The sequence below is a fragment of the Glycine max genome, chromosome 4, assembly GCF_000004515.6.
Source record: "Glycine max cultivar Williams 82 chromosome 4, Glycine_max_v4.0, whole genome shotgun sequence".
In the NCBI taxonomy this organism is placed as follows: Eukaryota; Viridiplantae; Streptophyta; class Magnoliopsida; order Fabales; family Fabaceae; genus Glycine; species Glycine max.
In genome coordinates this window covers 49,346,063-49,479,962 of record NC_016091.4, presented here as the reverse complement: position 1 = coordinate 49,479,962, position 133,900 = coordinate 49,346,063, and the positions used below count along the sequence as shown (strand labels likewise).

The 133,900-nt window shown below is 32.0% G+C and overlaps 12 protein-coding genes across 42 annotated transcripts; 6 read left to right on the top strand and 6 right to left on the bottom strand.

The window, feature by feature from the left end:
• Positions 1-6,880: 6,880 nt before the first annotated feature.
• Positions 6,881-8,846, top strand: LOC100775278 (uncharacterized). The gene is made up of 3 exons (XM_003523337.5): positions 6,881-7,303; positions 7,987-8,238; positions 8,362-8,846. Exons 1-3 carry the CDS (start codon positions 6,947-6,949, stop codon positions 8,641-8,643), a joined length of 891 nt encoding a protein of 296 aa, XP_003523385.1. The 5' UTR covers positions 6,881-6,946; the 3' UTR covers positions 8,644-8,846.
• A 2,279-nt stretch (positions 8,847-11,125) lies between these two features.
• LOC100819659 (polypyrimidine tract-binding protein homolog 2) lies at positions 11,126-16,472 on the top strand. Of its 6 annotated transcripts, none has more exons than XM_003523335.5 (11): positions 11,126-11,282; positions 11,773-12,015; positions 12,125-12,334; positions 13,309-13,371; positions 13,459-13,532; positions 13,893-13,988; positions 14,205-14,262; positions 14,501-14,605; positions 14,715-14,796; positions 15,173-15,285; positions 15,872-16,472. In XM_003523335.5, the coding sequence occupies exons 2-11, from the start codon at positions 11,830-11,832 to the stop codon at positions 16,184-16,186; spliced, it is 1,302 nt and encodes a 433-aa protein (XP_003523383.1). In that variant the 5' UTR covers positions 11,126-11,282; positions 11,773-11,829; the 3' UTR covers positions 16,187-16,472. The 6 variants fall into 6 exon arrangements, with proteins under 6 accessions (XP_003523383.1, XP_040870991.1, XP_006578929.1 ...); XM_041015057.1 differs by adding an exon at positions 12,467-12,524 and having other exon boundaries at positions 11,140-11,282; positions 11,773-12,334; XM_006578866.4 differs by lacking the exon at positions 11,126-11,282 and having other exon boundaries at positions 11,875-12,015; positions 12,129-12,334.
• A 4,921-nt stretch (positions 16,473-21,393) lies between these two features.
• On the bottom strand, positions 21,394-31,034 carry LOC100819120 (probable trehalose-phosphate phosphatase C). 2 transcript variants are annotated; one of them, XM_014774962.3, is made up of 12 exons: positions 30,693-31,034; positions 26,184-27,581; positions 25,165-25,251; positions 24,801-25,010; positions 24,246-24,386; positions 24,042-24,113; positions 23,826-23,951; positions 23,478-23,531; positions 22,524-22,625; positions 22,303-22,380; positions 22,052-22,192; positions 21,394-21,757 (listed from the first exon to the last, which is right to left on the bottom strand). In XM_014774962.3, exons 3-12 carry the CDS (start codon positions 25,198-25,200, stop codon positions 21,614-21,616), a joined length of 1,104 nt encoding a protein of 367 aa, XP_014630448.1. In that variant the 5' UTR covers positions 25,201-25,251; positions 26,184-27,581; positions 30,693-31,034; the 3' UTR covers positions 21,394-21,613. The 2 variants fall into 2 exon arrangements, with proteins under 2 accessions (XP_014630448.1, XP_003523382.1); XM_003523334.5 differs by lacking the exon at positions 26,184-27,581 and having other exon boundaries at positions 30,693-30,919.
• Positions 31,035-39,824: 8,790 nt separating this feature from the next.
• On the bottom strand, positions 39,825-45,238 carry LOC100818585 (uncharacterized). Its single transcript, XM_003523333.5, has 3 exons — positions 45,065-45,238; positions 44,781-44,948; positions 39,825-42,499 (listed from the first exon to the last, which is right to left on the bottom strand). Exon 3 carries the CDS (start codon positions 42,372-42,374, stop codon positions 40,296-40,298), a length of 2,079 nt encoding a protein of 692 aa, XP_003523381.2. The 5' UTR covers positions 42,375-42,499; positions 44,781-44,948; positions 45,065-45,238; the 3' UTR covers positions 39,825-40,295.
• Positions 45,239-49,706: 4,468 nt separating this feature from the next.
• On the bottom strand, positions 49,707-54,677 carry LOC100818046 (dehydrogenase/reductase SDR family member on chromosome X). 8 transcript variants are annotated; one of them, XM_003523332.5, is made up of 9 exons: positions 54,431-54,677; positions 54,270-54,336; positions 53,918-53,946; positions 53,613-53,821; positions 52,913-53,031; positions 52,673-52,768; positions 52,521-52,596; positions 51,398-51,551; positions 49,707-50,084 (listed from the first exon to the last, which is right to left on the bottom strand). In XM_003523332.5, exons 1-9 carry the CDS (start codon positions 54,659-54,661, stop codon positions 49,932-49,934), a joined length of 1,134 nt encoding a protein of 377 aa, XP_003523380.1. In that variant the 5' UTR covers positions 54,662-54,677; the 3' UTR covers positions 49,707-49,931. The 8 variants fall into 8 exon arrangements, 7 of the variants coding, with proteins under 7 accessions (XP_003523380.1, XP_014630445.1, XP_040870990.1 ...); XM_014774959.2 differs by having other exon boundaries at positions 53,918-54,078; positions 54,431-54,505; XM_041015056.1 differs by having other exon boundaries at positions 53,918-54,109; positions 54,431-54,476.
• Positions 54,678-58,821: 4,144 nt separating this feature from the next.
• On the top strand, positions 58,822-66,517 carry LOC100817516 (cyclic nucleotide-gated ion channel 1). Of its 2 annotated transcripts, none has more exons than XM_006578860.4 (8): positions 58,822-59,002; positions 59,611-59,749; positions 60,051-60,618; positions 61,006-61,218; positions 62,920-63,209; positions 63,796-63,907; positions 64,704-64,940; positions 65,624-66,517. In XM_006578860.4, exons 2-8 carry the CDS (start codon positions 59,721-59,723, stop codon positions 66,320-66,322), a joined length of 2,148 nt encoding a protein of 715 aa, XP_006578923.1. In that variant the 5' UTR covers positions 58,822-59,002; positions 59,611-59,720; the 3' UTR covers positions 66,323-66,517. The 2 variants fall into 2 exon arrangements, with proteins under 2 accessions (XP_006578923.1, XP_014630444.1); XM_014774958.3 differs by lacking the exon at positions 58,822-59,002 and adding an exon at positions 59,023-59,169.
• Positions 66,518-67,954: 1,437 nt separating this feature from the next.
• LOC100816988 (spermine synthase) lies at positions 67,955-73,228 on the bottom strand. 5 transcript variants are annotated; one of them, XR_005890974.1, is made up of 12 exons: positions 72,991-73,228; positions 71,780-72,000; positions 71,613-71,657; positions 71,081-71,157; positions 70,883-71,005; positions 70,406-70,510; positions 70,226-70,298; positions 70,057-70,128; positions 69,428-69,623; positions 69,177-69,296; positions 68,975-69,061; positions 68,747-68,876 (listed from the first exon to the last, which is right to left on the bottom strand). XR_005890974.1 is itself a non-coding variant. In NM_001255319.2 (11 exons), exons 2-11 carry the CDS (start codon positions 71,967-71,969, stop codon positions 68,282-68,284), a joined length of 1,089 nt encoding a protein of 362 aa, NP_001242248.2. In that variant the 5' UTR covers positions 71,970-72,000; positions 72,991-73,118; the 3' UTR covers positions 67,955-68,281. The 5 variants fall into 5 exon arrangements, 2 of the variants coding, with proteins under 2 accessions (NP_001242248.2, XP_014629847.1); NM_001255319.2 differs by lacking the exons at positions 68,975-69,061; positions 69,177-69,296 and adding an exon at positions 67,955-68,359 and having other exon boundaries at positions 72,991-73,118; XM_014774361.3 differs by lacking the exons at positions 68,975-69,061; positions 69,177-69,296; positions 72,991-73,228 and adding exons at positions 68,003-68,359; positions 72,091-72,220.
• A 3,479-nt stretch (positions 73,229-76,707) lies between these two features.
• LOC100810904 (mRNA cap guanine-N7 methyltransferase 2) lies at positions 76,708-82,656 on the top strand. Of its 3 annotated transcripts, none has more exons than XM_006578856.4 (11): positions 76,708-76,902; positions 76,977-77,052; positions 77,130-77,224; positions 77,746-77,817; positions 78,134-78,243; positions 79,150-79,272; positions 79,379-79,471; positions 79,869-79,937; positions 80,062-80,150; positions 80,265-80,362; positions 82,212-82,656. In XM_006578856.4, exons 1-11 carry the CDS (start codon positions 76,822-76,824, stop codon positions 82,344-82,346), a joined length of 1,041 nt encoding a protein of 346 aa, XP_006578919.1. In that variant the 5' UTR covers positions 76,708-76,821; the 3' UTR covers positions 82,347-82,656. The 3 variants fall into 3 exon arrangements, with proteins under 3 accessions (XP_006578919.1, XP_006578921.1, XP_006578922.1); XM_006578858.4 differs by having other exon boundaries at positions 80,448-82,656; XM_006578859.4 differs by lacking the exon at positions 82,212-82,656 and having other exon boundaries at positions 80,073-80,150; positions 80,265-80,422.
• A 3,793-nt stretch (positions 82,657-86,449) lies between these two features.
• LOC100816462 (protein PSK SIMULATOR 3) lies at positions 86,450-90,948 on the top strand. 6 transcript variants are annotated; one of them, XM_014774955.3, is made up of 4 exons: positions 86,450-86,707; positions 87,119-87,214; positions 87,566-87,685; positions 87,918-90,948. In XM_014774955.3, exon 4 carries the CDS (start codon positions 87,976-87,978, stop codon positions 89,797-89,799), a length of 1,824 nt encoding a protein of 607 aa, XP_014630441.1. In that variant the 5' UTR covers positions 86,450-86,707; positions 87,119-87,214; positions 87,566-87,685; positions 87,918-87,975; the 3' UTR covers positions 89,800-90,948. The 6 variants fall into 6 exon arrangements, with proteins under 6 accessions (XP_014630441.1, XP_040870988.1, XP_014630438.1 ...); XM_041015054.1 differs by having other exon boundaries at positions 87,563-87,685; XM_014774952.3 differs by lacking the exon at positions 87,119-87,214 and adding an exon at positions 86,824-86,899 and having other exon boundaries at positions 87,563-87,685.
• On the bottom strand, positions 90,808-100,218 carry LOC100810373 (phosphomevalonate kinase, peroxisomal). Of its 4 annotated transcripts, XM_003522498.4 has the most exons (11): positions 99,821-100,218; positions 97,043-97,088; positions 96,817-96,970; positions 96,643-96,740; positions 96,449-96,558; positions 96,316-96,368; positions 95,830-96,210; positions 94,999-95,103; positions 93,625-93,852; positions 92,525-92,647; positions 90,808-91,330 (listed from the first exon to the last, which is right to left on the bottom strand). In XM_003522498.4, exons 2-11 carry the CDS (start codon positions 97,048-97,050, stop codon positions 91,064-91,066), a joined length of 1,527 nt encoding a protein of 508 aa, XP_003522546.1. In that variant the 5' UTR covers positions 97,051-97,088; positions 99,821-100,218; the 3' UTR covers positions 90,808-91,063. The 4 variants fall into 4 exon arrangements, with proteins under 4 accessions (XP_003522546.1, XP_014630443.1, XP_025984092.1 ...); XM_014774957.2 differs by having other exon boundaries at positions 96,643-96,970; XM_026128307.2 differs by lacking the exon at positions 99,821-100,218 and having other exon boundaries at positions 96,823-96,970; positions 97,043-97,200.
• Positions 100,219-100,368: 150 nt separating this feature from the next.
• LOC100815931 (glutamate synthase [NADH], amyloplastic) lies at positions 100,369-113,544 on the bottom strand. 3 transcript variants are annotated; one of them, XM_003523328.5, is made up of 22 exons: positions 112,905-113,544; positions 112,683-112,802; positions 110,868-110,972; positions 110,476-110,628; positions 110,105-110,205; positions 109,905-110,001; positions 109,315-109,424; positions 108,906-109,009; positions 108,646-108,825; positions 108,210-108,553; positions 108,055-108,125; positions 107,499-107,968; positions 106,541-107,410; positions 106,179-106,333; positions 105,799-105,960; positions 104,094-105,695; positions 102,955-103,161; positions 102,579-102,847; positions 102,069-102,374; positions 101,662-101,929; positions 101,078-101,335; positions 100,369-100,939 (listed from the first exon to the last, which is right to left on the bottom strand). In XM_003523328.5, the coding sequence occupies exons 1-22, from the start codon at positions 113,241-113,243 to the stop codon at positions 100,655-100,657; spliced, it is 6,576 nt and encodes a 2,191-aa protein (XP_003523376.3). In that variant the 5' UTR covers positions 113,244-113,544; the 3' UTR covers positions 100,369-100,654. The 3 variants fall into 3 exon arrangements, with proteins under 3 accessions (XP_003523376.3, XP_006578913.3, XP_006578914.3); XM_006578850.3 differs by lacking the exons at positions 110,105-110,205; positions 110,476-110,628; positions 110,868-110,972; positions 112,683-112,802; positions 112,905-113,544 and adding an exon at positions 109,710-109,841 and having other exon boundaries at positions 109,927-109,975; XM_006578851.3 differs by lacking the exons at positions 109,905-110,001; positions 110,105-110,205; positions 110,476-110,628; ... (1 more) ...; positions 112,683-112,802; positions 112,905-113,544 and adding an exon at positions 109,780-109,841.
• Positions 113,545-122,208: 8,664 nt separating this feature from the next.
• Positions 122,209-129,154, top strand: LOC100815393 (splicing factor SF3a60 homolog). The gene is made up of 12 exons (XM_003523327.5): positions 122,209-122,422; positions 122,509-122,622; positions 123,068-123,172; positions 123,554-123,696; positions 123,804-123,900; positions 125,317-125,481; positions 125,625-125,696; positions 126,025-126,183; positions 126,307-126,384; positions 126,779-126,907; positions 127,123-127,269; positions 128,707-129,154. Exons 1-12 carry the CDS (start codon positions 122,249-122,251, stop codon positions 128,851-128,853), a joined length of 1,530 nt encoding a protein of 509 aa, XP_003523375.1. The 5' UTR covers positions 122,209-122,248; the 3' UTR covers positions 128,854-129,154.
• Positions 129,155-133,900: the final 4,746 nt, after the last annotated feature.

Here is a 133,900-nt window from a genome sequence, read left to right as displayed (position 1 = left end):
TTTCTTTTATTGATGAACCATTTGCTTTACTGTTTATGTCCATGAAAACCCGTACTATAAAAAAAAAATGTTTCAAAATCAAATGTAAAATAAAATGCAACATTTTTAATCTTGTAATGTTGTTGTGTTGGTCCACATTTCTTAAGTTTATGTCACTAGAGGCTCGACTTTCCAGTGCATGTGCCCTTTAAGGAAAATAAGACTAAAATTAACATTCGGACAAGTGAGGATCCTTGTTCTAACAATAATAGTACTATTCATGATAGACATTCCAAGAGAAAAGAAGAACAAGAAATCTAATTAATATGGGTACTTGGATTTCTTTTATAAAACTGATTCTAACTTCCAATATTCTATTTCCTAAAAAAAATCTGATAAAATTTGGGTAATTGTGATTTGTTTATATCCCAAAAAGAAGAATGAAATATGGTTTCTCAAAAAATAATAATACATGGACATTTCATTAATTTAAACATTTTATTAATATTTTTTATTTTTTTATTTTTTTTATTTCTATTCCATCAGGAATCCTATAATAATTTATATTACCTAGGTGTTGAAGGGATGTTAGGTGCGTGTAAATAACATTTTTCTATCTGAAATGTGTCTTAAAAAAAAATAATGAAAAAGGTGTGACCGACATATAAGCAGTTCATTAGGCAAAGTTGTAGAAAAGAAAGACAGAAATTCTCATAGAAGTTTGAACAGACAACTCAAAAACCATAGTCACTAAAGGGTCAGCAACAATCTTTCCGTACATGAGCATCGAGCCACGTTATAAGACACTCTTGTCTTTTCTCCCTTTGCAAAGGAAAAAGGACGGGGATTAGGGACGAAGGTTTGATTCTCTCGTGTCTGACACAGGGAATAAAACCCAGATTTTTAATTTCCTCTTTTATAAAAACAAATTAATTAATGATAATTTAGTCTTGTATACTTGCAAGGAGCATGCAATTATATTAAAAATTCCTTTTTTTTAAAGAATGAAAATTCTTATTTATGCATTTTCTCTCAAATTATTTAAGGGAAATTTAATTTTGATATACTGTGTAAATTTTTTCACATTTGTCAACTAATTAAAAATCAACTTAAAACTTACTTTTAAAATAATTATTAAAAAAACTAACGATCTTACCAATTTACCATGCATAAAATTTTATAACTAAAGGATAGTGTAAAAAATATTTATACTATTAGTAGAGTCTAATTAAATTTCATTTTACATATTTTAATTCTTATTTGATATTTGTAGAAATATATTTAATATTATTTTTATTTTTTTTAGATATTCGGTATATATGTACTTTTTTATTATGAGCTTCATAACATTTTTAAATTTTCAAATAAAAATTTAAACGTTTATGATAAATAATGTCTTATTAATATAATTGCTTGTAATTCCTAAATCGATCTAATAGAGAAATTATTAGTTAAGAACTTCAATTTAGGCACCTCTACCATTAATTATTTAGCTTGTGCAATTTTTTAAAGAATAAATATGTATAAAATAATAACTTGAGTATTTTAAGATGAATTCTAAAACAAAATAATCCCCCAATCTCGTATATATGGAATGAATATGCAGGGTAGAGTCATTTCATAAGAGGAAAAATGAGAAAACGTAAATCTCAAAAGAATGTGCAAAGATAGAGGGAAGAGAGACATCGATTAAAAAAAAAAGGGAAAAAAAGTAATGAATGTGATGAAGAATGTGCATGACTTGTTTCGTCTCACTTAGTTAGTTCAATCTAGTGTTTTTTTTTTAATAGTTCAATCTAGTGTTGATTATGACTAATTCGGGTTTTAGAGTTTAAAATCAATGTATTTAAAAGACAAGTTCAAGAGTATGTACTTCTCGTCATCTCAACTTATCCAACATTCTATATATTTTTCTAAAATATATTTTCTTTTTGAAAAATTGTATTAATAATATAATAAAAAGTTAATTGATAGATAATATTTTGTATGACATAATATTACATATATATCGATATTATATAGTTTAAAATATATTATAAAATACACCTAGATTAAAGTTTACATTTATTTTATTTTACGATTTAATTATATATATTACATTAATACATTGAATTGACTTAATTTTATCTAATATATTATTAAAAAATATTAATTCTTTTGGATTGAAGTTCAAATAAATGATGTTATCAAAATTTTGGGTCCACTAAAAACAAAAATAAATGCCTTCCAATATGATTCTTGCATATACCCCCAAATGTGATATAAATAGACGGAGAAAAAGAAAAGATAAGGAAAAAAAACGAATGCCACAGGCCATCATCGTTACTCTTCATAAGGTATAATAATTTTCAGAGGAATTGGAGTCCATCTAAGAAATTGTCACGTTATAACTAACCAGAGCAATTTGTTTTGTTGCAGGTTTTAATTTTGTTAGCCGTGTCACGTAAAATATCTGCTCTCGTCCTGTTTCTATATATCACGTAATTGGTGTTGACACCTTATTACATCGCATGTACACTTGCAAGGTAAAACAGAATGGAGACCAGGTCAATCAGAAGAGACGTCGTAAAATTAATTATTAAGACCTTTTCGTCTTAGAAATGATTAACAATAATAGCCAGAGAATGAAGGTTACGCAATAATTAATTAATTGGATATCACAGTCAACGTAAACCAGGATCATGCATGTCTTCTGTCATAAATATCTACTTTGAGTAACCTCTAGTTCTCCGCATTAAATGAGTTTTACAACATTTTTTTTAATCTATATATAAGAATTAAAAATAATATTAGAAAAATTATGTTACTCACATATTTAATTCAACTAACTAATCTACACCTTAATATGAGTTTTACTCTTTATCTTCAGCTTAATTGGTGTTAGTTTAACCTATGGGACATTTCAAATAATACAGGATTATGGTGTGTTTGGAAATATCTCTCATTTGTCAAACACTTGTTATGAAGCACTCAAACAACTATATTAACCATTTGCATTCAAATACTAAAATTTTCATCTGAATTAATTTCAAAGATTTTATTATGAGCATCTCAAAAATATTATTTTTTCCAATTTGATATATCGCATTAAATATTTTTAATTATTTATAAAATAAATATCAAATATTTTATTATATTTTATTATATAATAAATATATTATGTCATTAATAAATATATATTCTTTCTTATAATAATAACTTAAAAATACCTGTTTGTCATTTGCTTCATTTTAATCATTTCGTTCAAGGACTTAAATCACTCGTTTCTTTTGGATATCCTATTCTTTGTTCCTCTAATTAGAATTGGAAAACTAACAACTATGAGAGAGAACACCTCATTTTAGAACATAGAGAGAAATTTTTTAATGTTGTCTCATTTTTCAATTAGGAAAACGAAAGATAAAAAGAACCCAACATCTGTCTCTCTCATCATTTTTATATTTTTATTTTTTAAGAATTTTCTTTAATTCTCAAACTAACTTAAAGGTTTTTGCAATTTAGATTTTGAGTGATAATTTTTTTTTTCAAATCTTAATATTATTTCATTTTAATTTTATACATTTTTTAGTGATCAAAAGAAGAATTTAAGTTACTAAACATGCATGTTAGCGAAGGAAACAAGGTGGTCACGATGTATTTAGTTACTAAGAAGTTTGTAGTGACGTCGGATCGAATTTAAAAAATCAATGTTTGGAATGCAAACACAACAAATCATACAAAAACAAAATGAAATGATCTGTCTCCTTTAGGGAAGAAACAAAATTGAAATACAAGATGGTGGATCTAAAAGAGTCAAGAAGATTATTGGATTCTCCATAATTAGAAAGTAGATGTTTTATTTCAAAAATTATTACCTCATTTTGGCTTATAGTACGTGCTTGAACTTTAAGCATTAAACCTGCAAGAGAGTCCTTTTTGGTAACATCAACTATAAGATACAGATTAATAATATTATAGCTAGCCTATAGATAAGCATTATTTTAGATAAAATCAAATGAAACTTAATTAAAAGGATTAGTGTGTATTAGCATTGTATTTGCTCATGCATGGACTCTGCCACTGTTGTTGTTGCAATGTATCCCACAATATTGGTGTGGTTGATGAATCATGAATTAAAAGGTTCAATAATATTTGTGGAAATTAAACCCATTCTCCTGCATACTTACCTGTACCCTACGAAAAGCCTTAGCTTGAAGATATCTTGTTCTACTTTATTTCTTTGGATTGTGTCAAGTTGATCCATTGTCCTCTTGGGCTTGTTTGTCTTCTAATTCTCCCCCAGCTTCCCAAGGTATTGACATTTTGCTCTAAATTTACAACAATTTGAGAAGAAGGCTTTGCTTGAAATTCAAGCCTACTGATGGAGAACGAAGTTGTAAAAATTAATTAAAACAACAATTTTAATTACTGGAATGTTTTTTACATTCTTTTTGTTTGAATTTCAATTCCATATAAACATGTATCCGAAAATTTTCTATTAATTAATTCCCAGTGAAATAACTTTAGGGAAGCTTTTCTACGTGTTGGCGAGGCTTTTGGAAACATAGAGATCGATTCTCTGTACAAACGCAACTCTCCCAAGCCCAGACACATGGGTATAGGGGATTCTTTGTCGTTTAAAATTTTAACCAAGATCACACCTGGTTATGATGTGGCCAAGAGTCGTACACATATAATTACAAATTCTTTATATTATAATGATTCATTAATTTAGGTCATCTCATAATTAAACACAGTGACTGTGGATTATTATTCTTTGATTGTATGCATTGTCCACTCAGGAATTGCCTCTTGCTATTTCCTGAGTGAGTGATAATTTTCATCAAGAACTAGATCATGCCTTTTTATCCTTCACACGTGACAAACCAATAAATGTGGGAATTAATTTGAAACAATAGATGTGTTTTCTAATCATGCAAAGATTGTGACAGGCATCATCACCATATCACTTCGATCGCTGAATCAAACCAAAAATTCATATTATTAATTTGAAAAGCTCCACGAATCACGATCTCCTCTTTACACGCGGTCCCTAGTGGAACCGCAATCTCTGATTATAATATGATTCTATTTCTTTGAATTATTGGTGAAATCACATGCAGTTTGCAACGCATACGTTCTCGCTAGCCGTCACTTCTGTTTATGATTCTGCTATTTGCAGTGCCTGCATCATGACCACATTCATGACTAGACGAATGAAGTGTGTTGCCATCTCCACATCTTGCACTTCACAATTCACATGATCATAATCAACAATATCTACGTGCTGCAGATACCCTACTTTTATCAATTCCTTCTGATTAGTTTTCCTATTGTAATATATTTAATTAAATTATATACTAACAATAAAAACATGCGATCGTTGTCACCTAACAACAGTTGCAGAGCTAGAACCTTGACCCATAAAAATTATTATTTATTTGCAATTAATTTGTAAGTAATATTATGTGTGTGCGCGTTAAAATGTTGTTGTAGATTATTTAAGAAGTGGTAGGAAAAACTATTTTACATTTACTTAATTTGAACTCCAACAAAAAATATCATTAAAATGAAGAGTTAAATTTCATAAAAAAAAAATGTATGATCCATAGACAGAATATTTTGATATAAAAAAATAATACTAGTAATATGATCACACATTCAATTAAAAATCATCCTAACAATTGTACTGTTAGTACATCTTAATTAAATTCTGTAATTTGATATCCAAATTCGAATGAATAAAAAACACATGTATGTGAGGAGAAGTTAACCTCATAAATAAATTTCAACTCATAGAATTACTCTTACTCTTAGCTAATCGATGTTCCGGGTTAAAAAAAAAAGAAGAAGCTTATCAAAACAAGCCTATCAGCCTTAACAGGCCCCTTTTTTTTGTGTTCTCCTCTTGGGATCCAGAACAGGCTGTTGTTAAAACATAAAAGGCAGGTCGATGAGTAAGTTGAAGAGTCGGGCATATTTGGGCCCCAAAAATCAAATATTTTGTGTTCTGTTCTTTTGAAATATTGGCTGCGTTTAGGTAAAGGGAGTTGCTATCACTACTCACATGAGTGCTTCCTAATAGTATCCTGAAAATACCCTCTTGTTAGAAACACAAAGGAATCTTAATTCTGTTCCATATGTTACCTATATGGAGGTGGGAAAAAAAAAAACAAAGCACAACGAAAACAACAAAGTTGCATTTTCATCATGTATTTTTTTCACCTCCAATATAGGTAATAAAATTGTGATTCTATTATATAATTTCTTTTTATTTTTTAATTAATTTTAAATGCAAGTTACTTTTTTTTGTAAAAATAATTGAATTAATTGTCATATAATTTATCATTTTTAATAGTAATTGATATTTTTTAATTAAAATTGAATTAATTGGAGAGAAGTTACCATTTATAAACTTAACAAATAATTATTATATGAATTATCTTTATCAACCATCATCGAATCAATTTTATGATATTAATTTGATTACAATATAAAAATGAAGGGAAGAAAACAGTGAGAGAGAGGAAGGAAAATTGTGGGGGTGTTAAGATAGAGAAGTTAGAGAGAAAGGGGGAGTAGGAAAACTCATAAGAGTAAAATGATTATTGTTAAGGTTTGGTAGTGCCATTAATAATAGCCTTGGGAAAAAAGTTGGGTTGAGAAATGGGTTGTTGCAATCCTTGAAGTGTGGCCCAATGGTAGAATTTAATTTCTTCAACAAGAAACATTGAGATTTGACACAGGAGAGAAATGAAAGAAAAGGGAGAAATGTGAAAAAAAAACATCCAAGTTGACAAAGCAAATGAGTCCAATAATCTCCAGCAGCATCGGCAGTTTAATCTCCACAAGGCGGCACGTGTCACAGAGCAATGTGAGGACTAACAAACACAGCCCCATGCACGAGGCCACGTGCCCAAACCCATCTCTCTTGTCTCTGCATGTAATCCCACTTACTCTTGAACAAAACAAAAATTGATTAATCAGAATGGTGAAGCTAGCTTCCGCAAGGGTCTTCCGCACCTACGGCCCGGGCCTGGCCAAGAACCGCTACGAGTACATCAACGCCGCCCTCTATCTCATTGCCTCCCTCGTCCTTCTGTCGGGCCTGGCGGCCCAGCTTTCTTCCGAAGCCCGATCCGGCCTGGTGCTTATCATCGCCGCCTTGGCCATCATCCTCCTCGTCAACCTCCATGACCTCTTCGCCCACCTCGTCGGCATCGATTTCCGGTTGCCCTTGATCGCCTTCGACCTTCAACTCGCCTTCGTCGAGTTCGCGGTCCCTGTCATTCAGATGTTCGGAACGCTTCTTGCCTTTCTAGGCGTCTTCTTCCTTTTTATTCAGGTATGCATGCATTTTCTCATTCATTAAAACCTTTAAATGTGCTGTTTTTGCTTATTCCTTTACGATAAATGCTAAGAACGCATTGCTTCTGAGGTCTCTTCGTACGAAATAATATCTTTAATTAGGAGAGGATAGCTCCTTAGATAGTTAGGGATTAGTTTCTGACTTTCTGCAGGAAAATACACACGCAAAATGTTTAATAAACACCTAGTATTCAACACAGAGAGAAAAAATAATTATTATAAGATTTATGATGCGACCGGAAGAGAAACGAGAGATGTTCAGGGTGTTTTTAAAATAAAAACGAATTGGGTATCATTACTTACTACACACTGGTTCTAGTAAAAAATATAAATGTTTTTTTGGTACCCAGACAAAGGTATGTTTATTCCTTTATTTGGTTCTCGAGTTTTTTTTTTTATTGAAATCAAAATGTACCATTCGTTGTCCTTTTAATGAACAAAATGTAACGAGTTCTGTTTTGTTATGTTTCTTGTTTAAAACTTATCAATAGCAAATGTAAAATGAAAGTTGTATACTATGTTCGAGAGACATGAATGAAGATAGTTGTTGATAAGCAATTGTTTGTTTCTTTTAATTAATGTCATAAACTTGGATTATTTATTTATTTTGCAAATCTAAATTGGATAGAAAAAAATTGGGTTGTGTGGACCAAAATGCAGGAAGAGAAAGGATATGGGTACTTCAAATTGGAAAAGCATGCTCTGAACATGCTGGTTGCTGGTCCTGTATTGTGGGTGATAGGATCGATTCATAATTCGTGCCAAATTTATGAGAGAGCGGATGGTCATGTGCAAATCTTGCAGCAGTGTGTGTATATTCCATTTTTGATGGGGAGTTTGTCATTCATGCTTAGTGCAATTCTCAATTATCACGAGAAATCTAGAGATATCCACCATGGCCTTCACTTACTTGTAAGTACCCTAGCTAGATACGTCTTAATTATTTGATATATGAATTCAATTAACTAAAATAAACTTCGGCAGTGATTGCAATATGTGTACTAATGAGAGAGACAATGTTGATTATTGACACAGGGTGGTACTTGGATCTGGCTAGGCATCTTTGGAAGCCTAATGTTCTTTATTGGTGGATTGACAAACTTAATCAAAGTGTTCAAGATGCAACAAATGAATGGAATTAGGCTGGAGAAACTGCGAGGTGAAGCACATGAACGACTGCTGAGTGCGAGAGAAGCACAGATTCCCCTGATCATGGAACATCAAACAAATATAAGCCATCAACCTCAAGAGACCAAAGTTACTTTACCTCTTCCCACTCCTTACAAGGATGTCCTTATTGGTCAGACTAAGTCATGATTAATGATGGAGTCTCCACTTCTCTTTGTTGTTTTTCTGTTTCTCTTTTTTTAGGGCTTTTGTTTTTCTTCATTATGTCATAGCATATATAGAAGCTTCTTGATCAGGCCATAGATTGATAGCAACTGAGATTCATGTTTCAAAACTAGACTCTTATCTTAGATTATAATTTATAATGGCACTATCATTCCTTCTCTCCTCAATCGTGTTCCTTAAATTAAGTTGGATTAAATCCTCGTTTCGTCCTTATAACGCATGCTTGAATTTCAGTTCAAAATACGATGCACAAATTCTAAAGTAAATCTAATGGTTCATAAACTCAGTTCGTTCGTTTGCAACTGAGAAACAAACATGCACATATTTGTTCATATTTTGCATTTTAGTTTTTATATTAAAAAATTGGGTCAGGTCGGTCCTAACATTTTATAGATCTAAGTGAAATAATCATCAATAGGAGTCTTTTATGTATAAGTATTCTAAGTTTGTATTTTTTTTAATTTATTTTCTTTAAGATTTTAATTTATCATTTTTAGTTCATATGAATTTGTGCTTTAGGATTAAAATTAGAAAAACACAAATTTATATGAATTACAAATAAAAAAAAATACGAGATTACATTTTTTTAAAAAATGTAAACTTACATGAACATGCAACATATTTTTATTTTTTCATATAAATACAAAATATTACATGCGAATAAGTATTTTTTTAAAAATAATTTTTGTTAGTTTTAATGGTTGGTTAAATTGAAATTTTGGGAATTGAAGGAGTTTGGGTAAAGACAACAAGATCATGTTGTCGTCAAATTAAAAACTTTTTTTATCTCCACAAATTAAAGTTGTTTGAATCTTTTTGGGCCATCGCTTGTCTTATAGGAGCAATATTATTTTGTTAAAAAAAGTCGGGCCACTGACTATCTCTAACTTCTCTGAAATTGCCTTAAATTTAAAATGACAGTAAAAAAAAAGTTACCAGATTTTTTTGGCATCAGTGAAATTTCCGAAGATTTAAAAAAGTTCATTTTCTTTGTGGTGGATTTACACAAGCTTCTAACAGTTTCACAATAGCCAGAAAAATTATGGTAATTTTACACCATCACTTTCAGTTTTATGGCAGTTTTGGAAAACATAAAGTTTATGAAATTACTTAATATGTAACAATATAGAGTTGACTAATTATTTAATACGTACATTCAAGAACTAAATCATAAAATTTTGCTTATATAATAACTAAAAGGCAAAGTGTGTATAGAGACTAAAAGAGTAATTAAGCTAATTAAGTATTTGTTGACAAAATTTCTTTTAACAACACTTATGTGTATAAAATTACATTTAAAAACAAACGTAGTTTATGAAATAGTAATAATAGACCTTAAGTTCTGATTTGTATCCAAAAGATTAAGATTATTTCAAAACAATTAAATACTAATGTACTCCAATCGAATCCAGTGTTTGTAATAGATTTTATCAATCGCTTAGTAGAAAATAAATTTGTAGCAAACAAATAATAATGGTTAAGAGATTAAACAAACAATCAAATCTAAAGTGATGATTTCAATTGCACCTTGTTTCCCACAATTTCTGTTGCATTTGAACCCTAAATTACCTTCAATTGCTAATTATTCCTTTAACTTGCACTAACAATTGTTCACCATGAATTGCCAATATTGTTTTCCTAAATTAAATTCCCATTTGTTTGTGTAAAAACTTAATTTAGAGAAAACAGACAAATTAAAGAGAATGATTAAAAATAAACAATCAATACAATTAGAAGTATAGAAGTCACGGTTGATCATGTAAGTTGTTAATTAAATCTCATTATCTCGAATATCTATCAATTAATTGTAGTATAATTGCTCACAATTAATCGATTATACATACTTAGATGGATCGATTCTTCACGTCTTTCTTTATTCTTTTCCATTTCTTATCTTTAAGCTTTGAGAGTAATTTCAGATAATTCGTGTTACATTCGAGACAAAAGAATAAATTGTGTTTGAGAACATAAAAATTGGTTAACCTAAATTGATGTTGTCATTCACTAGGCTATTTCGAGTTAAATAAGACATTTACACTTAAGTGTCACACATATCGTCTAACAATCTTTCCTATCAAACATGACTATATATATTTAGACTTTCCTTAGATATTGATAACTTCATTCATTTTCACTACTTCTAAAATATTTTTTTAACTTTAGCGTTGAAATTTCTGTAAGTGACACCTCTAAAACAATTCGAATCTCATCAAGAATTACTTTTTCTATCGATTATCGTGTTGCTAACCAATATTGTGTTCCTGGAGCCTACATCACAACATTTACACAAATAAATTTTATGTTAAAAACATTTTTATATATTTAAATCACACTTTGTGAATAAAAATTTTAAAAAATAAATAAATTGATGCAAATATTTAACATATTACAAATATTTTTTTTTAATAAAAATGAAAAATCTCACCTATATAAATATGTGGTTACGATCCAGCGTGTAAAGGCCTTGTCTTTGCCCGCGGTGCTCCTGTTGATAACGGAGAAGCTCCTTCTTTATCGTTTCCCTTTTTTCGAGAACCCCAATCCCGTTAACTCGTAAAAAAAAAAAAAAACCAGAGCCCTTCTCGTCCTCTCAATTCTCTCAGGTAATTTGCTTTGTTTTGATATAACCCTTTTTTTGGATTTCTTCTGCTTTGTCGCCGTGGATCCCGATAACTATCACCACGCCATCTCCGTATAACAACTAGCAACGCAATTGACTGTAACAGATTAAATCCGTTCGCTATCGATATCGATTAATTGGGATTAGGTCAATTTGTATGCCTTGAATTGCAATTTCACCTGAACTTTGCCGTTAGCCCCAAAACGTTGTTATAGATTATCGGGTTTCCCCCCCTTTTTTTTTCATTGCATAATGGCATCTATAAATGTTTAAGTTGCATAAGGCCAATGTTATGGCCATTGTGGGATAAGGTTTTTGGTTGTTGGATCTTTATGAAGCATGCTGGTTATATTATAACTATAATTATAAGTAAATGGATGCCCTCTGTTGGATGTTTTCTTTTGAGAAACATAGTTATGCAGTATGCTTATGGATTTATGACGGGATACCTAATTGTGAAATGGGTGTTGTAGTCCAAGGGGCTGCAAATTTTCTGGTTCTTTTCGACAGATTTTGAGTCATTGTTTGAAATGGCATCGGTATCTAGTCAGCCACAGTTCCGTTACACTCAGCCGCCGTCAAAGGTGCTTCATTTGAGGAACTTGCCGTGGGAGTGCACAGAGGAGGAACTGATTGAGCTTGGGAAGCCGTTTGGCAAAGTTGTTAACACAAAATGCAATGTTGGGGCAAATAGAAATCAAGCTTTTATTGAATTTGTGAGTTTATTTTGTTTTCTATTTTTTCCCTTATCTATCTTGCCTTTCTTTTCATATAAAGTTTACTGATTGTTGGTTAAAAATCATATGCTGTAACCACAATATCTAGGCAGATTTGAATCAAGCCATTGCAATGATATCATACTATGCCTCATCATCAGAGCCTGCTCAAGTACGAGGGAAAACTGTATACCTACAATATTCAAATAGGCAAGAAATAGTGAATAACAAAACTGCTGCAGATGTTCCTGGGAATGTATTGTTGGTAACGATTGAGGGTGCAGATGCACGTCTTGTCAGCATTGATGTCTTGCACTTGGTAAGCAGTTGCGTGTATTAGTTATGTACTAACACTGTAATCAAGAGGATGCTGGTCATTTAGTTTTGTGATTAGGTTTTTCTTTGTCAGGCTATGGAAAAATTGTTGACATGTATGTGAATGAATCAGCAGGCCCATGTCAAGACAATATCTTCAATGGCAGCTTAGTGCTTTGGGAGAAATAGCGCTTGTGTGTTTGTCTCCTTTCTCCTTTCTCCTTTCCTTAACACTACCTCTTTCTTCCTTATTCCCCCTCAACTCCTACCATTCTTGTAGTTTAGGATATTTCCATTTTTTTCTTCTGTGCATCTGTGCTTTATTGACTCGTCATCTGCATAGGCATTTAGATTTAGCCACCGGATTCTGTGCTGTTCAGTTATTTTCTATTTTGCAACTATTGTAGGTTGTGCTTTAGATTTTCTAAGTCTTATCTGAAAGTACACCAAAAGATTCCTTTTAAGCTTGGCAACTGAATGCCAAGTTTTCACATAATTTATGGTTGAGGAGGCAATTTACTTCCCAAATCCTTTATTTTGAGTCAATTATTCTATTATCAAATTGAATGGACCATTAACTTCAGGTTCTTGTAAGTATTATTACAGTTATATATTTATAAGACAACTGTGATCTGAATTGAACCCCTTGGATAAACTATTTCCCCCATTTTTTGCAATTAGTGCTAGATCTAGTATCATTTGTCTTGTTTTTCACTTGCAATGTCTTAGTTCTTCTGACACCAAGTAACAAAAGCATTATTCTAATTGCTTTTCAAGAGAGATATTGATTTGTTTAGAGCCTTAAACTTGCTTATTGTTATTTAAGTTCTGTAATGGTTTTGTATGTTAATCTTGCAAGTTTTTAGTTTGAGCGAGTGACGAAGTTCCTGACCTATATGCTGAAATTCTTGTTTGTGGTCCATTATTAAGATTCACCTTAGCAATATCATCCTGATTGTTTACTATTCACTTATGTAGGTTTTTTCAGCCTTTGGATTTGTGCATAAGATTACTACTTTCGAGAAGACAGCAGGATTTCAGGTTTAATGATAGGCCGCCCTTGTCTGTTGTCCCTTTTTTATATCCTATGAACGCAAGATAATTCATTGTTCAACTGTCACTGTCTAGGCACTGGTGCAATTCTCAGATGCAGAGACTGCCACCTCTGCGAAGGATGCTTTGGATGGAAGAAGCATACCTAGGTAAAATTGTGTTATTTGTTTGATTAGGTATTTAGTTCAACTGCTGTGGGTCATCTGGCAGTAGATGTTGCATATGTTCTGAGACTGTTCAGCAATGGCAGTTCTTTTTGTATTTAACTTATTATGGAGTTTGTAGACTTTGTTTTTGCACTTGTTTGTAATTTTATGGAATAATTGGATGTGTGAAATGTGGTTGGCTACATAATGCCATTGTGCCAACTGGACTGATATTGAAAATAAAAAAGTGCCAAGTTTGAGTTGAACTGTGAATTAATAGTTATTAGAACATTAATTAGCTCTTACCATTTCCCAAATTTTGTTATTTCTGATTATTGATCTTTATTCCTGCCCTGGTATCAGGTATCTGCTGCCTGAGCATATGGGACCATGTACCCTTAGGATCACTTATTCTGGACATTCAGATTTAAGTGTAAAGTTTCAAAGCCACAGGAGCAGGTATTGCTAATTTCCTTGGTATTGCTGGCTTAGAGGACCCCAAGTTTTGGCAGCACCTTTTAATTTATTTACCGATATTCTTTCCTTTTCCTGTTCGTTTTTATTCTCTGTCATGGAGACTGGTTCTATATCTCATCCTTCATATCAGCCTTAAGCCTTTTTTTCTTTGATAATAGTAAATTTTCAATTTTTAATTGATTATTTTTCTTTCTGCAGAGACTATACTAATCCTTACCTTCCTGTTGCTCCATCAGCTGTGGAGGGAAGTGGACAGGTAATGATTTGACAGTCAACATTGCTATGTTTTAATGGAGTAACAATATGATATCTCTTCGCTTGTGACCTGTTCTTATGTGCAATTAAAGCCTTCCGAATTGGTTGTTTTAAATTGAATGTTTTATGTTGTGTGCTTTAATTAGGTGTGCATCTTCTGCTGAGGGGTTGCCATGAAGGCTGACTTGCTTATTAAGGATTTGTTTTTTCTTCTAAATATTATTTTATAATTTGTGCAGGCTATGGTTGGCTTGGATGGGAAAAGACTGGAGGCTGAGAGTAATGTTCTCCTTGCATCTATTGAAAACATGCAATATGCCGTAACACTGGATGTCTTACACATGGTACTTTGAATCATGGCCCGCCATCTGTCTCTTTTTTTTTAAAAAAAATTTATTGATTGACAGTACAGTTTAGTTAATAATATCATACCATTTATTCATTTTGTTATAGGTTTTCTCTGCTTTTGGTCCTGTCCAAAAAATTGCAATGTTCGATAAGAATGGTGGTTTGCAGGCTCTGATTCAATTTCCAGGTTAGGTTCTTTGAAAAACTTTACCTCTTGTTATTTTTTGTGTTGTCAAAATTGTGATTAAGATATTTTAAGTGGGATTGGAGTGAAATCGGCAATCATACTCGCAGAATTCTGGAATCTGCCATGTCAGGTTGTGTGACCTGAAAGCCAAAAGACTCATTTTTCAATTTTCTTTGCCCCTAGGATTATGAATCTGTTGCTTGCTGGAAATGTCCTCAGCAGTGTGCATACTTATCTTTGATAGGCTTAACAATGATAATGTGCTTTATATGCAATTTAATTGTGGAGAATTTTGACCCTTATTGATAGTTTACCTTGTTTTATTTTATACTGTCAGTATAAGCTTGAGTGACATGCTATGATTTAAACTTCACAGATACTCAGACAGCTGTTGTGGCCAAGGAGGCCTTGGAAGGACATTGCATATATGATGGAGGTTTTTGCAAGCTTCACATTTCATATTCACGACATACTGATCTAAGTATAAAGGTAAACAACCAACACTAATCTGTAGAGTCGGGATTGATGTTCATTTGAATAAATGATTGAAAAACTCTGATTTGAAGATGTCTTGTATCCAATATGATACAACGGTGGTCAGTCGTTATTCAAGCAAATAAAGCCAATCTTAATTCATGAATGTACATGGTTAACTGTACTCAACTTGAGATTTTTGTTTTGAGCCTTGGTTTTCTTTCCTGAAATGATGTTGGTTTATCCTTATCATGCACTGAAAATCCCTTCTATTGAAGCTTGACAAATTTTATCTTGCTTTCATTTTTCTCCATCACACCTTTCTCTTGGAAGCTGTTGACTGCCTTAATTACTGAAATGCAATATAAGGATCCTCCTGTCTTGTAATTTTATATTTACCGTGCTGCCGTGTTGGATTTTCCTTTTTCATTATTTTGTATGGGTGTTACGCTAGTTGGGATCTAGTGGTATTGAATACTAAATTCGTTTTTCATACATACTGCAAGTAGGAACCCTTTTTTAGTTGGTCATTCTCAAATGATATACTTCCATCATGACTTCAGTTTAAATTTAATTCCATGGATTATTTGTGCAATTACAGGTCAATAATGATAGGAGCAGAGACTATACCATTCCTAATACCCCTGCTGTGAACGTCCAACCCTCAATTTTAGGGCAACAATCTGTTCCCATGATGGGCCCTCCACAACAACCATACAATGGGTCTCAGGCTGGATGGGGGACAGCTCCACCAGCAACAACGGTTCAGTCTATGCCAATGCAGATGCACAATAATGTTTACATGCCATCTGGAACTATGCCACAACAAATGGCCCCTGGAATGCAATTTCCAAGTTACAACACAGCACAACCTACAACAACATTGCCCTCATATCGATCTGATCGTACTCAATAGCATGCATCTCCTTTGTCTCAAATAGATCTCTACATTGGTTAGCGCTGGCTTATGCAGAATTGAGGACTGTCATTTAAATTAGGGTTCCCCTTCTCATCTTTCCCTTCTGTCATTTTTCAGATGTTGAATATTGAACGGGTCTGTAAGCTATTGGTCAACAACTTTTGAGTGTCTTAACTATGAAACAAAATATTCTGTTTTGGTGTATTTGTGTTTGAGAATATGATGTAATCCAGTATAATCGATTTTGTATGGATGACGAAGTAATATCATGTTATTACCAGCATCGTAGCTTCGGGTTGTGAAGCCATATGGGTTAATTTGTTGACTCTTATAAAATAAATAAATATCCCGATAACATAGGGGTGGGCAATATGACTCCTGCTTCTATTGTAACAAAAGAGTACTATTTTATGCGGAAAAGGCCAACGGTTAGAATATGACCGAAACAAACCTATCATGAAAAATCCAGTTCGATATCGTCCGATCAAGTTACTGGTTATGTTGGCTGGATATGTGCAGGTTAATTTCTGTCATTCAAATTTTGATCGCAGGAGATTAGGGCTTGCTTCTTTTGTCAAGTTTTCGGTACCTGGACCGAAGTTGAGGATGACAAACGTGCTTTTAATGCCAAACTTCTGAACTATGGTTTTGAGGATCATAACACACACTGTTGACCTTTCAACTTCTGCACTAAGGCATTTGATGTCTCAGACAGAGCCATCTCATCGTCCTACTTTGCTTTGAGTTCACCATTCTTGTTTCTTGAGAGTTATGTAGGGTGAGCCACTGAGGGAGTTGGCCAGGAAATGCGAAAGTGAGAGAGGTGAAGATGATTCTGAAGGCTGAATCATTTCTATTAGGATGAACCAATTTTATGACGCTCTTTCCATTAATTGTGATGTTTAAATATATTTTATAATTTTGCGATTGTTTGCTTTTCGTTTTTGCAAAATTATATTTTTTTGTTTTTAATTCTTATAAATTATATTTGTTTTGTTTTTAATCTTTAAAATACTTCAATAACATTTTGTATAATGAAAAAACATATTATGTAAAGTGTTATAAGAAAAAAAAAACATAATTTATAAGGATTAAAAACAAAAGAATATTAAATTATAAGGAGTAAAAATATATTTGAACTTAATTGTGATGATTTTTTTAAGCGGGAACAAAATCTGAAAAAAAAATTCCAGGAAGTAAGATAAAAATGTAATTAAGTCCATATTATTAATCAATTAAAAAATAATGTTAAGTATGATTTTTAATGTAAATATTATAAAGTTAATAAATTTATAATATATAACAATTTGTAATTGAATACTAATATGAAAGTTCATATAGTATATTTAAATTAAATTCTATTTTTATAGAATAAATTTACATCATTTTCAATTTGAATAATTTATAAAAAAAAATAGGAGTGACTTATTTATTGTTCTAAAACACTTTTTTTTTAAAAAAAAATTGATAGTTATTTTAATTCGATTAATTCTAGAAACATTTGTTTCCTAGGTTTTTCAAAATATGTTAGAATTTTAAAATATATTAGAATACACAACACTACACTTATATTATAAATTAAAACTAGTATTTTAGCTCGTGTATTGTATGGGCTAAATGTTTGTTTTATACAAATAAAATTTATAGTAAAAAAATTTTTAAATATATAAATTCTATTATAATTAAAATATATAACTAATATACAATTGTATTTATAAATTATATTTAAGATTTATGATAAATTTATATTGTGATATATTATTATTTTTATTATTGATATTTTTTTAAAATTCAAGTTAGTGTTATGAATAAATTATTTGTGGTTACCCATATTTCTTTTTATCTTTTATGATTTATCTTTATTTTTATTTATCTCTCGTAATTTGTTAGTTATCTTTTTATCTATAAATAAACCATCTCTCTTCAAAAGAACATACATAACTTTTATTCTCTAAGAATTCTTGTATTCTTTCTTCTCCATATTTGTATTTCTACTTTTCTTTATGCTAGAAGTTATATTTTATTTAGTATGTTATGAATACGATTGTCTTTTTTCCATGGTTCATAGATAATTTGTATTACAATTTGCAAGAAAAAATTATGTAAAGAATTTGATAGAAGAAAATTGTTCTTTTAAATTCATATTTTAATGTCAAATTTTTTATCTCTAATTTCATTATTTATACTATATGTTTGGTTGAATATTTGTGTTTTATGAATGATCATTTGATTATCTTAAAGACTTTATTATAGAAGAAAAATTTTAATTTTTTTCACTAGAAGTGAAAAAATAATATACAATGGTTGAAATTTATAACTTTTATTATAATTTGATCTTACTTCATAAATATGTTATTCTGAACTAAATATATATTTTTTTGAAAGGTAGAACTAAAGATATTAAAAATAATGAATTGATAAAGATAAATATTAATTTATTCAGTTGATATTAAAAATATATAATAATTGAGGTACATGTTACAAGTGTCTTTGAATTTTAAAGATAAAATATATATTCAAAAACAGTTTTGATATGCAGTTATTATAAAAATTGTTATAAACACAAAACACAATGTTTGGAACTTCTTCTGATGTATTTGCTGCTAAAACCATGAACAATAATGCACTTGCTAATAGAGGCCAAAGTCCTACATATTCATCAAATGAAGCTCATGACATGCATCACTTTCCTGGGTTTTATTCTACTTCAGAATTTTCTCATTTGCATAGTGAAGCTCCAACCCGTCATCACCACAACACCAGATTTTCGTCCGAAATTCAGCAATCTTATGGGCAGATTTCAGATGATTGGAGAAGTTAATATGCATTTGACCCAGAAAATACTACTTCAAGTGGTTATCATTATGACTTTCCTGTTGATGAGGCAATGCTGATGCATCAAGAGGAGTTTGGTTTTCCTAATTCTAATGAATATCAGCAAGCACCAGTGAACGTGAATTCAAGTGATGTATCTTTTCTACCACCACATGTTTTAGCTTCAGGATACATGCATGAAAACTCATTTGGGGTGCTTCATGGAAACTGGATTGGCCAATCAACTATAGGCGCTGACTTGAGTGAGAACACAAGTACTGAATCAATCACTTCAAGAGTTCAAGCTCTTCAAGTAGGTAGGGAACTGCCAATGAATGTGCCTAATTCATCAGTTCCTGATTACACTCCTGTTCATGTTGCTCCTCCTGGTTCAAGTCAGAGAGGTGTTGATGACAAAAAATTTCCACCAGTTGAAGGTGGTTCCTCTGGACCATCATTTCAAGTTCCTACCATGTCCCCATTCTACAATCTTCCTACTGAAACTACTTTCGCAGACACCAATTATGATATATTGAATGGTGACTTTGAAACACATTATGCGAATCTTCAGTATGGAAGGTTTTGTAAGAATCCAAAATCACTGCCAATGCATTTAAGGGAACAACTTCCATGGCATGGGAAACCTAAAGGTGCCATCAACATTGTGGAGCATGCTCATTCCCCAGTTCGAGTTATGCCATCTCAACGTGCTTCTCGCTTGCATGGGAATACTAATGAAAGTGCTGGTTTTTGGCTTCCAAGGTTTAGTGACGGGACTGGGACTTTCTTTCCAAAGCCTTCAAGTTCTTATCAGCAGGTTAAGATCTAAACCACACTTTCAGTTGTGAATGTGCTATTATTTATTGAGAAGGTGTAGTCACATGCGTTTTTGGTTCGTTGTGTCTCACTAGGGGAAAATGTTGTTTGTGAGATTAGGTATCAAAACATTTTATAGAGCATAACATGCTTTCCATGGTTAATTTTTCAGTGGAGGAGAAATCGTCGTCACCAAAATTGTTATATCGAATATCGCAGATATGAAAGGAAGGATGACAATGGTGAAAGGGAACAAAATTTGTTTTTGGATTCAGAGAGAAACTTTCCTAGCCTTGGCCAGTACAAATTTGGGAATCCAACTATGTGGTTCTTTCTTTGCGGCCAATGTACCACATAACATTTATCCACCACCAATTCTTAGTACTAGTGAGATTGTTGTTATTACCCTTTTTTCCATCAACTTTTATCAAGTATCCATATGATAAAGAAATATAGGTCACGATTATAATAAGTAGCTCGTGTTGGATTCTCTTGGACCATTTCTTAGGTTCAAAAGAATCATCACTTCGAGGTGAAAGCTCACATAGTGGTACTAGTAAGGCGCCAAATTTTCGAAGTGGAAGAGATTCTGAAAGTTCTTTCACACAGCAGCCCTCGTTGTCAAAAAATCCTTTGGTAATGTTTTTTATTGTATTTTATTTTATTTCCTTTTCTGCCTCTACCCCCTAATGCCTATATCTTTAACACCTCCTTCGATAAATGGTAGATAAGATGAAATTAATTTGAGAGCCAGCAGAAAATCTATTTTATGGAATTTCACTGATGTCAGTTTGTTTCCTTCTATAGCCAGTACTACATAGAAAACGGTTGGATACTAAATTCAAGCTTATAAAACAAACTAATCCCAAGTAGCTTATCTGATTTGTGCTTGATCAGCTCAATCAAATCAATTCTTTAGCCTGGTTTCTTAGGCAGTGGCCTTGAGTTTGTTTTTTTGAACCTATAATGTCTAACAAGCTCTGTGATGATTTACATTACATGAAAAAATAAAGGGAACACAGAACAAAATAATATACCATGTGTGTATAGATTGTGGCCAGCAATTATTGGTTAGGTTCATTAGAACGTGATTGTGACAGATTTACTACTTATTATCAGCAATATATGTAGATGACTTTTTATCAGAATTTTGTGTGATCATTTGTGATGATTTTTTTGCATTCAACAGGGTTCAAAAAGAGGGACAACTGGTTATTAAACGGAGATGCTGATTTCTTGCTTGGCTAGAAATATTTTCCTTTTTCTTGTTTGTGCCACCCCTACTAGTATTAAGCTTGAAAAAGTGAACCATTTATACAGAGGAAGAGAGTGTGATAATAATGAGAATACTCATATGTCCTCCCTACATGTATGTCATTCAAAGATGGCATGAAGAGGGATTCATGTAGCTGAAAAGAAAGTATGTGTTATCTTCAATTTACCATCCCCATTGTCTGAGGCGTCTTTTTGAGTATGAAAATTAATGAATGGACAATTTATTCCTTGTCAGATGTTATGAACGACTTTATTTAAACTTCTGCTTTTACTGCGTTTGAAATGTTATCATGAAGGTCTTGATGTCAAAAGATGAGAAGTTATTCTTTCTTGGAACCCTTTTTACAATCTGGAAATATACATATACATCGTGGTTATTTTACAAACCAGCTACTAAAAAAGAAATTAGCATCCATCCCACTTCTCCAAATCCATCATGGGAAGTAACTATAATATGCACTGCAAAATTCTCCCTCTGGTGATGATCCACATGCCTTAACCAAAATTTAAAGGCATGCTTTAGTAAGAGGTTTTCCTCCATTTTGCCAACCGTGACAAAAAGATTAGTACTTCAGATGGGTCACGCAAAGAGTATAAAGCGTTAGTTTCTCTTGGAATTGAAGACACTATAATTGGATAACCTTGCTCTCTACTCTGTATGACCTGCAGAAATTTGACAAAATCGGTAAATTAGGAAGATAGAAAAGAAAAAAAAATGGAAACAGAAGTTATGATATCATTCCACAAGACAGCTTATTTTTGCTTAAGTATGCTTTTAAACTCAGATTATATGAGTTAATGACTTCAACGTGACACAAACCATTTCCTTGACTTTTGTAGTCCTAGCATGGAGAAAAAAAAGAGTTTCCTAGCTATTCTGTTGTAATGCATCTAATTATATTATGTAAAAGGTTAAGAATGTTGCAGAAAAGAGAGAGAACTAGAGTAAACCTATACCTTAAAAGCGTCTTCATCAGTTCTATCATCGCCAATATACACTGGAAGGATATCATTGCAACTGCTTAATCCTAATGTGTCAAGAAAATATTCTACAGCATTTCCTTTGTTCCACTTTATAGATGGCCTTATTTCCATAACCTACAAATAAACACAGTATTCAGTGCTTTTGTTCAGCACGGAAGAGAAAACCAAGAGAATTGACTCTATCATAAACAGGTAGAGTTAAAAATGCATATGATTTGGGATACCTTTTTACCCTCTGTTAGGCAAAATTCTGGATTATTTTCAAGCACAGACTTCACTTTCGCTTCCAAAACATCATAATCCTGGATTTAAACATCATTCATTACCTTTAAATCTAGAGATACATTGAAAAAAAAAATAGGAGAATAAATATTGCCTACTAAATTAAATATTGTAAATCAATGAGGAAAAGAGAAATGTCAAGAAATTAGAAATTAAAGGTTACCTTTTCTTGGACCTGTCGGAAATGTACAGAGAGGCAGAATCCGTTGTCCTCTACCATTGCTCCTTTTATTTCCTTTACTTCATTCTTTAGTACTCTTATTATCTGTCGGCACAAACAGTCAAAAACATTCAGTAACATATTGAACTGTTAAATTTGACCCCTCTAACTCTAACTTGCATAACATTTACCAGTAATAATTGTACGATATTTATGCCAAATTAAGTAGTTTTTTTTTTTTACAATAAATCCATTCATTCATTTTTTTGTATACTGGACAGAGAGTACGTATATTATGCATAAAAGTGTTTCATGGAAGGGAATAATTTTAGTTTATTAAGCATTCTCTTGTATCATTTACTAATTCAAAAACATAACAGTTTTTATTTATTTATTTAGATTGCTGGATATATAATGATTATCATTCCTCTTTGGGTTTTCTTAGCGCTTAACCTTTTTAGCGATGAATTTTTGTTGATCATAATATTGATACGAAGTAGTCCTATAAAAAATAATAACTATTTTTATAAAAAATTACCAGTATACATAAAATAAATATTCTTTTCCTAACACGATTGATTCTATACCCAACTTGATTAAAAGGTATAAATATTATCATTTATGTCAATCATTCTTTATCTTTTTAAGTGATGAATGATTTCTATCTAATCTTATATCTCTAATGGCTTAACCGTCCTTGGTTTTATATTTCTTTATTAACACGTCCAATTTTTTATTTTAATTAGAAAAATGAGTAATAATGATTGAACTATAAACTACATCATCGATCCTACGTAAATTATTGATGAGAAATATATTTTATTTAATCTTTTAAGAGCTAGTGGTCGAAATTCTTAGTTACTATATACTGTATATAAGAACCAATTAAATCAAGGAATGAGAGATGGAAAGATTAATACGCAAAACCATAAAAAAGCCCTGTGTAACTTTACTGACCTCTCCAATTGCCGGCAAAAACTTCTTCGCAGGTTGAAAGGGAACTTCAGTGCCCTAAAAATATTTACATTAATGATTGGAGAGTGACATTTGCTTTAAGAAAATGAAAAACAGTGACAAGCGACAAATTTATACCCCGAAAAGAAAATTCTCACAAATTTACGGTTATAAGATATATTTTTAACTTTATTTTACGCAACATGACATAGAATTCAATTTAGTTATTCAACATTCATATTTAATTCTCTTTTTTGTCTCGTTTAGATATTGTTTATATAACTATTTCCTAAAAAAATACGCAGTCTTAAAAGGGTTCAACAAAATAATTGTCAGCACCGAGTTACTCACATTTGTGTTACGGGCAATGTCAAAATGCTTGCCGTCAGAAGATGTAACTGCCATTGATGGTGCCATTATGTCCATGCCATGGCTCCCAGCATAATATAAATTATTTAACTTCACGAAACCTTTTACCTAATCCATAAAATAAGGAGGAAAAATTAATTTAAAAAATTATAATTATAACTCTAACTCGGATCCGAATGGAATAATTAATCAACGTACCTTATCTCTGCTTCTTCCACTAATTATTGCTGTTGGAAAATAAGTAGCAACTTCATATACAGCTGCACGCATCTGCCATTTATATTACACACCACATGCATTCAATTAGAAGTTATATACGACCATTAGGGTGGGTTAACAAAATTACCAAAATAATATTTGTCGATAAAAAAATACTAACTAGAAAAAGTACTATTTAATTACCTCATCAGACATGAAAGCACGATCAGGGTCATTAACAATTGGTGATAAGGTACCATCGTAGTCCAAAAAAACGATGATCCTCTTCCCACTGGCGGCTTTCATCAACCTATCAAACGAGTTCAATGCAGAAGGGTGCCTTACCTACTTACACAACACAACACAACACAACATGAGCATCACTAATTATGCACCTTCAAACTAGGCTCGCTCGCGCGTCATCATCAACTTCTAATGCTATATTGCCACACTTATATGAGAACTTATAATTTATTTTATCATGTGTCTCCTTCAAGCAGTCGTCTCTTACTGAGAAAATTGGTATTGAAGTGCCCGGTTGAGGGAGCAAGGAAAAAAGTGCTTAAAGAAAATTATTTAATTTTATTTTTTAGTTTTTTAAAGGGAATTAGGGAGGATTTGGTGTATGTAATGGCAATGTGGCATGTTGGATTTTTTTATCACTTGAGAATAGTTTAATCCGAAAATCTTAAAAACTTTGTTTAGAAATTAAAGCAAATAAAAATGGGCCATATCGTGCTTTACTGGGTTGGTACTTACCACCCATGAATCATAGCCAGAGAGAGTGAACATGGAATTGGTTTGGGTATGATCAGTCAAGTTCAGTGTAGTCCTTCGAATTAATGAGTTTTCATGTGCATCAATTAAGTCCTCCTTTGCTTTGAAAATTGGCTGTGGTATCCGTTTAGTGCTATGCGATGTTTGAAACCCCATAGACTCCCGTAGCTGTGTGAACTTCCTCTTCATAATCTAATATATACCACAGTCCACAAATTATAAAAAAAAAAAAAAATGAAGAAGAAATGGCTAGTTAGATTACTTTTTCAAAAACTTCTGCTTAAACGTAACGTTAGTGTCAACTAGAATAACAAGAAAAAAGATATGAGAGCATGTTTTGATTTACCTTGAAAGTGACAAGGAGAAGAAATAAATATTTCATATTTAATTTAAATCTACGGAAGTCCTTTGAACTCTTTCAGACGCTAATTTCCTGAAAACAAAAATTAGTAAAGATCTGAATCAGCACAATAAAAAAAACTTTATCCATTATTAAACAAACGGAATAAATAACTGAAAAGCTTCTACATAATATCACATTAATGAATGCATCAACAAATAATTATTGAACAATCATTTTTATTACGGGCCCACTTTTGTTCCATCTTGAACAATCACAAACTATGCGAGCATCAAAAAGGCTAATGAATAGGGCCTAATTTTGTCATGGGCTCTAAGCCCAACTAATAATTAAGAACAAAAATGTTTTGTCAAATTGTTCCATTTGTGGTCCATTGACCCAAAAACCCTGTGTGGGTACCACGGTTAGAATTGAAGGGATGTTGGTTAGAACAAAAAAAATGTCTACTACTTTTGCATTTTTAATAACCCATTCTCAATTTTATCCTTCATATTTTCATTTCTTTTTTGGTGACAGATGTGATTGCTAATAAAATAATAAAAAGTAATAACGATTTCATTTTTGTATTTTGGAAAATTATATTTAACTGATTTTTTATAGTGCAATTATGTAAGCAGAATATTTTCTGCTTTTTACAAGTTGATGGCTGACACTTATAGTTCTATGTTTAGAAATAATTATGATTTTTTTATTAATTTTAGAGAATATTAAAAGATATTTATTTTTGAAAAATGAAACTTAGACATTATAAAAACATAAGTTTTTTCAGTCTTAATAAGTATTCCAAACCACCTTAAATTTCTACTAAATTTAGTCAAGTTAGGTGCACTTATTTAATGAGATAAATTCTTTTAATATATATATTCTTTTCATTTTCAAAACTCAAATTTAACATGAAAACCAAACTTGAGTCAGCAAACTACTAAGATGAATAGTGTTTGCAATGTTACTGAAAAAAACATAACAAAGGTGTAATCATATCATGCTCTAGTCAAATGGTTCACCATGCTTCATGCGATCCACTAATATAGTTGTCCACCAAAATCATGACAAATCTTGCTCTGGTAGACAGGCTCCATTAAATATGCTCGATCTTTAAATTGCCTCGAAAGGAAGAGCGTTACTGTATTTGTTTGCTAATATCTCTATCATAACGAAAAAGCTAAAACTAAAACAAAGGTATGATCAACAATAAATGGTCGGTTATGCTGGCGACATAAAAAAAAAGATGGAGGAGAATCGCTCAAAATCATGTGTACTAGTTTAATTCAATAAAGACTACACTTGAAGTGCTTCAAATAGTTTTGTCTAGGAAGTCACTTTCACTTATCAAGTTCAAGAACAATTTTAATAAGCAAAAACGTTTTCTGGCCATTTTCAATCATTCTGGAGAATGAAAACATCAGCTAACAAATGTTTTCAGTGGGCCAAGTAATTAAGGAATAAAGTTAGCTACACAAAATGGAGGTCATTTTCCACAAGTAAAATTTTGTTTCTGTCGTTTAGACAGAGATACATGAAAACAATATAAAAAACAAAAGGGCAATACATTATTGAAATATAAGATTTGACAACTTGTCCCCATACAAAGGCAAAGTTTTGAAAGACTTATGTGGTAAAGTAGGGTAGGATATTAGTCGATTCTGACTCAGATGAATGTGACACAAGCTAAAAAAAAGTGTTAGGAGAGTTTAGGCCTACATCAACGGGTAACGGATCTATGTGTGTTGGTTAGCTTTTGGCTCCACTCAACTACCCAAGTACCGCCAACACTCCTCTAACTGAATCAGTTTCTTTCCACCTTCATTGACTAATCCAATCAAGCTCTAATGTAGCTTGACTATGACATATAATGTAAGTTATATCAATTAATAATCTTTCAGACAGTCTCACATGACACAGCAGTGGTTAGACACGTCATCTATTGCTAGTGGGTTTCATTATGAGATCAATAGTAACAACAATAATCATATTCCTTTGGGTTCAGGTGAACTCTAGGAAAATGACTTGCACAATATCATATGTTGGAAACAAATAATGCATTTGAAGAGGTATATATTATTTGACTGCTAGCTAGTTCAAATGTATATTTCAAGGAAATTACTAATCCTATGCTAGAAAATATAGGTACTAAATATTGACCAATCAAACAATATACCGAAAATCTGGTGTGAATCCATCCTTGCTTAGGAAGATACTAACTAAAGTAGGAAATTATATATATAAAAAAGAATACATAAGGAAATGCTAGCTGGCGAATTAAACTACAACAAATATGTCTGTTCTTCAAGTGCATGCACTAAATAAGGTGAAATAAAATCTTGAAGAAAAACGCTCCTTTAGATCAAGGCAGATCATAGGAGTGTAAAATGATTTCCATTGAAAGAATATATAGGTTTTACCTGCCATTGAATAAACAAATCTTTAGCTTTACTCAGAATTGACAAATAGATTAGACATAAATTGGAAATTGACTTTTACTTTCCAGAAAAATAACTAAGACAGGGAATTTTATAAAGACAAGTTTGCCTTTATAATTAAATATAATTAAAACCTAAACCAGATAAGTATATATAGACTAACTAAATGTGTGTGTGTGTGTGTGTGTGAGTTAATTAAACGTCCATTTACTCTGTCGTTTAACGGCATTTCACACCCCCAGACTCTATCTTTATTTATGATCTATATTTCTTTATATTATCTCAGACATGACTTGTACCCCTAGATCCTAGAATAAACAAAACATGCTGGTTAGCAAAACAGTTTGAACTCTGTTTTTTCCTATAAAGAAAAGTGACAAATAATCAACATACTGGTGAGCCTCTTCTCTCAGACCAAATTAACCACAAGTTCGTGAACAGTCTTTTATAAAAACGAAAAAGAAATATCAGAAATAATCAACATAAACACTATAATGAAAGGAAGAATCGACAAGTGTGACACGCATCAATGGTACACGTGTAAGAACCAGAAACCAGAAACACATACTTTTTATCGGTTAGAGAAAGAAAAAAAAAACGGAGTTGAAGATACGCCAAGTGAAAAAGGACTATTGACTTTTGAGGCCGAGAGTGTGAACACAAATACAAACCAACAAGAAAAGTAATGTACTATTGGATTTTTAGTTTATTTAATCATAGAAGGACAAAGAGATTTCACGTGTCGGTTAACAAAACGGTTGATGCTAAAAGCTTGAGATAGCGGGAAGTGTAAGGTGTACCCGGACATCCTAGTACGACAAGCTGGTCAATTCTAAGGAAAATTATTTGTACCTAAAGCTGAATATTAATACTTCTTCTCTAATAAACAACGTTATAACTAGTTTAATAAGTCTCCTAATTATAATTGACAACTAGTCAAATATATTATAATTATGAGAGTTGTACACTTGTACTTTCTACGTTGGACGTATTAGTTAATTCTTGTAAAAGCGATGCATGAAGTATATAATTCTAATAATCAAAGGGTGGAACTTACGATTGACGTGAAAAGCTGTCTAAACAGAAAATACCCACCTATCGCATAACAAAAGATAAAAGGGCACGGTGAAGAAAAAATTAAATGGAAGGGTCCATACATGTTTCAGTCAGAGACAGCTAGCTAGTGGATTCTTAAGATCAAGTTAATTAATTAACAATTTAGTTTTTAATTAGCAACAAAGGACTAGTATCAAATGTAACTAGTGAGTAACTAGAAAATTCCATGCAGCATCCATAGATAGCTTACTCTCCCAGTCAATGTTTTGTCTTTGTCGCAATAGAAATCATGGTTATACTACTATTAAGGACAGGAAAACTTTGACATCGATTCATTCAAGTGTTTTGCAAAAGCTTCAATTAATATTTTTAAGGAAACATAAAAATGAGCTCAAAAGCAAAATTGACCACTACTACTTTAGTTAATTAAAAGAGCAAATACTTGTTTTTGCACTACAAAAATAGCACATTAATTTCTGTGTGGTCGATCTATTTCTTAAATTAAAAGGCAAAATCCGATTCAAGCATCGAAAATCTAGTGGCTATTTAATAGCCTCAATGCACTCGTCCGGACCTATGGACAACAACATCTAGCTCTTAAAAAAGTCAAATCTTGTATTATAACATGTTCATTTTAACATGCGTTCATATGAGAGTGAAAATAATTTATTTAATAAAAAAATTTGTATTTGATTATTATTTTAGACAAAATTTCCTTAAGTCTATATTACGAGTAAAATTAATCTCTAAACCAATTAATTAAAAAATATTCTTAATCTCTTATCTAAGTCAAAAAAAAAAAAAAAACCGACAGCTGCAGCAGCACACAGAAAAGACTCACACATATTATAGTATATAGATAAAACAGACAAGTCTTTCTCTTTCCTATAATAAATATACTTGTCCAGAGGTAGTTGAGAGTTAAAGACTCTGAAGATGCTTGTTGCAGGCAATCGGCAATTCTACTTATTTTACATTTCTTAATGGAAAATATTAGAAGAAACTAACTACAACTATATACTATATAGTAATATATTTAGAAGAAAAAAAAATTAATTTAGTATATACTACATAACAAGATAACATAACATATCATCGGTGTTTATATTTATAAAAGAAATCAGAAAAAGAAGAGAGCGAAAAGCAGAGGAGACTATGATAAGTTGACACGACAAAGAAAAGTGCATGAAGAGAGGGGGGTGTGTGTGAGGAAATTAAAGAAGTGTCAAACAGAGGACAGAAATAGAACATTTTCTATTGATCGTAGTCCTATTCAAATCTATGACTACTGACTGACTTTAACCGTTATCTAGGCACATGTCCTTTCACCCAATCTCTCTTGCTGGACCCTTCCTTGTTCTACTACCACCAAACTCAATTTGAGTCCAGATCCACGGGCCGCGGGCCCAATTCAGTGCCACGTGTACGGTAAAACAAAGCCCAGGAGCGCGTGGCAATGACATTCTTGGGCGTTGTAATTTGTATGGGGAAATAGAAAAAGGAAAAACCAAAAACTGATTTCCAACCGCTTTTTTCGTTTCTCGTGCACAAATCCCTTTTTTCCTTCTGCTTTTTCCCATGAAACCAAAAAACCATGACTATTATTAAATGTAAGGGGGGAAAAGGAAGAGGAAGAAAAAAAAAAAGAAAATAATAATGTGATGGGAGCCGTGATTCAAAGGGAATCAAAATCAACCATTACACCGATGAAGATGAAGATTGAAGAACAAAAAAAAACGGAGGGAGGGTGAAGAAGGATATATAATCTCGCCGACAATTATTATTATGATTTGTTTAAAAAAAGAGAAAAAAAATGGAATGGAATCGAAGGTGCTGAGGATAGAACATATGAATGACATGCAAGGAAGTGAAATGAGCATATTCGCTTAATAATGCAATTTGGACAGGTGGACATAGAATAATGACATTACTCTATTGTAATAATCCAAGCAAAACAATAAACATGGTGATCCGAGAACAAATGAACAGTTACACACAAAAACAAAAGAATAACATAGGTAGAGTAAGAAGGCTTACCAAGATTATGGTGCGGTGTGTAGTGGTGGTCGTGACCTCTGAGAACTGAAAAGGAGAAGACGTATAACAAAGGTGAGAGAGAGAGAGAGAGAGAGAGAGGAGAAGGGAGAGAAGAAGAGGGGAGTTATTTATAGAAGGGGGTTTAAAGGAGTATGGGGTTTGGGTGAGAGGCAAGTGCCAACGGTGGGCCATGCAAAGGGAGATTCCATTAACTGCTATTTTGAACTTGCATGCTTTGAAGAAAATTATTCTTTGAAATTTGGGGTTCAAACCCTGTGCAATTACTAACATAGGTCTAAATTGTCTAAATACAATCCTCCGTCACATTTTCTTCTTAAATTTAATTTCGATGCCATAAGTTCTCAATTTATTTTCTTTTAGTTTACCCTCGATCTCTCAGTGGGATGTATTATTTTATTTTACCTTTTGTAACTTGTGAGTATGAAGTATAGGCGAGTTATGTTTCAAAGCTTCCTTAGAGATTAAGTCACCTCTCGGAAACTGTGTCTTACTCTTGTAAGGTTTGGTCAATTTGGCCTTGTCTATTTATTAAAGAGGATAACTTTACCTTTTCTAAAAACCCTATTAATTTAAATTAAAAACAGGTTAAGTATCAAATTTTAAAAAAGTTACTGGTGTAATAAGTTTTTTATCCGAAAATGTTAGTTATTAATTTTTGGTAATAATATAATATTATATTATATATAAATAATATACATATTATAATTTACACTTAACAATAATATAAAATATATAATTATTAATAATATTTTTATAATCTTGTTTAGGCTTATATAGATGCTTAGGTCTATAGGTTTGTTGGCATATTTATAAATTATATATATATATATATATATATATATATATAACAAGTCATATAAATAAGTTTTTAGTTTAGATCAAACTTTTAAAATCGTCAATCTAAGTTCAAAATTACTGTAGTCTAACTTTAACTATTTTCATGGTAACAATAGTAAAATAAATTGAAATTGTACTAGTTATATTTGAATTAGTAAAGGTATATATTGAAAATAAATTTGTATATTATTCATAATTTCATAATATATATTAACAATGAAACTTTACTTATAAATATCATAACTCCTGATATATATTATTCAAAATTAAACATAAACTAATATTTAAGTTTAAGCATAGTGGCTACAGTTAAAAATTAAATAAATATACTATCGATCAATATAATATTGAATTTTAAATTCTATATTAATCATTATAATACAAGATTCCTTTTTATTACAGTAAAAAAGTATTCAGCAAAAATGGTTCGAGCCAGTTTTGTCTAATTTTACACTGTTCTATTTTAAACTAGTTTTAGACCAATTTTTGTAAGGTCAGCTATCAAAATTAAGTGAACTGATTTAGTGTATGAATCGACCATAATAGTCAAAAAGTGTTCATGAAGGCATTTGTAGTAGTAAGTAAAGCATATGCATGAATTTTTAGGATCCTTAATTACATTTGATCGATATGATTCAGCTCCTACTTTCTTCTTTTCTAGTATTTTTATATTGTTTCCTCTCTCCATTTAAGGTGCAATTTCATGCAATAAATGTTTTTACATATTGTGGAAAGTGACATGAGAGTGAGATTTTTTTTCTTTCATATTTGATAGAAATTTTTTCCAAGCATAAGAAATAATTTTTTGTGAATGTTAATTAGTGAATAAAAGTTAATTTATTCTTACCTCCATAAAAAATTTACTAAATTATCTAAATTTGTTTATAATTTCACAATCACTCATTCATTTTTAATTTCTCCACCATAATCGTCTTGTCTTCTCTGTCTTTGTCACTGTTACACTATCACCACCATTTATGATAACCCATTTATTCGATATTTCCTTTAAATTTTGAATAAGGAGCTGTTGAAAAAAAATATTGTATTTATAGAAAATATTATTTCTAACCATATATGAAAAATAAAGCTTTGTTAAAAATAAATATACTGCTCCAATGTTTGAAAAATTAAATAACATTCAAATATAATTTATATTAAAATTCTTTATGAAAATTAAATATAGTCAAGCATCTTATACTTTATTACATTTTTATTTTTTAATAAAGTTATCCTAATTTTCTATGTTACATGCCAACTAATCGAAAGAAAATCATTTGATATTTTCCTCTTCAGTGTATTCTTTATTGTATCATTATCATTATCATTATATTTTTTAGAATAAATTATATTAATCATCATTGAGATTTCGTGAAATATACAGATATATCTTTTGCCTTTTTAATTATTACAGCAACTTCTCTTCTCTTGTAGAAGGTGTAAGTATAATATATAAGAAGAGGCCAGTGTAATTCAAATATCAATCGGTGTTAATGTAACATATAGATTCATTTGATTCACTAAGAAGCATAACAATTATAACTCTTTCATGTTTGTTTGTTTTTTTTTTAAAAAAAAGGTTATGGGACGACACAACTCCAATGGAAAAGGACAAGACAAAAATCTCTTTTCTTGTTACTCAACAATTCACATAACATTTTTTTCATGGAAGATAGTATTAGTGTAAGATATAAGGACATGACAAAGTGTCAGTGTAAATATAAAACAAAAAAGAGTGGTATTATATGTTAATCTGAAAAAAATATCTTAGAAGATATTTTTTCTAATCTTTATTGTTAAATCAAAATATTAAGGAAAATTTTATTTTAATTAAAATGAAAGGATAATATAAAAAAATTTCGCACTAATATTCATATGTTCAATTATAAAGGGTTATGTAAGATAAAATTGTTGATTTTTACAATAATTGTTTTATAAATCATACATAAGATTTTTTTTATTGATTGACACCGTAAAAAAAAATACTATTAATCTATTTTTGGAAGAAAACAGATCAGAAAATCAATAATAAAGCACACGTTTCAATGCACTAAACTGAGAAGGAAGCATTTGTTTCATTAAGATGAAAGTTGATTACGTTGAACGTAATTTGTATCCGAACACATCCTTGATGATGTTTTAGAGATTTTAACTTAATTTTTCTTAAGAGATTTTAACATAATAAAGCATAACTGATGCGACAAAAAAAGAGTGTGGAATGTGGACTTTTCTAAGCAGGCAGTATCTTGTAAATGCGTTGGAGTGAATTCATCAAGCAATTGGCTTTGGTTGATGAGCGGTTGAAAAAAATAACTATTAAAAGAATGGATAGATTACACTCTTCACTATACTCTTTGTCTTTTGAGCATATTATTTGTTATTGAAATTTATTGGAAAAAAAATATGACTTACTAACATTTTATAATTTTCAATAAATTTTAATTATTAATAAAGAATAGTTTATTTAAGAATGTGTTATTAGTCATTTTCAACAATTAAATACCTATAATAACTATATGGGAGTAATTAAAATAAAAAAACAAAAATTAAATAGTTAAAATATTTTAATTAGAAACTGACAGCATTTTAATTTGTTTTTGGTGATAATACGTGGAATTGTAATTCAGGGTTGAAATATGTGCCGTGCAAGTCATATGCTTATAAGCAGCAAAAACCTTACACGAAAGTCATCCTGTGTCAAATGTCAATTACCAACCTCTCGTAATAATATATATTAAAAGGTTAATTACTGATTATTAAATGCTAAGTTACCGTTGAACCCAAAAAAAAAAAAATAATGCAAAGGATTTGGAAAAGAAAATATGATCTATGATAAAAGTATCACCAAGTTAACCAAAATGAATATTACAAGGGAAAGTAAAGATCAATCAAATGCTCATGTATGATAATAAAACATAATAAAAAAAAGGCTCACGTATGTATATTCCTAAGTAAGTCAAATTGAGAACTAGATTTCTACCTACCTTTGGAATATAAAGGAAAAATTGAAAAGAGGAAAGGAAATGGAACTCAATATGATACTTGTTCTAGTCAAATATGAAATACTATGCATTTGCTTAAGGTTCGGTGGAAATTTTGGCTTATTCTGGCATTGCTTAAACGTTAATACCTCATGTTTGAATAGAAAAAGCAGAGTGGTCTAAGAATCATGCAGAATGCAGTCAATAGCTTCATTTAACAGTGGAAATTTACCCAAACACCCCTACCGTACTAGGTCTCTCATAAAGGAAACCGAAACTTTATAAAATAAGGTAGTAAAATAAAGAGCAGTCTTATGTTGTTGACGAAAATAATGATCAATCTAGTGAATAAGCAAAATGATTTGGCTTTGTCATGCAAATGAAATGAACCTTTCTTCAAATTCCTTGAATTTGACCCGTCAAGAATTTTCCATGAATCTTCCTCTACCATTTTTATTACTTGCATAGTCAATGAGTTTGTATTCTTTTCAATTAAACAAAATCAGCATTGAAACTTCCCGTGGGATTCCCTGTATCATGCAGATGGCATTTGCAAAATTGTCTTTGAGGAGGAGACAGCATTAAATTTAATTTCAAAGGAACAGTTCTCTTCTCAAAAATACGAAGGTAACTTGTAGTTTCCTAGGATAAAATTAGAAGAAAATAGGATGGTTGTTACGTGACAATTATTTAATAGTTATGTAGTGTAGGACAGTGACATAATTATGCAGATAAGAAATTATGCAGGACAATTACATACTTAATTATGCAGATAAGTAGTTTCGTAAGACAGATACATATTTAAATATTCAGTGTAAGTATTTTCGTTTTTATTAGTGTGGGGGTATTAGGAAAAGAGGCAGAGTAGTGTTAGGCAATTCTATGTACGAAGATAATGTTTGTAGGAGTTTCTAAACTCTCGAGTAGCAAGAGATTGTTGCATTCTGATAGGCCTCTAAACGGAATAGGCCAGAGACATCACGAAGAGAGGTCCAAATAATTAGATGAGTCAGGTAATATCTTTTATATTATTAAGTTTTATTTTATATTTTCTAAAGTTTGAAGAGGACACATGTGCGATTGTTATTAACCATCATTATAGGTTATATATTGTAGCCATTATTTGGCTATAATCGATCATTCAATGAAATATCAAGTTTATGTTTATCCTTTTAGTTATAGAATGTTAGGAGTAGAGGTAGCAAAGTCTTTTTGGTTCCTAACACATTTTCTTTAATTTAATCCTATTTTATATGATATCATTCTTATGGAACATTTATGGTAAAATGAAACCTCAAAAAGCCTTTAAAATAAAATGTAGCATCTCAAATATGAGTGAGAGTACTCACCTTCTTTTTGCACGATGCAAGACCTATTTAGCTTGTTCACGCTAGAAGGCGCCGTATAGTAGTTATAAGCATGTCAAACTTAGATAGACACACTTGTTGAATTAAATCTTGTTAAAAAAAAATTTATATGCATGTCCATGTTTATCTGTTTAGAATTTTGGTTACTTTTGTCAACACCATTAAACATGTGAAGAGGTTTGGGACAAGGGTGTGGAGAATAATCTCGTTAAACAAAATATATTTGTGGTTCAAAATGGTAACTTTTATTCAACTTTATTTTTTAAAAATGTATTTACTTTATTACATTTTTAATTTAAAAATAATAACAAATATAGCAGTGAATTTTAACTGTCATTATTTGTAAATGAAAGCTACTAACATTTAGAATTTACCTGCATCGGTCTAAATTTGATAGAGAAGACCACATTATTCATTAAGCCTTTTTTTTCTACTAAGAAATAAATAGATGATCTAGCCTGCGTGAATTAGCTGATGTTGAATTGTTTCAACTTGATCATCTCATGTTTGTATTTTGGATATACAACAACGTTAAATAATTAGAGGGGAAATTTTGTCGGCCTATAATGGTTTTATCCATCTTGAACAATGAGAGTGTGTTAAGAAAATCTCACGCTTCATAAGTCTCAAAATCTATCAAGACGCACATATTTAGCAAGAATATGAAACATATTCTCATAAGCAGAGTAAAACGACACGTGGGAATAAGACTAACAAAGAAAAATAAGAATGTCATGGCCGATGCTCCAAGGAATGACGAATTTCTAAGAGACATGATGATTGGTGCGTTCACGACATTCGATTTCTTCTTTCGGGTATGTGTTCTTCCTCATAATGTATTTCATTTCACGTAGCTTTTTGAAACAATAAAAGTGAACCATCTATTGTTTCGTTGTTTCATTTCACAAGGATACACAAATTTTATGTTAAGGGTTAAAGTAAGAAAAACTTTAATGAGAAATTAGGGTTCTAAAATTGGTTTCAATAAGTTGTTTTCCACTGTAAATTACCATGTCAAGCATAAACAGAGTATAATCATTATCATTTTGGCATTGTTTAAATATAATCAATCAACGACATAGTTGATTATAATGCATCCCTTGAACTCTAACAATGTAAGAGTTTGAAATTAGGAGTATATTATGTTGAATGTATTATTTATTAAATATTAAATACTAAAACCAAAAAATAGAGTACTAATGAAGTCAAAAACTTAAGTTTGTTTATTTATAGGAATGTATAAACTTGAATTGAAAAACAGTTAACTAAAACAGTGATTAAAACACTAATTAAAGAAATAGAACTAATTGGGATTGTTGGATGAGTTGAGTGTTAAATTGTAACAGTGATTAAGACGAAAAAAAACTAATACTTATATTTTGGAATATGCTTAGATAACTAAAGATTCATACAATGGCATAGGGTAGTTGTCTTAGTATAATAGATTATATTAGTTTTTATTGAGTCCATTACGCATGTGTTGACTGTAAAATAGAGATAATACAAAGTAAAACAAAAATAAAGTCATTTTTCCTAGATGTCTTCAGTATTAAATTACCATTCTAAATAACCCTTTAAACATAATAAGATAAAAATTAGTAAAATGAAAAGTATAATATTTGGTCGTGGTACATATGAAACAAGATATTTTACATTGCCGCTTGATTATAATTTACTTATTCAAATGTTTATCATGAATTTAAATAGTCTCTTGAGATGTTTCTGTACATGCTATTTTTGTTTTTCAAAAATTGTCTATAATGTTCTAAAACCTATACAAGATACATTACTACGTAACTGACATTTTTGACAAATTAATTTTTAACATATTTTACTCTGTCAAGGAAACATGACTATCTCTTTGTTTGTCCTAAGTTTTGGAAAACATTTAAGAAGGAAGTATCTATAGACTCAGAGCTGATCGATAATCAAGGAGGGTATCAAAGGTCGAACTCCTTGAAAATGACAATGACTCAATTGTCATCTACAAAGGCTAACCTGAATTTAGAAGGCTAAATGAAATTTAGGATGAAATGGAGATAATGTTTATTTATATGGGTGACTGTAAATTTGATGTTAGGTTCTTCAAACAAGATCCAGAGCTTGTAAGAGTTAATCAACAATTGAATAAAAGATACAGGAGTTATTGACATTGATGATCCAAGAGTATCATCATACCAATGCAGGAGGAGAAATTGTGAATACATGCTCAATGCAAGCAAGGAAATAATGTTTATTCTCTCTCTGTTATAGAAAGCTTGTAGTGGTGGTTATGTTTTCATGGTTTAGATGTGGATGTTTAGTCAATTTTTAAGTTAGTGTCCACTTTTGTGTTATATATTATTAGTATCTTTTGTGAACAAATACTATTTTATATGTTATATATTGATAATTATTATAAATGTTCAATTGTTTGCATTTTGTTAATTTTATGTGAAAGATTGAATATGATAACAGCAAAAGGCAAATGGGTAACATGCCCAATATGATGTAGAAAACAAAAACTTATGTCAATGATATGTAATTCCAGCCAAAAGGATACTCCTTGCTTTTTAGCAAACCTATAACAAACTTCAAATGTTTTTATCAATCCTTTTATTGTCTTTTTGTCCTTTCTGTTGTTGGCTGTGATTGGAAATACCATAAAAAGGAAATAACAGAGAAATGACATAGCAATAAGAATTTCATTAAAAATTCTTTTAGTATGTTTTTAGCATAAGAAATTTTTTAACTTTCTCTATCAGAATATGTTGCCAAAATGATGACAGTAATACATATTTTTTATTTAAAGACAAAAGCATTTGTATACACAACCATATACATGATACTACAGACATACATTCTAAAAAAGTATCAACTAATTGACATTATGATATTTTGTACAATTTTTAATACTACACACATGCTAATACAAGTATTATGGCATTTGGCTTTCCTGAGATTTGCAAACTCCACATTCTCCTTCAACCTCCTTAAACTTCCAATTAATTCTTCAACGGAATTAAGGTTAATATAATTTGAGACTTCCAATTATGTGAAGTGTAGGTAGCAAAACAATTAAATTTACTTCTAATTTCATTATCTACTTCTAATTCTATAAAATTAAAAATAATAGATATAAAATATAATGATTTACAGAAAACAAAGAACACACTTAAATATTGGAAAGTTTAATCAGTTTGTTCGTGCATTACACGGGCTGTGATACCAATATATATATATGACAATGTCTGGCGGAGATCAAAAAGATAAATGATCTTTGGTGGACCACATTTAAGAAGCGTTGAATTAATGTCGCCCTTTTGTTAATATAGTACGCCCTTCACACATAATTCCTTCTTCCTTGGATGTTCTTCCTCTGTCTCAGGCACCTCCTCACTTCCCAACATCACTGGCCTGGTCATTCTCTCTGTCCACACTCCCGACTTCCTTTCCTTCCTTGACGGCTTCCTCCAATAGGCCCACTTATGGAAATTTGTGTCAACAAACCCTCCGCTCTCTTCAATGGATTCCATGACTCCAAAGGAGTGCAACAATCAAAGCCACCGTAGAACTCCCTCCGGTGTCGAGTCTACCTGCAGCAGTAAGGATTGATTGAGAAAGGAATAGAATTTTTGTGTTTAATTGTAAATGAGTGATTTTTTATTCTTCTATCTAACAATTTTGTTTTTATTGTACTTTAAATTTTAGACGCCCAATGTCTTGTTTTTTCTCGACACTTATTACCTCTCCTACGAAAATTATATACACGAGTAACGTACTGAGTAAAAATAAAACAGTTCCCCGGAGATCTTGTAAGAACAAGCGGCAGTAAAAAAAAATGTAAGAACAAGGGTATCTGAAAGTAATCTTAATCTGTGAGTTACAATTAAAAAATAACGCAGCTTTAGACAAATAATAGCAGCCTTGCATTGGGTATGACACTACAATTAGCAAATGAATCGGATGTAATTATAACTCATGAGTTTATAACACAAGGCAGAATATGCACGCCCATAAACTGGAAGAGTAAAGCACCAGGCATGGACGACATGAAATGCCAGAACTATAAGTCTATTCATCTTGCTTGCAGAACGATGAATGATAACTGCCACGGGTCTAAGAATAACATATCTGAAAATTATACAACAAAAACCGAAAAGCTGTGGATCCCTTCGATCCATTTATAACACCAAAAGGGCACTATAGAATATCTTTGCCAGGCTAAGAAAATGAAAGAGTCGTGAAAGAGTGTATTTTTCATTATCTTCATTTTGATTTCTCAAGCCTATTGCATCCTTTGCACCGTCATCTATCATTCTTTATCTGTTTACTATCCTCGTTTAACATTTCTGCTCTACAAGGTTTTGAAGCATTCTCTCTCCCAGTCCACAGCAGGTGAACCGGCCTTCATTTCTTCATCAGGCTTCCAAAGCATTTTTCGATGTCTCATTAGCTTCTGTTATTATCTGGAGGAGGTCTAAAGGAGTAGCGGCTGGATCCAACTCTCGACAATCCTTTGGAGCATTATCAGCTTCTTGGCCAGTAAGCAAGTAATTCGGAACCTGATGAGAGAATTGAAACATTTCCTCTTTAGGAATCATCCTCTCCCGATCACGGTCCATGTGCCTTTGAAACACAGTCCTAAAACCAGCAACCTTAACAAGGGGGGTAACTAATATGCCTTGTTCTTCATTGAAATCTTCAAGAACCTCCACCATATCATACTTGTGTATCACTTCATCTGGGGTATGTTCATTCCAATCACGAGACCAGTTTCTGTAAAGAGCCCAGACCTCCCCCTTCCCAGGAAAGATTCGAACAACACCTCTTGTGCCTTTTGTCCACCTAACCTTGTGAGAGAATGAATTTAATGATTCAGTTATTTCATGCTTGCCAGTTCTGAAATCCCCACAAGTTTTATAAAAACCAGAACCTACCCAATCTATTGGGCCCAATTCACTGTTGCTTCGAGAGTTAAGCCAACTGATCCGCATTTTAAATGGCTTCATGGAGATCACCTTGTGAATTCTAGCATAATAACGAGGCATTCCATCATCATCATCATAAGCAGCCCAGACCTGGTCCTCCGCAAAGGAATTTTCATCTCTATCCAAGTCAAAATTATGAAAATCAGGGTCTGGAACAGTGATTGTAACGTAAGCTTGGTTCTTCTTAACTGTATCATCAGATCTGACAGGGAAAGAATCAATGTCCAGATGCCTGTTACCATTAACAGCAGTCTCTCTCAGCTTCTCTGAACCAGTTGTTTTGCCATTAAATGTGCTTTTCTGTCTCTTATTCTCTTTATCCTTGTTAATCTTAGCTTCAGCCATTGATTTCCATTCTTGAAGTTTCTTACGAATTTCAATGCGCGACTTATCCATCAACATGTTTCGTATTTCAAACATTGACAATTCTCTTGTGCTGTAATGCTTGCCAGGAAGACCTGAAAAACCATAATTCCTTTCTGTTTCCAAGTTAACCTTTCCTGGTTCAGAGAAGGTGCCCAAACCAGCCGCTCCATCTCTTGTAGCCATATGATTTGCCATGTATCCTTGATAACCATTAATGCGAATATCATCTGTCTTCCTTTTTTTCATAGGTTTGTGAAAAGAACCCTCCCTCCTTACTTTCTCACTTGCCTGCTGCACAACACTTGCAGCTTGAGCTGCAACAGATGTTGATCCATCTGTGCTACCAAAACCAGCCATTCTAGAGTGAGAACCCCACTGAAAATTTGTATTATTACTTCCAGCATGGTGTTGAGAATTCTGATGCCGTTGATGAGAAGACCAATTTGGTGGCTTAAAAACATTTGGTGGTGGACCCCTCTCTACAGCGACAAAAGCTTCATTACAGTTTGGACATAAAAGGGTGTGATTCAAATAAACCCTGAGATATTCATAATGTGTCCTGCACCTATTACAGATAGTCCAAAAGGTTTCAGCCTTTTTAACCGGAGCTGAAGGTGCCCGACCACTATTATTTCCAGTCCTGACATTTGAATTAACATTCTTCTTTAGATTATAATAACCATTTGAACTGGGTGCTTCTGGTTGAGATCCAACATGGTTGGGAGTATTATGTTGGAATCCTTTCAAACTCCTCTTCTGGTTATATTCTAGTCTCTTGGTCTTATCTGATAACAAACTCCATGCCTCTGAAACCAGCTTAAATGCACCCTCTGCACCCAAAGACTTGTTTTTGTCAGGGTGAAGGGTGAGAGCCAGCTTCCTGTATTGCTTTCTGACAGTCTCCTCATCAGCAAAGGGGCTCACTCCAAGTATACCATACCAATCCATTTCTCCGCTTACTTTATTCTCAGCGGATGTATAAATATCAATTGTTGTCAAAAGCTGGGTAATATCCTCCAACTCAGGATACAGATTTTGAGCCTTGAGAGCAAACTTCTTTGCACCAACATATTCCCTTTCTGAAAATTTCCTCTCTGCTATTTCTTTGGCCCTAACTGCCTCATCTTTGTTGCACTCCATCATTTTACAGTAGTCTTAAATATTGGTAAGTTACTTCCTCGGCCAGTTAAAAAGGCAGAGAATTTAACCACAACTACTGGATTTTATACCAGGCCTCCTTTGTTTGAGGAAACCCCTCAACCTTGTACCTGAACCAATGGAGAAAGAAATTGAGTCACACTCCCTAAATTTCTCAAGATTTTGGTGTGTGGAGCAACAGTTACAAGTAAAACAAACGTTTCAAAGTATGGATCACAAATAGATATTCAAAACTATTAATGACAAAAGCTGTAGTTTATGACACTGTGTGAGCACTTCATAAAGAATTTTCATTTTCAATATGTGGAGTCACTTGCATTGCACTGTCATAGGAAACCTCTACCATCATCTGTATGGAACAACATACGTTATGTGTGTGTCATTGTTGTCTAGGGAAAAAATTGAAAGATTATATTATAAATTCAAATAAAGAAAAATGAGAAGAAATGATAAGACATGTGTCCCTTGCATGTAACCTTAAATCCTACTGTTCACAGGTATGGAAATGTTCACTAACCAGGCATAGTGACTATACATGTCAATATTACAGTGCAATTTGATGTAAACAAGATATGTGGGAGTAACATTACCAATGTCAGGATTTGTTTTCTATCAGGCAATCCTGGATCCTTAACTATAATTTAGGTTGGAACTTATGTAGAAACTAGAACGAAAGTGGATAATTGCCATTTTTCCTCATTTGCAACATTAAGCCAGCATATCAATGTATAGCACTTACATAGAACAGACTTATATAGTTATAAAGCCCAATTAAATCACCAAGAACCCTTTTTAAAGAGCAGAAAAGGTAATGCGTTAACATGAACGAATGGTTAATTGTTTATTTGTTTATGACATGTTGCTTTTCAATTAGCTTCCCTTGATAGCAGCACAAAGGTGTGAGCAACTCAATATTTTCTCATAAAAAGTATTGCAGATATGAGATATCATCTCAGAAGGCACAAGGCAAGTGAAGTCACTTTTAATTAAACTTCTAGGATAAGGTCAATGGTTAAGTTTCCTTTCCAATGCTATAGTTATTCCAAAAGTCAAAATATTTATAAGCATGTTCCACTTACAACTTACAAGAGTTCTGTATTTTATTGGAAAGAGAAACGGGGAATGCGGTACAATGTTTAGCAGTGTTTACTGTTTAGCAATGTTTAGCCTTATACAGGCTGGATGGTTAGAAAGAATAAAGGTATCAGAGGTTGTTTGTGATCGCAAAATACTAAGTTCAAAGGAAAGTTTTTCCGTACTGTTATACATCTGGCTATACTCTGGTAGTGACCGTTGCACTTAATAGAGACAAGAGAGAAGTAACAATAACAGAAAGAGAATGTTAAGATAGATGTGTGACCAAACAAGAAAGTATAGGATATGAAATGATTGTATACGAAGACATATTGGTGTGGCATCGACTGAGGAAAATATGACAGAAAATCATCATAAAGGTAGTTTGGCCACATACAAAGGTCACTGGAAATGAGGAGAGTAAATTGCATGATTTATAATCGCGTGAAATAGGGAAGAGGGAGACCGAGAAGGACAATGGAAGAAGCTGATAAAAGAAATCTCATGGCGAATTATATATCTAAGGATTACGACTTTAACCAAGCCCAATGATGTCATGTGATTAATGTAGCTGATTTCACCTAATGGGATAAGGCCTTTGTCGTCATATAACAATAAAACAACCAACATATACAAGAATCTCCAACTCAAATACTTCCAAAGAACCCATCCATGTTATCAAAATAAATTTACAAAATTCCATTCTTGTTCATGCTAAGTTGCTCACTACACTGAAAGTTAGACTAAGTTCAACACACTGATAAGCATGTGTTAGATTCTAATATATTATGATAGTCTAGATATTTTTTTTGGGTTATCAAAGAAACTGCAAACCACCACAAATCATATAAAATATTACTTGTTAGTCGTTAACCAAACCAAAAATGTAACTACCAGCACCCTTTCCAGTCCCGTAACCACAAGAACAAGGACAATGTCTTCCAGTAAGCAATTATTCATTTGTAAACTCAACTCAATATAACAAATAACTATTAATTGCTTTTTTCTTTGCCCAGTTTCCCCCTTTGGATATAGATACAGCAGTAATACCAAGCATGAACCAATCATAAATCAAAAGTATCAACTCCGAAAAATAATAATAATTAAAACAATAAAAATAAATTTCGAACCATCGACGCCATCCCAAAATCCACGGAGTAATAATTAAATGAATAGGCGAAATCCACGCAACGTAGCAAAATTCAGAAAACCAGCTGACACAATAATACCTCGCAACCGAAGCTTAACAAAAGTAAATAAAAACAAGTAAAGTAAAAATGTTAAGACAAAGGCATAGCGAAATGTTCGGACACGAACCTCTTTTTGTTTTTGTTCAGAAACCGAAATTCGAAGTCAACAGAATCCCGCCACGGATCTACAGGGGCAGCGGATTTCAAATTAACTAGCAACGGTCGAAATTGAGGGATAGTGGAAACTTGCAAATTGAGCTGGAAACCCTAGCTGGAAGCTGAGCGAGTTGCGAATCTAATGAAGAAGAAGTAAAAAGCAAAGCAGAAAGAGAGAGAGAGAGAGAGATAAGCGGTGTATCTAGTATTGTGCAGTGAAGATGAGGAGGAGTGAGAAGTGAAGGTGAAAATTACCTGATTGGAGAAAAGGGTGTGAGTGACTTTGAGGAATTTGAATTGAATCTGAGAAGACGTTCTTCTCACCATGTACAATGACCCATCTGTCAAAGCCCTCAACAACTGTGATGTCAAGAATCTAATTTGCCCCCAATTTACTACTGAAAAATGGAAAACCCGTGTTGAGCTGGTTATTACTTTTTTCTTCTTCTTTTATTCTTGATCCATGTATACTTTTTATAATGGTGTGGGACCCAAATAACTTAACCAGGGTTAACTTTTAACTCATGGAGTTAGGAATTGGTTTGCAACTTAGGCAAAGAGAATTTTAAATTGTTCTTTTTTGTGAATATCCGGTATGTTTTTGGTGAGTGTGTGAATATTTGGTAACACTCCATTACAAATTTACCTATTTAGTAAAAAAAATTGTTAAAAATTTCAACCTAATTAGAATGTAGTTAAAATATATTAATAGTAAAGTCTTTTATAGTATTTACCTAATAATGAATTAAAATATAAAAAAAATTCAAATCTACAGTGATTACTTAAAAAATAATCGAGAAATTAGTTTGTACACTGAAAGTGTATAAGAAAACATCGAATTCTACAAAGATTACTTAAAAAATAAATGAGAAATTAGTCTGTACAGTGAGAATGTTAGGTTTTATATTACTATTTAACTATATTAAAAATCTGCCAACCACAATTACTGCTTGGTTTGGTTAATAGTGTATTCTTTTTTATATTAACAGTTAATAGAAATTAAATTAAAAAATAATGTTTAGGTTATTTTTTTAACTATTTTTTTCATGAAACCCATTTATTTTTGGATCGTGAATCAAGAATTAATCTTTTAAAATATTAAGATTCATTTAAAGGTTTAATATCTCCTAATAAATATATAAGTGAAGTATAGTTTCCAAAAATTTAATCTGTCTCAGGTTACTTGACATCATTAAGATTATTAGATTTAAAGTATTATCGACTTTGATATTCAATGAGTCATTATAATTTTATTCTTAAAAGATTTCTCTATAGAGTAAGAGATGAAAGTATTTAAAAACTATTCATCCTCAACAATGTAGAACTTTTTTGGAAGCATTCATTTATAAATTGTCACTACTTAACTTATTATTGTTATAAGTTTATTGCTTTGTTGAATATATAATATATAATACAAACATTTCTTATTAATTTAAAGCTTTACCGATTTTGATTTATTATGATGTTAACTTATTTTATAAGTCTGGTAAAAAAAATACTTTATTTTTGACGGAAATCAGGTTATATCATTTTATTATTGATAGCTTCTAAAATAGAATAGGAAATATGGTTAAAACAGGTAGGACTAACATAAACAATATAGCAGCCTTAGCTAAGCTATGAGCAGCTATATTAACTTGTCTCCTAATAAGTTTGGATTAATAGCAAGGAATTTCCTGCAATCATTGAGGATAGAACCCACTTCTGAGATGTCACATGTGCTGCTCATGAAGCAGCCATTGGAGTAAACCAAAAAACTCTCCCTCCAAGACTGAAACCAGAAGCTCCAGAATCATCATGAACAATAAAGTCCCAACTTGTCAGTCCTTCAGAAGAGTGGAAAGCTGCATCCGTGTTGCATTTGAAAAATCCCCTTCAGATAGGGACTGTATAGTTGTTCTGATGGTGCCTTCTGAGTTTATCTCTTTATTCTCCCATAATTGCTGGTAAAAAAATACTTATTTATAAGTTAATGCAATGTTTGCTTTTATTATCATATTCAATTATCTAATTCATTAAGTCAATAAATTTATCTTAAATTTATATAATATTAAAATTATTCTTATCATTACTATTCATTTATTTCTTCTTATTGTTTGTCATACAACTAATTAGAGATTTTTTTTTATTTAAAATTAATTAATGCAATAGACTACTGAATTTTATAAAAACAAGCACGGCTTATGGTTTGAGCTTGGATTGGTGACTTTGGCAGGAGAAAGTCACAATAGTTTTTACATTTTTAGAACATTGGATTAATTTGATGTTTCAGATTTTGCTATTTTTAAAAAAAAAAAATAGATAAACTGAAATACCTTTATAGTAATTATTCCATGCACTCAGTAATATTTTTAATGGCTTTAAAGTATAAAAACTAAATTAAAAGTATTTTAAAAAAATGGCAAAATCTAAACCAGCAAATTATTCCAATGATTGACTGTTACACGCCAAAATTACCCAATCTAATCCCTTTAAATTTATGTCTTCTCTATACCAATAATAAAGGGTATATCCTATTTTGTTGTCCACATTTTTTAGACAGATTTAACAACTACTCCACTAGTTTTTAGTTAGTTACTTTTTTCTGATTCTTTTTTTTTTTACTTCTAAACTTTTTTTTCTTTTCTTTTTTTATTTAAATTATTATATGATATTAAAAATACATTCAACTATTATCGTTTTGATTCAATAATTGTCAAACAAATTAATGTATATTGATACATAAGACATTTTCAGTAATTGTTTTATTTTAAGAACGTGAGACATATACCTTAAAAAAAGAACGCGAGACCTACATAATTATCCATGAATTATCAATATTAAACAATAATTAATAATCACATGATTACTTAAAAGAGTCCTTTATATTTATATTTTAATTTTTCGATCCTTATGAGTAAAAACATATATTTTAATTCAAACTATTTAAATATAATTTAATATTTTTGTAATTATTATGCTTGTTTTTCACAATTACTAATAAATCTCACATGATATATTACAGTATCTTTTTTTGGGTACTGCACATGATATAGGGGTATCTACTATTGCATTTACTAATTCACTAAATTAATTTCAAAACATTAATGTCTGGATTCGTCATCTACATTAATTGATAATAAAATTTTATTTTAAATAAGAATATATTTGTTAATTGCTGTAAAAGAGGTTAAGTTCAATGAATTGGGATAAATAATGATAAAATATAGGGTTAGGTTAGTGAAGATTAAATTTGAGAAATTTATAACCCAATCAAATCTATCCTATTAGTAAGGTCAACCGCCCCTAAACCACTTGAGGCAAAACTTTGTTTTTTTAATCTTATATGAGAAATTTAAGAAGCTCTTGCATTTCCTAAAAAAAAAAAAAAGCTCTTGCATAAATTTAATACACTTGACTTTAGTGCACTATATTACTGTCTTCATTTCATACAAAGACAGGTAGGCAATCAATTTTTTTTTTATTTTTTTTGTGAATGGCAATCAAATCTAATTCAACATAAACTATAAATTCATTTATCTGAAAGTTGGATAGAAATACTTCTATTAAATTTAATTTATACCGCTTAATGTAATTAGGATGTATATCTAAATCAATTTCAAACATAAATTGTTGTATACTAGAACTTGAATCGTGGTGTGAGAAATTAATTATAAACATTTATCAAGCGAGCACTATACTGTAAATTTGTAATCCAATTCACGATGTTTTACCATGTAAACCTTTTTATTCTTTTCTTGCTTCTTAAAAAAATGTTAAATTTCCTTTGTATAATGAGGCTGCCGTGCATTTTAACTTTCAATAACTGTAAATATCCTCGATATATTTTTCTTCTTCTAATAACTGTATATAAATTCAATTAAAAATTATACATTTAATATACATATATTATCATTATATTTAATAAATATAATAATTATTACTGTATAATAAAAATATCAAAACATTTATATAGTATATAAATACTATATTAGTAAAATTGACATAGGGTTATCAGATACAATTTTAGAAAACATAGGTGTGAGTGTAATCATACGCCTCTCTTTTTGTTAATAGTGTCCAAACACCTTCACGTAAACCACACCGCACCACCTCATCAACCATCACTCTGCACCACTGCACAATTGTGTTGTGAGTTTGAAGACGAAAATGGAGTTAAGAAAGGGAAAAAATAATATACATCACTGATAAATGTTGGCAGATTGACAAATCCATAATGTTGTTGATGTTAAACAATCGCCGAATTACGTTATCCGAAAGCTATTTTTCTTTTTTTGGTTATCCGGAACAACAAATATGGAATTCTTCTAACACAATTTCAGATGAGTAATTTGGAACACCAAAACTATGATAACATAGTCGACGGGGGTGGTGTGATGCAGCGGTGGATTTGGTGCGACGTAGAGGTACATCAAGCAATTTTGCAATATTAGCAATTTTGGAGGTACATCAAGCAAAATATGGAGTGCATAAAACAGTTGCCTTGCTTTGATTCCACTGCCGAATGAGTTTTGTAGCCCACAACTAGAAATGTATATCCACAATTCATACAAGTGTACTTTATCTTCTCTCACCGTTACCCACAAATTCGTACTTGATACTAATAGAATAGCAAATGCATCTTGAAAAATTATCAAAATAATTTGGCTATGCAAATCTTATATGGAAGAGTAATTGAAAGATTTATTTTAGTAATATACATTGCGAATAATTTTAAATGATACTATATATTAATTTAAAACCCCTGATTAGAAGAAATTTTTTTTTCTCACCGTAGTCTCCAGCCAGTCTTTCACCTCAACTCAAATATCCAAAATCTCACATTTAATGTAAATTCTACAGTCCTAGACCATTCCTCTCTTTTTCCTAAAAATATTTTTGTTAAATTCAAATTCAATCTAATAATTAATTATCGTAGTGAATTAGCAAATGAAATAAGTAGAATATGAGAATATGAATTATGAACAGTGCTACAAGGCAACAAGTGCATGGTGGTAATGCTGAAGAATGGTTATATTGTACTTTTCTTAAACTTGATATGAAGAATGGGTTGTCATTTGTGAATCTGCAGGGGCAACTGCAGCTATTCACTTTGTTATAGGACATGACATGCGAACCAATGCTACCAGCTGTTACCCTCAGCACCAAAAGGGGTCACAGATAGCAGTTTACTTGTACTCTCCCAAAGTTCACGTGCTAATTTGGCGTTTCGCGAAAGTGGTGAAGGGTTGAGGGTCCTACCTTTACCCCCAAAAAAGTAAGCTCCTGATGTTCCCTGAAAAATGCAATAAGTCCATTTAACATCACAAACTCAATGGCTCCAGTCAGTATTAGAATTAAAAAAAAATTAAATCAGGCATAAGAGATCAGTGTAAGCATCAGCATAAAGAATGCAATAGAGCAATTATTCAAACCAATGGTGAAATTGAAGGTTTAGTATGAACTTCTAGGTACAGGTGGATGAAGTGATAAATGCAGAGCTCAAAATTAAGTAAGAACTGGCTATTTTAATTCCTAATCAGTTCATTAAGATAAAATGGAGGAAACAAAGGGATGCTAAAGGGTGTATCCAACTGGATGAATGGGATAGGACAATCATTATAAGATAGTGATTTTTTACCTCCATTTAGTAGACAACGATTACTTAAGATGAGAAGAAGCAACTTAGATGGTTTGATCATTTACAATACAATAATCATTATAAATTCCCTTGTCAATAGTTTTAGGCTGCTAGAAAAATAGGGGAAATTGAGAAATACTGAGGCAGGACTGAAAATGATATAAAAGTCATTTGATACATAGGACAAATTGGCAGATGAGAAATTTAAAGATCAAAATATGCACAAGAATTGTACTACCCCTCCCTTCCCAATTTGTGTGTGGTTCTGCTTTTTGGTACCCAGAACATATACTGTTACCGAATATAACAATTTTAAATTAAAGATACGAGTATGCTAATATATTTTTTAAATAATAAAATAAAGAATATAAAATATTTGTAGATTGTTATGAAAATATTTATAATAAAAGAAATTATATATCTGAGACATACCTAGTTATACCCCAAGTAGCACAAGAGTAAAGAACGGAAATTATATATCTTTTGTGAGCATACATGTTAATTACCCACTTTTAGAGAAGTTTTCTTTCACAAGAGTATTGCAGAGTTACTCCGAATGAAAATTGAGAGAAACGTATTTTACCTAAAAGCGTTCATTTGTGTGTGTACGTGTTTTATAATGTTTATTTAGATCCTCTAATGTATGAAAAAGCATCCATATGTGAGAGGAAATTGAGAGAAACCTATTTTACCCGAAAGTGTCCATTTGTGAATGTGTTTTATAATGTGTATTTGGATCCTCTACTATATGTAATAGTTTGTTGAAATAATTGACCAATATATCGTTTCCTAGCCAGAGGTCAAGGTGAATTACCATTGCAGAAGGATAAAATAAAGGCACAAGGCAATTGAGAATGCATTGAGTGGTGATGGAATAATATCTAAGAGAATTAGTGAAGTTGTTGATAAATGGCATGTTAAAAATGTAAAATTGTAAATCAATATTAAGTACCACTAAAAGTACTTACTGGTGGAGCTAGAGCAGCATCAATAATAGAGTCAACCCCACACTCAGGGGATTGCAACAGCTGTAGACGTTTCAACACATATAATGCTAACCAAGATAGGATTGCTGGAACTTCTTGCATGAGCTTTGTCTGCACAACTCCAGGATCTGCAACACTAACGGGCAACAACACAGAAATTGAATGTATAAGGTGAAGTAGAATCCATGATAGACAAGAATAAAGCTTTATACAAAAAGTTTAATACATTTTGCACAACTCTAGCTCAAAAACTGATTACAAGTGGATTTATATGAGTGTAGCTGGTCCCATTTAAACCTTTTTTCCTATCCAACTCATTGGATGATTATGCAGTTGTAGCTAGTTGAAAGCCGGGGTGGAGATAGACCCTTTAAAACTCGTAGCTTTTCTTAGGGGGGCAACGAAGGGGGTGTTTGGAAACTTGGGGGAGGAAGGGAGCTGGGGAACTGATCCTGGATTCCTGGTTAGGAGCCAAAGATTTGTGACAATAACATCATTATATCCCAACAAGACAGAGGCTTATAATAAAAATCATCCTTTAATTGAAAGTTCAAAACCACAATAGAATTACAGGTTTGTCAAACATTCACGCATGAATTTCACCCAAGGTACATGATTGGCGAATAAGCCACTGTGTCCATATATGCTTTTGCCAAAAACAAGAACCCACGAGCGGTGCAGAAATGATATATAGGAAACCGAGGGCACATTTGGATAAACAGCTTAGTTAAGCACTTACTCAGAAATTTTTTATCATATGAGACCTTATTCATTAACTTGATTGTTAAGCTTATTTCAATGAGCTAAAAAAATTTTTGGATAAACTTCTCAATGAAGGTTATTGAAATAAGCTAAAATCTAAAAACAGCTTATAGGAATGTCATAAGTCACTTCCATAAGCTCAAGTAAGTTTTTCTAAGTGTCTCCCTAAAACTTGTAAGTTGTAACTTAATTCATGAAGGTCGGGCAAGTAATAAAAGTGATGAGTTATGCAATAATTAGTTAACTGTTAACATATACAAAACTTTTCTGATACATATAACAGTACACAGCACTTGGAAACAAGACAGAAAAAGGAAATGAAAGTATATTAGTAATTACATACGTGACAAATATCTGGTGAGATTTTCCCATTAGGCAAAGCTGTCGATGGAGCTCATACGAGAAGAGAATGAGGCATACTTCAACAAAATTAAATGCATTAGGACTAAAGACATAAAGTAATCTATATAACTTAATCCGAAATTTGCAATTTACATTTAGAATACTCATAGATGTGAGCACATGGATATTGTATTGATCTAAAAAATCTCTTCCCAGAAACAGTTCCCTCATCAACCTGCACATCAGTAACTAAAGAAAAGAGCTTGATCAGTTTCTATAGGAGAAGCACTGTTGTAGAGACAATGTGACGAAGAATTTATGGAATAGAATCGAACTGAAAGAGTTGATTCACCAGACAATAATAGAAGTAAGGATTATAATGATTATCCTTACCAGCTCGATGTGTAAAGGATGATACATTCACAATTTTGGAGGATACAGGGCTGCTTTCAAGAAGTGGCAGTAGAAGCTTTGTTAAAGCAAATGCACCAATATAATTTGTACCAATCATCCTGGGAGAAAAAAACGCAAGACATTTATACATTTTAAAAGTTAATACTAATTATAAAACTAAGATACCAAACAAACATGGAGCTAACAAGTATATAATAAAATAAAAAAATAAAAATGGGGCACCACCACCACCTAGTATAGTATGGGAAGGGTAAATATATGCAGCATTACCCCTGTATGCGGAGCTGTTTCCAAGATTTAAACCCACGACCTTCTGGTCACAAGGCAACTAGGCTCACCTTAATGGAGCAAACAAGTAAAAAAAAAAAATCTACTTTTTTGCATACAGTTGTAAAAATAATCCATGTGTCTTTCTTGTGTTTGCGTTCCATAAAAACCACATTGATCACGCTAATCAACATTGTCTCCGAAATTTCAATATTGTAACAAACACTCAATTATTTTCCTTAGCTTAAATAGATTTATTAGCAGTCTGAAAGTAATAAAATTTGCAAGCACGTGACCTATGCATCTTTTGTTGTGTTACACAGAGCATGCATCATAAGCACAGAAGTTATTCAATGGTAAAGTGAAAATTCTTCAATACTACCAAAGGAGTTAGGAAAAAATTATTTATTACTGATCATAGCCCTCAGCGGTGACTCTAGGTGATGTTGCAAGTATTCCAGCATTGTTTATCAGTATTTGTATGGAGCAGTGCAAATCAGAATCCAAAAGCCACTGTTGCAGGGACATTTTGAACTTTACGACTGACTCAATTGATGACAGGTCAACCTGAAAAGCTTCGAGGTGGGCATCTTCATTCCAATCTTTTATCTTTGTTATGGTCTATCAAACAGAGGGAGCCAGGGAACACTGATAAGAGATTTATGAAGTGTGAAGTTGTCATCACCACGATTCTAAAAAAAGTGTTGTAGGAAATACCTCTGACAATAATTGCTGTGAACGTCCAACTGCATTCACAACTGGAATCCTAAGTATACATCGCATAGACTAGAAGAAGGATGCAAGCAATACACTTCTTAACACTCTTTCCAACATTATCTTTATTGGGTGAAATCTCGAGCGGATTTCCATCAAATAACCTGACCCCATTCTTCATTAGTGAAGCTAGTACTAGATTTTACAAAGAGTTATGATTTACAAAGAGTTGAAAAGGGAGAGTGTTAAGAGCGTGTTCTTAAGCTTTCTTTAGACTAGAAACATGAACTAATTAGTTACACTAGTATGATTTAAAAGTATGAAAAGTAAAATAAGAATAAGAATAAAGAGTTACCAAGCACAACAAAATATCCTTCCTTGGAAAGTTGATAGGCAGCAGCTAATCCTAGACCAGACGTAGCCTACGCCAACACAAAACGAAATTGAGAAATTCACATAATCAAATAGCTAAATAAAACAACAAAAAATGAATAAATGAATAAAGAAAAGACTTACACCAGTGATGACGCAGACAGGCTTAAAAGTAGTTGTGAAAGGGGAGCACCTTGGATAGGATACGAGTTTGTGAGAGAAGAGGGAACATTTCTCATGAATTAGTGGTTTGAATAATTGGTAATAAGAATAAAGAATAGAAAAAGTCCAGAGCAACGCCATTCTCCAGAATTGTGGTGAGCAGAGGAAAAAGAAAGCCCTCCACAACTCCTTTACCACCTTAATCAATCCCATTAAGTGAGTGATGACGATGAAGTTGGGTATGCTTTTGTGTCTTTTAATAATGTTTCATCAGTAAAAGTGGGAATCTAACTTTTCATGAGTTAAAATTTTATTTTTCTATAATAAAAAAATTATCATGTTATTCTTATTAGATTAATTACTGTAATAGCTAATTAAAGTAACTAATAAAAATATAATTAATTCTTTGATAATAAAGAAACTTATATAAGTATTATTCTAAAAAATATTAATGACAAACCAAATATATTTTATTATTTTTAGGAATTATAATCTCGGAATTCATAATTCATAAGAATTATAATTTTTATATATGAAAAAACTTCTTTCACAACAAACATCTTCTTAGTATTCTATTCAAGTTGAAAGATTAGTATTAAGTACGGCCAACAAAAGATTGAATTTTTTTAATGTCATTTTGAATTTTGAAAGACAATTTAAATTTTAAACTTACTATGTCGAAAAAAATCGAGAACCTTCAAACTATGATTGTCTTCTCTCTCTGCTGGCTTGAACCATGGATTTGAAGCTTAGGAATTATAGTTCAAACAACTATCATTGTCAACGCAATGAACAATAACAAAATAATAACAATATCAGACGAAGCTTCAGATGCAAATAAAACTTCCTCTCATGTTTTCCTAAAATCGTCGGAATGCCCACATAGCAAATTTAACGTCAAAATAATATACTATTGAAAGTAAATAATAAATATATTGAAAAAATACTGATTATGTAAATATTTTATAAAATTAAATGCAATTTTATTTTACTTAATTTGTAATCTTGATTCTTCTATTTTAAAATTCTTATCTTAAAAAAGTTTATAGTTTTGATCTCTTTATCTCAAAATTTAAACATTTCTTTCTCATATTTTAGAAAATTTATAATTTTAATTTAATCTTTAATTTTATCTATGGTTTATTTCTTATTTTGTAATTAATTAAATTATTTCTTGATGATATGTTAAATCAATATATTAGGTTTAAAATTCAATTGAATCAAAAGAAAAAAATAGAATGTAAATAAAATTGAGAATTGGACAAAAATTTTATTTTTTCTAAAATACGAGAACTAAATATTCTATTTTAAAATGAGAGTACTAAAATTGCGTATTTATTAAAATAAGAGGATCAAATGTCTTAATTTTAAAATGAAAATACTAAAATTATGGATGAAACAAAATAAGAAAATCATAATTTCATTTATGCCTTTTATATTATCATTTAATTGTAAATTTTTATACATAACAACTTTACTAACTTCATCTTAAATAACTATGTTAAAACTTAGGATAAATAGTCATTTTTATCTCTGTAAATCACTAATAAATTCATCATTGAAAGATAAAAATTCAATTTTTAGTCCCCAAAAATATAAAAAGTGTGACGAATTCTTTCATTCATTAACTTTCGTATGTTGTTGTTAACAAGAAAGTTTACGTGACACACAGGGACGAAAACATTATAGAATTGATTGTCAACATGGTTGTTGAATAGATTGGATGAAAATTTCACTAAGTTATCATTAGATGAAAATGTCAGTAAAATGTTAGTAATTTTTGTTGGACGAAAATATTAGTAATTTTTTTTTGGACCAAAATGTCAGTTCCATAGGATCAGAATGTTGGTAAGTTATCATTATTGGACCAGAATATCAGTAATTTTTTATTGTATCAAACTGTCAATAATTTTTTATTAGACGTAAATGTCAGGAATTTTTTGTTAGACCAAAACATTAGTATGTTTTCTATTGAACTAATTTGTTAGACTCCAAATTTTGTTATATTTAAGAATAAAATATAATTTTAGAGTGAATTTTCTTCATAGGAAAACAAACATAATTTAAAACAAACATAATAATAACTATGACTTGTTTGTCACAATAGAAATTATCCAAAATAAACATTTTACCAATATACAAAAATAAATATTGTAGAAATGTACCCATCATTACAAATTAATCCAAATCATAATAATTAGTCATAATAATAATTGGTATACTGGTACAATATTTATTTTTGTATACTGGTAAAATGTTTATTTTGGATAATTTCTATTATGATAGACAAATTATGATTGTTAGTAAATGTTATGTTTATTAATATACTTGTTTTAAACTATGTTTGATTTCCTATTTTAAGTGATTATTATAATGTTACGCTTGTAACAATAAAAAATGAAAAATTTGACCTTAAAATTATATTACCCTTAAATGAAATGAAATTTGGGATTTAACAAATTAGTCTAATACAAATATATTGAATTTTGGTCCAACAAAAAATTACTAACATTTACGTCCAATAAAAATTTATTGACATTTTGATACAATAAAAAATTATTGACATTTTGGTTCAATAATGATAACTTACTGACATTTTGATTCTGTGAAAACATATTTAAATTTTGGTCCAAAAAAAGTTACTAACATTTTCATCTAATTTATTCAACAGTCATGTTGACAATCAATTTCGTGATATTTTCATTCATATGTGCCACGTAGGCTCTCTCATTGACGGTAACAAACGGGAGTTAACGGATGAATGAATTTGTCACACTTTTTATACTTTAGGAAACTAAAAATTGATTTTTCAACTTTCAATGATGAATTTGTCAACTATTTACACATTTAGGGACAAAAATGATTATTTACCCTAAAATTTGTATTAGAAATAGTTTCTTACCTAATTACATTGCCTACTTTTTATTGAAATTGTATCCTTTAGTTGGTATTGAGTTGGACTGGTCCAATGCTTTACAATCATTTGGATACTGATTGACAGGTCTAAACACTATCCAAATAATTCTATGACCAATATCCACACATGTCTTTTAGGGGGTTTAGCATGAGAACAGTTTTTCCATACTCGAGAATCATGATTTTTGGGAATGTGTAAAATACATTTGATTAGTTTTGATATATTTTCTAAAAATTAAAAATTCACATAAAATATGTAATTAAAACTTTCCCTCCATTGTGAAAGTTGTTGGATTCCTACCTCCCTTATTGGGAATATTTTTGCGGATAAGTGAGATAAAATTGATTCTCAGGAATCATAATTTCCTATATGATTCCTGACCATCTTTATTAATTACATACTAAACATGAAAATCATAATTTTATACTTTTAAGACTCCTAAGAAAGTAAATAAATTTTGTTTATCAAATGCCCCCTTAAATTGTAATAATATGTCATAGTCATGCTTGATATAATCATATCTTATTATATAACAATGACATATCTAATCATATATGGTAAAATCTTGTTATATATCATAGGTATTATATGGTATCATATCTTTATTTTTGGTATTATATCGTATCATATCTTATCGCCTTAATCTTAGGAATTAGTTTTGATAGGATTGTCTCTTGAAATTCCCGTATAAGGCATGCTGAAACCATGAGATGGAGACAAATTAGAACACAGTCTTATGCTTTGGGTAGACTACCTCAAACTCTAAGAAACATATGCTAGAACAAAAATCAATAGATCCGAGTTAACAACTGCATGAACAACTTCACTTGTTATTCATACACTTCAATGGACTCAAATATGAACACAAATAACTTTTTTTTACACTATGTAAGTAAGAAAGTTAATTAATATCATTTAATTTTACTAAGTATATTTTCTTTAAAAAAATCTAAAGTATCCTTCATTCATTATGATACAAAAAATATCTTTCATTAAAGTATCCTTTGTTAAAATTTGATATAAAAAATAAGAGTTTCATTAAAAATAGCTCAATTAGTTGAGGAATATTTTTGAAATGATATCATTAGGATAAAAATATTTAAAAGTTGATCATAGGACATCAATTTTAACACATAGTAAGTTATATATATGATTGTATCACTTTCATATAAAATGAATCATCTCACTTAGATATAGTTTTGAAATTGTTACCTCCAATGAATGAATAATTAAATGCAAGATACTTTCAAAGATTAAGGTGCTTCTGGTAAACTTTTACAAGGTAAAGATTTGGAGTTTATGATACGGCTGTGTGCATTAGCAGGGCGAGGGTGGTTGACCGGACTCACACTCTACTACTAACCGATGACCATGCGAGAACAGACAGTAAATTATGAAATACTGTGGCAGAGTGAGTGTGGGTCCCGCGACAGACAAGACTGTCTTGCTTCCATCCTCAACACCAACTGTCTCTTTATCCATCCTTGTCTTCAACACCATCTCTTCCTTCCCGCTTTCCACGAACCTTCTTCTCTCTGTCACAGTTTCAGTCTCTTCTTTTTCATTCCTCAAAACTCATTCACATGTTGTTCTCGCCGTTCCCTACTCACGCTCTTTGCTTCCTTACTTCTCTTCCGGTACTCTTCTTCTCCTTCTCCTCTCTCTCTCTCTCAACCACTCTCTATATACTTTTTTCAATTCACTCTGACTTTCTTCTTCCTCAGTAACTGCTCCGTCGCTTTCTCCCTCTAATTATTTTTCCTTCAACTTGGCTGCGAATTTGACTATTCGCTTGATTGATCAGGTTATTTAATTTGTACAAGGATAGGGGATGGAGATTTGTTTTGTCTTGCTTTTATGGAATTATTGTTATCATTAAATGTGTACTTGGAATTTCGTCCGTGATGATTAATGATACACTGTTTTAGTAATTCCTCAAAACACGGTAATTATCCATATCATGATGTGTACTTGTATGTGTGTGTGCTGACAAATTTGAGGGAAACTATATTTGTGGCTATCACGCTGATTTTTTTTTTAATGTGTTTGTGTTTTGTCGGCCATTATTGAAAGTTTTATTTCATTTTGTGGACTTATTGTGATTTTGATTGGTGTCGCTTTTGTCGGATCAATATATCGCAAGGTGCTTGGGCGGCTGTTTTACCCTATTGATGAGTTGGTCTCTGTTTTGGTAGATAATTGGAATATCTAACTGTGGATGTCTCACTTGTTTTTACTATTTCAGGAGTAGGCCGTGAGATTTTCAGGTTCATGAAGAAGCTATTTACTGTCCTGTGACGTTTGCGCGACACTGATTCGTTGAATTTTACCTTGCTTTTGAACTAGGCTACAGTCATGAATTTTCAGCAAGACAAATTTGTTAGGTTAGTCTCTGTGATGCTGTTCATGGTATTTCAGAAGAATTTTAGTTGTTATTGGGGGCAAGTCTTTCATGTTTGTGATAAGGCTTCCCATTTTTTGCTCTTAACTTTTGTTACTCACCACTCTTCAACATCAAAATGCTTTAAACACTTATAATTGGTACCCTTTTTCGGGAGTTTTATTCAATAATTGTCTCTTCTGTGCCTGTATGTCTATTTCATAGTGTTATTGCCCTAGCTTTGGATATGTTGTTTATCAGATAGTTAATCATGAACTGAGTCTTATTCTTTATATGATGTTCAGATTTCGGGATTGGAATTCAGACAAGGGCTCCGAGAGCAACTCTCCTGCAATTCACGTAACACGCTCGGGGAGTATTAGGAATACACTAAATTCAGTTTCTGAGAAGTTTCAAAGGGGTTTAGAATCTAGTTCGGAGGGGATAAAGAGATTTAGAAAATCATTCAAATCTCTTCCCTATAACAGAGTTCTTTCTAGAAATTTTAGTTCTAGAAAGAAAATCCTTGATCCGCAGGGCCCTTTCCTTCAAAAGTGGAACAAGATATTTGTATTATCATGTCTTATTGCTGTATCACTCGATCCTTTGTTCTTCTATGTCCCTGTGATTGATGATAACAAGAAATGTCTTTCAATGGACAGAAAAATGGAAATTACAGCAACTGTTTTAAGATCTTTCTCTGATATTTTTTATATAATCCATATCATTTTCCAATTTCGTACTGGATTTATTGCTCCCTCTTCTCGAGTATTTGGAAGAGGTGTTTTGGTTGAAGATGCTTGGGCAATAGCAATGCGGTACCTATCATCATACTTCTTAATTGACATTCTTGCCGTTCTTCCCCTCCCACAGGTAAGGAAACTCTTTCTGCTGTTGGACTTTTTGATTTTCATCTTTTGTACATCCACATCCCAATAACGCGTGAAGAACTATGGGTTGATGAGTTTGTGCATGAATGTAATGCAACTTTTGTTTTCACATTCTCTCTCTCTCTCTCTCTCTCTCTCTAGGAATTTGAGTTGTTTTTGCTGTGATTAATATTCCAAATGATCGCATTTATAAAGTAGAATGTTAAACACGTGGACTCACTCAGAAGATATATCTGTAACTAGTGATTAAGTTTATCCTTCCAAGATTAATATCTATGTAGTTTTGTGGGTTTAAATTATTTTTAAAAAAAATTCATTGAGTTAATTCAATATGTTCATTTTGACTCAAAACTTGTTTCTATATTGCTAGGTGGCAATTTTAATTATCATTCCAAAGTTGAGCGGCTCTGAATCACTGAATACGAAGACCTTGCTGAAATTTATCGTCTTCTTCCAATATATCCCACGGTTTTTACGAATAATTCCATTATATAAAGAAGTTACTAGGACCTCTGGCATTCTCACTGAAACAGCTTGGGCTGGAGCTGCATTCAATCTCTTTCTTTACATGCTAGCAAGTCATGTAAGTTTATGCTGCAATTTTTATTTTTCCTTTTTCTCGTGTACATTACTGAGAATAATTTTTTGTTATAGTGCTTTCTACTAAATTTATTGTTTAGTTTTGCCACTTTGTTTCTGAGATCATTGTTTTTTTTTCTTTATAAAGCCATAATCTGTATAATTTTAAGTGTTTCTGTTTGAATGTATTGTGGATTTATTTTGCCTGATCACTAGATTAAACAAGGAAAGTTTGATAGGCACAAATATTTGCCCTTCTTGTGATGATGTGTACGCACACAACAGCATTATGATCCCTGTGTGTGTATATTATGCTAGTTAGATAACTGAGATGTAGTTTTGGGATGGGGAGAGGGGGATATGATTCAGTGTTTTAGTTGTGTGCAGATTTGATACATAACCTTTTTGTTCAACCTATTACAAAGCACGAGTTTGTATATGAATTAAAACATAACACAATTCGGCGGTTCAAGTTGATGTTTTGTAATTATGTGTTTCCATATTTTGTTAGGATGTAACCAAAAAATATTTTGTTAGGATCATGATCTAATATCTAGTATAATTATGGGTTAGTGCTTTATGTTTTGTAAGAAATGTAACACATCATGTCATGGCTAAAATCTAGAGCTTCACTTTATTCCCATGGCTAATCCCCCCTCCAATTAATTGCCTCTATTGCTGCTGTGTTTCATCTCCGGGTTTCGGGTTTCCCAGGGGGCCCAAACTTTTAAATGTATGTACATAGATACATACATATATTAGAAATTATCGATATTTAGTTGGCACTGATAAGATTTTCTATAATATTCTCAAATATTCTTTAAAGTTGTTATTCTTCAATTGTTAATGATTTTAAGTCTTTGGAAGAACATAGAACAACACTTTAATTGAAGGTAATATTCAGTTATTTTCTTTATTATTATTTTTGTAGACCAATTTATGTAAATATTGTACTTTTAAGTTTTTGCTTTTGATAACATCAGCCCTCATGGTTATTTTCAGCATTAATAACACTTTTCATATATTAACTATGCCATTAGTCAATTGCCCTATAATATCTTAAATTTTTTTTTTTTTTTTTGCTTTCTTTAAACTCATTTTTGTTATGACTTATATCCTTATTCTGTTTAGGCAAACTTATACACTATTACTTGAACCTGGGAATTTTCTTACACAAAGGATATTTAAGAATATCTAGATTTTATCTCGGAATTATTTAGAATATTTTAGGTTATCTCTTTGGATTAGTTTTTATACTTCCTAATATTTCATGATTTCTTTCTATTTAGTTAGGATTGTGTTCTAGTGTTGGTATAAATAAGGATCAGTGCTTTATGTTTTGTAGCACATCATTTGATATAATATCAATTTCAGAGTATTTAGTCTCTATTATCTCCTTTTCTTCCCTCTATACCCAAACCCCTGTAGTTTCAATACATTTGTTGGACATACACATAGTTGTGTTTGATGCTAATGGAAACACTGCATGGTTTTTCTGTGTCCTTGTGTTCATGATGTACCTTGTGTCCATGGTTTTTTGGTTTATATGTTGTTTCAAACTCTCAGGTCCGCACCATTTTATTTTAGTTCCCAATGTTGCATATTTAGATTTGATATCATTGTTGCATTTTTTTGTGTGCAAATGATCTCACTAATGAAAATGATATCATCTGCCTCTGATTGCTGATTTACTTGTTGCTCTTAGGTTATTGGTGCCTTTTGGTACTTGTTTTCTATAGAAAGAGAAACCACGTGCTGGCAAGATGTGTGTCGAAGAAATAGCACATGTAACACAGCAGCTATGTATTGTGATAATCATCAGGTTTTGGGCACAATGTCAGCATTCCTGAATGCTTCTTGCCCAATACAGGTTCAAAATACAACGCTCTTTAATTTTGGAATATTTCTTGATGCCCTTCAATCTGGAGTTGTGGAGTCAAGAGATTTCCCGCAAAAGTTCTTTTATTGCTTTTGGTGGGGCCTAAGAAATTTGAGGTGTGCTTTATTGATTATTTTTTTATTATATGCTATTAATTTTAAGATTATGAAGTAACCGTACATTGCAATGTGTTCATTATTTTGGTGACAACTTTGTTGAGTTGATGCCAGTTATGAGTGTGGTGCTAGGAGCCTGTAGCTGTGCCTGGACTCCATATGTCTGCATCCTCATAGCATAGAACTGCTTCTTACAGTTCTGTTTGCTGACATCCCTTGGATAAAAAGTATTCTGCCTTTCAGTGTGTATATACTCAATAAATGCATCTTTTCCCAAGTGTTGTGTTTGTGTGAAATGCATGTGTTTTTGTGGGTTTGTTTCTGTGTCTGTTGTCCTTGCAATTTGAATGGCATTAATTTTCAATGACAACAATTGTATATTCTAAAAGCATGTGGAAATGGTTTGGTCTTCAGTTTTGAATTTGTTTAATGCCACAATTGTGAGGTGAGGGATTGGCAGAGGTGTCAGTCAATTGTCAATTTTGAAGTTGCATGTTGTTAGTATGTTTTGAATTTTGATTTTGTTGTTGAGCATATTTTTACCAAGTTATCTGACATTCTGTATATATACCTCCATCTATTGCAGTTCTCTTGGTCAGAACCTTGCAACAAGTACCTATGTTTGGGAAATCTGCTTTGCAATTTTCATTTCAATTGCTGGTTTGGTGTTATTTGCATTCCTCATTGGAAATATGCAGGTTGGTGTCAAATATCTCTTTATTGTCTGTTAATCAAGCAGTAATACTGGCAAGCAGCACTATTTGTTGATTTTGGAATAAAATGGTTAGCAGTGCCATATTTTCCTCCCGTGATCTGCCTCCCTCCACCTTTGTTTGATGATAACAGTTTTTTGGTGCTATAAATTCTTTTATTGTTGGTTAATTAAACGAATATGTACGGAATAGAGATATTTGAACCGCCAAAGTTAAGAACTGTTACAAATAAAGAAGGAACTGATATCTAATTTGAATAAGTATCATTCTTTTAGGGAATCTTCCAATTAAGATTTTCTTTTTCAGAGACTTCCTTCTGCTATTAAAATTATAGACTTATCGTTAGTGAGAATGTGCACTATTAACTTTTGAATTTTTTGGGAGTGAACATCAGCTCTTGTAGAATTCTGTTTTCTGGGTTGTCCTGGTGAAGTAGAGGTTGTTAATTCTATAAGCTATGGTTATGAAAAAATAGTCTTCCCAAAGGTGTTAATTGCCTTTTCCCTGCAAGTGTTGCCTGAAATAGGGTGAACAATGTATATTATTGTACATTTAAGTTATTGTAATTCTCTCTAGGTAGGCATGGACAAAGATATCTGTTTCTAATGCTCCTCTTCCAGAATTATCTAACTATTTTTTCTTATCATATTTTTCATTTTTATATTCCCTAAAATCCTGGACCTCAATCTTTTTTTTTTTCTCCACATTTCTGCTTGGAAGCTAGTTTCAAACCTGGGCCAAATATTCTTCTACTTTGACTCTAATATCTTTTTTGGAACAGACATATTTGCAGTCAACAACCACCAGATTGGAGGAAATGAGGGTGAAAAGGAGAGATGCAGAACAGTGGATGTCCCATCGATTACTCCCTGACAGCCTTAGAGAAAGAATCAGACGACATGAGCAGTACAAATGGCAAGAAACCAGAGGTGTTGATGAAGACAGTTTGATTCGAGATCTTCCCAAGGATTTAAGAAGGGATATCAAGCGGCATCTTTGCCTGGCTTTGCTGATGAGGGTACGTTTCTCCATATCTTGGGTTTTTTTTCACATCGTGTTGCTATCATTCTTTTACTGTGACTATGATCTTTGTTTCTTTTTTTAATTATTGAAGATGAAAATTTGCTTGGGGTTTCTTTGTTTTTGGTTGGTGAGTACTTGATAGAATATCCAATGGAACATTGGACAGGAAGATATGGTATATCCAATAGAAATTCTGATTTAATAAAATTAAAAATTTTCTGAACTTTAATTCTAGGTAGATCAAGTGAATAAGATTCACATGATTTGCCGTATATTTTTACTGCTTTCCCTAGTAATTTGTTTGAACATGTTCTGTACATACATTTGAACTCTCTAAAAGGAGAGTGTTGTGCATGTTTTCATTAGAAATTTTGAAGCACTGCAGTTTTATGTTGTAATCAAATCATTTACTGGGCACTGAGAAATGATAAAGATAGTTGTGATCACGTTGTGCTAAAACTAGCTAGGTGTCCTGGAGAAGGATCCATAATCCTTTGGTAATTCAAAATATTTAGGATATCAAGAGGGGCAGTCCGCAGCCTGATGGATTTTAACTTTTTTAGACAATTCTTGAAAAGTAAACCAATTATTGTTGCTATTGGAAGTTTTGAAGCTATAGTTCATTTTCCATGTAATATTTTAGTAATAACTAAAATCTTTCTCTTGCATGAACTTAAGGTGCCAATGTTTGAGAACATGGACGAGCAACTTTTGGATGCTATGTGTGACCGACTCAAGCCAGTGCTATACACAGAAGAAAGCTGCATTGTCCGGGAAGGAGATCCTGTTGGTGAGATGCTATTTATCATGCGCGGCAAGTTATTGACTGTGACCACTAATGGTGGAAGAACAGGCTTCTTTAACTCTGAATACCTCAAGGCTGGTGACTTTTGTGGAGAGGAACTTCTCACATGGGCACTAGATCCTCAATCCTCATCCAACCTTCCCATATCAACTAGGACTGTCCAAACTCTTTCAGAAGTGGAAGCTTTCGCTCTAAAAGCCGATGACTTGAAGTTCGTTGCATCTCAATTCCGGCGCCTTCATAGCAAGCAGCTTCGCCACACTTTCAGGTTTTATTCGCAACAATGGCGTACATGGGCTGCATGTTTCATACAAGCAGCGTGGAGGCGCTATGGTAAAAAGAAGCTGGAAGAGTCTCTTAGGGAAGAGGAGAACAGGCTGCAAGATGCATTGTCCAAAGCAGGTGGTAGTTCACCAAGTCTAGGTGCCACAATATATGCTTCAAGGTTTGCAGCTAATGCACTTAGACTTTTACGTAGAAATGGCACAAGGAAGGCCAGGGTGCCAGAGAGAATATCACCCATGTTGCTGCAGAAGCCTGCTGAGCCTGATTTTACATCTGAAGAACAATAGTTGTGGAAAAAATTGGTGGTTCTGTAATAAGAAAAGAAGGGATGAGAGTGAAGGAAAATTCACATCAAATGACCTTTTTTGATAGAGGGCCAAAATGGCATTTCGTTTATTTATTTTATTTTTTAAGTTAGTGTAAAGATGTCTGTAAAATATAAACTATGAAGTTGTATATATAAATATATGATTGTTGCTGAAGTATTTCATTCGTAAATGAAACCGAGAAAAAATGACCAATTTATTTCTTTCTTTTTTCTACTTGCTGGGTTAATGGAGGTGATATTTCAAATGCAAAACGGGAAAATCTTCCGTTCAAAAATAATTTAAAATTGTGTCATCATCTATTAATGTAATTTTGCATTTAGTGAAGTTATTGTTATTTTAGAGAGTTTTTGGTGAGTACTTCATTACGTGTTGTACTTATTTAAACAAATATTTTAATCCCCGTAAATGGATTTACCAATATATTATTTTGGTGAATCAAATTAGCATACATAAAATATAAATAATGTTTAATTTGATTTAAATTTGAAGATAGTAATAATGCTTTTAAAAATAGGATTTTTTATTGGTTTTAATACTTTTTAATCTTTGCAATTTAGCTTTTTTTTTTGTTTTCATTCTTGTAAAGTTATTTTTCTTTTTTTAGTCTTTTGCAAATTATATTTAGTTTGTTTATCATCCTTATAACATTTTCCCGATGTTCAAAGTGTTATTTAAAGTATTTTAAAGACTTAAAAACAAAAACAAAAAACAATTTAAAAGACTAAACAAAAAATTATTTTGTAAGGACAAAAAATACTAAATTATAAAGAAAAAAGATATTTAAACCTTTTTTATATAATTTATAAAAAAATAGGATTCTTAGAACTTAAAATAGTAAGATACTCATCATAATAATTAACAGTTTAATTTTAATTTAAAATTAATAGTAATTTAAATGATATGATTTCATATAAATTTGAAAATAACATAGTAATAATAATTATAGTTTTACATTGACAGTGAGGAGAGTAGTATTTAAAGCGCGCTAGTTACTTAGATTTTGGTAATTGCCTTTCGCGGATTCTGTTGGGCCTTGGAATAACGTTGAATTCGGCCTAAAATTGGTATTAAAAACTATTTTCATTTTAATCCAAAATCAGTTGTAAAAATGGTTTATAATTTAAAAGAAAATTTTGAAACTAAGAATTATTTAAAAATAGATTAAAGATAATTTAAATGCTTAAATCCAATTTTGATCCATATTTTCAATGTGAAATTAGAAACTTTTTTAAGAAAATGTGAAATTATATACTTTATAATTTCTTCCCTTCAAACGTTCTCTAAGGGAATAATATTGTCCAATTAATAATTTCTTCCCTACCAAACTAGATATTCCACAATAATATCACATTTGATATAACAAAATCAACACAAGTTTTTAATTGTTCGCATGATCAAAGCCCCAAAACAAGGTTTGAGTTTGAACCCCACAGCAATATACAACGCAATCCAGGCTTTAAGGCACCGCAAATTCATTAAACTAACAAGGTATTCATTGAAATCAGAGACTAATTATATGGTATTATTTAATACTTAACATTCAAATCAATAACTGTTCCAAATTTACGATGAATGCATAAAATAAAATATACATGCCGAGAAAGTTTCATTATGAAATCAAATTTCTAAAAACCTACATTCCCATCGCAAATTCTTTCCATGTATTATTTAATAATTGATAATGCGCGTCTTAGGAGTATGTGCTTAAAAAACCTAAATAATATAGCATTGTAAACTAGATATGAGAAAGCCATCTGAAATCGACTAAGATTAACCTAGCTAATCAGACTCCACAACACACATAATTGGTAAACCTAAAATTAATCACACCAGATTCCTATTTATCCCACACTTGTCAATGACCATGTCGTCAAAATTTCTTATTTAGGGGTTACAATAGGCAATCATCATGCATTGCTACTGAAGGGAGAGATCACGGAGCACACTCACTTCTCTCTTCAAGAACGCAGGCAACGCAAAAGCAGCTGAGTGCATCTGCAAAAGCATACATACCAATAGATTACTTCATGTAAATATATCAACAGTTAGCAACTAGCATTTAAGGTGTGTTCAATTAAAGAATAAGTAATGAGCCAAAAGAAAGTTATATTGACTAGTTGCACCAGGAAACTTGTTCAAAAAAGATATAAAAAAAACATTAGGATTGTTAAATATTTTCAAAAGTACAAATAAACTCCACATGAACTCTTTCAGACGCCAGTCCACAATGCAATTGACAAACCAGAGCAAAACTTTGAAAATCACACACAAGTTACATGCTATTGCTACCTAAAATTTTCCAAAAAGAAAAATAGACAACTCGTACCAGTATAAGTTATGTTAGCAAAAGCATCAACTATCTATATGAACCTTATATTTTACCTCTGAATTGTAGAATCGAAGTTCTCTTTTGTGCTCATTAGCACCTTCCAACTTTTCAATGGGATTGATAGGATTCACAAAATCAACAGGCGGCCCTTCTGTTGCACAGAGAAGAAAGCCTATCACACCACTGCATGCAAAGGAAGAGTGTTGGACAACACACCATCACCAATATATCTAAATAAACCATATGTAAATCGCATTTCTCAACAAAAAAATGATTGGCACTTGGTAGCAGAGTTCACTCTTTTGATTTGGATTTTGCCATTGAGAAGCCATTTGTTAGTTATAAGTACACCATTCCAAAATGCTAGCCTATAAGGCAAGTAAAAATCGCAGATTCCAAAATCAAATCAAATAATTTTCAATTTTGAAACCTCCCAAAATGGTTAGCTGAAACTTTAACACACTAAAGCAACAATGTGACAACCAGAAATGCTAGGATTGACTTATGGTAGGATTTTTTCCAACATCATCTCTTGGGTCCTACTATAATGGTATGCCACACAAGTGAGACCCTCCGGTGTAACTGCACCACTGTAAGAAAAAACTGCATTCACTCTTGCATCAGGTGCAAGCAAAAGTATATATATATATATATATATAATGAATTTCTAAAAGAAACATCAAAGCAACTTCAAAGTAGAATAGAAATATCAACATTTTTAAAAGTACAAATACCTAGGATATGTTGGTACACTGGCCCAAGCATAACATACAGAACCTTTGAATGTTTCTCGGCAAATAGAGATCATATCTTGAATAAGGTGTGTATGAAGCCACATACTTTCTGCCATATTACAAAGAACTCCGCCAGGCCTTAGTGCCCTAGCTATTGTATCAAAAAAAGGTTTCTCAACAAGTTCCTGGGCAGGACCTAAATCGCAAAATTGATCCTGTAAATAGTTAGTTAATAATAATAATAACCAAAAATAGAGGAATCTTAATCTCTTAATTCTTTTGGTATAATTAGCGTGTGGCTAACAGGTTCGTGGATAATTCAAAGTATAAAATTTAGCATAAGAAAACCATAACAAAATTAAACTTTTCAATAAAATTCAGAGTTGCATGTAAGGTAGATGTAGATGGTTTATCAATATTGTTTTACCAGCCAACATAACAAACTAAACATTCAAAGTACCAGATGCAGTAAAAGGGTTCAGGTCAACCTCATCTAGTTAAGCCATGTCAAAACTGAATTCTCCATCAAAACACTATTTGATTCCTTAACAACATTTTGTTCAATATTAATTCCAAAAGTGCATGGTTCTAATATGTTAGATGAATAGTTTTAAATTGAAACGACATACCCACGGGATCTGAGGAATCAACAATTATGGCATCATACTTCCCTTCACAAGCAGATTTAAGAAATTCAACAGCTGTCAAAAATGGGTGGAAAAAAATTAACAAACTAAATTCTGCACAGAAGAGGCAACTCAAACAAATTTAAAACAAGACCAGCAGATAAATATATACCATCACCAACATGCAGATGTACTCGAGAATCTTCAAACCCAATAGCTAACTGTGGAAAAAATTTCCTAGAAACCTACAAAATAACCATAACAGCATATATATATATATATATATATATATATATATATATTCTCAATAACGAAATATCTATATTAATGATTGAAATATGGCTTTACTTACATCAATAACCATCTTATCTATCTCACAAATATCAATATGTTCAACAGAGCTGTGGCGGGCTACTTCCCTGAGAACACCACCATCTCCACCACCAACAACTAAAACCTGAATGAAGAACATAAGAAATCATTAAACAGACTATGAAGACAGTGGGAAAGAAAAAGAAAATATTGAAAAAGTAGAGTAAATTCAATCAAACTTGAATTTTTCATATATTTCAACACTTTCTCCATACAGATGAGAGCATAAAATATAGGAACAACAAGCAAGGCTATCATTGACAGAAATATTAAAGAACAAAAAGAAGCACTGCTGAAATTCTGAATAACAAAGTATGCAGTAAAGCTTTTGCAAGATCATTTTCCCTAATGAAGATAAGTAACAATACTTTTAAATTGAAACTGAAGCAATTCATTTTTTTATTCGACAGTCATAATATAAGCTCAGAACAAAAATCATCAGATCAAATGGCTTTACAGTTTTGGGGGACTGAATTGAACAGAGGGGAAGATGAGCTATCATCTCCTGGTAAGCACATTCATCCTTCTCAGTCAATTGAACTATTCCATCAAGTACAAGCACTTTCCCATAAGTTGATGACTGCAAAATGAAAGGATTAGCATCTATCCCTTTCACGTTAAAGTTATAGTACATTATAAGATGAAGAGGCCAAACCTCAAAAACCAAGACCTCCTGGTACTCCGACTTTTCCTTGTATAAGATCTTTTCTACTTTGATTGAATGGGCTTCTCCTAATTATAGAATAGATACTAAAGCCATCAGTAGCAATCATTTCATACACAATACACATCTCAACTATGAAAGTGAGCTTTTATGCATGACTGTAAAATATAGACATTGGTTATCATGTTTGTAGTTCAAAAAAAGAAGGAAAACAGTTTCAAATGTTCAATACAACATCATCAAACATTTAGGTCAGTCTCCTTAGCCAAAAGTAATTTTCCAATTTCAAACAATATGATTTTCCAGATTCAGCCTTCTCTATGAAGAATCAATGGTATCTAAAGTTTACAATAATCATGAAGGCTGTCAAAAGAAAATTATGGTTGTTTTTAAAAAAGCAAGATTTACAATTAAGGCTATCAAACATCATAAAAGAGCGGTGCATCAAACTATCAAGCTCTCACTGCAATAAAGCAAATGTACATGAACGGTGCAGAACTGCATATGTATGAGTTACACCCACCTGGCCACATTGGGTTGTTGAAATAAACAGCTTTCCCAGATTTCCCTATAAAGAAAAAGCGGAAGAAAGTCATAAACATCAGTGATCCTTTCACTCAAGCAATCAGGTCTAATTCTTGCAAGTGAAATGGAAGTCAAAAATAAAGAAAACAAATAACAGATAATGACCAGAGCAAGTTTGAGAAGCTGAGAACCACCCAGAAACAACAGTGGAATGGAATTTTGCCTCTGACTCGGGGATTGAAGCCTTGGCCTTCAGACAACAAGAAGGAATTTCCTTCTCTGGCCCATTACTGTTACTCACCTTCCCATCCATAGTCTTCTGGCATTCCAAACCTCTTCCTGCGCCGTCCTCCATAAATTATTCTTTTCTTCGCAGGCTCCAGTCTCTGTAAAATAAGCACATGAGTGGTCACAAACAAAAAACTATCCCACCATATTTCATAAAACAAATAAAAATAAAAAATAGCAGCACTTACAAAACCAGACTAAATAGCAGAGTAAAGTGGAAAAACAATGGCCAAGTAAGAAGAATCTCAATTTAAAAGCACCCCCTCCCCCCCCCCCCCCAAGACCAAACCTGGAAAAGATTGCCTTTCCTATTTTATTTGGTCTTGTAATAAAATTTTATTTGATTATATAAATTAGGTTTGGCCTTTCGAACACTGACAGAGTAAAGTACCGAACGGAACGGAACATATCGTCAATCAAATAAAGGGAGATATTGATTAAGAAAATAAGCCATCGAAAAAAAGGAGAGAAAAAAACAAAATTAAAATTCCACTTTGGGCATAACGTGATAATAAATTACACAAAATAATTATGTATACGCAACAATCAGAACAGTTTGCAGCTTGATATCAGTTTCAAAAAAACAGCAATAAAATATAGTATTTGCAGCATCAAACAATCACTGTACAAAATAGACGAGACAATCAAATCTATCTCTGACAAAATATGATACCTAAATAAATTTATCCTTCCCGTATTTAAGCCTGGCTACCTCTGATTATACGCTCTAAATAAGGAAACAAATCATAATCCATAAATTATATTTCCTTCCATTTCCAGGTTTTCTTTTCCATAATACAGTACCAAATCAAATAATCAAATCAAATTAAATAATAAATAACGAAGAATAGCCAGTTTCGCTAGAAAGTTCTAAACGTGTGTTACACAGAACAAAAGAAAAAAAAAAAAAAAAAAGAACATGCAGCAGCCCAGAATACGACATAACACTATCGTGCAGCGATGAAAATAAGAAAGCCACGTGAAAGTGAAACGCTAGGGTTCAGAAACCGAAAATAACGAATAGAAAACATAAAGTGGAGAGAACAGTGGAAGGAAGAAGAAATGGGAAAGAGAAGGGCGTTGCTTGCCTGATGAATGATGTGAATGTCGGAGAGTGAAGGCGAACAAGCCAAGCGACGAACGAAGATGGATACACAAACTCTGTAATCTGTATCACCCTATCCACCTTCTCTCTCTTCTTTTCAGAGCTTGTTATGGAAGAAGAATGGAGTCTGTGCCTGCCTTTATTTATAGTTACATTTTTTGAGGGGCACGTTTCGATTCGAGCCTTCCACGTTTGCCTCTCTTTTTCTTTCAATCACAAATATTATACTCGGTTATGTGTTTGGAAATATGTTTTTAAATGTTAACTTGAAAATTTTATTTGATTATTTAATAAATAGTTTTTTTTAAGTAGTTTTTTATATTTTTTTGAAGTATTATTTTTTAAAATTTAATTTTTAACTTTTTTATCTAATTTTCTAATTATTTTTTAAAATAAATAATAATTAACACAATCTATTATTTGTGTCTTTTTTACCATTTGAGGGTAATTTTTTGGACATTATCAATTGGGAGTGGATTTTGAATAATTATCCAATCAAGGATAAGTCCATATATGACTTTGTCATCGAAGGCGAACTCCCTTTTACAACTTCTAATGGTTTTTTTTATATAAAAAAAAAAATATAGAAGTGGGAAGTTATGACTTTAGACTTTTTTATGTAAATATTATAAATAAAAAATATTTATCTAAATAATACAAGTGGAAAATATTTATACAAATAATATAATTTATGTTATTGATCTCTCAATGTGAATAATTTTGTCCACGTATGTTTTATTTTTTATTTTTTTACACGTGTTATGAGATCTATTTAGAAAGAATGGATTTCATAATTTGTAATTTTTTCAAAGTAATGTTTTTTTTTTCTATTTTTTATTGATATTTATTTATTTTCCTTATTAATTAGATGTATTTATGTTTAAATTAAAAATAATTTTATTTTCTTATTATTCAAATATTTTCTAAAAGTGAAAACATTTTAGTTTGAGAACCTATGATAATAACATTAAAATAGAAACATCTTAAGATAAATTTATAATCATGTGTTTAGAAGGTAAAGAAAGATATGAATGAAATTGAATAAAATATTTAACATGATACAATGAAATGATAAACTATAATAATTATTTTTTATAAATATCACTTACACAAATTTAACTGCATAAAGTTCCTCCGGTAAAAGCTCTTTGCCTTTTCTAACTTTTTTCATTTTCATTTTTCTTCCTTATGCTCTTCTATGTTTTACATTTTGGTGTGACAAAATGATATATCCAATTTGAAAACTGGGATTCATGGAAACTGTTCGTCTGTGTAGACACAGTTCAAAATCCTACATTGGATGCTAATCCTTTATAGTATGAGAAAAACTTGGAAGCAAGAAAAGCAGATAATAGACTGTTTTAATTGATCATCACAACAATAATAGTTTGCTATGGACCATGCTCAAAAGGAAACCCAATAAATTACAAAGGGAAAATCTTATAGAGCATCTAATTACTTTGTAACGGATTTTATAGAGTACTTTCTAATAAATCAATCATGGCTTATACTTGTTTTGGTTAATAGTTTATACCTTGCATCAATAAATTCACTATCAAGGCTAAGCTAAATCCTAGTGAGAGTGGAAGGATACAAATTGCAAATAACAACACGGTAATTTTTAAATTATTTTTGAAATATTTTTACATTCATTTTTAAAATTAAAAAAAAATGCGAATTTAGTTTTTAGTTTAAAAAAATACACATTTCTCATATTTGATAATATTATTTTTTTTTGTCACTACTACCAATATCACTTTTATTATTGTCACCACAAAACCATTGTTATTATCATCGTTGTTACCGTCATAACTATTGTCACTATCACCATCACCATCACCACCGCCATCAATGTCATTGTTTTCCCCCCTTTGGCCCCTCCCCAATCTTTTTAAAAGTCTTGGCACCCCCCCCCCTTTTTCCCCCAAAAATTTCATTTTCCCCAGGGCCCCAAAACCCCCCATTAACATTTTCCCACCCCCCCCCCCCCCCCCCCCCTCTAACCACCAACATCATTGTCATTATCAATATTATCACCACTAATACCACATTTATCATCATCAACACTAGTTGCTATCATCATCAGCATCACCACCACCACCGATGTTACCTTAATCATCACTAGTATCTCTATCGCCTTCATTGCTACTAACATTACCTTTGTTGTCACCATCACACAAAAATATTCTTAAATTAATTTTAATATGATATGAAACTTTCAAAGTGAGTTTATTAGAAACAAATCGTATTTTAAAATTTGGTTGTTATTTTTAAAAAATTGAAACTCAAAGGTCATATCCACCTGAAGCAACTTTAAGTATATTCAAGGCTTTTTGGTCTTTGTTTGTCGAGAGAGTGTGTGGATTGCATTTTAAGTGTGTAAGCAAATCGAACTCAATCTACCAATTCACCTAATCCAACCCAATCCAATTAGATTTATGTGAGTTGGATTGAGTCATTGAATTAGATTAATTTTAGTTTAATGAACCCAATTAAATTTGGATTGAGTGACAAATTTTGGAGTTTTCAACTTAACTCAGCATACAATTAAATTATTAATATAAAAACTCAAAATTAAGCACACCTCATTCTTAATGTATATTGTTTATCTTAAGATATTACATTATTTTAAATTTTATCTTTTTTGTTTTTTTAAGATAATAACATTATTTTATATGAATGATACCATGAGTATATATTTATGTTTTATTTTTTTTTCTATTTATCATATGAATAGTACAATATTTTATAAATAATGATTTTTAAAATATCCTTACAATTTTTGAGTTTGGGGATTTGTTTAATTTTTTCCAAAACTTAAAGATGTGATACTTTTTTAATGGCTAAATCCCACAATCAACCCAATCCAATTAAAGTAGGATTAGGTTGGCAAAAAAAAAAAAAAAAGATAAACTCAATATAATCCAACACAATTAAGTTTAATTAGATTGAATTTAAAAATATACAAAACTCAATCAAACCTAAGCCATTTACACCCTTAGTGCATTTCAAACTTGGTTTCAAACATGTGTATGTAATATTTGTATGTTTGGCAACCTCAATGATTTAATTGGTAACACACAATAAATTGGTAAGAGATCTGATTACATTTTTAAGCTTGACTAAATTTTGAATTGAAATTAGTCTTGCAGTCAATAAAATAATTATACATCATCTCTAAGGAAGTGCTTGTATAATTTTTTTAATCTTAGAAATATTATTATTAGAAATATAACATGAGAATGCTATTTTTGAATTTTTTTAATAAAAAAATGTATTTGTTGAATTATTAAAAATGGTTAAAAATATTTTTTATATGCCCATAAATAATGAAAACATATATTTTTGTCGGAATTAAATATTGGTTGAAGAATAATTTTTTCTTATTTTCTTTGTCCAGATTAAATATTGATTGAACATGAGATTATAAATTTTTCATAAATAAAATATATTTGAGATTAATTATTTTATTACATTGTAATAAAGATTTGATAATTTTTTTGAATTTTGGATGTTTAGGATTACGAAAACCATCCATAAAACAAACACCCCTAACTGGTTATATGTACTATTTTATCTATTAATTATTTAATTTAATAAAATATTGATTATTTTAATCTGAGTTTAAAAAACTGGGTATCATTTTAAAATCCTTTACAATATCAGTTTTTAATTTTTACTTTTTAAAATTTGGGGAAAATTTAATGTGGAAACGTGCTTACAGAAAAGAAAAAAGGCGGAACTGTTGGTGTGTGGAATCCATAGTTGAGGTTGAAGTGTGAAGAAGACGAAGGATTATTGGCGGTGAGGAAGAATGAGTCAGTCTACACAGCAGCGCCTCTATGATTTCGCCAAAATGGCTCTCATCAACATCTTCGCTCACCCCTACGCCACGGTTCGTCGTAGCTCTTTCCCATTTAATTCGCTTATTCCTTTCCCCATTCTTATTCTCACTCCCATTCATTCAAGGTGTGCGACTTGTACTGTGGGGATGCCGACGCTGATAAATGGGTCGACGCTCAAATTGGCCACTACATTGGAATTGGTACTCCCTTCTTCTTCTCAATCTCACCTTTCATTCTCATTAGTCAACTGTTCTTGTTGTTGCTGCTGCTTCTGTAGATGCGCCTTCGTCTGGCATAGAGCAAATGCGAGAAGCTTGGGAGATTCACAGGAAATCCTACACTGCCGAGTTCTTTGAGCTTGATCCTTGCACGGTGAGCAAACAAACATCATCTTCAATCTCTCTTCTGCCTTTAACTCTCACCATAGTTTGACTGCAAATTTTCATAGGGTTTCACACCCTTTATCCCTCTGCATCAGCCATGCCTTTAACTCCTTCTTCACAGCACTTCAAAAATTTCTTTTAAAAAAATCAAGCCATTTGTTTTAACTTGCTATCTGTGATACTAAAGTCTAAAGGACATATAATCTAGTTAGAATGTATTTAAAAAATAGTTTTTGAGACTCTTAGCAACAAGCATATTAGGTTTTGTGAATTGAACATCTTGATTTTTCCAAATTTTACTGTGAATGTTATGCTTGAGTGGTGAATATATATGAAAAATTTAATTAAAAAAAAGTCAAGTATTTTTTTTATTTTCTTATGTTATCACCTTTTGTCAAGTAAGGCACACACTTTGCTGCAAGGTGTTGAAACTTGAAACCCCTAGCGCCTTAGACCACCTTGAATTGAATTAAACAAAATTATAATTTATGTTTTCATGTTTTACTACAGAAGAATACAGAAACGCATTTGGAGGAGAAGACTAACGTGGCTGATGTTGTCTGCTGTTTGCAGCATTTGCAGGTCGGACATTCACTTTGTAAATATGTTTTGAACCATTGTATTTGTTAATTTATTTGGCTATTTAGATGGAGCTACAGTTGCTGTTCAGCTTGTTTTGAGGGTATCTTATTTTCTAACAGATTGTTGTAATTTTTTTAATGATAAAATCTCCTTCAAAAATAGGACAAGTAAACCTAGTTAGAGGCTCAGGTCCTTTTGAAATATAATACTTTGGTGCTTGCAACATCTGCAGTCATTATCTCTTTGAATTTTGTGTTTTAGTTAATCATCTAAGATTTGCTTATTGGTCCTCTTCTGATTAGCATCTCTAATGCAGCTGTGTTTTGAGACTGAAGAGAAAGCACGGAAACTGCTGCATAATGTGTCATCTCTGCTGAAACCTGGGGGTTATTTTCTTGGTATTACTCCTGACTCATCTACCATATGGTATGAGAGTTCTCAGAGGCCTATTATTCTTGCATGCTGTCTCTCTGTTGTATTCTGTTTTATTTGTTCTATTGATTGAAGAAAATTCATTTGATTTATAGTGCCAAATTAATTTTTTGTTGATTTAATTAAGGGTTTGCCCATTTGGAACCACTTTTTTAAACTGTGCCACTATACACTCCAGTTTGAATGAATCATTTTGATGGTGTCACAGAGTTATCACTTCACATTAATATATGTAAGGATATACCCTGATTTGTTTGCTCTAGATGTCACTGCAAGCAAAAATGTATCTGTTATTCTGGAAACAGTGCCCTTGGATGCTTAAAGATGTGCATGTACATTGCCCCTCTTTTTCAGCTTCATCTCTTGAACTGTTCCTCTTAACTGGATAATACTGCTTCTACTGACATTGTGATTCTTTCCTAGGTGTGAGATTTCTGAATTATGTCTTTTAGTTAGGCTATGTTTTTGGTTTCTTACACCCATGTCCTTAATTTCTCCATCTTCTTTCACTCTGTTCTTAATTTGTTAATGTTTAGGTAGTTTCAAGCCCGATGCATTATATTTATAATGTGGTTGGTCCCTTTCTGTCTAGTAGAGAGAAAAAAAGATAAAAAAAAAGAAGGTAAAAGAATAGCTAGGTGGTTTCAGATGAAGTCTACATAAAAACTCTATAATTAGATCAGGAATGACCTTATTTTGGTTGGACAATTTTGTTCATCGTCCTAGTTGCAATTGTTTTTATTTATTTTCTATATACAGATTGCATCCATTACATTACTTATGAACTTGAATCCTATTGGCTTTTGTCTTCATTATTGTTTTTCTGAGCATTCATGTAAAGTCTGCATGAGATTGTTATACACAAATTTACTGGATAAAGTTAACATTGTAGTCATGTAGGGCCAAGTACCAGAGGAATGTTGAAGCCTATCACAACAAAAGCAGCAGCATGAAGCCAAACATTGTTCCCAACTGCATCCGGACAGAGAATTACATGATTACTTTTGAAGTTGAAGAAGAAAAGTACATATCCCTATAATTGGTCAACTGCATGTTGCTTATTCTGTTCTTTGGTTATTTTAGTTAAAATCTTCTTGTCATTTAATTTGAATCTGTTCAACATTTCCAGGTTTCCGTTATTTGGAAAGAAATACCAGCTAAAATTTGCTAATGATGTCTCTGCTGAAACCCATTGCTTGGTTCATTTTCCAAGTTTCATCAGGTTTTCATCTTATTTCATAACTCAAGTGGACGACTGTGAATTGGTGTGCTGGTTGGTCCCAATGTGCTCTGTTGATTCTGTTCTCTGATATTACCTAATAAACCTGATTTTAAAAGGGAAAGGCTGATTGCCAATTTTTTATTATATTTTTGTGTAAACTTTTAGTCATAAAGAAATTCCAAACCAAACACAACAAAATTGACTTTTTTCCCCTGGGAATGTAAAATTAAAACTTTGAAAGAACAAGAATGAATTTATAACTTGTACTTTTTTTTGCTCAGCAAACAAGATAATCATATAACTTCATGTAGTTATTTGGTTCATTCCACATATCTTCAATTATGACTTTAAAAAAAAAAAACTAACTTGAAAAAAACTGTTTGTTCTTAAAACTCAGGTTGGCCAGGGAAGCTGGTCTTGAGTACGTGGAGATTCAAAATTTGACCGAGTTTTATGATGACAACAGGTTAGTTTTGCATTCTCTGGGGCATTGATCCTCCCAAATCCTTCAAATATAATGTTTGTTATTAGCAGTTTTTGGGTTTGCAATACTATTTATTGAGTTTACTTTTTGTGATTGTTTCTGTAAGAGCACAATTAGCAGGCCTGCTAACGCACTATGTTCCAAACCTCTTGGATCCTAGGGGGAGACTTCTTCCTCGTTCATATGATGCACTAGGTGATGCGCTAATCATTTTTTCTTAAATCATGTTATTTTTTACAAGTTTCTTGGTTTCACTATCACCTATTATTTATGGAGATACTCGGATACTGTACTTTCCACTAAATACAGGTCTCTACACCACATTTATATTTCAAAAGCCTGACCCGGAAATTGCACCCCCAATTGCGACTCCATTATTGCCAGATGTTAGTTATAATCTCGACGAGGTAATTAATATATATTATAGACTATTTTACCTTGATTTATCACTTTTACTATGATAATTTTTTATTTTATTTCCTAATGTGTTAGGTGCTTTTGTTTCTTTTTAATTCTATCACCACGATTCCTCTAACTTGCTGGGTTAACATTCTCTTAAAAGATAGTGTCGTCCACCATGCAGACCGCAGAAAGGTTTTGTTTATAAAATTTTAATTTTAGAAAGCTTGCTATGTCTGGCAATCAAATTAAGCATTGACTCATTACTGGCATTGTGAGAGCTATACAACATGCTCTAGAAAATAGAAGGAAAATTCTTGCTCCAGGGGAATACTACTGACTACAGAGTACTGAACGTTAGATGTGGCGGAGCCCACTAAATATGGGTTTTCACAGATGGACCTACACACACCTAACCTAATAGGCGGTATTCATGGTGTAGGACATGAGAATTTAATTTTCATAAATTGGGTCAGGTTTACTTACCATATTTTCAGGAAACATCAATTTAAAAGAAATGAAAAAAGAAATAAATTTTTAAAATGAACTAAAAGGTTTAATTATATATTTAATTTTTCTATTGTGATCAATGTGTGATTTTACATTTCCATTAACTTTTTTTTTTGTTTGAATTTAATCTCCTAATTTTTTCAATGGCTAAAATGTTACTTTTTCTCTACTCAAAGCCCTCAAACTTGTATTTCCTATTCAAATAATTATTGACTATATAACAGATTTTCCCTAAAAGAGGGTTTGAAAGGGTTGTCTAAAATTTGTAGATAATGTTGTAGAATACGATGCTAGGGACGGTTGAAGATGAGAAAACTGAGGGTTTTTTTTTTTTTTTTGAATTTGAATGAAATATGACGTTTTGGTTAAAATGGTTTAGTTGATTCAATTTATGGATATTTGAGAACAAAATGAGAATTCTTGAAATTTAAGAAAAAGAAAAGTCAAAACAATATTTGAATATAGGAAATAAAAAATTTGGCAACTTAATTTCAGAAATAAATTATTAAGAGACTAAAATTGTACATTGATCATAACACAGGTACTAAAATAATAATAATAATAATAAAATCAAAAGGAAAAATAAAATCAAAATTAAATGACTTAAATGTGTTTGATCCCTAATAAATAAATATTCGAGTTTTGTATTTGTTCTCTGATAAATTTGTCTTGCGGAGTTTCTAATAAAATAACACCTTTATTTTAGTTTCTGATAAATTAGTAAATTTTATATTTATTCCTTAATAAATTAGCGAGTTTTGTTGGTCTTGACTAATAACAAACAAATTTTTTTATCAAGAAACAAATATAAAATTTGTTAATTTAGTAGAGAGATTAAAAATAAATATCAAGAACTAAAAATAAAATTATTATTTTATTAAAAATTCAACACATTAAAAATTTATTTGGGAGCAAACACATAAATAAGATATTTATTAGGAATAAGAACACATATTTAAGCCTAAATTATATTTGGAAAGTTCTTTTGAAAGTGGTACATTTGAGAGTTAAAAAACAAAAACAAAATCATTATTCGTATAATCAAAGAGGTGATCTTTAGCTAACTATCTTACGCTTTCATGTACAGTCAGAACTTACTTTCTTTAAGCAAATGAGTTTGTTTTTTCCAAGCTGACAATTCCAAAATTGCTTCTCATCTGCATGGCCCAGTTTTCTATTATATAGTACTAATTATATGGGAATACTTCTGCCTCTTGGATTTTGCTTTGCCAAAATATTCTTTTCAATGGTCTCATAATTAAAATACAACATGGTTTTGCATCCATAGTTTTTTATTTTTGTTTTTTATGGGTGCATTTACTGTTAAGTATGTTATTCTTCTAGCAGGTAACCATTCGGCCAGATGATGAAATAATAAATGGGCATGCAGTAGAACCTGCTATTGGGCTGGGCAAGATAAGCGAACAAAAAGGGATATTGGGCCCAGGCCCTGCAGATTTACGTTTTCCAGAAGCACTTTGAAAGTTCTACTGAAGCTATAGGTTTAGCCGTTTAGGTAATTTTGTTGTTTCTGATGCAATGCAATTAATATTTTATTGGCAAATGGCAACCAAAAAAATAGAATGCAGTTAGGTGTTTATCTCTTTTTTAAATGGGAAAGGTTTGGGTAGGTGTTTTTCTTTTGACATATAGTCAATGTGAACGGATTAGTTTGCTTTACCATGTATTTACACATTGTACTTGTTAGCTTTTCTTTTAGTCTTCTGCCCAAAGGTGTCTCAAAAACAGTAGAATTAAATTTAAAATGTAATGATGAACAAGTTTTTATCAATTGCAGTTTCTTCGAAATTGGGATGAGTAATTGACAAATGAGTCAATATTGCTTAGTCTTGTATTTTATTTCTTTTTCGAATAAGAAATGAACGATTCATGCTTTTATGGTTTGGATTTTTGCGAGAACAGAACCTGTTGTCTTCAACGCTGTGTAATACTAATATTTTAAGTGCATTTTCATTAGCGTCTTAATATTGCCTTAAATTATAATTTAAGATTGTGTTTGGAGTAAGTGTTTGGTTTAGCTTAAATCATAGAAAATGATTATTTTTAAAGTTCTTAAAAATGTAAAAAAAAAAAAAAGAAAAATCCTCAAACTACTAATACGAACTTGCATTCATAGATCCTTACAAATTTAAATTAGTTTGGTACACAATTAATGATGAAGAAAAGAAAATTAAGAAGTTGCACTTCGAATCCACTCTTTAATTTTTCAAACGTTTCACTTACACGTGCGTGATGTAAAATAAAGTGATACCGTTAATTTATCAATACAGATTATGTTAATGACGTTTTTATAATATAAATTTTGATTTAATTTTTTATAGTCAAAGGAGAAAAATCATTTTTGTATTAGAATATAAAAATCAATATATATTTCATTTCTTTTATCGTAAGTTCGTAATAATGTAATTTATTGTGAAAATAACTTACTATTATTATATTTTATTACGATAAATATAAGATGCCGAACTAAAATTACGATAAACATTTTTAGTTATTTTATATCTAAAAGAATTTTTTATACAGTTTTTATTCTTTTCTATGAATTCATAAATTACATGGTTGTTAATCTAATCTGATATTAAAGCAAAGGGAAATTCCAAAAGCAAATGCCAAGAAAAACTGTGTTAAATACTCCACCTAGTTAGTCAAATCTAATCAAACATTGTCATCATATAGCTGTAGGATAATCATTAGAAGCACTCAAAAAATAAAAGCTAAAAACGTATCATATAATATAATATAATATTGTCTTATTCAATAAGCAACTAATGAGTGTTAATTTGAGTGAAACAAACTGAACTTCCTTAAATATATAATTTTGACTTATGTAAAAAATATTGTCAACTGTTTTTTTAGGACGATTACTATGAAATTTAAGCCAATAAATTTATACAAAGTAAACTCTTAACTCTTTAATTTTAATAGCTTCCTTTAGATATATTCTGCCTTTAACACAGTCACAGTGGAAAATACTTTAAAAATCCAAAATAAAAAAAAAGTTTCTCAATAAATAGGAGATAACGAACAAGACGCGGAGAGATATCACCCCATCTCAATTCCAATTCCCTAAAGAAATATTTTTACTGTGTCACTTAATAGCGTCTACAAAAACAATTATTTTTAAAACAGATACTGTTTAAAAAAGTCATAAACATCTAACATTAAAATAAGTTCATCCAAAGGCCTCCTTTATTATCTTAATCCTCAATCTTATGCTCTTCAACAACAAATTAATCTCTTTTATTTTTGGTATTCTATTCATTTTACCTACACCTTTATGTTAACTTTTTGGTTTTTACCCACCCGATTGATATAAAGGTTAACATCATCAAGCTATACTAGCATCGCCATACACACGCATAATAATAAGTCTTCTTTTAAATCAAGTCAATTACCTAAAGTGTAATAAATTAATTCTAAAGATGATTTTTTAATAATGTGTTTTATTTTTATTTTTTTCATTTAATTGATTACTTTCGTTTTCTTTCTTTTTTTGTAAGGCCTGAGCTTTTTTTAGGAAAAAATGTTATCCGTTGATTAGTCAAAGACTCAAAAAGAGTTTACTAAAAAGAAAAAAGATGCAAAGATGATCACAAACCACACACAAAACATTCTTACCAAACTAAACCTGGCCGTTGCAAATCGGGTCGGGTAAGAAATTCCGGGTCGTAAACGCAGCGTTTTGACGATTTTACAATATCGGATCCGGGTCTGCAATGCGGAGCCATGGAAGAAGGGATATTTTGGTAAAAGACCACGTTTCCGCGTAGTTTCCATTAATGATTGTGACGGGACTCTCTCCCCTTTGTTGCGGAGCCAAATTGAATTTTTTTCAATATTTTTTTGTCATATGCTTTGTGACACTCTATTTAATGTGCATTAAATTGAACAAAATCTTTCAGCTAAATCGTATTTTTAATCATATGAAAAATTGAAGAATAGATAGCATATGGTACTAAAGATTTTTTTTTAATGATAAAGGAGCAGCAGGTGAAGAAAATTGGTTAGTAACTACTAGTAAGAACCAATCCTCAAACAACATCATCATCACATTATAATTCTAGAAGCTAAAACTGCTACCAAATATATGGTACAAGCTCGTGGACAAAGAGGCCTTTTGTATATATTGAATGATTTGTTCTTATTTCTTTAAAAAAGTATGTTCAAAGCAAGAAATGCAAATCTACTCAATAATGATTTGTTTATCGTTGCAATAAAGAAATTTTCAGTTCCACTCAGTAGTCGAGTAGATATTTTTTAATGTTAAAGTTAACCATTTTACAATATTTTTACTTTCCCAACTTTCCGACAAATTTAGCATTTTAGTGACTCTAGAAATTAATGAAAGACATTGAAGGATTCAACTTCTGGGCGAACTCTTGGTTTGGTCTTCCAAAATTTGTTGAAACATCAATTTAATTTTAAAAGATTAATTATTGTTCTGTTTGTTTTTTCAAGCAAATGACATTTTCACTAATGTCAATGTAAAATTGTACTTTGAGACATTTTTTTGAAAGCAACAATTTTCTGTTGTGTCTCAAAGGGAGTTATATATAATGAATATAAATATATATTATATGAAATTATTACTTCTTTTGTCTAATATATATGTTTTTTTTTCAAAATATTTGCCATTTAAAAATATTAAAATATAATTTTGTTAGTAACACCCTAATCTATTAGCGCCTCACTTGACATTTTAATTGTATTTAAAAAGGATATTTTGATCAACTAAAGTTTTTTTATCATGATAATTTATATTAGTTAATATTTCTAAAAAACGTATTATCTTAAAAAGATAAATAATATTAGGTGAAAGAAGTATTAAATAATATTTTTATTATTAAATGGAAACATATAAACTTTAATATTTTGTGCAGATTTTGAACCATCTTGCTATAAATAAAATATTTTCATGATAAAAAACAAACTCTATTATTGCTGTTGAATACACTTTTTTTCTTCAGAAACTTTATGTGAATAACAATGATTTTTTTTATAACGCATACGAAAGCACTTATTTTTTAACAAAAAAATCTAAAATTTCAAATTCCCTATAATAATATACATTTGTATTTTAACTTGATATAATAAATTATTGTATCACAAACAAATTATATTTCACATTGATCATTCAAATAAGAAAATAAAAAACTTGCAAAAAAAATAAAATCACACACTACTCACTATACTATAGTCTTTCATTATTTATACTGAACAGAATTTTTCAATCATGGTGAACACAATTGAGCTTCAAGAAAAAAATGACCACATTAACTAAACTAACTACACATAACCTTGTAAAGATCTAACCATAAAAGTATTTCTTAAGTTTTCAACATATAATAAACAGTAGCAACTTAAGAAAAGGTGATTTTGTTAATGTTAGTATTTAAAACTAATTTAAACATACAAAGGTAATAAACCTTCGTTAAAGATATTTCTTATATATATATGATAAATATTTTTAAATAGAAGTTGATATTTTTAAATATTTAAAATTAATCTTAAAAATGATGTTAGTATTTTTCTAAACAGGATAGAGAGATGCGATTGTGTAATTTGAATGAGTTGTGAGATACTGAAATATTGATTTTATTGAATATTTAAATTTGAAATAAAATATTTATTTTGGGGGGTCATTGGTTTCACTCGCTTTCTCTCTGTATCTCAGTTTCTGCTTTGTTTCCATTCCATGTGCACCTTACTTCCTAACCCTGCACCTTCTCTCTCTCTCTCTCTCACACACACACTTTCTCTCTCTTCTCTCTCTCTCTCAGCTCCTCAAAGATTTACGGGTTGCTTCTGCTCTTTTGTGATCGGTGAGTTTCTGGTTCTCTCTGTGTTCTTCAACTGTAATTCATCATGCTCATTTTATCCTACTGATTTTACCATTTGGGTGCTTCACTTTTGCTGCAATCACTTTGTGGTGTTGAAGATTTAAACTTTGACTGCTATAGTTTTTGGCCCATACAAGCAAACGAGATGGTGAAGTGATGTGAAGTTGACAAAAAGTATCTAAATTTGAGCTTTTTAAATGTACTCCCTTTCAGCTTTGAATTTTAGTGAATTCTTGATTTAATGAATGAGTAAACAGGGAATAGGATCCATAATTAGGTTTATGTGTATATATATATTTTTTTCAGCATATATTCTTCAGTAGGTATTTACCTAAAATAATTGAGAAGTTATATTCCCTAGTTGCTTCTTATTGAAGCATTTCTATCCATCAGAAACTACAAAGGGCCAGGACAAACACCAAAAAGAGCAACAAGGGGGAATATAGACATTATTTTTCTTTTTCTGGAATATATGTTAATTTTTCAGAGGTAAGAGAGCCACTTCACACTGGTTTGCTGTTGCTGATTTGATGCTAGGAATTAGTACATCTGTTAGAATTGTATGCCTTGACAAAGCATGTAAAACATAAAGAATATTTACCTGAGCCTTATCTATCCATTCTTTCAAAATGCCTAATATGTGGAATAAATTTGAACCATATATAACCAAGGGGAAGAAAGATAGGCTGGGTAGCAAAAAGGAAACAGATGCTTTTAATTTCCCAAGTGATGTATTTTTATACTTGAAACATGTGAAGCAAAAGAAGATAATATATTCTAGTTTTAAAATTAAAACACTAGGAATAGCTTGGCATGACTGTGTTTGATGCTGTGTAGCAGGCAGAAATAAGAGTGCCAAACCAGTATGCATTACACCAAAGTGAATTACTGCAAGCTCAATCAATCAATCCCACTCATTCTCCTTCTATTGGTGTGGGACAGAATAGTAAAAGAAAGCAGGTAAGAAAAGATATAATGCTTTTTTTTTAAGTACAAAATGATAAACATTATTTTCTTTCCTTTCATACAACTTACAAGTTGTGTTTAATAGCTTCTTTGGTTATATTTTGAGATATTTAACTGAGCATCTGAATTTTTTTTGTACAGTCTGAAATTTATCTGAAATGTGTATGAGATATTTAATGCCTGTTTTAACAATCTCATTTTGTATTTTATTTGCTGAGTATTACAGAGCTGTGGCACTGGACTTGTCTTAAAGAGCATAGGTTTTGTCCCTTCTTATATAAGCAATGGTTGCAGAATCATGGTTTCGCAGTCTGTGGAAAGCTCCTCGGAAGCATGATGCCAATTCCGAGAAGGTGGTCATTGAAGTATTAGCATTTGAAATAGCAAGCTTGATGTCCAAGCTAGTTAATTTATGGCAGTCTTTGAGTGATAAACAGATTGTTAGATTTAGGGAGGAAATCACAAATTCGGTGGGCATAAAAAAGCTTGTCTCAGATGATGATAATTTCATTGAACGTTTGATCTGTTTGGAGATACTTGAGAACATGGCACACGTGGCCGAGTCTGTGGCTAGGCTTGCTAAGAAATGCAGTGATCCAATTTTGAAAGGTTTTGGGAATGCCTTTTATGAGTTTATCACTACAGGCAGTGATCCATATGGGTGGGAATTCACTGGCAAGAAGATGGAAAAAAAGATTAAAAGGATGGAAAAGTTTATATCAACTAATGCAAGTTTGTATCAAGAGATGGAAGTGCTTGCTGATCTTGAGCAAACTTTTACAAGAGTGAAGGCTAATGGTGAGTCAGATGGTGTAACTTTAATGGAGTATCAGAAGAAGGTTGCATGGAAGAGGCAGGAGGTGAAGCACTTACAGGATATTTCTTTGTGGAACAGGACATATGATTACACAATACTTCTTTTAGCCAGATCCTTATTCACAACATTCTGTAAGATCAACCATGTATTTGGACTTACAGAGATGGTGGATGTTGGCAGGACCACTAATTCAAGTGTCTTAAATTCAGATTTCGTTTACAGAAGTCAATCGGTTTCTACGATATTGCAATCTTCATTCCACCCATCACATAATAATGTTGCCAGGTTTTCTTCAGGACCCCTCAATGCTATTACTGCTAGATCAGGTCCAATTGGTCGAACAACAAATAAAACAAGCATTTCTCATTCAGGTCCTCTTGGTGACTCATCCACAAAGTCAGGCCCCATTTTAGGAAAGCAAACAACAAATGCCAATTTTTACTCAGGTCCTCTTGGAAGGAAATTCAATCAATCAGTCCCAGTTACCGGAAGAAATAAAAAGAGCAAGATTTGGAGGTTTTATGGACACTCTGTTGCCATAAGTGGGAAGGAAACTACCACAAGACCCAGTCGACTGACTCAAGTAGGACCTTTCAAAGGATGTATGGCTTGGGACAGTTCCATATTCACTGACTGCCAGTCAAGTGCTAGTGGTGTTCATTATGGAATGCAGAATCCCAAAGATGTTAATTCAAACCCTCTTGGTCCTGGAAAAGTAGTTAATCATACTGAATCAGTCTTCAAACCTCTTCGCAAGCTATTAAATCCTCCATCTGAAACCCTGGGTGCTGCTGCTCTAGCACTGCACTATGCAAATGTTATCATTGTGATTGAGAAGCTAGCAGCTTCTTCACACTTGATTGGTCTGGATGCAAGAGATGACCTGTACAACATGTTACCAAGACGTGTGAGAGCTTCCCTAAAGGCCAAGCTAAAGCCATATACCAAGACCATGGCAGCATTGTCATCATCAATCTATGACCCAAGTCTAGCAGAAGAATGGAATGAAGCAATGTCAAGCATACTTGAATGGCTGGCACCACTTGCTCATAACATGATAAGATGGCAGTCTGAGAGAAGTTATGAGCAGCAGAGCTTTGTTTCCCGGACAAATGTGCTGCTGGTACAGACCCTTTACTTTGCAAACCAAGAAAAGACAGAAGAAGTAATCACTGAGCTTCTTGTGGGACTGAATTATGTCTGGAAATATGGTAGGGAGCTCAATGCAAAAGCTCTGGCAGAGTGTGGCAGTTTTAGGGTAGACAATGAATATCCTAATCTGAATGGATAAATAATCTGTATAGGTTGTGGCCATTTCCTACAGGAATCCAGTTCCTTGCCAGAGATGAGGACTTGCAGAAACACCAATTATCAGTCTTGTTAAATCGACAAATGTGAATCAAATGCTAGCATAAGTATGAGAGAAGTACCTATGTATTCATTATTGTGGAAATTTAGTATCAGAATGCGTACCTGGTGAGAAATTTTTTAAAATCATTTATCGTTAATTTTCTTTGATGAGTTCCTAGCTGCTAGAACCTGGATAGCTGGTCTCATCTTTGCAATGTTGGCCTTCCTCTTTGATGAGGTCCTTCTTCCTACGTGATGTTTTAGGGTGTGCATATTTATGAGCATTATTGCATATTAAATTGTATAGTTCTATCACGCAATGGTGAATGGTTATTTCGCAATATCCTTCTGAATTCTCCAGTCTAGGAATTTGCCATACTACTGATAGCAAGTACCATAATCTATTTTTCTTGTAAGTTGTATGCTTAAATTGCTCAAATTCAGACTGTCATTGCGTCTATATAGCTCATAGTTCCGTGATAGAAGCTATTATTACAAACCCATCCGTTGAGAAATTGCTTATCTCAAACCCATACCTCTTTACGAAAAATTTACTTCCAGTGAGTTGTAATTTACTAATTTTCATTTCATCTTCAAGGAGCTTTTTGAGACGAGTAGAGATCTTTTCCATTTAATGGAAGTCTCCTACAAGGTGCATGTGAATCGCACATGCACTCCGAATGGAGACTTTCTTTAAATGGAGAAAAGATTAACCCTTTTGAGACCGCTTATGGTCCTCCTATAGGCTGAAGGTATCTCCCCTAGTTCTAGCGGGAGTGTCAGGCCAATGATATTGCTATTACATCACATGCAGTATATGTCAGACATAAGAGGGGAAAGAAAATAAAGTTGGCAGGAAAGTTTTAGCCAAGTTATTTGACATATTCTCTCGACCAGTTGTAGAAAACGTAGGTACATCTGAATAAGCAAGAAGATGTTACGCAACAAATCGGAAATTTTGATGATACATTGTTTTCTTCTGTTATGGCTTTGGCTATAGGAAACTAGATTCAAAGAATCTCCTGCTCGTTTACAAAACCAAGAATATTTGAAAGGGGCTTCACTTAAAATAAAAATAAAAAAAACTATATCAATTAAAGCTTATTTTCAATCTTACACTCATTTTCCCCCGAAATTGAAAAAAAGCAAAAACTAATAGCTAGTGAAGCCACATTCCACGGAACTATTAATTGATGGAAATGAGCTTATTCAATATGAATTGAAGACACAGCTGATGTGATTCCATTGGTTCGTGGATCAGCCTTTTCTAAACAAACGCCACAAGGATCTTCTTTAACCAACAAGGCAAGGACATTGAGTGAACTCCATACTTTTGTCACATTGCTGCTCGAATCTCCCAAAGTAACAGCAAAGACTGCATCAAATCCTCCTGCCCCTGGAACTCCAGCCAACAATACTCCTTCCAAGTTCATTGTAGCATCTAAAAGTTGTGTTTGTGGTTCTGGTTCAATCTGTAAACATTGAAGTCGTATATTGTCGAATTTTTTAAATGATGAATCCTTCAGAAAAATGAGTTTCTATTACAAAACCTCGAGTACATTTCAATAAAGATTATAAAAGCTGAAAACCAAGAAAATATAGCAATTATGGTCCATAAACACAGTTGAAATCGTATCTAATCCATTAAACATCAATCTTCTGATTGATTCAAGGGGTTCATAAGTAAGATGTTGAAACAAAGCAACTCTATTTTAACTGAACCACAGTTGTGGCACTCTAAGAAGACATTGTCCCCATAGCAACTATAGGTAGTAAATTATTGCCATGGATCAACTATACCAAAATCTTAAGATGTTAGATGAAACACATAAATGGTTCCTTTTTTCGTTGAATTGGAGAAGAATGCCCAGAACTAGAACCCACGACAAAAAGAAACAAAAGTAGAGTCAGCTAACATTAATGGTCTTATTTTAACATGTCAAACATGCCCCTTCAAAGCAGGAGCTCTTTATGCTGACAATGCACAACCCACCTACCTTTTGTTGCAATTTTATTAAAACAATGGAGGTGCTAACTGCTAAGGATTGAACTCTAGACCACTTGGTCATATAGGCTCTAGAACCATGGCATGAACCATCTCAAAAGCTAAAGTTGTTAGGTAAAAATATATGGGTAGTTTTGTATTTACATGTTTAACTCCCTGCAGCAGGTTTATAGGTAGTAAATTGTACTTTCTAAGCCAACAGGATTAATCACTTGGTTATGCAAGAAATCTTGATATGGAACTTCTTTCAGTTCTTGATTGGCTATGCATGCTATCTTTTTATGTTACTATGCACATTATACTGATACCAAATCCAAGACACTAACCCTATTTAGCTTTATATGGAATGTTCAGATAGCAAGTGGGCTAACCACTATGGAATTGAATCCAACCTTAATCCTTCCTTCTGGGTCTGGGATGGCATATATTATTTGCAAGTAAATTGTCAAACTTAGCTTCATGATCATTCTTATTCCATAGGAAGATAAGAGATGTAGCACCTCAAGAGGTGTTAATGGGTTAAACAAAATCACTAAATTTCAAACAAAAAAAAAACACAAGAGGAATGTATATTCCACCAAGACATATTTGTATAATCAAAATCGGCATCATATGAACAGATAACCATAAAAATAAGTGCTCAATTAGTTCATGAACTTACTGGAACACCTGCAGCCTCGCCCATTAGGCGCATATGATATCTAATCCCCAGCATGGCTTCTTTTGCTCCAAGCAGTGCTTTAATAACTGCTTCCTTGTTAGGTTCAGAAGCTTGTTCTATCCACTGATCAAGCAATTTGAATTTCAAAGTTCAAACATCAGAAATGTTGCAATATATGAAAAATCCCTAGAACTTGACTGAAAAAAATAGAAGTCTCAAGAAAATCATATCACAAATTAACTTGTTAAGTTTACAACCTGAAACTGAAATCCAGGCTGCAATGACTACTATGTATTAAATTAACATGGATTGTAGTACTATCCCTCATGGGTGCTTCCCAAAAATCACAATATCAAATTTAATTTCTGGGCACGAAAAGCAAGGTATGAATATGAGTAACCTATTTTAATTGCTCCTCCTTCTCTCCATGCAAATGATAAAGGGTCAGTTCAGTACGCCCTTCAAGTTGGGAGTGAAAAATTAATGGTTGTGTTTCCAATATAATTTTTATATCAATCTCATTTACGAATTGCTCATACTCCATTTTTAAGTGTTACTAATTGGACCAATAAAGTTGGGCCACAGAATTTTTTACCATTCCATAATTATGAGATTTGAGTTTACTGTCAACTACGAGGTTCATAATTCTCAGGCACTAAGGTCATACCAAGTATGAAGGATGTCAAGAGGTACAATAAGGAAGTTAAAATTTTCAAGTTAGTTCCAACTTCACATCTGGCCAGAATCAAACTCTGGAAACCTATAATGAGTATGGTTGTTGCCTGCAAAATAAGCTTCTATACTCCTCTCCATGGTAGCTCTAGACAGAGAAACAGTTAAATGTCATCTCTTCCAAAACTATCAAAGCAATAAATGTATATGTAAAATCAATAAAGACGTACTGCATGGAAAACGGTGAAAAAGAAGTGTGAAAGGCTAATCCAATGCAAAGAATACCTTAGGGACACACAATGTTTAAGTTATTTAAGTCTAAGAGTGAGAATTGTCAATCAATTTACTTTAGTTGCATAAGCGTAAATATTCTGATTTTAAAATTACTTCCATTAAATAAACAGCAATATTTAATCTCAAAGAAATACCTTGTCTGGTCTGAGCATGCTGCAGCTGTCAATCACAGATTTATATGCATTCCATTGTTCCTTTGCTAATTTGCTTAACAAGTTTAGTTGCATTTCCAATGCTGAATTTGCCTCTGACAATCTTGTCCATGTGTCCAGGGATTTCTGAGGGTCAGACTTTTGCCATTTTTTAACAGCACCAACCATCGATGGCGTGGATGATCCACCAGTTCCAGGTTCTCCTAGTAACTAAAAAGAAAAAGAAATCAGTCAGCCTTGGAACCAAGAGAAATTATATGTGATATAATCTGGCTAAAACAAACTTGGATTTAGTAACCACTCTGTATTATTCATCTGCAGATACTGATATCACCATGCTACCAGTACCCATAAGGCAATTAAGTAATACATAAATACCAAAATAGAAACAAATAACAGAGGGTTTCCAAGAGGCCCAGCAATCTCCCTACTGATCTCAATATGCAGGTGTGGACATAAAAAAAATTCGATCTTGTAATGCATCTTTCAGCTTCTTATAAAAAGAAGCTTGAAACTACCTAAGTGATTTTTAAGTACTATTCACTCGGAATACTATTGAAAACAATTGAAGCACCAAGCTTTCTGTTTGTTAAACTGGCAACTTACAATTTTCAAAATTAGATTGATGAACTTGAATTTAAGAGTATTATTGCAGAAAAGAAATAAGCTACTGTCTCTTCATTATTGTCAAATGCATTCAAGGTTTACATATGCTGCACATAGAAAAGTACAATGGTATAAAACATCATGAAAAAAATATTAAAAATAGATAAGTTAATGGCTCTTAGCTCCAAATATCTGATTTCTGTGAACTAAAACATCTGTGATTAGTTTTATCATTTCCTTCACATTGATTGTCATATGCAACTATACTCTAGCCAGTCCTTAATAAGTATCACATATGCATAGGTAGCTGACAGAGCACTGAAATTTCCACGTATAGGAAGAACCCCAGTACTCGCATTAAAAGTCAACATCTTATCAAATAAAAAAGTCAGAACTTAGACATTGTAAGACACATTTGGTAATCATGAATCCAAAATGTGTATTGCAGAGACAAAAGCAATTCATGGAGCAGAAAACTTGAAATTCTGAAAAGCCTAGAAAAATGCTAAAAGGAGAAGACTCTATCTAACAGGCGAGCCAACATTATTTCCTTTTTACTTCTCTATTAAAAGAAGGTTTTGAATAGAAACCAAATGTATAAATATAGAGTCTAGACTTAGGTACATCCCACCACCACCCTTTCAACCAGAAGAGAGATAATAGCGAGGGAGGTGGGGCAGGGTGTAAGTGCCCATCGCCATATTTTTAAGACATAAAAGTAGCAAAATAAGCAAAATTTAAGTTGCTTACAAGAGACATCAAAGGTGGTAGAGAGAACTCAGTCGTGTCATGGTCCCAATTTCCTTTTATAATTTCAGTGATACCATCTGATAAAGGCACTGCTATATCTGCAACCTAAAATGTCAACAAAACAAAGACAATGAAGTTATTGATGTTTCTGGAACATTGCTACTAATGCCAAAACAATTTGCTCAATGTAAGATGTAACCAACAGTAGAATCCTAACATGCTTGTCAATAACAAATGGGAAAAACACTGATTGCAAAATGCACAGTGGTGGCTACATAATATATGAACATATTTTTCATGAGCATTTCAAGAATTCACCGATAATAGTTGTCAATAATCTCAAGATGGAAGCCAAATATGGGTCAAACAAACGAGGGAGGGTGCATTATGCCAGTTCTGTAACACTTGCATTGTTAGTTAAATGCACATCTCTTTGTATATAGAGTGAGATCTACTTACTCCCTTTAATATCTTTTCAAAGAAATTAAATTTCATCAATCCAATTGTCAAATTGAAAGCTTTCATTACATAAATCAAATCCACCAAATTTTATAAAATTTAAAAACTTTGATACTTCATAGAATAACTTCCATTTAAGCATGATATACTTTTTAAAATACAAATGTCATCTATAAGATTACATACTAACAAATGTTCAATTTATCTCAAATTTAATGTGCATGATCATTGTAAAAATATGACAAGATTCAATGGTTGGATTGGTGAAATGAAATGTCTATTAAAATATATTAAACAGAATATATAAAGTGACAAACTTGAATAAGCAAGAATTAATTGTTGTTCAATACAAAAGGTATATGAGTGGGGGACCTTAGTGGAAGAAATCACTTCCGGTGAAAACCGCACATAGCGCTGACTGCCATACACAGCTGAGCTGACATCAAACCCACTGCCAACTTTCCCCTGTGCAATACAGTGTGCAGTTTGAGCTATTTTATGCACCATATCAAGATCTGCAACATCCTTCCTTTCCCGATGATCTTTCGAAGAGGAAAGCTTTACAACATCCAGGTAATGAAGTAGAGCAGCAACTACAGCCATTGTCATCGCTGCAGAAGAGCCCAAACCAGTTTTAGCCACTTCAGGCTTGCAATTCCCTCCATCGGCATCATCGGTATTGAAAGTAATGGAGGAAAAGGGAGGAAGGGTGGCCAATGATTCCGGAGTCAAAGGGAGTCCACGTCTCTCAATCTGCAGGAGCAGGAGCAGCAGCAGCATTTGTTAAGACATAAATATCTTGGTCTAAGCTTTCAAATGCTCGAATCATAAAAAAAAAAAAAAAAACGGGTAAATTACCTCATTCCTATACGAATAAAAATCATTGCCACCCAAAATTGTAATGTCAAGACCTACAAGATCAATCCAGTTACAAAATCGGAAGTCTAAACCTATATTCCATTCATAAAAAATTGGAGAAGCATAATATCACCATGTAAAAGTAGTTTGTGCAACAGCTCCTTTTTATTATGGTCAAACGTTGCGTAAGCAGCAGCCACGGAATACTGCACCGCATATTCCACAAAAGGATTTCTCGTATCACTGAAATAACAAAGCAGAAATTATTACGCACAAATTCTAAAATTGATTGCTAACAGTGAAATAGAGGAGTAATTATTGACGAGCCTTGGGGAAACGGTTTGGATGGTGAGATTTTTGAGAGCGAGTTTGTAGAGGGCTTCTCTGGAGAGTTGAGGAGAGGTTAATCTGACATCTGTCCATGCCTGAAGGAAAATGAGTAAGAGAGAATGAGTGAGTAAAAGATGAAGATGAAGGAAAAGCAATAGTAATAATAGGCACCCATGCCCAGGAATCAGGTTTGATTTCGTGATGAATTGGTTTGACGATGGCGTAAAAACGAGCGTTTGTGCTGAGGACAAGTCCTGCATTGGGTCGCTCCAAAATCAGGTAACCACCGGTCATTAACACTTTCCCGGGAGCTGAACTAACAACCCTGCCATGTCAATCTCTATTTTAGTTCAATATTTTCGATTCTGCAAACCAATGTCAGTGATTCTTCACTTACTCGCCCATCGCTGTTGTGCAATTCCAAATGCGATCACCACCAGCCACTGGAGAAAGAAGCACAAGAACAATGCCAATTTCGTTAAAGAGTATTGGTTAGCATTTATCTTTTTTGATACTAACAAATTAATTTCATAAAAAATTATTCGATGTAGGTAAGCTATTACCATAAAATCTAGATATAAAGTTTTAATTTTTAAATATGGATAATTACCATAAAATTTTGGGAGTATAGTATTGGTATAAGTATTATACTACTCAATCTCATACCTCATAATATATTTATTGTGCTTTATGACTAAAAATTGAAGAAGAAAAAAAAGTACGTTATATAAAATATTTTTACATTATCAATCAATTAAAAACTAGAAATTAAAATGTATGATTTATAACAATTAAGTTAAAAGTCTTATCTAACCCAATTGATCACAAACACATTTAGGCTCACCAAATACTACGGTATTTTTGCAAAGGAACATTTGCATTACTGGTTAATGGTTATAAGATATGTGTGTTTCACATTACAATGCAGGAGAGCGTAATAGTTAACAAATTATGCCTGTCTTAAAAATCTCCTGTTTCTAGAGTTATCATATTTCAATAGCAACTAAAATGATTGGTACATAAATTTGGGAGATAAAAGATTGAAGCATTATGGTGATGAACGACAGAACGAGCACGTGGTTGTGGTAACATTCGTGGAGAAGTTCGACAAATTGGGCATGACGCGTTCAGTGGAAGCCATTCATCGATGCATTGTGCATGAAAGCAGTGTCCACATTCAGGTATGGTTTTCACTGTCTCTTTGGGCATGTACTTCTCACCTATCACTATTTTTGGGTAGGATTCAATTGTGGGCCTGTCGAGGCCCGTGACTGTGGTGGGCCGTTAGCCTGCTGGAGCCTCAAAATCTGGCACCGTATCATGAGCCCTAGGCCCATCGTGGGGTCTGGGACTAACCAGTACTCTTAATGCTTGTTTGGATTGCATTCAAAATCATGGTGGAGCATAGTGAGGTGAATCAAACTTGATTTTGACAAAAAATTTGCATTTTTGATTATTCTTTGTATAATCAATTATGGTGGAGTTGAAGCAAGTAGAAGTAGCTCTTACTACTGCCAAAATCAATTCTAGGTAGCTTTTGTCTAATTTACCTACATAACAATGCCCTCATTAGTATATGTTTATTGTTTATTGATTTAAAAAATATAATTAAGAGTCTTGTTATATTTATTTAATTTTGAATGTATTTTATCTAATTTATCCTCACACTCATACTATTAATAGTGGGATAAATTATATTAAAAAAATGTAACAAAAAATAAATAAGAAAATATTTTTTATACTTTGATGCTTATGTTAAGTTAAGACTTTTATTATCTATTTGATCCAATTTTAATGTTTTACAAGGAATGTGATTCTTTTTCAAAAGTTAACATATTTGACACATATTGTCTTAATTTAATTATGTGTATTTAATTTTAATTATATATATAATATAACTAATTATAATAGAAGAGTCTACATCGACATCAAAATCATTACACCCTCAAAATCAATTTTAATTCAAAGTATTCAAATAATATTCTTTTAAAAAAAATACTTTTTTGATATATGTTATCTAAACAAAAACCATGTTATTTCATAATTAATTATAATCATAATCAATTTCATTTAAAATTAGTGAATTCAAAAAAAAATATTTAAAATGCAAAATTAGTGAATTCAAAAAAACCATGTCAATCCAAACACATTCAGAATATTAGTGAATTCAAAAAAAATATTTTTTTAAATTTATGATTAAAATGCATTGAAGATTATGGTAGAAACTAGAAAGTGCATTAATGACAATTTTTAATATTTTTATACTCTTTAATCAATGCCTTAACGGTATGATTAGCATTTACCATAATTTTATGACTAATTTCTTTAAAAAAAATACATTTTCCTTAAAAATATGCTGAACGATAACTCATAGGAAACTTACATCACTTATTAACAAAGCTCTTAAATTCAAACTCACACTGTATGTGGGTGAAAAATTGATTAAATAAGTAAATTCCTCTTATTTTATATTTAAAGTAGTGTCAGGATAAGTTGGTAATTTAAGAAAAAAAATCACGACTGTCATCAGGTGACGGCTCCTACATTAGAATTTTCTAATCTCCACCAAATTCTTTATTCTTTCTAAATAAACTTGAAACAAATAATTTATGTCGTATACTCTTGATTCACATTTCCACGGGAAAGAATGCTACTTTCATACAAAGACACGTAATTGAGAAACAATTGCATATTTTTTTATTCATCCAGTTGACCTAACCAGGTTATCAACAATCAAAGTTATTTACACCCACTCTTGACAGGATCTTCCCCCTTAAACTCCTTCGTGTGCATGGCAACATTCTTTAGTTTAATTACATTTTTTCTTTTATTTATTATTTCACAAATTTAGTTTATTTATTTTATTAACTAGATCCTTTATTTTAATTATATATTTAATAAAATGATCATGCACTAATAATTTAAAAAGTTTTATCATTTAAAAGTTAATAAATTTATGATATAATACATTAAACTCTTGTATAATTTTGTCATTATATATTTTTAATTTCAAGATTCGGTTGACTTAACCTCCTACGAATTAGGAGATAGCGATGAGTTTCAGGTGTTATAAGCCTAACCCGCGCGCGGTTAGGAAGATTGGATTAAGTTTACGATAACTAAATCACAGAAAATGAAATGTGCAATAGTTTTTGGCTATGGAGTGAGTGGTTACCTTTTGAAGGGACACGGGAACAGTCGAGCTCAAAAGTGTCGTTGCTCTTGAATCCGCTGAGTTCCAACGACGTCACTCGATCGTTAAACGGCGACTGGACCGACTCTATCACCGTGGCCACCAAGTGTCCAAACACGGTCGAAGAAGGCGTCGCAAAAATTAAACGACGTACTTAGGAGAATCGCTGAGATAGTTTATGGGCCGGTAGCGACGAACGAGGTACTCCAAGTTGAAGAAGGTGAATTATTGGCGGTGGTTGCTGTGCTGCGTAGTTTATTCTTTGGATTCTGAGTTCGCCGCAGTAAAATAGGTTAAGTAGTGTTTGGCCGTTCTGGCTGCAGGATACGCTGAACCCTGGGTGGCCGCATGAATTCTCTTGCTCTCCCTCTATGCGGAACGGGAATCGGATTACTGGCTCGTGAGTGTCGCAAACGCTGTCTAAACATGTTTCTATGCTTGCTAGTGCTATCAGGTGTGGGTTCAAGAGGATGAAGAGTGTGAGTTTGGGATATTCAAGAACCTCAATACTCATTCAAAGCAACTTAAGATTGGAAACAATAACCTAAATCATTAATTATCAAACTGTACATTTCATTCCACACAATGCCACAATAATTAACTAAGAACTAACCTTTCCATCACGAAGCCTATGAACATTCCTAATTTTCTACTGTGCACTAACCTTGCACCCTTAGATCGCTTCTTTATTATTTTCCCCCTTACATTTATATGGGGCACCAACTACGAACCAACAATGCTCAATGAATCTCCAGCAGTCATCTTTTATTATTCCATCTTTTAAGAATAGAAAAACCACAGAAGGCTCCTAAGTAATCACTGTTTGTTTGCCACTGCCACAGTGTCCCTTGGTTGCTGCTTCTTCTTGATAAGTTCGTCTGGACTCCCGGCAACATTGTGCTCTAAATCTTCATTTGTGAGGAAACTGTCAACTTGTGCTGCAGCTTGTCGTCCCTCTGAAATTGCCCATACCACCAAGGACTGACCACGTCGACAATCTCCAGCTGCAAACACCCCTTTAAGACTGGTTGAGAAGCGACCATACTCTGCCTTGAAGTTTGACCTATTGTCTCGCTCTATACCCAACTTCTCTGCAATTGTCTGCAAAACCAAGAGCAGAAATATCAATCATTAGCCACTTCCTAATAATGGACATTTCAATTCAATTTATTGTTGCAACTTCTTCTCAACTACCACATTCTGTAAACATAAAGAGATGAAGCTATTATGAATACTTACAGACTCAGGGCCAAGGAATCCCATGGCCAGTAAAACTAGGTCAGCCTCAATAATCTCCTCGGAGCCCTCAATTTCCTTAAATTGAAACCTCCCAGTTTCATCCTTCTCCCAGCGAACACGTATTACTTCAAGTCCCTTCACAACTCCATTTTCATCTCCCACAAACCGCTTAGTCAATACCTCATAAGATCTTGGATCTTTCCCAAATTTCGCCGCACCTTCTTGGTGCCCATAATCTACTCGGTATATGCGAGGCCACTGTGTTTCAGAAACACTCAGTAGTTAAACAAAAAGTCATGCACAATTACAACGAAAAAATTGACACTTGAGCCATTTCGTTTCAATTTTGCTTGAACCAATTAGAAGAGTTTTTTTTTTTCAATTACTGGACACTCCAAGGAGTCAGTTAATGTACATAGAAAACTTCAAGGGCACCGTTAACCATCATTGAATTTTAAAAGGCTAATTTTAGTGTATATTCCTAGTAATGGCAAGCGAAATGTCCAATTTCTCAAGCTGTCTATTTTGACAAATGGTCTGAAAGAATAAACACAACTAGTATTTCGGAAACCAACGGATCTAACCTGTGGCCAAGGGTTGCCTGGGGCCCTAGTTTGTGGTGGCTGAGGGAGAAGTTCCAGATTTACAATGCTACTACACCCATGCCGAATGGATGTCCCTATGCAATCTGTGCCCGTGTCACCCCCACCAATAACCACAACTTTCTTTCCCTTAGCAGAAATGAAGTTACCATCCTGGAGATTGCTATCAAGCAAGCTTTTAGTGTTTGCATGAAGAAACTCCATAGCAAAATGAACTCCTGACAGCTCCCGCCCAGGTACTGGGAGATCCCTGCATTGAAAGTAAAAAAAACATCCTTTGAAGCATCTCTCAACAAAAATTCCTTTTTCTAATATACATCCATTCCAAGCGAAATTGAACTAAAAATACAAACAACGATAATATATAGGACTCCGGCACTACGTCACACCTTGGTTTTGTGGCTCCTACAGCCAAGACAATAGCATTATTTTCCTCCCGAAGCCTATCGAGAGAATGTAAAGGATCATGCCCGATATTAGCATTCACCACAAAGTTAATTCCCTCCTCTGCCATAAGGTTGACCCGCCGTTGAACTATATCCACTTTGTCAGCTTTCATGTTGGGAACACCATACATCATAAGCCCTCCAATCCTATCAGCTCTTTCATACACAGTTACTGTATGGCCCATTTTATTCAGTTGGTCAGCAGCTGCCAGGCCAGACGGTCCACTTCCAACAACGGCCACTCTTTTCCTGTATTAATGAAGATATTAACTAATGATACTATTTATCTTAGTGATAATTGCAACAAAATTCACGGACCAGTTTAATAATAACTACAACAGAGAGAAGCAGTTTAATAACTGAAATTACTAAACACCAACTTGTGGATTGTTTATACCTATTTGATTGAAAAACAACATCAGAAATAACGGAAAGGGGTGAAAAAGTGCATACCCAGTTCTCCTAGCTGGAGGTCGTGGCACCATCCACCCCTCCTCAAAAGCTTTGTCTATGATAGCACATTCTATGCTTTTAATAGATACTGGATTCTCAATAATACCAAGGACACAAGAACCTTCACAAGGTGCTGGGCATACCCTACCAGTAAACTCTGGGAAGTTATTTGTCTCAAGAAGCCTCTCTAATGCTTCACGCCACCTATTTTGGTATACTAACTCATTAAATTCTGGTATTTTATTTCCAAGAGGGCACCCAGAGTTTTCCTGCAAGTTTATTTAAGTATCTTTAGTCTAAACAAGGGTTCAAATAATGAAAGTGAAATTCGACGTCATCAAAAAAAGGAAAAGTTCATGGAAGTGGCAATGCACACCTGATGACAGAAAGGAGTACCACAGTCCATGCAACGGGCTGATTGGGTTTTCAAAAGTGGACCAGGCTTTGTTTCCTTCATCACTTCATTCCAGTCATTTATTCGAGCATTGGGATCCCTGTACTGAACACCTTCCCGCTCATAAGCAACAAAACCTCTGTGTTTAACAGGATCAATGACTTGACTAGGCCTCTTGAATGATTCAGCCTGTTAAATTGTCAGCATATATTCAAAGACATCAGCCAACTTAAAATGTAAGGAGTAATCTAGGGATTGATATCTTACAAGTAAATCAATCGTCATAGTCAAGCAATAAGAAAGTCAACCATACCACTCTTGGATCCCACCAAGTGAGAATGTCTATCATAATATTATCAACTACAAATATACATCCACCAGAATATTCAGAAAGCTAGATTACCTCATTTATCATAAAGATGAGGTAAAAGAGACCTTTCTAAGAAGTTATGCTAATAGAAATGGTAAATTAATAGCTGGCAAGTGTCATCTTGACATTTGACACAATAAGTGACAGAGACCAGAAATTTAAACTTCTACACAATCTGTCATCATTAATGAAATCGCTGTGCAAATAAAAATGTAATCAATTCATGCAATAACATAAATTCAAATTTTTTGATAAACATAAATTCTGATAACTTTTAGGAAAGAAGTCGCCCTTAAGAAACAACATTAATGTGAATGCAAATGCAATGATAAGAACAGGAGCAAATCTCTCTCTCACGTGCACACATGGGATGGGATTTACTAACACCAGGTAGACTTGGCACTCTTACACCACTTAAATAACTCTTTATAATAAGCAAATTTACCAAAGACAATCATATAATATTGTCTTGATGATGATATATACCATTACGTTTATAAAAATGCAGTTTAACTGTTGACATTTGCTTTTATTTTTCAAAAGCATTTTATATGTTAAAGTTAAATGGTGTAATCAAGTATCAACCAGTTTTTATAGACTTATTTATTTCATGATAAGTTTTACTTCAAAAGTTGGGACTAATAAAATTTAACATTCATAAGAAGTTATTAAAGAATGTAAGTACTAAGTAAGCTAAGAGTTACATCTGGTGTAAGTGGATCTCTCCTTATTAAATAAAGGTTACAGTTACCTCAATAGGCTTCCCATTCACCGATGCAGTAGCCAGTTTCTTAAGCTCTTCAAAAGCATCTTTCTCCACCAATTCAATTTCATCTTGCTCCTCTCCATGTTTAGAAGCAGACTCCGCTGCATCTTTGGAAGCTTCCTTCGATTTAATACTTGCCAAAACTCGTTTATACTCCTTGGGGAACACCTTGATAAATTTTGGAACAAGATTCTCAAAGTCAGCGAGCACTTCTTTGGCAAGCACACTATTTGTGTGGCGCTGATGTTGTTGTATCAACATTCTAAGAGTAGTAATATCCTCTTCCTCTTCAACCTTATCCAGATCTACAAGCTCATGGTTGCACCGAGATAGGAATTTGCCATCCATATCAAGAACGTAAGCAATCCCACCACTCATACCTGCAGCAAAATTTCTGCCTGTGTTTCCAAGCACAACTACTATCCCACCAGTCATGTACTCACATCCATGATCGCCAACACCTTCCACTACTGCCTTGGCTCCAGAATTACGCACACAAAACCTTTCAGCTGCCATCCCATTGAAATATGCCTCACCAGATGTGGCCCCATATAGAGCCACATTACCAATTACAATATTCTGCTTAGGGTCAAAGGTACTCCCCTTTGGAGGAAATACTACAATCTTTCCACCTGACAGTCCTTTACCAACATAGTCATTGCCATCACCTTCAAGTTCCAAAGTGATGCCAGGACAAAGGAATGCGCCAAAGCTCTGGCCTGCACTGCCATTAAATCTGATATGAATAGTGTCAGTAGGAAGACCATTTAAGTGGTACTTTTTTGTCACCTCATGGCTTAGCATAGTTCCCACTGCACGGTTTACATTATGGATTGGACTTTCAATGTATACCGGGAGACCCTTTACCAAAGCAGCATTGGACAGACCTATAAGCTTATTATCCAATGCCATGTCCAAACCATGATCTTGTTTTTGAACACAGTATTGAGCAGCTTCTGGTCGCAGTTCAGCTGCAGGTCTAAGCAATAAAGAGAGGTCAATGTTCTCTAGTTTCTCATTACTTTTAATTACTTCCTTATCAACTTCGAGCATATCTGAACGGCCAACCATCTCATTGACAGTACGAAACCCAAGCTGGGACATAATTTCTCTCATTTCTTCTGCTATCATGAAAAAAAAGTTAATGACATGCTCAGGTTCTCCAGCAAACTTTTCTCTTAGTACTGGATCTTGGGTAGCAATGCCAACAGGGCAGGTATTCTTGTGACACTTGCGCATCATGATGCAACCAAGAGTAATGAGTGGAGCTGTACTGAAACCAAACTCTTCGGCACCAAGAAGAGTGGCTATGGCCACATCTCTTCCTGTTTTAATTTGCCCATCAGTTTGGAGAACAGTGCGACCCCGGAGGTCATTAGCAACCAAAGTTTGATGGGTCTCAGCCAAGCCAAGTTCCCAAGGGAGACCAGCATTCTTTATGCCAGTCCATCTGGACGCCCCTGTACCTCCGTCGTGGCCAGAGATCAAGACATGATCAGCATGGCCTTTAACAACTCCACTGGCAACTACACCAACTCCAGCTTCAGATACCAACTTCACACTAACTCGAGCAGCAGGGTTGGCATTCTGCATATAAACAAAAAGGGATTAAAGAGGATGAACACCTAAGGCAACAAAATCCAACAAAAAGTATCCAATGTAAAAGGATTGAAGCAAGATATGAACATACCTTTAGATCATGAATTAGTTGGGCAAGATCTTCAATGGAGTAAATATCATGATGAGGAGGTGGGCTGATAAGTCCTACACCAGGGGTTGAATTCCTTGTGACAGCAATGTCTCCTACAACCTTGTGGCCGGGAAGTTCGCCACCCTCACCAGGTTTTGCTCCCTGAAGGAAAGATGTGTTAAAATAATACCATTCTAAGAGCACTCAAAGGTCAAATGTGGTATACATATAAGAGCACTCAAAGGTGCCTTTTTAGTCTCAGAATCATCTTCCAACAGAAGCTTAACTCCATGAATGCAGGGGCTAGAGACCATTTGATGATTTTGTTTACGTTACAAGGAAAAGAAATAACAACATCAAATCCAAATGTGATAATTTACCTGGGCCATCTTTATCTGCAATTCATCAGCATTTGTAAGATAGTAACTTGTAACTCCAAATCTCCCACTAGCAACCTGCTTAATAGCACTCCTTTTCGGGTTCTTTGAGCCATCAGAAAGAGGCTCCATACGAGATGGCTGCTCACCTCCCTCACCTATGGAAAAAATTAATAATAATAAGAAGAAGAAAATCGAGGAGACTAATCTAGAATAATTAAATTATAAGAAAAGAGATGGTTTTCAAGTACAATGTGTCCCAAAAAGCATTTCCATAAACACCAAACACGTACACACACACTTGGAAACAAACTTGACATTTTTTCCAATAACAGTACACGATCATATTTTCTTTTAAAACAAACCTGTGTTCGATTTCCCTCCAATCTTATTCATAGCAGTTGCCAATGCTGTGTGTGCCTCCAATGATATAGACCCATAACTCATGGCACCAGTGCAAAACCGTTTAACAATCTCACTAGCAGGTTCTACTTCATCAAGGGGAACTTTCACAGCTGCCTCTTTAAATTTCAGAAGTCCCCGCAAATTGCAAGCTTTATTTAACTCGTGAATGAGCTTAGAGTACTGTTTATATGCATCTATGCTGTTAGTTCTGGCAGCCTCTTGAAGCTTTGATATTGCAAGTGGATCATTCAAGTGAATTTCCCCACCTTTTCTCCAATGATAATCCCCAGGATTTGGTAATGCCTTTGCTTCAGCACTTCCAGGAGAGAAAACCCGAGAAGGAAATGCTAATCCATGCAATTGAAGAGCATCACGAGCAAGCATCTTAAATGTTGCACCCTCAACTCGACTTGGGGTTCCAGCAAAGCACCTTTCAATCACTTCTGATGAAAGACCCAGAGCTTCAAAAATCTGAGCACCTTTGTAAGAGGCCAAAGTGGATATTCCCATCTTCGCAAGCACCTTCATCATTCCATAGTTGCTTGCTTTGAAGTACTTCTTAACCAGCTCATCTTTTGAGTAGAATTCACCATTTGCTTTTGGTGGGATCTTTCCATCAACCTGTAGTCGCCAAATTGCCTCTACAGCCAAATATGGACATATAGCATCAGCACCGAAGCCAACAAGTGTGCAGAAATGGTGCACTTCACGTGGCTCGGCAGATTCTATTACTAAGGCAACTCTAGTACGCTCAAGTGTTTTCACTAGATGTTGATGGACAGCACCAACAGCCAGCAGGGAGCTCACAGCAACACGTTTCCTTGAGAAAGCTACAAGATGCAATATGAGATACAAATCAATTAAATGGAAGTGCAGTGTATATATTATATACACAATACAAGTACAAGATGATATTACCTCTATCAGACAGCACAAGGGTAGTGTAGCCATCACTAATTGCATCATGTGCTTCTGCACATATCCTGTCCAAGGCTTCCTCCAACCCTTTCTTACCACGGCCCTTTGAGTATGTTATATCTATAACTTTGCTCCGCCATCCCCTGTAATTCATTTTTTTAATGGCTTCCATTTCCTCAATGGATAAAAGGGGACCTTTTAGGGAAAGACGGTGGCACTGTTCCTCAGTGATTTCTGTTAAGTCACCTTCTGGACCAACCATACATTCTGTGGACGTGACTATTTTCTCTCGAATAGGATCAATCGGTGGGTTTGTCACTTGGGCAAACATTTGCTTAAAGTACTCAAAAGTGAGTTTTTCTCTATTAGACATGATGGCTAATGGAGTATCATTTCCCATTGACCCAAGGGCTTCCGTACCATCTTTTGCCATGGGAAGTAACAACATTTCCAAGGATTCGACGGTATATCTGTTTGAATAAAGCAGAATATAAAAACGCATCCTTTGTGCATACAATAGATAATAAAGAAAATATTCAGGATGGATATTACATACCCAAAAGCTTTCAATGGAGCCAGTAAACCATGAATTCCCATATTTTCCATATCCACATCATCACCAGATGCCTGTAACTCATGGAAAATGTATTAGTGAGATTTGTCAACTAGAAATTCATGCAAAGTTCACACGGATTTTTATTTCATACTTACTGGCATCACTCCTGTTATTGATGGAGGAACTCTTTCAGATTCATGAACAGAATCAACTATGTCTTTGAGTTCTAACTTCTGCTTTTTGAGCCATTCCCCATATGGCCTTGCCAATGAATACTGTTCCTTTAAGGCATCATCATTCACAACAATATGCTTCTCAAAATCCACTAGAAGCATCATGCCAGGATTTAGTCTTCCTTTCTGACTCACGTCTTCAAGAGGAATGTCTACAACCCCAACTTCACTCGCCATTACAACTCGTCCACTGTGGGTGACATAAAAGCGGCCTGGTCGCAGCCCATTCCTGTCCAAGGTTGCTCCAAGATAGTGCCCATCAGTAACTGCAATAATATTAAGTCAACACCAAATTAAGAATCCATAACAAAGTGTGTGTTACAGATGAAGCATGTAATAATCAGTCCAGGAATTTCACATGCTATAAGAGCTGGCCCATCCCATGGCTCCATGAGAGCTGAGAAGTATTCATAAAATGCTTTACGCTGAGGATCCATGTTGTTGTCATTTTGCCATGCTTCAGGAATCATCAACATAACAGCTTCAGGGAGACTTTTTCCAGACTGAATCAAAAACTCAAGCACACCATCAAAAGCTCCTGCAGAAGAAAAGCTATAATTAGTATATGAATTTATGAACATTTCTGCAACACAAAAATAAATTCAGATAAAATATCACCTGAATCAGATGAATTTGCATCCACAATAGGCAAAAGCTTCTTTAACTCATTCTCGGATAGACCAAGCTCCTTGCACTTCAGTAGGCCCTCGCGTGCCTTCATCCTACAAAATATGTTATTAGCTGATATATAATCCTTCACTCAAAATGCAATGAGAGGTATCCAGCACAAAGCTGTTACACCTACTTCAAAATCAACTAACATCGAGCTTCCAAACTTGACTAGAACATGGTAGCCATTATTAAAAGAGAGAGAGAGAGAGAGAGAGAAACAATCATGAATTAATACTCCAATTCATCCATCTCAACTGTACCGGGATATTACTGATACGAACATTTAAATTTGTAGTGCATTATAGAATTCATTCTTCTAGGTCTTACACTATAATTATACTTTTTCAAGACATACCAGTTTACATTCCCTCTAAGTGTGTTGATTTCTCCATTGTGGCCCAATACACGCATAGGTTGAGCACGATCCCAACTAGGAAAAGTATTTGTAGAAAATCGTGAATGTATCTGCACATCATGTATTCCTAATTGTCAGTATTTATGGTTACTTCTTATTACAGACAATAAACTGTTGCGGAAAATCAAGAGCATTAATGATTTTTTTTTCAAGCACATCAATGAAAATATACTGAAGTGCCACTGTGCCAGTAGAAATTCCAGAAATCCTATTCCATTTTTACCAAAATGATTTTTTCCCTCCACCACTAAGATATTGTCTTCCAGGCCAACTAAACACAGAACATCAGCAGAAATTTCTGTAAACATGATTATCTTCATAATGAACTGTCTTACCAACTCGTCCATTGCATCCAAATTCAAATAGTAATCAAGGAAGCGGAAGAACTTAAGAGATCATTCAAACCTCAATGCCTCAGAAGTCATTCCCCAACCTTGCATCTCTTCTGTTACTGGTTGTTCCCCATGCTGTTTGTTGGAGTATATAGAGTTAGTGGAGAAGGAAGAGAAGTTAATGGATAATATATTTACCAGGGCCATGTAGCTCGTAAACCTTTCATTGCCAAGGTCTGCAAAATAGTAATCCTTCAACTGAGCTGGTGTTAACTGACCTTTGTAAACAACAGTCCTGTACAAAATTGGATAAAGATTTGAAATTGGAAACTGATTTAGACGTTGAGAGTAACCATAATTTAGTTCTCAAAAAGAGATGTCCCATCTTGACAAAGCACCTTGATGAAAGCGAACAGATATAGAAATCTATAATGCCATCATTATCGAGGTTTAATGCAGATGATATAGCAACCATGGACAGCTTCCTTAATATATACATCTGCAAGAAAGGAACAAATTACCCATTAAGCATGGCAAAATGATTATCCAAATTTCACTTAAAATTAATCACACAAAGTGAGTATAAAAAATATTTAATATCTTTTTTCCCTCTTAACCTGTGAAATTTTGCTAGCATATTATTCCAAAATCATGATGTGTAGTTTAGTAATTTACTTGAAATTTTGTTTCTTTTAATAGAACTTAGGTTCAATTATATGTTCATTTTTAATGTAGAAGTCATATCAAACATGTTATGTAGAAAAGGTACCTGTCTTTCCAAATCAACTTTTGACTGAGTACTTGGAGTAAGAAACACTTGTTCAATCACTGGTTCAGTTAGCACGGCCGATTTGCCCAATCCTGTGTTATCTGTGGGCACAGAACGCCAACCAAGAACAGAATGCCCCAGAGATTCGGCAACCTGACAACAAAAGCACAACACATTTAAAAAGAAATGCCACTAATACAAAACCAATATTGCAGTTACCATGATAATTTTAATAGCAAAACACAAATAATACACACTAGTGAAACTAAATGTGAATGCCAATTACAACTTCAGCGTGATAACAATAATATGATGAAATCAAGTTGAACTCAAGCAAGAATGCACGAAATTAATATTTAGATAAGACAAAGATATTTCAGAATTTAAGTTACCTTTTGAAATACATTTTTGCTCTCTTCCCTGCGACTATTGGATGTAGGCAAGAAAAGCATGCCAACTGCATATTTTCCTGGTGGCGGAAGCTCAAAATCCACAACCTGCAAATAGTCAAACCTGTTAGTATCATCAACCTTTAGAAGCAACAGGTGAAAAACACTGCATCAAACATTAGTAAATGAAAATTTGTGTTGAAGTTACAGACTGAGGAATCAGTCGAAACCTCTATGGATTGATTTTAGAACTATTTCCTGTTTGTTTCCCCTTAACTGAGGAATCATGTGGTGATTAATCTGATTCTCAAGTAAAAAGGTCCTAGAAAAGCGCAAATAAAAATCTACATAGAAGATGGAGAAATTTACTTCCAGGATGTCAGAAATTAAGACAAAAATAAAAGGCAATTTCTTATGGTCTTTAATTCACTTCATTCAAGTGTAAGATTTGTAAGTGACTATATTTGGAAAACCTGAATTTTAACAATCCAGTCATTAAACCATGTTATATTATCGGAAAAATCATATGCGTACCAAACTCAAGACAAATAAAAAATGTATATCGGTATATTGATATAAACTAATAATTTACATTCCCCCATATTTTGAAAGTAATATTACGTGACGTATTAATAATTTACATTACACTCTCTTCTATTTCATATCCATCATTTTTTTCCTAGAGTATAATGATGACATTATAAATCAATTTTACATTATCAACTAATCACACGCTAATCACAAATTGCTGTTAGTATAACTTTAAAATAATTGTGGTAAAAGTCAATAAAATCACGTTATATAATGATTTGTAAATTAGAGGTAAAAATCACATATTGTTGTTAGTATAACATAATAATTGTAGTAAAAGTCAATAAAATCACCTTATATAATGATTTGTAAATTAGATGTAAAATTGTATTCTGTCAGTCTATACCTTATTTTCTCTTTTTTGAATCTCTTTTTCTTTCCGATCATAATGTATAACTATTTTTTCTTTGCCTTTTTTATTTCTTATTTTTCTCTTCCTTCCACTCGAATCCACCAAAAGTGAGGTGGAAGTTTAGCATTTTCGAATTTTAAAAGTCTATGAAATACTATGTACTTTAATCTTATGATAACTTTGAATCCAACTATAAAAATTCGATTTAGTGCGTCCAGTCCTACTTATGGAATCTATAAATACATAATTGAAGAATAACAATGAACCTCAAACCCCCGAAAGAATAGCAGATTTCAACAAACCAGAAAAGGTTTAAAAATAATAAATAAATAAAAAGATGAAAAGCAAATATAGCACGCACCGGCGCCGAATCTTGAAAACACTTTTTTTCGAATAAAAAACCACTAAAGGATTAATTTGTTGCATACGAAAAAAAAGTAGTTACATACTAAGAAAAATAATTCAACATAATTTGGGAATTATTTTTAAAAATTAAAATAAAAAAGTTAATTTATACTCGTATTTGTTTACCATCATAAAAAGCACTTTCTTTCTTTTTTGAAAAGCGACTAATTCTACAGAAACTATTTAAAATAATTTATTATTTTAATATGATTTTTTTTTACTTTTGGTTTTTTAAAAAACTGAAATAATCTCATGAGTTTTTTTTAAAAAAACTTTGGTTAGTGTTTTTTGAAGAAAAAAATGTAACAATAAACCGAAATATCTTAAATAGAGCGGATGATAAAACCACAAAGTAATTTTTTTAATATATATATATATATATATATATATATATATATATTATTAATAATAATTAATCTAGCTAAAAAAATCAAAAGTTCTCCGTAAAAATTTAAAATAAAATAAAATACCTCCTTGTAAAACTGGTGAGGTAGAGCGACCATGATCCCTGCTCCATCTCCAGTGTTGGCTTCACACCCGCAAGCACCTCTGTGCGTCATGCGCACCAGCATCTCCAAAGCATCGGTCACCTACACCAAAAACGACACTTAAACGTAAAAACGCAGCACCACACGCAACATACACATACTCACAGAGTCACAGTCACATGCAAACGGCAAAGTCACACTCACCGTTTGGCGGCTACTTTCGCCGGACAGTTCTGCCACGAATCCCACTCCGCACGAGTCCTTGTCCATAGCCGGATCGTAAAGCCCGAGCGGCTTGTTCGGCACGGCGGAAAGAGCCGACCGAACTGCGACCCTGAGCTTCGGCGTCCGACCCGGACCCTCCGACTGCCAAACGTGAAATCTCTCCGAACGGAGGCTCCTCCCACTCGAACGCAGCCGCGTTCCCAGAAACTTCGTCACTCTCACGGGACATCGTGCGTTGAGACGTGGCTTCTCGTTTTCGCGCGGAAGAGTTCTCGCTGACCGAGCCGAAAGCCTTGAAAACGAGAGAGAACACGACATCGCTTCAGGAAACTGGTTAATTAGAAGAGAGAAAAAAACGAGAAATTGCTCGTTATATTAATGTTTTTTTCCCTCGTTAATGGATGAAAAGCAACAGATCTGGCTTTTTTATAGTAATTCACAAAGTCATATTCTGTTGAATCAAAACAAGGCCAACAGTTTCAGATGCAAACGGAAGAAGAAGAAGTGATGAGAAAACTGAACTGCGCCGCCGCCAGGTAAGTGATGGTTTGAGATCAGTGGTTTCAAGAGAAGTAAAGGATGAATTTATAGAGAGGGAGGGAGGGAGTGAGTGTTTTTTCCGTTTGGCGATGGAACTTTTTTATCTTAAAAAAAAAAAAAAAGGAAAAGGTGGGGCGGCTGACTTGAAGAGAGGAGTGGGGGCCACGAGGATATTAAAATATTAATTAAATAATTTAAAATAGTAATGCGTAATTACAAAGAAGTCCTATGAGTAACTTGGTTGACAGCCAGGTGGTGGGCCACTTGTGAGGTGCGCTATGCGGCATACGACAACCGCTATGGATGGGTCCCACCACGTTGTTAAATTACCAACATACTTTCTTTTTATTTTATTTTCTTTCCATAATAACATAAATGATTTAGCTTCTTTTGTTTTGAAAAAAAATACAGTAAATAACATTAACTCTTGGTAAAAAATAAATCAATTATTAACATTTTATTTATTATTTCTAATAATATGGATGTGATTCTTTTAACAGCAAATATAGATGTAATATTAATTGTTAGCAATAAACTTAATGGATATGTATTGTGAATAAAAATGGTAGCATAAAAATTATTTGTTATTTATAATAAATTGGATTTTAAATAGTTTAAGAATGTATTGTGATTTATACAATTGAATAAAATTTTTAAAAATTATATAAATTTAAAAATAAACTCTTTATACACTTTATTAATGTAAAATATTTTACATTGTCTGGAAATTAAATATTAATTTTTAAGATCAGATAAATTTATTATATACAATATGATATTTTATGATTTGATAATAATTTTAAAAATAGTAAATTGCATGAACATCTAATGAAGTTTTATTAAATTACCCATAATTTTATCCTTGTTATTTTCCTACGTTAATTTTTTTTAAAGAAACACTAACTTTCATTTTAAGTTTAAAAACATTACACCAATGTCTCTTATATATTAAAAAAGTAGGAGTATTTGTGTAATCACATAAAATCTCATAAGATATTATTGTAATTTGCTTTACTAAAACTTGTATATTGTTGGTGCATATTTTCTTTTTCAATCTTTACACTGCTCGTATATATATTATTTGATATTAATTTTTAAGCATATATGTAAATCATAATAACTATTGGCGATTTTAGCTTTTGAGTGAGTGGTTAAGGATTGACGTTTAGCTTTTATCAAGCTAGTAGTAGTTCTTAAACTTCTTCCTTGTCATTATTGATAAATGTTTTCTTCTACTTAAGCACATGTGTTTCCTTCTGCTTGGGTGATTGGATTTCTCTTTTTCAGTTGATAATGTTGATGACTTGTACAAAGTAACTAAGCATGGAGTTAGCTTTTGCTAGCTTTTATGTTTAAGTCAGCTTGTTCAATTTACTTTCGTTGGATAGTTAAATACTGAGTGTAGATTATGTTTGGTAGTAAGTATTTTGTTCACACTTGCTTAATTTGATGATTACTCTTACAAAAATGATCTTTTACAACATCGTTCCTACAACGGTTATAAAGGGAACCGCTTTAGACTGTGGTTCGGTGGCATTTACCATGATATTAGCCATCGCAAGTACTGCAAATATGTACTTCCTACTTGTAAAATTAGTTAGTTAAAAGTTTGATTAGAAGATTAGTTATTCTCACATTATTTATATGGTAAGCTGCATTTTAATTATATTTTCGATAACCACATTCTTAGGAATATTGTAGTTGGAAATATTATTCCTTAAACTATATAAAAATGTGTCTGATTGATTTTTAACATTTTTAAAATTTTAAAATACTAAATGAAAAATAAAAGTAAAAATGGAAGTTATGGTGGAATTTGAAAAGAATTTGTCGCATAATGGGAATGTAAAGTTTTCGTTATATTAGCGTGAGAATAAAAATTATGTAAAGATGAAAATATTTTCTGAGAATGAAAAAATATTTTTCGATAACCTTTTAACAAACATAAGAATAAATTTTGTTACCTTCGTATTTTTTAAAATACAAGATTACTTGAAACAAAGGTCTCCTCGTCATAATTTGATATAATTAATGCTTCTCACTGTCAATCAATCTCGCATTTATTATTTTTGTTTATTTTCTCCTTATTTTTTATTATCTCTTTATCACTTTATGCTCAACCATGCATATTTTCTGTGAAAAATAAATTGTTACCGGTTATTTATTAGATTATCCAAACTAACGGCTTAGTCAATTTACAATTCAATGGAGCGAGCGAACTGGTGGAGTTTTCAAAACCATAGAATCAAAATGATATTGATCAAAACTATAAAAAAAAAAGTTAAATAAATCATAATCATGGCCCAAGTATTTGTTGTCAGATACTTATAATTCAACTATATCACTGTATCACCTAATGAGGTATCAATAACGACGTGATGTTAATTGTTAAAAGATTTTGGTCTCTTGGACCATTTTTTTTTTTTTTTTGTCTATTTATGTGCAGCAATCGTACGTAACGTGTTCTTGATATTTGTGCTACATGCATTGTCACAGAATAAGATAGATTTTCAACTGCATTAGACGATGGTATCGCTGTTTGTGTCGCCCTTAAGCTTTGTATGAACACTACAAAAATGACCAAAATCTTTATATTATTAATTATTACTTTAATAGATTATTTTAAATTTAAATATATTTAAAGAAATCCTTATCGAGTGAGTGAATGATAACTTCGTGAATTACAAGTATTTTAGTATATCTTTTAATTAAAATATTTCAAGAATATTAATTTAAAAAAAAAAACTAAATTATATATTTTACCATAAAAGAAAAACTACGGTGTGATACTCATATTTTTTATGGGAGAAAGTGCAATTTACTTTATATTTTAGCATAAGAAGGGAAAACAACGTAATACTAGCATGCATGATTTATAAGAGGATAATGTAATTTACTTTTAATGAGTAAAGTTAAATAGAGTAAATTGTATATTTCAATAAAAGATATGAGGATAATGTAATACTTACATCTATATAGAATATAGAAAGATATGTGCAATTTTTTAAAAATATCTTTTAAGTCCTTGTATTTGATAGTTTTTTTGTTTTTTTCTTTTGAAATTATTCCTTTTATTTTTAGTTCTTATAAATTATGTCTTTAGTCCTTAAAATACTTTAGATGATACTTAAAATAGTAAAAAAAAAGGTTATCTAAAGTCCTACAAGAATGAAAAATAAAATAAATATAATTTATAATAATTAAAAACAAAAAATGCAATGAAAAAAACAAAAAAATAAATTATAAAGATTAAAAAGTTATTTAATTTTTTTAATGATTTGAGTCTAAAATCTTGTGTAAATTATCCAAATGTGTTATCACTATATCGACCCTAATGGGTTTAATACTTGTATTTAGTATGCATATTTGAATTAATTATGAAATTTTAATAAAAAAATGTTTAACAAGATGTAAGTGAATATCATAAACCAATTTTAAATATATATTTTATCTTTTGAAAATTCAAATACACTTCTAATATTCATTTGATATATCCTCTTATACATTTAATATCAACAAAATGATTTAACAAGTTGTAATTGATATCAGAAAATCAATTTTGAATATATATGTTTTATCTTCAAAATTCGAATATGTTATAGTAACATAGATTTGATGTATCTTATGTTTTTACTGTCAATCAGATTTAACTTAACTTCTTATATCTTTTGATCTATTATTTTCTTTATCTTTAGCTCCAAATTTAATTTTAACATTTAAAAATGTATCAATAATTGAAATAACAATATATAAAAATGTGAATTATTTATCATAAATCTAAAATGTAATTTTATATGATAAAAAATATTTATTTATTAAATATTTTAATTATTATGTAATCTATATACTTAGAAATATTTATTTATTACAAATTCTAGTTATTTATAATAAACATTAAAATGTTATGTTACTGTAGGTATTGGAAAGTGTAGTTTTTCTTTGGTAAACTTTGTCTGTTTTCTTTGCTTTTAATAAATGTTCCTTTATACACTTCAAAATCAAACTTTTGTCTTCATAGTTTATGTACTACATAAGAGACGTGTAAGTATATGGAATGGAAAATGTAGTTATATATTCACTAGTAATCTAGCATGACAGGTTGTTCTTAATTATTGAGTTAATAATTCCTATATATTATTTCGACTTACCTTTCGAACGAACAACGAGAAGATCTTTGTCCACGACGAAGACAGATCCCCAACACTACCCTGCACGAGCTTCACTTGGAAACACTTGACTTCTATTATTGCTGGTCCCACTGATTTCTTAATTACTGACGCAACTCCATCAACAAAAAAACTTGGTACGCTCATACGCAGGCATATAGTAGGTCAAATGGAAGAAGGAAAAACACACCAGAGTATATAAAAATTAAAAACCCACTTTTTAAGAAGATATTCTTCAGCCAAAAGTTAGTGACTAATCTTTTAGAGTATTGAGTTCAATTTAAAAAATAAATATCAATCATCTTGATTTAAAAACCCATATTGACGTCACTCATTTATTTATTAGTGAATTTAGATACTAAAAATTAGAGGACAAACAAAACAATACATGGGCTTTTTTTTATATAGCAAAAACAATACATGAGCTACTATCATATATACGGCATTTTTTTATATTTTATTTTTGTGAAGTCATTTATGCGGCACATCGAGGCAGTTGCGTGTGTTTCTTTTCATTGTTAGTATCCAATTTGATTTTGATCACTTGCTTGATCCATGGGTATATGACTTGGATTGACATTGAAATAATCGACCATTTTTATGAATTTTAATTTGTCTTGAGGATACTGGTTATGGAGGGTGGCAGCATACAACTCAATTGTCAACACCTTGGATTGCCCAATGCAATTTAAAATCCCAAAATTATTATTTTGTTAATCACGCGGTGATGCTGTCTTATACTAGTAGTAACTTTAATTAATCCTATTATCGAAAAAAAAAAAAGTTTGACTAATCGTACTTACATCATGAACTACTCCCGCCTGTTTCTTTCATAAAAAAAAAATTACACTTGTTAAGAAATTAATTAATTATATTAAATTATGTTAATAAAAAAATATTGTTTTACAAATTATTTTTATTAGAACTTGATATCAAAGATAAAAATATTTAACCACATTAAATGAAAGACAGAGTGATGCTCTTTCGCTGATTCCAAAAGACGCAGCGCGAACCCCACATTCAGATCAGACAACAACTATTACCTTAACGGCTTTGTTGTAGTACTCTATTTCTTTGAAAATTAGTCTTATGATTTCTAATTATAAAATATATTTAATTGTTAAAAAGAAAATGAAAAGTTTTAGAAATCATGTAAGAGCGCATTTTAAAATCTTATGAGGAGTGTATTTTTGTGCTTTCTAATAAAAAAAACTTTCTTTTACTTTTTTAACCAATGTTTTAATTTAAAACAACAGTTGGCTTTTATAAATTAGGATGTATCTTTATAACTTTTAAATGTTTCATTTAAAATCAGAGTTTTTTTTTATTTTATTTTATACCTAGCAATATATGCATCACAAAATGACTAAATCACAAATCTACCCTTTGTTCAACCATGCATAATTTTTTATATGTACGTAAAAACATTTAAACAGTGGAAAATTCACTTGACGCATAAAAAATGCAGGACTAGGAAAATAATGATAAGAATGGATAGAAAATTGATCGAGTTGACAGGAAATGTGTGTTTGTGTGTAAGAACTTTGTATGGATGATGGTATATTTTGAAAGAAGTACCCAAAAATTTCCTTAAAATAACATAATAAAACATATATAAATTTTTATATAATGTTATTTAAAAAAGCTTATACCATAAAAAAAAGTATAATGTCCTAATAATTCAAGAGTAACTATTTCGCCAACCCAATTGCCTACATGTCACTCGTAATCGAAAAAAAATAAAATAACTTTAACTGTCTTGTCGTATACCTTTTGAAAATTCCCATTAGCATTAAGGTGCGTGTGTGTTTCACGTTGCTTGTGTTGTTTGTTGATCAGTCAAAATCAGTTTTAATTCTATTTTTTCCTCTATAAACAGTTTCTTAGAAGGAGAGTTGAAATGTTAAAATAAAAATAAAATAAAACAAGTAATATTTAATTTATGAAGTTAAAAATGATTTTGATTTTTCTTCTTCAAATTTTAGTAAATTTGATAAAAAAAATATAGAAACTAATATATTTGAAAAGTGCTTGGAAATGTAGCAAAAAATAAGTGCTCGAAAAGGTACGGTCTCGCAGAGGCTATAAGCAAACGCACTTTTACCTACCTTTGACTCAAAAGGGAAAAGATAAAGTTCACTTTTCTACTTTTTCCGTGAAGATTCGTTGGCATTTGGCAAAGCCGAAGGTTAGGGTTAAACGCAACGCTTGATAAGTAGTCAAGTTTTGCACTATTATTTTCTTTCTGTCTCTCTCCCTTGGGCTATATAATAGGCAAGATCAATAATATGGTCGATACGATAATTATAAAGAAAAAAAGGAAAAATGGCATTGACTAAGGTGACTTTTTTTGTCCGGGTTCACAGGGTGGTGGGCGATGCCATGATTGCTAATGGTCACCAAAAGTGAGCTTGTTGGATAGTCTTAAAGGGGCCTGTCAGTTTAATCTATTTATTTTTTTAAAATTTGCATGTGCTTGTAGACAACTATAGAGTGCCAGTCATTATTATACTGAGCAACTACTGTCTGTTTTATTTGCTCTTTAATCATGTTTAAGGTTGTTGATGATGAATTTTGGTTAAAGGTTCAAAAATTAATTAAATCAACAAATAAGATTTTCAAATAGGACTTCACATTAACTAAGATACTTTTTCGGGATTCTTTAATCAAACTAGCAATAAGTTTTCAATTTGAAAAAAAAAATCAGAATTTAGTTTTAACAACTATATAAGTTTTAATCAAAGTGTTTAATGTTCTTAAGCAATATTGAATTCTTACAATTGAATATCACCCGTTTTGATTTGCAAATTGCAAGCACCAGTACCTTGTACAATTTTTATTTATTTATAAATGATCACAATAACGCTCTAAAAATGAGCAATAGTATGCTTTAAGCAAATTATAAACAAAAGTAAATGAGGAGTTATAGAAAGATAATTGCATGAAAGCAAATCCAATCTAGTCGAAAAGTAAAATATATGAAAGTGGGCAACAACATGCATTTTTCTATAAAATTGGGTTGTCAGAATGCAGCTTAATTAGTGTTAAAAAACTAATTAAAAATTGCATGCCTTTGCCTTTTTATAAGAATGTTAAAATAATAGGATTGTAAACGGTCTAAAAACACGTGTTCCACGAAATAACTACTTAATCGACATCTTGACATCGTCCCTTGCTATTTAAATTCATCAAAACCATAATTGCACTCATAATCGCTACATTTGTTTAGATTAGATCAACAAATCTTGCTTGAAGTTGTCCTTGAACGTCCATCAGTAGACATCCTTTTTAGAATTGAAAACACATTCTCGATTTTATGCATTACACTCTCCAAAAATTTCTCTTTTTTAGTTGAAAATACATTTATGAGCATCAACATGTTACTTCTTGCTCCAAGCATTATCATTGATAAAAAAAATATTTAATTGACCCATCTGTTAATGCCACCTTTTTTTGTATAGTATCAAAAAAATGATCTTTGAGCAAGGAAAACGTGAAGGAAAAAATACTATTGAAAGCAACAAGGCCATAGAGATGTCACCAACGACCAACATTAAAGACAAAACTTTCAACGGTAAAGATTCACGGAAAATTTACAATGAATTAGAGGTTATGAATAGTTAAGATTTGTATTATAAATACCATACTTATATTCTTTAATAAGGGTTGAAATTTATAAGAACTTATATCTTGTCCATGCCACACTCACGGATCAATGGATTATTAGAATATTCTCAACCATTTTGAATCTAACATTTTACTGTTTTAATAGAGTAATTTTATTTATTTTCATTTACTTTTACTATAATTATTCTCATGCCCTTCTTTTTTTATATAACATTTTCTCTTTTACATACCAACAGTTTGTTCAATTGTATGTGTAATAATATATTTTAGTTTTAATTGAACACAAAATTTAATATATTATCCCATCACAAAGGACCTAACAAGAATAAGATGTCTCTAAATAAAGAGTTATTCTCTTTCTCAAGTATTTGTTGTGAGATTATGTTTGTTGACAAAAAATATGCACAAAATTCATAATCTAACAAAAAAACTACTGGTATGTAAAAGAGAAAATGTTATATAATTAATTTATCGTCTATCATTAATATTAAAAGAATATAAATGAAAAAAAACAATTAATGGACAATTATAACGACGGAGGGAGTAACTTTTTTTTAAAAATTATAATTCAAAATATGAAAATAAACATCTAATACATGAAATGAAACTAACACACTAAAGGGGACATTGTAAATATTTTCCGTCATAAAGGGTGGGAGCAATGATTGCGAGCTTCAGCGTTCCACAGAGAAGGGAACATGTTTCACTAAAGATTCTGTGGAGTTATTAATTGATCATGACCAAACCAACCTAACAGCACCTAATAGGGCATACCGACACTGCTCTAGAGTGGGATTTTATTCACCGAAAACGATCATAAACCATGTTTTGGGCCAATCGAATTGTTTAATTTCTAGCCCACTTAGTTGACCCGCAGAGCCCATTGGGCTGAAATTTATAAGGCCTGCGTTAGGCCCATGAATAGCTGGGTTGGGTTAAGTATTAGTGGCTGTTTGTGCGAGAAGGAAGGGAGAGAGAGAGAGAAAGAGAATGTCGTCGACGGTGCTGGAAGTGACGCGGGCGGCACACGAGGAGGTGGAGCGGTTGGAGCGGCTGATAGTGAAGGAGCTCCAGAATGACCCGGCCTCCAACAAAGAGCGTTTGTATCAGAGTCACCGTGTGCGAAACATGATCGACACCATTACTTCCACAACTGAAAAGCTTGTGCGTTTAGCTTATTATTAGGTTTTTCTTCTACTTCACTTTTCCCATGTTCATTTCGTGACCTAATTTTCTATTCTGCGTTTCAGATTGGAATATATGAAGATAGCGACAATGCAAGGAAGGATGAGATTGCCGCACTCGGAGGTCAAACTGCCACTGGAATTAACGTTTTCAGTGCCTTTTATGATAGACTCAAAGAGGTAGCTCATTTATTTTTTCGGTTCAAAACTTGGCTTGTATTTCTCATTTTTTTTGGAAAGCGCGATGTTTTAGTTGTTAATTTGTTAGTGAGATGCATTCAAACCCACGACTTCACTCTCCCTCCTCTCCCCTTCAACCACAAAACCAACCTTATAACACTTATATTTCTCAATTTTTAGAAGAAATGGAGTTTTCTTTTTTCTTAAAATAAAATAAAAAAAAACTTAAAGTGGTGAAGCATCAAAATTGTTGTGTTTAAATCTGTATTTGTGCAGGTTTATGATTGTATTTGTGTGTGCAAATGGAAGGAAAATTTGGGATTTAATGTAATTACGTTTTGGAAGAAAATAAATAACTTGATATGGTGAAGCTGGGTTCTCGCAGTTATTTGTTTTTTTGTTACTGGAGTATGTTTAACGGATTGGTTGTTTTGTGGTATAACAGATACGAGAGTATCATAGGAAGCACCCAGTTGCTCGTGTTGTTGACGCCAACGACGATTATGAAACACTTCTCAATGAGGAACTTCAAATTGAGTTCAGTGGAGAGGTCTCTCTATCTCTCTCTCTCTCTCTCTCTCTCTCTCTCTCTTTGTATAATCAGCCAACAATGCTCTGAAGTCTGGTGAACAGAAAATATAGAGAATGCTGTTTTGTTAAGTGAAATTTAACTTGGCTTAGCATGTGGTACAATGAACAAATTTGTGGATTCTTAATATTAAATCTAACTTAATATGTCTATGAATTGGGAAAGCTGGGGAGAGGTTCTTGTCCGAGGTTAACTTTTTTCTGGAGACAATCAGTATATTGAGTATGCAAGATTAAATCTAACTTTTTCCTATTGTGAGGAGAGGCAATATCTCATCTCCAGTACTGACAATTTCTGCTTCTGCAGCCTTTTCTGATCACTGATTCTGTGGAATTCTTTCAGGAAGCACTTGGTCGATACTTAGACTTGCATGAATTATATTATCAGTATGTCAATTCTAAGTTTGGAGAGCCAATTGAGTATTCTGCATATCTTGATGTTTTCTCAGACACAGATAAGATTCCCCGCAAAATGAAAATGACCAGGTGGATTGTATTCTCGGTTGAGTTAATTTGACAATCATTTGGCATTTATGGGCATCCTAGTTTGTATTTGTATAGGCTTCTAACTTTTTGTTGTTCAATTTCTTCAGGCAGTACCGAGAATATTTGGCGAATCTTTTGGAGTATCTGTTATACTTTTTCCAGCGTACAGAGCCCCTGCAAGATCTTGATCGAATTTTGTCAAAGGTGATTAATATTATCAGGCCACTGTTCTAAATTTGTGGCATTTTTAGCTTAGTTTTGAGCCTCACTAAACGGATAGGTTTTTCCTTTTTTTCTTTTCAATTTGTGGCATTTTTAGCTTAATTTTGAGCATCACTGTATGGATATGTTTTTTTTATTCTTTTTTTTTTCATCTCATAACTTCGAAAATTTTGGTTTAGAAACCTAATGAATCTTTTCTCTGAATGATTTGCATTAGTTTTTATTTCTGAAATTTTTTATTCAAAGAAAACTGGTGATATGTTTGGGTTGTAACTGTGTCTTGGCCAATTTCTTCAACTTTTAGGCCTTCTATTACCATATATTTACCTCTATGAAAAAGTAGTAATAATTCTTTTTTTGGAGGGGAGGGGGGTATTTATAAATACAAAGTTGGGGTAGTGCACCTGTTGTAGAAAAGATGGTTAAAAACTTGCCTTAAGTGGTTAGGGCATGTGCGGACAAGACATGTAGAAACCCCATTAAGGATAGTAGATCAGATGGAGGGTAACCTAATTGCTAGAGATAGAGGAAGACCTAGAAAAAATATTAGGTAAAACAGTTAGGATGTAGTGCTAAATAGTTTGTGTGTAGACATGATTTACAACAAAACATTATGGCATTGTTTGACTTCACCTAGTGGAGAAAAGCTTGGTTGTTGTTGTTGTTAACTATTTCTAAAGAAATTTACACCTTTTTTCTTTCACGTGATTCCATTTTCTACAGCATTCTTTGTTGAAGTTAAATATTTTTGAACTAAAGCTTAAGTATTTTTTATTAGATTTTTTCTTAATAGACTTTAACTTTAGAAAGGATTATATGATTTCAATATTTTATATTTTCTATGCACAAATACATGATTGGCCATTGGCTAAGTATGAACTTTTAAGTTTTAACAATCATACTCAGTAATTCCTGCTTCATGTTTCTACTCTGTTCATTCATTTGAATGAGTTTATATTGCATCATAGAAGGGTGTACATGAAATTATTGAAAGTTAATCTTAGTGGGTGCTTGTATAAACTCTCAAAAAGTGATTCTAAGGATGAACAGAAATCTGATTTAATTTTTGGAAATATTATAATAAGCAGAAACTATTTTTTGTGAGGTTACAATTGTAAAAGTACTTTTTATTTTGAAAGTTTGATACGGTTTACTTTTTCTCCCTAGAAGCTACTCAAAACCACAATTCAAAATAATCAGAAATCTTTTTATTTTCTTTTCCTGATTCTATTTTTTTTTCTTCTAAAGCTTAAAACAATGATTTTTAAAAGTGATTTTTCATGGAAAAAAAGCTAAAACAAACTGACCCTTAATTTTCATCTCTGACATGGGGATTCCTTGAGCATTATTTTCATTTTCTCTTTTTATACGAGGGAGAATCTAATATAATTGTGGCAGGTAACAACTGAATTTGAAGAAAGTTGGGCTGTTGGAAAGGTACAGGGATGGGAAAATGACAATCAGGAAAATGGACATGTACTTGCTGAGCATGCTACCATTGATCTTGATTATTATAGTACAGTTGAAGAGCTGATGGAAGTCGGTCCTGAAAGGTTAAAGGAGGTAAATTGTATGAGTGTGTGTGTGAGGGTACATATTCCATTAACAATGTAGCTGGTCAGTGCAAAAATTCACCATCACTAATCATAAACTTGATAATATATTGATTATATTTTTTTCTTCTTCTCTGCTTTTTGATGTGATAGGCACTGGCTGCGTTGGGGCTGAAGACTGGTGGTACTGTTCAGCAACGTGCAGAGAGGCTCTTCCTCACAAAGGTAATTTATACCCCTTTACAGAGTATAAGGTTATTCCCCCACCCCACCCACCCACCAATATATATATATATATATATACACACACACAAATATTATCTCATGCATTTTGAATACTGTGAAAGTGGGAATCCATTATCTATTTCATAAGTGGCATTTCCATTTTCCGTGGTAGATCAAAATTAAATTGAAATTCTTTCACCCGAAACATCCTATTTGGTTGGGAGAGACCCTGGTTCCTTTAATTTTGTTTAAAGTAGCTTTGATTCCCCTAGGCTACATCTGATATAGCAATTTATTTTTTTGTTTTTGTTTTTGTTTTAATATGCAGCACACACCTCTTGAAAAGTTGGACAAGAAGCATTTTGCTAAGGGTGCACGTGGTGTAGAAAAGAATGGGGTTGCTGCAGTTTCACAAGAAGATGGAAATTCTAAAGAAATTGCATTGATGGAAGCCAAAATGACAAAACTTTGTGATTTGTTAGAGGAGGTTAGCATATTTTGCTTTAGTTTAGTTTCGTTGATGTCTTCTTTTCAGCATTTTGGGCTTGTATAATGATTGCAAGTATCAAAATTTCTATCTGGATGTATAATTTTTCTGACCCTTCTACAGACAATTGCTCGAACAAAAGACAATGTTGTAAAGAAGCAAGCCCTAACATATGAGGAAATGGAAGCAGAGCGCGAGGAGGTGAGTCAAGGGAATTTATTGATCCTCTAAAACTTAGGGATTCTTTCTGCATTGCTATGATATTAGTTTCACAAATTACAGTTTTATTGATTTGTAGAAGAGTGTGCATTGCAATAACCTAACTGTTGGAAAACCTCCTTAATTGCGGCCTCTTTGGGGATCACCTTAATTGCAGCCTTGAATTAGGCCTTAAGCCCAGTCTCTATTTTATATCTTTCATGCCATAAATATAACACACAAATGCATATTAACAAGAGGAAAAAGAAGTTTCAGGCTTTCTTCATACCCCATTTGGTTTACATTTTCTCTGTTTTTGTCCATTTACTTTTATTCCTTCTCTGCTCCCAAAAATGAGCTCATTTAATTGTGTGCCATATTAAATGATCCTTGACAGGAAGAGACACAAGAGGACACTGAAAGCGAAGATGAGGAGGAGCAGATATATAATCCCCTAAAATTACCAATGGGATGGGATGGGAAGCCTATACCTTATTGGCTGTATAAGCTACATGGTCTGGGTCAGGTATTATATTTTCCATTAAAATTTTGGAAACTGAAATCAATATTAGAGAAAAGCTATTAAAAAAAATTATTGTTATCTTTGCCACACCTGTGTATAGAATCATGTTATACATTAGATAAATCTGTTGACCCATTAAAAGGGTACGGACTTGTTATAGTAGGATTCTTTATGGCTCACAATATTTGGATCATTAAATAATATAATATGTTTTTCAGGAATTTAAGTGTGAGATATGCGGGAACTACAGTTATTGGGGGCGTCGGGCTTTCGAACGACATTTTAAAGAATGGCGCCATCAACATGGGATGCGGTGTCTTGGTATACCAAATACTAAGAATTTCAACGAAATCACATCAATTGAGGTATGCATATATGTTTATTTGTTTCATTCCCTTGCTGGTAATCAGTCTGTAGCATATTCGTTAAGTATAAAAAAAGATTACTTTTGTCTTCTGTGTATGCATGTGTATTTCAGTGCACCCACCTTTGTTTTATTTGTTATTGGGTTCTTCATGATTACGTATTGAAATAATTTGAATCGACATTACATTTTTTTTCTCCTTGGTCTATAACCAATTGAATTATTGAAATATAACATACATTAAAATGCCATGGTATAACTTAATCATCTAGTAATAAAATTTTCTTGTATGTACTGTTTTCCAGAGTGTGTTAACCAGTGTCTTGAGAGCACAGGTTAAGAAATCGAAAGTAGTTTTTTTATGAGAAAGTGCAATATTTAATGTTACTGATGCACTCCTACTGTAATTTCCAATAAACTTTCTATTTATTCCCTAACAAAATTCCTTTAGGGTACTCATTAGCAGGACCCATTTATTAATTAAGTTTGAGGTGTATGACTTTTAAAAAAATTGAGTCCAAAATTATATCTGATTGCATGATTTGATTATTAATTGGTGATGTGTGTGCAGTACCAGTAACAGTATCATTATTTGTCCACTATTTCTTTCTTCATTCACTGCTAGAAAAAGAGCTGATAACCCCACTGTAATTGTAGATATTATCAATGCTTATCTTCTCATATACTGTCATATAGTGTTGGTGTAGGAAAAGATACCAATCTGTTTATCCATGTATGTATTGTGGTGGCGGGTGGGGTGAAACTTGTGACATGCAGATTCATGCTGTTGGGGTTGTTCCTTTTCACGGGACCATGTTTTTGGTGCCCATCTATTTGTTCTCTTTGCACTTTTTGTGCAATTAATATACTTGTTATTAGCAAAAAAGAGAAGATATTATCAATGCTAAGAATTTTGTTACTTTGTTCCAACCATGTTACTCTATAATGGTTGCAAGTTCCTGTACTGTTTTATGTTCCCTCTCAAATTCAATAATATTCTGCTCATCTGATATGCTTAAGGCAATTTTGAAATTGCATTTGCGTTTAAAACTCCCTCCAGCGGACATAATTGGCGAAATCTTATTTCGATGGATGCAGTTTTAAATTTTATACTAAAGTTATTGCTAAATATTACAATTTTGATTCCAGTAATTTAATTCCTTTTATGCTAGTTTGAGCACTTCATATCTTTTATGGCAATTTGGCGATGAAAAGTAGTTCCTGGTAAGCAGTACCCTAGTGAAAATATCTATATTTGCTGGCACTCAATGATAGATGCTAAAAAAACAAATATAGCTAAAACAGGCACGAAATCAGAATAATTCATCTCACCGACCTAGATTAAGTGTGGTTTTTCTTTGTTGGATTCTGCAGTCCCTTTTCTTTTTAACCCATGACATTTATAGTATATCTTAAATGCTATCATGCTCTGTTGCAGGAAGCAAAGGAACTTTGGAAGAAGATACAGCAAAGACAAGGAGTGAACAAGTGGCGCCCGGATCTAGAGGAAGAGTATGAAGACAAAGAAGGCAACATCTATAATAAGAAGACATACACTGACTTACAGCGCCAGGGACTGATATGAGAAAACACTATTTTGAATATTCCTCTTTTCAAGTAGTTTTTTTCCCTGGTGTGTGTGAAGTGGAAGTAGAAGCAGCTTGTTTTCTACAGAGTTGATGGGGAAATGGTTGTATCTATATACAATTGTGCACTACCAGGGAGAGAAGAGTGGGGGTAATATGACAATGAGCAATATTTTGTAGATTATATTGTACTTTCTTTAGCAATTGTGAATTCATGATCGTTACTCTAACCAGGCAGAAGAAACGAGTATTGCCAATGATGTTGCATATTATTATAAGATTTTGGGTTTTAGTAGCCTACTAATGTCTATTTAATTGGAGATTGAGTGAGATCTTGGCATTAGTATATACATGTTTGGAATCTGCTTTACATGAAGTGTCATTTATGGGAATACTCGTAGCGTGTAGTGCACCAGTGAAACGTGGCGTGTATCTTTTAAAAAATTTATGTAGAGTAAGAGTTAGGTGGTGAGTACCTGTGAAACATTATAAAAGGCAATCTCACCTAAGTGAGTGCGTGAATCAATGAAGTAATAATATATGAAAAGTTTGTGTGATTGATGATTCTTGAATTGTTTTACTTGTAGACGTATGTGTTATCAATTCCTGTTCCCGTTAATTCACAACCATCCCTGTATCTGTCTTCATGTTGGATGGGTATGGGATATTTTTCTCCATTCTTGTTCCTATTGGGTATGAGACACAGTAGATATAATACACTCATATCCGTCCCAATCCCTGTTTTAAAAAGTCGGAGCATAAATTATGTCGACAGAAGCAAAACGATACCCATAAATGTGGGTTTGCTTGTCATTTCTATGACCAACGGGTGTGACATTCAAGGGTAGTCACGAAGTAATGTGCATTTTACTGTTTTCATTTTTTATTACAAAACTGTTTATTTTATTTTCAATCTGTTTTCATTTTTTAAAAATTTGTACAAAAGATAGAGAAAAAATATATATTTTCTGTATTTCCCGTACAAATCTTTAAAAACAGGAAAATAATTAAGAATAGAGTGATAATTTTATAATTAAAAAAACAAAGCCAGAGAATAATGGAGAATTCCTTCCAAAGATTAATTCCTTTAACCGCCGAATATTTTAGAATTCCAGTATGGGGGCATAAATAGGTGCTGAGGATCATTTTATTAATTAGATAGTCTAAATAGTAGCACTATTCAAAGTAATTGAATTGATTTTTTTTGTTATTGATAATAAATAAATTATATTTTATCTTTTTACATGTCTTTATTAAAACTTCTAATATTAAAAAAATGATGAAAAACATGAGACAATGACAAATTTGAAGTTAATTGAAACGAATAAACCCATAAATAGATTATTGTTATAATATAAACAATTCTTTTGGTCCTTTTTATAGAAATTTTTATGGAAAAATTGTCTTTATCTTTTTTAAACAAGATTTCGTCCAAATTGTCTAGTGTGTTAATTATTTTTGCAAAATAAGTCTTTAATTAGTTAGCTGGATCCCATCTATATAAATATTGGTCATTGCAGATCAAATTAAATGAATCGAACTAACATGTAAGGCTTGCGTATTATTCCATACTTTTTTAACTAAACCTTTGTATAAAGATAAGAAAGAAACTACGTAAAAAGTTTGTTGGGCTAATCACGATTAAAATGTATATACTAATGGGCGTTTGTTTTAAGATATCATGCTATATTTCTTTTTTTTTTTTTTTTTGTTTACAGAAAAACACATTACTTTATTCAAAATGATAGATTGATTGTCTCCAATCAAAATTACCTATAGTTTCTAGATATCATGTTATATTTCTAGAAATCATATTTTAAGGAATATTGCTAAGAAAGTCATTTTTTGGTATGTAAAAATATGTTTGGTTACATTTTAATTTTTCTAGTTATATCTTTTTAATTAAAGTTCAAAATAATTTAAATAAAAAATAAGTAAAGATAGAAGTTATTGGTATGCTAGGAGATGTTTGTTTTACCAAATCTTTCTGCACTCTTGAAAATAAGATAGTAAGAATATTTATTTTCATATTTTTTAGAAGGTTAATAAAAATATTTTAAAGTATCTTTTATTCCCATAAAAAAGGTATATTCCCATGTTTATACTATTTTATTCTCATGCTAAAGTCAGAAAGTTACGTTCGGATGAAAAAGTGGAAATTTATTTTCTAACCCCACCAACTTCCATTTTTTTATCTTAAACTTTAAGAGTATTCTTAGAAATATTAAAAGTTAATCAAACATATTTTTAGATAGAAATAACATTCCTAGTTACAATATTTCCAAAAAAAGTGATGTCTAAAAATGCAACATCCTAACTTGAAACAAACACCCCCTTCAAAATAACTTTATCAAGAATTAACAATACCTAGAAATAATTTTTCAAAGCTTATAAGTTATAACAAACATGAGAATGTTACATTCTCATATTTACATTATCGAAAAATAAATTTTTTAATCCATAAAACAAACACTCTAAAAATCTCTTTAAACGATAAAAGACTTTAAATATATTACCTACCGATGGAAATAAGTCCAGCCTCATGAGTCATGACAAGAACTTATAACCCAACCTGCATAAAGCCTAAAATTAGGCCAGTTATTTTAGAAAGAAACTAGACCTAAACTTTCATAAAAATCTATTAAGTTAAAAATTTTCAAACTTTAGATCATTCAAAAAGTATTATGCCTAACATGTGAACTTGTTTAAGTAAAATATAAGTAATAACTTTTAAATATTAAGCATGTTAACCTTACATAAAAAGTCAAACATAAAAATTTATTGAAAAACAAATTATTATCTAGAAACTTTATTATAAAATAGATTTTTAAATAAATTATCGTGAAAGTCAAATTATATTTTAAAAATAAACTTATATCATATAAACATAGTAGACTCAATCTTATAAAATCAATCTACTCATTTCCACATTTTTGTCTTATGTTTGAAGTTATAATTGTTTTACAAAGTTTTTCGTCATTCAGTTATTAACCTATTAGACCATGTAACCATAGGTCATACCAACATAAATTTTTTAATATCAAATACATCTATAAATAAGTTAACAAGTTAAGCTAAACTATCAAATATGTCAAATCAGATTTAAAAAACCTATTATAGGCAAACAGTGGAAAGAGACATTTGGTGTCTTTTTACCTATTTTAACTAAAAATAGAAAATAAAATAAAAACTATAAGTTAAAAAGTAGCGGTAGTTATTAGGATAGAAGTAGTAAAAAATTAAAAACCGACAAAAGATAAAATGATTTAGTGAAATATATACATCAAATAAAAGTATTTTCTTTATTGTTAATATAGATAAATGAAGTTTGGACCCTCATTTTTTTTAAAACAAATCAAACTTATTCAAATAAAGTCTTGTTCAATCTAGTTATTTTCACCCCTAAAATATACTTAGCAACCAAAGTGTACCTATAAGCTTAAGATAAAAGCAAGTCAGTTACGTTAAATTAATTCATTTGGGGGAGCTTATTTATAGTGTAAAAAATTATACAAGGTAACTTACGAAATAACTTATAGTATGTTTTAAAACAATTTTTAGTTTATCTTAATAAGTTCTTCATAACAAATTCTAAAAACAACTTACTGTTTACATGAAAATAATTTAACCTAATTTTCTCTTTTCAGTATAGAAAGAACTTATACATAAATAAGTAGCCATTGAATAAGGCCTTAAGCATAATTGGTAGTTCTTTCCCTTAATACTTTTATGTTGAATTTCCTACAAAGGTTATTCAATGACAGCCTTATATAAAGGACAACCATTATCATCATGCATGGGTAATATTCATTTTCTATTAATATTTTAAAAAAAAACTAAAAAAGTAAGTATGGAATATTATGTAGTTTAAAAGTTAAATAAATTCATTCAAACGATAAAAAAGATTTTTAATTTGTTGTTTGTTTATTATAATTTAAAAATAAAAGATCATGTAAATAGTATCGGAGTAAAAAAGAAATTTAAACTTCTATGTTATTACTTTAATATATTTTTAATAAATAATAAATATTTTTTTTGCAAATAAAAAACTTTCTAATTTATTAATAATTATTTCATTATAATTTATAATAAAAATATAACATGAAAAAAAGAAAAAAATTATAAGTTAATGATTATAAGTAAAAAAAATCAAGGAAAGAACAGAGAAAATAATACAAATAGAGAATTAAGAGAACAAAAAATCAAATTTTGTACTTTCCAAATTGCGAGCTATAAGCAAAAATCACACTAATACATAGTGAAGTGTTGATAATGTGTTGATAGAGCGTACACAACACGATTTGCATAGTACTCAAGTTAATTTCTTTTTACATTTATATTTCACAATAATTTACAGAAATTACTCTATCTTCTTTTTATGTCATGCTAAAAACCTCACTTAATTTTATTTTTTGTGAAAACTTTTCTAAAACAATTATATTAAATCACTCATAAATTAAGACCTGTGTCCATAACTTGTTTATAACTAAAACAATTAGACAACAATAAAACACGTATCATTTCTCCAATCTCATTCATATTTTGTAAAGATTTTCATATTAAGTAAAAAATCATTTAGTTACTTACATATGACTTTAAAAATTATTATAAAAATCAACAAATTAACATCTATAACAAATTATGACTCCATTTACATTTTCGTTGTATTTAAATTAAATTTTTATTTAACCTTCTGTAATTTTCAAATACCATTTTCACTTCCAACTTAATGAACTACACCTTAAATCAACCACCAAACAAGTACAACCAGTACAATATAAATATAACAACACGCCCTAACACTTTTAGACACTATTATTAGTCGAAATTTATTAGCAACTACCAAATTGTAGTTTCCAATGAATTTCAATCAATAATAATACCCACCCAAAAGAGAGTCAGAAAATGTATTGCAAAAATTTGACAACCTTCTCATCATGATTTGGTAAAATCCATGTTAAGACTCACTAATTAAAACATGAAACGAAGCCCACCATAATGAGAATAAAGATCATATCATAGTTAAACTCAAGCTTCAGCAATCAT

Bases quoted from the DNA above. Each gene is read 5' to 3' on its own strand.
- LOC100775278 (XM_003523337.5), top strand. From the start codon at position 6,947: ATGGTGAAGCTAGCTTCCGCAAGGGTCTTCCGCACCTACGGCCCGGGC. The intron at 7,304-7,986 runs GTATGCATGCAT...ACCAAAATGCAG, and splicing joins TCTTCTTCCTTTTTATTCAG to GAAGAGAAAGGATATGGGTA. The intron at 8,239-8,361 runs GTAAGTACCCTA...TTATTGACACAG, and splicing joins ACCATGGCCTTCACTTACTT to GGTGGTACTTGGATCTGGCT.
- LOC100819659 (XM_003523335.5), top strand. From the start codon at position 11,830: ATGGCATCGGTATCTAGTCAGCCACAGTTCCGTTACACTCAGCCGCCG. The intron at 13,372-13,458 runs GTTTAATGATAG...GTCACTGTCTAG, and splicing joins AGAAGACAGCAGGATTTCAG to GCACTGGTGCAATTCTCAGA. The intron at 13,533-13,892 runs GTAAAATTGTGT...CCCTGGTATCAG, and splicing joins GATGGAAGAAGCATACCTAG to GTATCTGCTGCCTGAGCATA.
- LOC100819120 (XM_014774962.3), bottom strand. From the start codon at position 25,200: ATGAAATATTTATTTCTTCTCCTTGTCACTTTCAAG. The intron at 25,011-25,164 runs GTAAATCAAAAC...GGTATATATTAG, and splicing joins TTCTCCTTGTCACTTTCAAG to ATTATGAAGAGGAAGTTCAC. The intron at 24,387-24,800 runs GTAAGTACCAAC...TTGTGTAAGTAG, and splicing joins CTGGCTATGATTCATGGGTG to GTAAGGCACCCTTCTGCATT.
- LOC100818585 (XM_003523333.5), bottom strand. From the start codon at position 42,374: ATGATGGAGTGCAACAAAGATGAGGCAGTTAGGGCCAAAGAAATAGCA.
- LOC100818046 (XM_003523332.5), bottom strand. From the start codon at position 54,661: ATGGGATTGATTAAGGTGGTAAAGGAGTTGTGGAGGGCTTTCTTTTTC. The intron at 54,337-54,430 runs GTAAGTCTTTTC...GTGTTGGCGTAG, and splicing joins CTGTCTGCGTCATCACTGGT to GCTACGTCTGGTCTAGGATT. The intron at 50,085-51,397 runs GTAAGTACTTTT...TGCATTTTTCAG, and splicing joins ATGCTGCTCTAGCTCCACCA to GGAACATCAGGAGCTTACTT.
- LOC100817516 (XM_006578860.4), top strand. From the start codon at position 59,721: ATGAATTTTCAGCAAGACAAATTTGTTAG. The intron at 61,219-62,919 runs GTAAGTTTATGC...TGTTGCTCTTAG, and splicing joins TTTACATGCTAGCAAGTCAT to GTTATTGGTGCCTTTTGGTA. The intron at 64,941-65,623 runs GTACGTTTCTCC...CATGAACTTAAG, and splicing joins GCCTGGCTTTGCTGATGAGG to GTGCCAATGTTTGAGAACAT.
- LOC100816988 (NM_001255319.2), bottom strand. From the start codon at position 71,969: ATGGAGGACGGCGCAGGAAGAGGTTTGGAATGCCAGAAGACTATGGAT. The intron at 68,877-69,427 runs GTATTTGTACTT...CTTTGCATGCAG, and splicing joins AGTGTACCAACATATCCTAG to TGGTGTGATAGGCTTTCTTC. The intron at 68,360-68,746 runs GTAAAATATAAG...ATGCTTTTGCAG, and splicing joins TTCGATTCTACAATTCAGAG to ATGCACTCAGCTGCTTTTGC.
- LOC100810904 (XM_006578856.4), top strand. From the start codon at position 76,822: ATGAGTCAGTCTACACAGCAGCGCCTCTATGATTTCGCCAAAATGGCT. The intron at 79,938-80,061 runs GTTAGTTTTGCA...TGTTTCTGTAAG, and splicing joins GAGTTTTATGATGACAACAG to AGCACAATTAGCAGGCCTGC. The intron at 80,151-80,264 runs GTGATGCGCTAA...CACTAAATACAG, and splicing joins TCGTTCATATGATGCACTAG to GTCTCTACACCACATTTATA.
- LOC100816462 (XM_006578855.4), top strand. From the start codon at position 87,976: ATGGTTGCAGAATCATGGTTTCGCAGTCTGTGGAAAGCTCCTCGGAAG.
- LOC100810373 (XM_014774957.2), bottom strand. From the start codon at position 96,905: ATGCAGGACTTGTCCTCAGCACAAACGCTCGTTTTTACGCCATCGTCA. The intron at 95,104-95,829 runs GTCCCCCACTCA...TTGACATTTTAG, and splicing joins AAGTGATTTCTTCCACTAAG to GTTGCAGATATAGCAGTGCC. The intron at 93,853-94,998 runs GTAAGCAACTTA...TTTTCTTTTTAG, and splicing joins TACCACCTTTGATGTCTCTT to TTACTAGGAGAACCTGGAAC.
- LOC100815931 (XM_003523328.5), bottom strand. From the start codon at position 113,243: ATGTCGTGTTCTCTCTCGTTTTCAAGGCTTTCGGCTCGGTCAGCGAGA. The intron at 108,554-108,645 runs GTGAAATTCCTG...ATATTATTGCAG, and splicing joins TGGGCCAGCTCTTATAGCAT to TTACTGATGGGCACTATCTT. The intron at 105,961-106,178 runs GTAAATTATCAC...TCTTTCCTTCAG, and splicing joins TGCAGATAAAGATGGCCCAG to GGAGCAAAACCTGGTGAGGG.
- LOC100815393 (XM_003523327.5), top strand. From the start codon at position 122,249: ATGTCGTCGACGGTGCTGGAAGTGACGCGGGCGGCACACGAGGAGGTG. The intron at 122,623-123,067 runs GTAGCTCATTTA...GTGGTATAACAG, and splicing joins TTTATGATAGACTCAAAGAG to ATACGAGAGTATCATAGGAA. The intron at 123,901-125,316 runs GTGATTAATATT...TAATTGTGGCAG, and splicing joins TTGATCGAATTTTGTCAAAG to GTAACAACTGAATTTGAAGA.